Here is a 144179-nt window from a genome sequence, read left to right on the forward strand (position 1 = left end):
AGGCTACCAACTTTAATTATTTAATTCCTATAGCCTCGAACATACCGCCAGTTTATTTATTTAATATTAATTCTCCGTTTGGTATTTTTTTGCCAGAACTCGGTTCTAAAATGACGTTTGTGTTCGCTTCTGTGACTCCAACCCAAGTTGAGCCCTTTGTTCGACTTTTTGGCGGGCTTCTCCACAGAAGCCCTCCAACATGGTGCCACTCTGTCTGGGGTACTTAAGAGGGGAGGAGGGGGATTTAGGCACCCTGGACTGAGTTGCCTAGGCAACTCAAGTCGCACTCCGTCCTGACTGGCCCAAGTGATGAGCCGGCCGGCTCACCACTTAGCATGTTTGAGTGACAGCTAGGCTGAGTGAATGGGGGTTTTCTGCATAAAAGCAGGGCTTTGGGGACTGGAACTTCAGAAGTCGCCACAGGACCTAAGAATCCGACGAGGGAGAAGCTGAGCGGACCTGCTACGACGACACCACCGGTGGAGCCCTGCTGAACCGTCTCACCACTTTTCCCAACGACAGAGGAGATCTCCAGCCCGGAGAGTCTTCTTCCTTCGACTGGTGGGGATAACCAGTCTGCTTCCTTTTTCGCTTCCTGGAGCATCTCGTGGCCACCTTGCCTGTGCCAAGCACCCCGGCAACCGGGATACCACGTTTTACCACTACCGTGAATCAAAGGGTAGTACCTTTAACCGGAAAACTCAGCGGCTGGTTTCTTCCCTGGCAGTGCAACGACCTTCATCTTTCCTCCACGTCGAGACTTTCTCTTCCTCTGGACGACGCCGCGACTTGCACCCGGTGCCAGGAACAACTGCCCCCGCTGGAGGATCCTTTCCACATAAGGTACTGTGTTCCGCCTGGCTTCCCTTGCAACCGACTGTATGGGGTAGATTTAGCCCCCGGCTTTCGAACCTGGGTTAGCCTGGGACACCCTGGCTAAACTTTTCTGAGCCTAACTAAAACCTTTCTGAACGCCCTGCAAGACATTTTAAACCTGCTGTCATTGTGTGATCTTGGGTGCATTTGTGCCCTGCTCTCTCAAAGAGTGGGCCCGGCCTATGGACTTTGGCTCACAAGTAACTTTTGACTTTCCTGCCTTGCTTAAGAGTTCCTAAATATTAGTGTGGTGTATTTTCCTACATTCTGCCTTTTTCCCTCCCTTTTTCGTTAACTTATTGGAGTGCCATCTATAGTTAAGCGCTCACCTCTGTCTGGAAATAGGTGGTGTTAACTAAGACTTGTCTGATAAGGAATAAGGGATGTATATATAATAATAGTAACTGTGTTGAGAGTGATTTACAATAATAGTGCTGGAGTGTTTCAATCAGTGTGTTTTTAAATAAATAATTATATACCTTGATACCAAAGCTCTGGTTAGTGTTTGCTTGTGCTATTGTATCTGAGTGCCTATTGTGTATACTTTGCATACTGCCTAACTCTTCTTGAGGGAAGTCTGACTGCTCAGCCACAGCTACCAAGTGAATCTGTGTGGTGCAGACTGCTACCAAGTGGGTTTACTGCCAAACACCTGTAGTCTTAAATCTTTTGCAGTGGTCCCAGAGGGAACTGCACAGGTTTCTGCCTAACAGCCACCAAGGAGAAGAACCGGAGAGGCTTGAAGCTGAGGGGGCACCTGGGAGCACACATTCCCTCCGACCCCCTGATTGGGCCAGGGGAACCAACACACAGATCCTTGGGTTGCATGCATGGGCCACGGGAGACTGCCTGCAGAACGTTTTGAGAGTGGGGCTGGCAGCATGCCCCGAGATCTGGGCCCCCTCCTGCACCAGTGAGCAGAGGAGACACTGGGAGGGAGACACTGCAGGAAGGTTTGGCTCTGCACTGCCAGAAAGTACAGATCAAGGTGGGGCAGTTTACCGGAATTGAGTCTATGGCTGGGCTGGGGCCTGTGGTGTAAAACTCATTTTGACATTTCGGTGCTGGACAGGTGGGTGGGCGGGCGGGTGCTCCGACTCTGCCTCTCCATTGAATCTATTGGGCACACCTCAGCAGGAGTCGGGAAGGGTGCTGGGACAGTGCAGTGTGGTACCCTCTTTGCAGTGAGATGGAGCAGGCAAACATGGGTAAAGGGCAACAAAGGAAGGAGAAATACACTGACCTCAAATACAGAAACATGAGGGGGCAAGCCACGAGGCGGAGCGCACACCGGCATGGGGGTCTGGAGGGTAAATCTGGATGCCCTGATAGAGGCCATCCAGGTCCCCAAAGGGGAGCATCACGGAAGTGGGGTGGACATGTCTTTTGTACGGGCAGACCTGCGCAAGGTGTGTGCGAGGGTCACGGAGGTGGAACAGAGTGAGCACGGTGGAGGAGAGGATGATCTGCAGAATCTAAAAAAGCAAGTGGCGGTCCTCATGGGAGCGACTAGGGCGCTTGAATCCAGAGAGGAGGATGCAGAGGGTCAGCCGAGGTGTTGCAATAGTCGCTAAAAGAGGGAGGCAGGGCCCAGCGTGGAGCTCTTTGTAGAATACCTTATCCTGGAGATTTTACGTTTGAAGGGACTCTCAAAGCTCTTTACAGTTGAAGGGGTGCATAGGGTGCCAGGGAGAGCCCTGCCACTAGGGGTCCACCGAGGGTGATCATGGCCAAAATCCTGGACTTTAGGGACACGGACGTAATCCCGCAGGAGTCCCGGAAGGTGGGATACTATGAGTTGGGCAACATGAAACCGTTTTTTTCCAGACTTCACATTGGAAGTGCAACGACAGTGGAGGAGCTACGATGCAGTGCGACAACGCCTTAGAGAGCAAACCATTAAATATGTGATGTTTTTCCTGGCCAAATCAAAAGTCATTGCGGATAGCAAGTCTTGGTTCTTTACGTCGCCACAGGAAGTTTGGAATTGGCTGGACTAAAAGGCACAGCGCCCTGGTCTGCGGGGAGAGGGAGTAGTAGATGTGCCGCAGACTGGGCATTGATGTTGGTCAGTGGTGAGCTGAATCTGCGCCCCCACCTTTTTTCTTTGGCGTGATTCAAATTGGGGCCCTTGCCGTTAGGTAGAAATGAGGAGGTTGTGGGAGTGAGAGATGGTTATGGTGGTGGGAAGACCCCCGGACCTACGGTCATCTGTCCACGAGAAGGAGGAGTCGGGCATGTCTGGGCGGTCAAAAGCATTGGGGGCAGACAGGGTCTAGTTGTGGGTGGGTGGGCAGCTCAGGGGTTATTGTTAATGGAGTTAGTCGAGCCTGCAGTTGGGGTAAGGGTGCTCAGGTGTGTGAGGTTTGTAGTTAGGTTGACAGTACAGACTAGGACATGTTTTTCGGTACATTATGGCTGCGAGGTGGGGGGGAGATTTGCGATTGAGATTTGATGGATCCAGCATGGGGGTGATTGCCTGAAGATTGGGACATGGAACGTCCAGGGATTGGGCAAGAGGCTTAAGTGTTTATGAGTTGGGGGGGTTCCTGAGGCGGCATGGGGTTCAGCTGGCCATGCTACAGGAGACTCACATGGTACGTAAAGACTTGGACATGCACATGAGGGGGTGGGGAAGACGGTAGTGGGGACGGCCAATTCATCTTATGCTATAGGGATGCTGATTTGGGTGGCGTTTGGGGTTCCCATCCAGGTGGATAAGGTTTTAACCGATGACCTGAGGAGGACGGGGGTGCTCCTTGGTACAATCGACGGGAGGGCTTTCCGAGTGGTCAATTCCTATGCATCAAACGTAGATCAGGATAACTTCCTGTCGGTATCGAGCATGGTGGGGGGCATCGAGAAGGACTGTTCATATGGGGGGAAGGTTTAATTGTCTCCTGGACCCAAAGTTGGATAGCACGGGGAAGACAGGGCTACTTAAATAGCAGGTGACAGCATTACTACAGAGGGTAGTTGGGACCGGATTTGGTGGAGTTGTGATGAGTCGCATGGGCAGGAGCGGGGCCATTCCTACTTTTCAGGAGTACATGGTTCCTACTCTCGCCTTCAATGTTTATATATTTTTTTTAAATGTTTTTTATTAATTTCTACACACAAACAATACAAACCAAACTTGCAGTGTATATGGCAACATTTCAATTATGCATCACTTAAATATTTTCACTGCACCCCTTATCCCACCCCCTTTTCGAGCCTACTCTATCTCACATTCTGTTCCTGCAACTCGTGACAGGGTGTCCTCTGCCATGGGTTCCATCGTGTCTCGCATTGACCCAAATAATTCTGCAATTAATAATTTCCAGGCCATCAGGGTCTCTGTCTCCTCCGCCCCCCCAGCACTACTTGATTCTTGCCATACCATACCATGGTTTCTGCCTCACCCATTTCTGCAAATCTTTCCACCACACCTCTAGTCGTGGTCTATGGCATGTCTTCCACCCCATAGCGATTCTCCTCTTTGCTAGCACATATGCCAGGTCCTCTAGTTTGCTCACATGCTTGAGTTTTTGTGGTCTAGTGAACCCCCCCCTACTAAGCAGGCCCACACTGTATCTACTACAATCTTAATACCTCTTTCTGCTAGTCTGTGTGCCACTTCACCCCAAAAACGCCCAATAACCGGGCATGACCAAAACATATGTACCATACCAGCATTCTCCTAGTCACATTTGGGGCATCCCTGTCGTCCCACGTTCTTGAACCTAGCTATCTTCTGGGGCGTCATATATGCCCTATGCGTGATATACAGTTGTATCTGCTTTAGTCTCGCATTCCTCGACACCTTCTTGTGGTACCCCTGGGCTCGTTCCCACATCCCACATCCCATCATCCATCGGGGCTCCCACTTCCGCCTCCCAGTCTTGTCTCAACTGCACTACCTCCTTTCCTACTTTAGACATCATCATCTTGTTTATTCTGGATATCTCATGCCCCCCTTCTGCTATGTCGTAGATTATATCTATGGTGCCATCTGGGTCTTCCTCTAATATCACATTTCGGGCCATGTCCTCTTGATTCTCTGCCCTATTCCATGATGCGTGATATACTGGCCAGTATGTAACCCCGTTTCCTCTCTCAACGCCTCAAAATCTATTACAGTCCCTTCTCGCCAGACATCACCCATCGCCACTAACCCAACCGGCTCCCAGTGGTTTCTGATTGTCATCCTTAGTTGCTTTTCTACCCCTGCTACTGCTACCAATGGCACCTGTGGAGAACACGGGGATGGCCTCCCCATCATCTGGCATGCCCTGCGCCACATCTTCCACCCAAGCATCAGCATCTTGGGGCGCCCTTCCATTACTGTCTTGGGAAGCCACATGATCTCCCTTAAATAGAATGGGGCGCCAATCCTGTCCAAACAACCTGGACTCAGAGGTCACCTCCTCTGAGAGCCATTTAGCCACATATTGCAGCTGGCTCACTATATAATATACTTCATAGTTGGTCAATTTTATACCCCCTTTCTCATAAAAATTCTGTAGCTTCCAGAGGGCCATCCTATTCCGTGTGCCATGCCAGAGGAAATCCCTACACATACTATCCAATCTGGCAAAGAACTTTTTGGGTATTAAGTGCAGTATATTCCCAAAGTAGTGCAGCAGCCTAGGCAGAACCACCATCTTCAACATCGCCCCCCGTCCCATCATTGCTAAAGGCAGCTTCACCCAAAACCTCATGTAATTCTCAATTTCCTTAATGGCTACCTCAGTATTACACTTATGCTCTTCTTCCACCGTGTGACATACATCTATCCCTAAATAGCGGAATGTGCTAACCTCCCATGGTATCTGTAACACCGGTAGTCGTTTCAATGGGATCCCTTTGTATCCACCCAATGGGAACATACATCCTAGTGGCTGTCTTACTACTAACTCCTGGGGGGTAGATTGTCTTTGTTCTGCTGCTCCTGTTTAATACACATACACTGCGCCTAATGCTTCCCGGTCAACTTATGCATTTTATTCTCTATATTCCAGTCCAACAGGATCAATAAGTCCAAAAGTGACATAATACAATTCGAATGTTCTACCGTCTCTTGCTGGGGATCCCCCCTTACTTCTCACCCCAGTATTCATGATGCATCCTCTGCTTCTCTCGGTCCTGCTCTTCATCTCGCTCCGGACAGCCCTGCAGGTCCAGCAATGCCGCCACTTCCTCTGGGGTATCGAAAAAGAACACTTTACTTTTATGCAAGACTTAACTTCGCCGGATACAAAAGCATATACCTGATCCCAGCCGTGCGCAGTCTCCTCTTAACCGCCACATAGCTGTATCGCTGTCTCTGCACCAACATTGTATAATCCGGATACGCCGTGATGTTGTTAGATGCCCTTTCTATCATTCCACCTCTACGAAAAAACTCCAAAATCTTCTCCCTATCTTTATAATTTAGAATCTTCGCAATGATCGCTCTAGGGGGGGCCCCTGGCCTCGGTTTCCTCATCAGGGCCCGGGGTGCTCCTTCAACAGTAAATCCTTGTGAGAGCTTGTCTGCTCCCATCTCTTGCAGAATCATATTTTCCACATAGTCAGTGGGGTCCTGGCCTCCTTCTCCCTCTGGCAGGCCGTCCACACGGATGTTGTTCCGTCTTGCCCTTCCTTCCGCTTCTTCTGCGCGATTCTCGAGATTAGCCACCTGCTGTTTTAATATGTGGACCTCCTTCGCGTTATTTGTGCTGGTTTCTGTGTTGGTTTTCACCGCACTCTCCAGACCACTTGTTTTTTCTGCCAGCGCTCTGACATCTTGCCGCAGCAGGGTGACTTCTATTCCCACTGCATCTATTTTATTCTCGAGAGCCGTTTGCAGGTCGGCCATTGCCACCCCCCATGTGTTTCTTAGCTCTGTTATAGCTGCCAGGACCGCTCTGTTATAGCTGGCAGGACCTAGTGGTTTTCTCCCTCTGGAGTACTGTCTGCAGAAGCTGTTGCTGAGCTTTGCACAGAGTCAGCTGTGTCTTGGCGAAGACCTCCATTGTGGGTTGTTTGCTCTTGCTCCCAAGTCCTTTCACCGACATCATACAACCCCGTCTGCATGCCCAGTCCCGGTCCCTCAGTATCATGCAAATTCTATCCCCCTGTGTTTCTATGGCAGCACTAGGTCGGTTCGGACCCAGGAGCGTCCCCCTCAGAGAGCTGCAGTGTGTAAGAACATGCACTGTGCTACAATTTCGAGTAGACTGTATCCTCCCACGCACCTACTCCGGCTATTGCAGGCAATACCCTCTTCACTTGTTCCGGGGGTCTCTGGGTGCACCTTCTTCTCCACCACCACTGTACTATGGGTTCGTGTAGCACTTGGTGCTATGCGTCTCACTCAGTGTTTGTCGCCGTATGTTTTGCCAGCCCCACTGTCTTATTCATATAGCCCGGCTCAGACCCATCTCATTCAGCAGATCAGGAAGGCACTCCCCTCCTTCTATCAGCCGGTTGCACATGCAAGGCAACAATCAGCTTGGATACAATGGCAGGGAAGCGGGGCATGCAAGTTATTAGATTTGGTGTTCGAGTGCAATAGACCTATGCCGCGCGCTTCCCGTCGATGCATCCACCACCCTTTGTTTGTGCAGGCAACGTTTCTACAGCAGCAGCTCAGTCTCGATGAGCGCTACAATGTCTCTGCTATCGGCAGACCTGGCGCCTTCATATACAATGTCAGTAACGTGTGGCAAGATCTGTGCCGGCTCCTTGTTCAGCGCGGGTCTTTCACTAACCTTATTAAGCGGCACGAGGTGCACCAAGTGGCTCGCACTGGCCGTGCCTGAGCTGCACGGGACTCCGATACTTTAACTCCATCAGAACAATCAATGCTACAATTGTTGCTGCTCGAGACGCCTTATTCAGTCCCAATGCTCGGCCACCACTGCCCTCCAGAGCCCGGTTCGCCGCCAACTCTGCCTTCATGGTGCAGAGCGCTCCTGCTCCAAGCAGTACAGTGAGCCCGGCAAGGCAGACGCAGCACCCAGTAGCACAAGCGGGCCCCGCACAGCCCCCGAACGCCGGTCCTCCACTCCAGCTGCCTCCGCCCAGGTTTATACAGTGGCTTTCACGACATCAACCACATCTCCTTTGTTGTCCGCCATTTTGTGTTGCAGCATTTCGGCACGGCCACTTCTCAAAAAAGCTTCTTTCTCGTCCTCATCAACGTCCGCTTCAATTACAATGTCCAAATGGTACGGGGCCCACAATCCGATATCTATGCTTCCATTTATAAGGACCGTGAGTCGTTTTTTCACGTGTTTTCGTCGGATCAATTACAGATCTGCAGGAGCAGCTCTACGGGACACGTCCTACTTCATGGCCAGTTAGCCACACCCTCCCCCCCTCAAAGTATATTTGTGGGGGCAGAGTATTTCACTCTTTTGGCAGCACGGAATACCTAGGGAGAGTCCTCTCCGATGGTTCGCCCTTTTTTTAAAAGAAATACTTTATTTTTGTTTTTTCCAACTAAACACAAACAAATAAGGAGTCAGACTCCACCCACCGCCCACCCAGCATAACATTGTACACATCAGTAATACATAAGACTTTGGTTTCACCACCATTCCACCCTACGCCCTCAGTCAGCTATTGTAATTAAGTATTGAATATACACCCCACCAAACCTCCGGCAGGCTGGCGGGCATGTAGTGGCAAAGTTCAAATAAAAGCCGTCTTCACATCATGGCAATATGCTACATCTTGAAGACACTCCTGTACACTGGGGTGGGGGATGGCCTTTCCCCCATGCCAAGGCTACCCGCCTGCGAGCTACCACAAGCAATAGCCCAGCCAAGCGCTGCATTCCGGCTGCAGGGCCCTTGTGCACCCCAAATGAGCCATCACCGGGTCTGCCTCTAACTTTTCCCCAGTGATCAAGGAGATTTCCTGTAGTACCCCTGAGCAAAAGTTGGAGACCTGTGCCGGTGTATAGCCATATCTGGCCCAAGCAGCTTGTGCGGCAGGGAGTGTCTATGGAGCCTGGCCGGGGTGTGACAGAATTGATGTAGGAAATTAACCAGGTTACTCACCGTAGTGACCACCTTACTCCTAGTCCATAGTCCCCTTTCCTCCATACTTATGGGACATCTCTCCGTCCTGTAGGACGGGACTGGAGCACTTTGTCAAAAGCATCCAAAAAATGTTTTTCAAAAATGTGTCCTTCCTCTCTGGCTTGCGCGGGGCCCAGCACGCGGCCGTAACCCTGCCCACCTTGGCTTCCGCCCCGCGCATCGCCCATCAGTCCTTTTCTATCGCCAGGTCAGAGACCTATTAGCAATAACAGAGGAATGTTATTAGAGGGGACGGCGGGCGGGCATATGGAGGAAAGGGGACTATGGACTAGGAGTAAGGTGATCACTACAGTGAGTAACCTGGTTATACTCCTACGTCCCGTCCCCTTTCCTCCATACTTATGGGAGATTCCCAAGCACTCCTCACAGGAACTACGGGTGGATGGAAATACCCCTTACTGAAAAGGGTTGTTCAGCACAGCCTGACTAAACTGAGCATCAGCTCTTGAGCTCATGTCAAGACAATAATACTTACAAAAAGCAGACGGGGAGGCCCAAGTAGCTGCCCTAGCGATGGACTCCCAGGGGACATATTTCTGAAAAGCAACCGCGGCTGCCTTGCCCCGCACCAGGTGTGCATGAATACCCTTAGGAGGTTTCAGCCCTTGGACAGTGAAAGACTCCGTAATGCAGGCGGCGATCCACCGAGAAATAGTCGCCTTAGACGCCTGCTTACCCTGAGGGTTACCAAAAGTCACAAACAGTTGAGAAGAACTCCTAAGCTCGGAAGTTCTGTCTAGATAGAACTTAGGAGCCCTTCTGACGTCAAGACAATGCAGAACCCCTTCTGCCTCTGAGGTAGGGTTCGGAAAAAAGACCGGCAGGGAGATCGACTGATTCAGATGGAATTCAGTTACCACCCTCGGCAGGAAAGCAGGATTCGTCTGTAGGACTACCTTATCCTTGTGAAAGACCAAAAAGGGATGCTCCACCGACAAGGCCTGAAGCACACTCACCCGCCTCGCTGACGTAACAGCGACCAAAAAGGGCACTTTCCAGGATAGGTACTTGAGGTCCACCGTGGCCATTGGTTCAAAAGGCTTGTGGCACAATGCCGTCAGAACTAAATTTAGATCCCACAGCGGGTGCAGACTATGAATTGGAGGGTAGAGGCGTGTCCAGCCTGCAAAATGCCTCTTAACCACTGGATTACACAGAGAGTAAGAACATTGGTCCGTAGAAAGATAAGCGGAGACCGCTGAAAGGTAAGTTCTGCGTGACAGAACCTGAACACCCGACTCTGCTAGAAAGGATACGAAGAACAGCACCGTGTCAATCGTAGCCCCCCTTGGGTCCAACTGTTTCTCCAAACACCAATGACAGAACCTGAGCCATTTACTTCTGTATTGGAATCTAGTCGAGTGTTTCCTGGCTGCCTGGATAATAAGCATGTTATCCGCAGATAAGTTAAGATGTTCTAAAGACTTGAACTCAGGCACCATGCCATCAAGCTGAGCGATTGTGGGGAGGGGTGCCACATCTGCTGTTCCCCCTGATAAAGAAGATCAGGGGTCACTGGTAACCTGATCGGCGAATACACCGACAGGTGTTGAAGTTCTGAGAACCAAAACCTGGCCGGCCACCATAGAGCTATGAGCAGAAGGGAACAGTTCACCGAGTTCTTCAGCTTCCAAATTGCTCGATGGACTAGAGGCAGAGGCTGGAAGGCGTAAGCTCTCATGTTGTGCCATGGAATCTCGAGTGCATCCCCCAGAGAGGAGGCTCCCAGCCACCCCCTCTGGAGGCATACTGAGGAAGCTTCTTGTTTACCACCGTAGCAAAGAGGTCCACCTCCGGTGTGCCCCAACTCAAGAAAATCCATGAGAGGACCTCCGCCTTCAACTGCCACTCGTAGCGGACCACTGTTCGCCGGCTGAGGGCATCCGCTGTGACATTCAGCTGGCCCGGGATGTGCACTGCCAGCAGCCAAACATCATGAAGCACAGCCCACTCCCAAATCTGGATGGACACATCCACGAGAGGAGGAGACTTGGCTCCCCCTTGCTTGTTGATGTACTACATCGACATCACATTGTCCGTGCGTCTGTGGACCACCGTGTTGGCAATGACCGGTCTGAACGCCCTGAGCGCTAGGAAGATCACCAGAAGCTCTAAATGATTTATGTGGAGGAGCTTCTCCTGAGGCGACCAGAGATCCGAGACTTAAAGAGGATCTAAAGTTGCACCCAACCCCAGGAGGGAGGAGTCAGTCGCGATCGTCACCGTAGGGACTGGGTCCTGAAACCCCGCACCCACCGACAGGTTGCTGAGAGATGACCACCATTCCAGGTCCACTCTCATGGAAGCCGGAATCATTATCAGCTTGGAATCCGGGTCCACAGCCTGACGCCAAGAACTCTGAAGAGCCATCTGGGTCCGCCTCATCTTGAGACGAGCAAGAGAAAGAGCCAACACGCATGAGGCCCAGAAGCCTCTGGAACCACAAGGCCGACATGCTCTCCGACTGCGCAACATCTAACACGTGGCTAACAGATCCGCCATCCTGTCCCGGTCAGGTACACTCTGCAGTCGATCGTGTTCCAGTGAAAACCCAGGAAAATTAAGTCCTGAGAGACTGTCATGGAAGATTTCCACCAGTTCACTGACAGCCCAAGATGGAACAGGAGCTGAAGGAGAGACTGAAGATTGCCCGCTGCTTTCAACGGACAAGGGCTGCGTAAGAGCTAGTCGTCCAAATACGGATACACATAGATACCCTGCAGACGAAGATATGCCGCAATAACCGACATCTTCGTGAAGACACGCGGCGCCGAATTGAGGCCAAAAGGAAGCACTCGAAACTGGAAGTGCTCCTCTCCCAAAGAGAAACAGAGATATCTCCTGTGTGGATTCCAAATCAGAATATGCATGTACGCATCCGGAAGATCCACCCCACTGAGCCAATCGCCCATCTACAAAGAGGACCGTATCTGGCTGGGCGTGATCATCTTGAATTTCTCTTGGGGTAGGAAAAGATTGAACTGGGAAAGTTCTAGGATGGTGAGCAGGCCAGCCTGGTTGGGTTTGGGCACCGTAAACAGCCGGGAGTAGAAGCCCTCCCCTCGTTCCCCGCAGGGAACGGGTTCCACACCTATGAGGTTCAGAAGTTTCTGAACCTCGGCTTTGAGGGAGGGTGAGCCCTACAGCTGAAAGGGAGGGTTGAAGGGTGGGGTAGGGGGTAGGGGTAAGCGGAAGCCCGCCTGAGCGACTGACAAGACCCATCTGTCTTCGGTGATGGTCTTGCCACGTCTCCCAATGAGACGCGATGCGTCCTCCCACCGGGGTCTCGTGCGAGCGCATAAAACCCTAATTTTGCAGGTTTTTCGGTGGTGTTGCCACCTGAACCTGAAGAGGAGGCTGAGGAGCGGGAGAAAAACCCGAGTCCGTTGCTGCCTGCGGCGGTTATTCCCAGAGGGGGTATCCACTCTGCGACATTTCCGGTCAAGGAAGCCCCTAAAGCCAGAGGAGGGTCGGCTTTGCAACAGCAGTCTCTGGGTTTTGAAGGGGGTCTTAACAAGGACCGACAAGGACTTAGCCATTTGAGTGCTATCCTTCGTCTTGGTGAGCTCTAAGTCTGTTGAGGAATGAAAGAGCTCCTTACCATCGAACGGAAGGTCCAACACCTTGTCCTGTACCTCTTTTGAGAATTTAGTGGCATGTAGCCACGCCTGCCATGAGGTATCAACTCCCAGCATAAGGCCCCGAGCCGAGGTGTCCACGTGATGAGCCGCAGCCTCCAGGAGATCCTGGGCCAGGACCCTGGCATTGGCCAATCCCCCCTTAAAATCTTCCAGTTTCTCGACCGGGATGAACTCCTCAAACTCCGACAGACTTTTCCACATCAGCATATTAGCCCCCCGCTAACACCAGTTCGGCATTGGCCTGCCTGAGCTGCAAGGCCGAGTTGGCGAAAATCCTCCTCCCAAGGGAGTCAAGGAGCTTATCCTCCTTTCCCAGAACCTGAGTAGCCGTCGTGGAAGAGGATGCTGCAGGCCTGGACTGCAAAGTGGCCACAGCCACCACTGTGGAGGAGAGGGGCGGACAAGACGACAGGGCCACCTCTACCGAAGAATGCAGCCTGTATCGCGCGTCAATTTTCTTATTGACGAAATGTCCAGAGTGTGGCTTCTCCCAGACCCTACGGACCTCGGCCCGAATGTCCTTTTGTAAGAACAAGCCGGTACGCTCCAAGGGAGACAGGGTGAACGCCCCAGAAAGCACACCCTCCTGCGGAGCGGGTGCCTTGGGCACTGGAACATCTAAGAAAGCCATCATGTCCAGTACCCGGTCATGGAAAGCTCTAATAGAGCGCGGCAGGTCCTCGTTGTCCTGATCGCCTTGCGTGTCATCCGACAGGTCAGGATCTTGCTGAGCCGCGTAGGGCGCTGCCTTGTCGACGGGGGACAATGGTGGCAAAGGCGGAAGAGTCGGGGAAGGCACCGTGGGCAAAGGAGGCGCCGGCGGAACCACCGGAGGAACGGGTGAAGCCGGAGGCGCGGGCCGACATATCTCCCCAAAAAGCCCTTTGAAATATTCCCTCATGGGGTTGGTACACATGATCGTTTGAAATTTACCGAAAAAGGCTCCCTCCCGGGACTGCTTTGGAACCTGAGGCGGCCTCTCATGACGAAGATAATTCCAGGGACGTAACGTGGAAGGGTACCACACCGGCCTCTCCGTCGACGTATCCACATAAATCAACAGCGCTGACCCTACAGGCAACGAAACAGAGTGCAGAAGGGGCATCCGGGCGTTCCAATCATAAACTGGCCGATAAGGATGCGCACAAGGGACTCTGTGTTCACCCACGGAACAAAGCCCTACGCCTGAGGCCAATGGCGTAGTGGTAGGGCCAGCACCCAAAATGGCTGCCGCGGTTATGGCGGGAACGGGCGCCATTTTGTCATCACCTGAGGGGAACTGCGGCACGTGAGGAAGTGAGGCAGGGGTCCCTGTCGATGGATCAGGGGTCTTAACTTTAGCCTTAACATAAGGGACCTCGGCAGAGCCGGTACTGTGAGGCCTGGAATGTTTCTGTGATATACCACCCGCCAAATTAGCCTTCGAAGGAAGGACCTCGGCACTGCTGTTAAAGAAGAACTTTGCTTCTTTGCCCCCTCAACAGGTCTGGTGTCGCCGCAAGAGCGGTGTCACGGCTCGCTCCCTTCGCTCCCGTTCCCGCCACTTGGGGGCATGTTTTGGGGTTTCTTCCCTACTGGACATTTCCTCCGAACCTTATGCTACAGTGTCCTGATGAATTGGGAGCGCTAAAACCCTATTTCCCAAATTACTTCCCTTCCGGATCCATTCCAGGTTTTTGGCAGCCAGCATGCTACTGCTACTTTAATCAAATGGCTATGCTTCCCAGAATGCCTGGCTCACTGCCTCACCTCCTCCCTTGCAGGACAAGGCTGGGTGGAGGATAGGCAACACCTGTGGCTGCAGGTGCAGCAGGCGACACGCCTGAGGGGTGTGCTCGTTAAGCAGCTTTAAAAGCCTCAGTTTGCTTCAGTCCAGCGCTGGTCATTGTTGCAGCGTTCCTGTAGTGACTGGTCCCTTGTTCCTGGTTCCTAGTTTTTGTGCCCAGTTTCTAGTTAGTGTTTCTTGTTCCTTGTCCTGGAATTCATATTTGTATGCCTAATTGATTTCTGCCTTTTGGAAATCCCTTTCTCCCTTTCTCTGTCTGCAGGCAGCCTTTCTCTGAGCTTTCCTTTTGCTGTAGCCCAATTGCCTGTGTTCACTGTTTCCTAGAAATTGCCCTTTGCTACTGAAAGACTTGTTGCATTAATCTTTCCTTTACAGGTTTAGTTTCCTGCCTTCTCACCTTGGTTGGGTGGGGAAGTTTCCCTTTTGTTATCGTTTTCACTGCTCCTGATCCTTGCCTTCAATTAGGATCCATGCCATGTTTTCCTTTACACTTTTACATTTATTTCCTATTTTATTATTAGGTGTGGGAAGCTGTTGTAACTAGCTCCTGAGTGATTATCTTTTGTTTTCCACACTGTACTATTCCTTCTTGCCTCTTGACTTGGGTTTAGGTATTTAGTCATCCTCACTCTTTGCCTTTACTGCCTTCTGGGTTCTTGTTTGATTTACAGGGTTGTGGGTTAGTACTGACTTTTTGAGTGGTCTTTCCGGTCCTCGTGAATACGGACATCCAAGTGGTCTTTCCGGTCTTCGTGAGTACTGGCATTCATGTGGTCATTCCGGTCCTTGTGAGTACTGTTTCCAAATTCTTTATACAGTACCGTCTAGAGTGTCAGCTTACAGATTCTGTCCCTGCTTGCCCTCTACGTGGGCTTAGCGCTGTCAGTATCTGTAATAGCATAGGGGGTAAGGAGTTGCCGACTTTCCTTTCAGTCATAAGGAGGTTCTAAGTGCTTACCCTACATTCCTTTTCATATAGTGGTATACACGAGTCTTGGGTATTGAATGCACGTTGTTATATTCAAGGTTGTTTACTGTGTATTTTGTGCACATTTCCCCTGCCACATCCATCGCCTTCTTCCTTTCCTAACAAGCGGGAACGGTGAGAAACAGCTTTCACCGACAAGGCCTTACCAGGCCTCTCAGAACTGTTGGTAGCTTTAGCCTCTGTACGAGGAACTTCGGACCCGGGTCCGGTAACAGCTTTATCTGCGCGGGCCTCGAACATCCGTTCGCTGACAGCAAGCCCACCCAAGGCCTCGGTCTTATTTTTGAGGGAAGCCGACAGAGAGGCCTCAGAGCAAGCTCCGGTACTCCACGACTCAGTGGAACTGGGTCCACAAACAGCCCCCACAGGAGGGGCCTCGGAGCGCACTCCGGTATCCACAGGCCCCTTACGGAGACCCTCAGAGAAAATTCTGGTACAATTATTCGGCCCAACGGGCACCTCAGGGCAATCCCCGGTAACAGAGCGATCAATGCCCCTCCCGGTCCGGGAGGAACCCGGAAAGGTATCCCCTAGCCGGGGTGCTCTGAAAAGTAAAGAACTTACCGGGCGTTTCTTCTTTTCGTCGATGAACGCCTGAAAATGCAAAGGAGGAGTTCGCCGGAACACCTCCTCGCACCGCTCCAACCGACATTGAAGTGCCCGGACAGAGAGGGAGTCGCAATAAAAACAGGCGTCCCAACGGTGATCCGGACCCAAACACTCTAGACAAAGAGGATGGGGATCCGCCCTCGCGAAGCATTGATGACACGAAGAGCAATCTGGAAAGTCTAGTTTGAACGACATAGTCTAGTAAACGATCGCTAGCGAGAGCCAGAGGAAAAAAGGGAAGAATATCTTCCGAGGATGCAAGTGCGTGCAGTCCCGAACAAGCGGAGAAAAGGACTGATGGGCGATGTGCGGGGCGGAGCCAAGGTGGGCGGGGTTACGGCCGCGTGCCAGGCCTCGCACAAGAAAGAGAGGAAGGACACATTTTTGAAAACATTTTTTTGGATGCGTTTTACAAAGTGCTCCGGTCCCGTCCCACAGGACGGAGAGATGCCCCATAAGTATGGAGGAAAGGGGACGGGACGTAATAGTATGAAGTGTATTAGCTTGAATTTAGAGTTTAGTGATACTTTCTGGGTTTGTCTCAATATATATGCCCAGTCCAGGTGTTCTATGGTCTTGCCCGGGGCTGGTTCTCTCCCATCATCTCTTCTGCGTCTCCCCCTCCCAGAGCGCATCAGACATAATGCTGCTATATATCAGCGAAGCCAAGCAGCCCTCCCCCACAGGATTGAATCACCCCCTGTAATAGTGGTCACGCGGAGGGTTGCGTGGGAAACAAGGTAAAGTATGCCTTGAGCGCATGTCGTACACAGAAATAGAAAAACCATATAGTGCTGAGCTGCCCCCTCGCTCCCTTGCCTGCTGAAAGGAGAGAAACTCACACCCACAAAGAAGTCCCCAAGGTTAAGCTTGTCCACGCATTGCAGATAGGCACACTCGGTCGTCATGGCCAACCCGGGCACATGTCGTATCGTAAGGAGAGGCAAGTACAAATTGGAGACATCCATTTTACCCGCAGAGGTGATCTGAACAATATTCAGGGTATTGGGCGATATCTGGGACGCCTAAAGAATCACTGCACGCAGCACGTCGGGAGTGGCAATCGCCCTCTCCACTTGCACATGCGGCCTCACAAAGGGAGTGGCATACCAGTGCCCAAGAAAGTGCGCCTGCGCAGCCCAATAGTGCTGTTTGAGCCTGGTAGAGCTAAGCCCCCCCCCCTTGCCATTGGTTGTATTAATGTGGTATATGCCACCCTCGCCGTCTTTCCGGCCCACAGCAAATTGAAGGTGAGCGCACGAAAACGCTTGAAAAAGCTACCTCATAGCAGCAGGGCAATGTTGAGGAAAAGGTAAAAGAATTTGGGCAGCACAATCATTTTCACAATGGAAATTCGGCCTAGTAGTGGGAGTGTCCGCCATCTTGCCACTGCCTCCTGGAGTTTCACAATTGTTCTCCCGTACCGTAGTTGTCGCCGTAATCATCTTTGAACCTCTGTGTCCCCTCCGTGAGGGGGGGGGGGACACCAGAGATTTGTTGTGATTGATCCTCAAACCCGAGAATTCACCAAACCGCAGCACCTCCCGCATCACGGGGCTCAAGTTGTCAGCAGGGTTGTCGATATAGAGGGCCACATCATCCGCATCCAGAGAGATAATCAACCGGTGCGGGCCAAGAATCAGCCCCCTCTGAATATGGCACTCTCGCAGGATCGCCGCCAGAGGATTCAATGCAAGGGCAAAAAAGAATGGGGAAAGGAGGCATCCTTGCCACATCCCACTTCCCATTTCAAATCTTTCAGAACTCGCCCACCCTGACAAATTTTCACTAGGGGGTTGATATATTGTATAGTAACCAGTTTAATAAAATAAGAGCCGAGCCCTAGCTTCTGGAGTACCGCAAACAGGTAAGGCCAAAGGCCTTTTCGGCAACTAGAAAAACAGAGACCACTTGTGATGTTTGTTCAAGCGCTGCAAGAACCCTGAAGAAGCGGCAAAGACAAACTTGGTGATCCTCCCAGGGACAAAACCTGTCTTGGTACCAAGCTGGGCATCAGAGAAAGCAGCTGGTTAGCAAGCACTTCAGCGAATATTTTGTTGTCCACATTAGAGAAATTGGCCAGTACGAGGCGCAGTCCTCAGCCGGCTTCCCCTGTATGTGTAACAGTATAATGTTTGCCTCACTTAAGTAGCATCATCTTTTTTTGAAAACCTTTATTTTTGCTGTTGAGTACAATATACATCATAACAAAACATATGCTGAGAGAATTTAGCAACATAGACCCATTGGTCGCACACCTTTACATTCTTCCTACAGCACATATTAATTCCATATTTTGCAGTTGTACTATACCACCCTTAGTTATTTTCTTTTCATTTTAAGGATATTGTCTTTTGTTTCGGTTTACAGTCGCTCAAACAGCTCATGCCCCCCCCCCCCCGCTTGATTGTCTCGGAGGTAAGTTCGTAGCAGTGCCCAAATGTCTTTTGGTCTATTGGTAGGGTTGAAACTGTTCACAAATCGCTCTTCCGTGTCTTGCACATATATTAAGTCTCGTAGCCATGCCTCCTCTGTGGGGGCTGCCTTGGATTTCCATAATTATAGTATGTTTCTTTTCGCCACTGTCCCGCCACAGCCACGAATATACACAGATATTTTTACAGAAGCCTTTCCGATATCGCCCAGGAGAGATTTGTGTGGGAGGGGCTGGGATCTGTAACCCTGTAATGTCACTTAGTTTTACAATTATAGCTTCACAGAAGGACTTTATTGGAGGATATTTCCCAGTACATGTGTATAGTCTGCATTGTTGATGCTGCATTTGGAGCAGGCTATTGGAACAAAAGGGTCATACTTGGAGACCTGCTTGGGAGTGATGTGCAAGTGGTTTCGGATTTTAAACAAATTAACCTGAAGTTTGAGTTCATAGATATCTCCTTGGTGTACAGGCAGTATCTAGTCCATTGGGCGTCTTCTATGTCGGTGTGAAGGTCCCGTTCCCATCTACCTTTCATTAAATTACCAGAGGGGGTATGTTCCTGGGTGTTAGGCAGAATCCTGTGCAGTGCCCTTAGGGACCACTACACACAATTAAGACAACAGGTGGGAATACAAGTTTTACCTTTGGTACAAGCCTGTACTACTATGCCAGAGTGGTAGCAGTGGCGGAGCAGCCAGGCTTATCTCAAGAGTATATGAGCAGTAGCAGAGATTACACAAAAGGACCAAAATTACTGTGACTCAAGCAAACACTGACTCAAGGTTTCAGGTAAAAAATATAAGTACATTTATTTTTAACCAGTCGTTATAAACACAACACTTCTATTAAACTCAAATAAAAACCACACGATAAATATACCACTACTAATCAATTCACTTTGTACAGTAAGTCTCAAGGTAAGTACCCTGTGTTTGAATGAACCGGTGTTACGAACAAAACACGTTACCGTGAATACGGTTGCGATCACTTTTTGACAGTTCGGTCTACTAAATAAACGCGTATCCGTGACATGAAAATCTACCGGGGCAAAAACACACTTAGCACCTGAGATACCCAGAGGGAGTAGGAGGCAAAAATCACAGGCAATATTTTGGTTAGGCAGGCAGAATCAAGAAACACTCAGAGACAGGAGTTCAAAAGTCAAAGGGCCGGAGCCAGGGTCGAAAGACACCGGGGCCTGTTGCCGAAGATCACACAGTAAGACAGTTCACTATTCAACGTAGCCAAAAGTACTTCGATATTGTCAATGTTCGGAAGCAAAAGTTATAAGAAGGAGGGAAGACAAGGGATTCACCCAGTTGGTGTAGCTGGTGCCACGGCAGTTGTTCCTGTTGGTTTCCCGCAGACCCACAATTCCTGGAGCTTTGTTGTGAAGGAGGACGTCTGAAGGGGGTCTTCACCACACAGGGATGAAGCCAGCAGCAGCGACGAAGAATAAAAGGTGTTCTCCTTAAAAAACAGGAGAGGCTCTTCAGGTGGCTATCCGGACCACTACAGCAGTGTGCAGCGATTTCGACCAAGGAAGAGGATCCTCTGGCTGTGGAAGATGAGCTAGTTGTCCCCACCAAGGTCAAGCGAAGAAGACTCTGGACTGGATCTTCTCTAAGTCGTTGAAGGGAAGATAGCTCAGGACTGCAGCAGGGCTTCAACGGGACGGTGTAGTTGCAGCAGCCGTTGTTCTCTCCGCTTCTCTTCGGTTCCTTGTAGTTCCAGTGGCGACTCTCTGACTTCTAGCCCAAGAGACCTGCCTTTTATGCGAAAAACCCCCATTCACACAGCCTGGCTGTCAATCACCCGGAAGGGGGGGTTGTCCAGCCGGACAACTACCCTGGCCAATCATGACAAAGTGCGACTTGGGTTTCCTAGGATACCCTGTGCAGGGGGTGACTACACCCCCCCTCACATTCAGCCCACCTAGACACCCATGCGCCTCGAGGAGGTCTTCTGAGCAGAAGCCCGCCAAAAGACAGTGAACAAAGAAGGCGAACCTAGTTTTCCGTGCAAAGTAAAACACAAGAAGGACTTTAACAAAAAGAAATGGCGAATAAACCCAACCGGAGCCAAAAGAAAGACGATTTGGTCAAGCGCGTTTATGTTCGAGGCTAATATAATAGCCAAGAACAGTACCACGTTTATCTAATATAAAAGCGGTAATAAAGTTGGGGTAGATACCACTGCCACCAGCCAAGTCTAAATGTTAAAAGAGCGAATAACGCTCTAGGAGGTACAGATACAAAGGGATACAAATTAACCCTTTCTAGTACTCCATGGAAGATGGGGTGTACTGGATCTGTGGTAGATTGACTAAGTTTTTTATTTTTTTATTTATTTTTATTATTTTAAACAAACAAAACCAACAAACAATACAACTTTTCGGGACGTACATAATCAATATCAAAACCGTCACATTATACAGTGTTATTCTCTGTTCTCTCCCCACCCACCCCTTGAACTTGAGCCGGCTCTTCCGTGTCATCTACGGGAGCGTTTCCGGGAACCACAGTGCTTGTAGACTCGTCTGAGTCTTCTATTTCATGGTTAACCTGGTGGGGGTTTGCCATAGAGGTCACTAATTGTCGCCAGGCTATCAGGGGGCCCACTTTCTCCTCACCCCCCCCTGTTAACGGCTTCAAATCATACTACTGATTCTGCTTCCGGCCATCTCAGGAGGTCCGCCCACCATGTCTCCACCCTGGGTCTGTGGGCCGCCTTTCAGCCCATTGCGATCCTGCACTTGGCCAGGATGTAAGCCAGATCTTTCATCTTGCTTATGTGCTTTAGATTGCGTGGCCTGGGAAAAAGCCCGAGCATGCATGCCCAAGCCGACCCCACATCCACCACCACTCCCTTAGTCCTTATTTCGTCCCAGAATCTGTGCACCTAGGGATAGGCCCAGAACATGTGTAGCAACCCCGCCTCCACCTCCCCACACCTGGGGCATTTCTGCGTGGCTGAGCCTCCAAACCTGGCTATTTTCCTGGGGGTCAGATAAGCCCTATGGGTGACATACAGCTGGATCTGTTGGGAGTCTTGCATTCCGGGACACCTTTTTATGGTACCTTTGAGCTCTCTCCCATTGCCCCTCTGTCATGGGTCCTCCTACCTCCTCCTCCCAGTCCTGCCTCAGTTGGAGCAGTTCCTCCCCAGCCTTAGCTCTCAGGAGCCCGTATACCCTGGATATCTCGTGCCCACCCTCCGAAACATCGTACATTGTTTCCAGGGCGGCATCAGGTTCTTCCGCCAACACCGTCTCAGACCACCTCTCTTTAGTGAGTCTGGTGTAAATTATATATTGGCCTCTATATTGGCCTCTATGCACCCCTGTCTCCTCCTGCAAACTCTGGAATTCCAATACCTTCCCCTCCCGCCATATATCCCCGAGGGTGGCCAAACCCACCGGTTCCCAGTATCTATGGACTACTTCAAGCAATCTGGAGTCGTTTCCACACAGCGCCACCAGCGGAACCTGCTTGGAGAGCGGATCCGGATCACTCACCACTCTCCACGTCCTGCGCCAGACCTCCCAACCCAGCTCCAATAGTCTCCCTCTTCCCACCAGTTTACTCTTTTGTAGCCATATCGTCTCTCTCAGAAGTATGGAGCCAAATCACCCTGCAGGAGTCTAGCTTCTGCCGAGTCCTTTGACGGCAACCACCTGGCCACAAACAACCGCTGCCCCGCCAGATAATAAAGCTCAAAGTTCGGCATGTTTATGCCCGCCCTATCATACGAGTTCTGTAGATTCCACAGGGCCACTCTGTTCCTGGAGTTGCCCCATATGAAGCTCCTGCACATACCATGAAGTCTCTTAAAGAAACGTCTGGGAATCAGATACGGGACATTTACAAAAAAATGTAAGAGTCTGGGCAGAACCACCATTTTGAGCAGAGCTGCTCTCCCCATCATAGATAGGGGTAATCTAGACCAGAACACCATACTATTCTTAACTCCCTCGATCGCTTTCTCTGTATTATGTTTGTGCTCTGTTTCCGTCTTGTGGTAAATCTTTACTCCCAGATACCTAAATGTCTCAGGTTGCCAGGATATTTGCAGGATAGGCAGCCTCTCCAACGGGACACTCTTGTACCTTCCCAAGGGGAACAAGCTAGACTTCCCGGGGTTCACCGATATGCCCGAGAGGGTGGCGTAACGATCCATCACCTCCAGCACATATTGCAGGTTTTCCTCGGGTAGCGCAAATAGAGAAGCATATCATCTGCATACAGCGATACCAGGTGCATGCCATTTGTTGTACGAATCCCCACCTTCCCGTATTGTTGTCGGAGGCATATTGCCAGCGGCTCTAGTGCCAGTATGTATAACATGGGTGACCAGGGGCATCCCTGTCTGGTCCCTCTGCTGAGTTGCCATTTGTCTGAAATTCTGGATCCCATTTTAACTCTCGCTACAGGGGTGCTATATAACATCTGGACCCACCTGATGTATCCAGGGCCCATTCCGTAGCCTTTCAGGGTCGCTTTCAACCATGGCCACCGCACCGAGTCAAGGCTTTGACCGCGTCTAGCGACACGATAGCCAACTCACCCGTGTCTTCCCCGATGTAATCAATGTGGTTGTCTGTGATATTTCTACCAGGGACATAGCCCGTTTGATCTGGGTGTATCAATTTACCCATCACCCTCTTTAACCTATTGGCTAATACTGCCGTGAGTATTTTACTGTCCTGATTGAGCATGGACAAGGGTCTATAGGACCCGCGCTCCATGGCTGGCTTGCCTGGTTTCAGAAGTGGGATGATCACTGCCTCGCGGAGGGATGGTGGCAATTTCCCCTGCTCGTAGGCTTCATTAAACATGGCAAGCATCGGCTGGAGTAGCTCCTGCTTGTATGTCTTATAAAACTCGCTAGGCAACCCATCTGACCCAGGCGCTTTACATGTGGGAAGATGTTGAATCACAACTTCCAGCTCGTCCGAGGTAAAAGGGGCATCCAGATCCGCCCGTTCTAGGTCATCCAGGGTGGGCAGCCCTATATCCTCTATTGTTCCCAGTATGTCTTGGTTCATATCCTCCCCTGTGTCCTCATATAGTGGTCTATAATACTTGAGGAACTCCTCGTTTACCCCTTCCTAGGTGTTACAGGTTTGGGCTTCCGCATCCCTGCTCTCTAATCACTGAGTGGGGGGCCAGCAGTCTACCCGGCTTATCCCCCCCTGCATGTAGTCTCTGTGTATTTCTTGTAATTTAATTTGCATAATCTATCCCAGAGTCCACTGCAGGTTAACTGTAAGTCTTTTATCTTGGCACTGGCCTCCCGGGTTGTCTCCTCATTTTGCATGAGATCCTCCAGCTCTCTTTCTGTGTCCTGAAGTTCTCGTTCAATGCCCCCTTGGAGCCCTTTAGATTTCGATATAGCGACCCCCCCACACCACCACCTTAAACGTCTCCCACACTGTACCCACAGAGCGTACACTGCCCGTGTTAGTTTCAAAATATTCTTCAATGGCCTCCCTCAGGTCCTCTCGAAACCCCGCATCTTGTAATGCTTCCGTTCTGAGTCTCCATGTCGGGATGCGCGCCCTGGGGGGTTGATATCGCCACTCTACGACCAGAGGCAAGTGATCGGATAATACCCGAGCCTTATATTCCGCTTCCATCATTTCTCCCAATATCTCGGAGGCTGCAAACACATAGTCTAGCCTCGTGTGCAAGTCATGTGGTGCTGCGTAGTGCGAGTATTGTCTATCCAATGGATGCAGCTTCCTCCAGACATCCACTAGGCCTAGGTCTTCCAACATTGTCCCCAGCGCTTTAGCCGCTGGCGCTGGCTTCCCCGATTTGTCATCTGACCTGTCTATTCTAGGATTCAGGGTACAATTAAAGTCCCCTCCCCACACTATCGCCACCCGCCAGGGGGCTAATCTTACTGTATAGGGACCTAAAGTAAGCCGCCGTATCATGGTTAGGGGCGTACAAATTGATGATGTGCACCTCTCTGTTCTCCAGGAGTCCCGTTACCACCACCATTCTGCCTTCTGGGTCTATTGTTGGACTGAGCACCTGGAACGGCACGTGCGGTGCCACCCATGTGACCACCCCTCTTGCGTATGTCGAATACGTGGCCCCCATAACACTACCCCTCCATTTTCTCCTGACCACCTCCAGCTTCTCCTTAGTGAGGTGGGTCTCTTGTAGCAAGGCTATATCAATACACATCCTCTTTAGATACAGCATCACTTTGTTGCGCTTTAAGTAACTGTTTAGGCCCCGCACATTCCAGGTCACCACTCTAAGATTACCCGATGGCATCTAATCGGTGTGCTCCCAGTCCACTCCTCCCTCCGATGCTTCCCGTGATGGCCCGTTTACCGACTCTTTCCCTTCCCAACCTCAACAATTCCCCCCCCCCGTACCCCAACTCCACCCCACTGCACACAACCCAACCCCTCCCCCCACCCTACCCTACCCCAACAAATGCCCAGCTCCATCCCTGGATCTCAGGCCCACCCGCGTCTGGTCCTGTCCGGCGTCCGAGGACTAGAACCTCGCAGGGCGTCACCGATCTAACAGTGACCTAACTAGGTGTACTACTAATGGGTTCAAGGGATGCCTCCTAGGTGCTCCCACTTATTTGTTTAGGGTTGTTGCGCCCAGCGGATCCCGCCAGCTTATCTCGCCGCGCACTCCCCACAAGCTTAATTAAACTCTACATTCAAGTCTCAATGTCCTAGGCATGTCCCCGAGAAGGACACAGCTGCGTGCTACTTATCTCCTGCAGCCCCCATCTGGATATGCGGTTCCTGAGGGCGGCCTTGCATATCCAGCCATTCCATCGCATCTTTCGGCGTCTCGAAATAAGGGATTTGTTCTTGTAGAACACTTTCAACTTCGCTGGGTAAACCAACATATAACGATGGCCTGCTTCTTTCAATCTTCTTTTCACCGACCCAAAGTTCATCCTGCTTCGCTGTACGTGCAGCGTGTAGTCCGGGTATGCTGTAATTTTTGCTGACCCCTTTTCGATCGTTCCTCACTTCCGAAAAAATTTGAGTATCTTCTCCCGGTCTCGATAGTTCTGAATTTTTGCGATCAACGGTCGCGGGGGGGGGTCGTCTTGTCAAGGCCCTGTGCGCCCTTTCAACCGCGAACCCTGGGTCAGCACCCCGCCAGTTATCTCCTGCAGGAGAATGGTTTCCACATATTCTGTTGGGTTGTGCCCCTCCATTCCTTCCGGCAAACCGACAATTCGTATGTTGATACGTCTGGCCTGCCCTTCCGCCTCCTCCGCTCTGTCCTCCAGGTTGCCCAACCGCTGCACGAGGGCATGTAGCTCCGATCCATGTGCGGCGCACGCCGCATTATTCGGGGCCATCTCTTTCTCCAAGTTCCCGGTGCGCTCCGCGATCGTCCGCACGTCCAATCTCAGCAGGTTCACTTCCTCTTGGACCGCACCGATCTTGAGGTCCAGGCCCATCTTCAGTTTGTCCATTGCCTGGCCCAGTTTAGTCTCCCAGGCCACTTTCAAGTCTGCAATTGCTGCTAGCACTTCCTGGATCGTGCCCGGTACCTCCGCCTCAGTTGAGGGGGTCTCCTTGCCTTTGCCTCCCTCCGCACCTGGGAGCGTCTTGGTGTAGGCCTCCATCGTGGGCTGTTTGGTCCTGAGTCTGACAACTTTATTAGACATCCTGCCGTGTTGTCCAGGCGTAAGCCAGCTGCACCTCCCCGTGCACAACTGTCTGCGTGACACCAGGCCACCCACGTACTTGCACACTCTCAGTGTCTTGACCCCGGTCTCCGGGGGCGCCTTCCAAGTTCAGTCTGGCTTCACTGCGGGCCCAGCATCAGCTACGAGTTCGCGGCGGGTCTCGTCAGTTACCATCTATGCACATTCGGGCTCCGGGTGCACGCCTCTTCGGGCGTCTTGCTGTCTCGACGATGATCCCTTTGTTCCCGCTGCCATTTTGTTTCCATTTTAAGAGTCAGGGCCCGCAGTTATACAAATGGGTATAACTTTGTATCCGTGCATCCCATGTGCACCAAAAGTTCAGCGAGTACGGCCCCCACCTTCATATTCACGGGTGTTAAATCACAGCGCTGGCAGGCATCCATGCTTGCACTTTATCCCCAGGATCAATACCGGATTGAAGGAGCTCCTGCGGAGCACGTCCCTTTACATGGCCGTCCTAGCCACGCCCCCTTGACTAAGTAAAGTAAATGGTAACTTTACCCTTTTCTGGGGGATGGTAGTCGCCTCAGAAATGGAGTCGAGGGAAGTCTCAAAGACAACGCTGCGCCACGGCACTGAAGGTGCTGTGTGACACGCAAAAAGAAGAGGGCTACTGAAGTGGTGTACTTCAGAGTCCACAATCACAAAAACAGGTATAAACACATAGCAAAACACAAGTAAGAGTGGAGGAAAAGCTCTCATTCTTACCAAGTGGAAAAAAATAAACTTCAGGAGTCCAGCAAAGCTGCTGGGGCACTCACTAGGTGAGAGAAATTAGCCATAGACGAGAATTCTCCCTAACACTTGGCCGCTTTGTATAAGCTCGATACCGAGCCAATGAATCCCTCCGGGGATAATACCGTTGTTAGGAACTCATGAATCGGGGGGGCTACAGGGAAGCACGGCCATTTCTTTTTGCATGCAGCTTTTAGTCTATAATACTGTAGCGTAGTGACGAGTCCCTTCCCCACTTTATTGTGTACTATGTCCAGTGTTGCAAAACTGCCCTCTGGGAATAGGTCTCCTATTTTCATTTCCTTATCTGGGTCACATTTACGCTGCATGGCCGTGTCAAATGTTGGCTCTAAGTCGGGATGATGCCATAGGGGGGTGTGTGGCCAATATGGGTTTTCGCACCCCACTCTAGCAAATAGCACTATCCAGGCGAGGACCGTGGAACTCAATAGGTCTACTACTTTTATATTGCCCTTCCTGGTTGTGTAAGGCATTGCCCGAATATCGTCCGGGGCTACAGCAAATTTCTCAGCCCGCACCTGGGCATGTTTTTCTGCCATTTCCCCCCAGTATTTTGCAAAGTGTGCCTGTGCTGCGTGGAAGTATAACATGAAGTCAGGGGCTGTCAGTCCCCCAGTTTCATATCGCTCACATTGCCTTGGCCATTTTAGTCTCACTGATTCCCCCACCCATACAAAGTTCACCGCTAGTTTCTGTATCCCGCAAAACATGTATAACAATTTGGTACTACTATCATCTTGAGCAGGATCACGCGGCCATACATGGATATCGGCAGCCTGCTCCAAACTGAAAGTTTATGTTCCAGGAATTTCAGATAAGGCTCATAATTATTAGCGTAAAGGGTCTGCTCGTCAGTGGACATTATTATTCCCAGGTACCGTGCTGTTGTGGGGGTCCATTTAAACGCCGCTGTGGCGGGGATTGCTCTTTGGTTGCCGTAAGTGGGATTATTTCTGATTTTATCTGGTTAATTTTATATCCGGAGTATTCGGAGAATGTATTTATTTCCTGCATTATTGGTGGTAAGTGTACTTCCGGGTATCTGACGTACACCATCGTGTCGTCTGCGTATAAGGACAGTAATTAGGGGTTCCCTCTAATACGAATGCCCCTCCACATGTGCTCATGCCTGACCTTAGCGGCCATTCCCTCTATTGTAAACGCAAATATGAGATGAGAAAGTGGGCAGCCTTGACGGGTGCCCCTACCCAGTTCGAACGGAGAGGACAGTGTGCTGTTAGTTCTCACCCTAGCTACAGGACTCTTATACAACATGCGGATATAGCTCTTGAATACTGGCCCAAACCCCATCTTGTCTAGCATTGCAAACATATAGTTCCATGATACTGAATCAAACGCTTTTTCAGTGTCAAGTGTGATTGCGGCTGCCTTGGCTTTTGGGTCTAACTGTAATGTTATTGCAAAGAATCTCTGTAGGTTCAATGCCGTTAAGCGGGTAGGAATAAAACCGGTTTGATCTGTGTGAATTAGTTTATTCATGTGCGGGAGCAGTCGATTTGCCACTGCCTTTGCAAAAATCTTTGTGTCTGAATTTATCAGTGACAAAGTAGTGTCATCTTAACAATGAAGGACTGATATCATACAAAATACTGTGTCTGCCGATACGTGGCAACGCTGAATACAGAGAGTAAAGACACTGAAAAGAGGGGCAAGATCTATTTACTTTTTAATTCAAGCTTTACTTCGTCCAGTGGTGACACTCCTGGACTGTAGTGTCACCAGTGGGTGCACTTAAACTGGTTATAAGCACAGTGAGCATGGTGTCCACGTCTGGATTACCCGGCGTAATTTAGGGTGAAATCCCAAGTTCCTCAAAATTCATAAAAAGGTATGGGAGCCCCTCAACCGAGAACACGGCCAAATAACCTATTCTATTGGAAGATGCCCACTCGGGATGGTCTACAAACGATTTAACACTTTGCTGCCACCTGAGGATGATCCAATGTGGACTGAAACATGTACATGTCGTGGCAATCTAAACTATTTTTGGCTGCCACATATTTAAAGTAAAGCAAATTTAATATTTTTGATTGCATCTTGACAAATCTACGTCTAAATAAAAAAGATTGAAAAAAATTAAAGTGGTCATACACTGAATTAATGAAAGACGTCCCTTAGTTCCAAAAAGTTATTTTTGTTCAAATGGGAATACAAAGGTTGTGCATGTCCTTGGAGGGGAAGCTCCATGGACAATCTGGACAAGGTTTCAACCTGTTGCGCATGAGATGCGGGAAGAAATAAAATGGACCAATGGAGATGTAACAAGGTGCAGCCATTAGGCAATGGTTCATTCATGTCCGACTCGGAGAAAGACTGACGTTGCAACTGTGCGCATGGGGGGGAAGGGAGGGTGCAAAGGGGATCCAAACAGGGTTCTGCTTCTTGGCAACAAGCTCTGGTCCCTTCCACGTTCCGCGGGACATCCCAAAAAAATGGAGGAAAGGGAACAGGATGTAAGAGTAGTGTGTCTGCTTGTCTTTTAGCAATGCTTGCTAGAACATTCTTACATTTGAACGGCTCTTGAGGCATTTCATATTCCGAAAGGAGACTTGTAGGCATTCACAAGCCCGTAAAGAATGGTTACTTTATCCAAAAGCGATTCCAGACACAGCAATGGGTAAACCTGAAATACAGGCTGGTAACAGGACACCAGCTTGTAGTGTGCCTTAGCCATAGCAGATTGTGCTGGGCATAAGGAAGGACAAAGAGAGGACAGGAGTGTGAAAAGACATGACATACCAACAAGAAGACAACTAAGCTCCAAGGGTAGTTGAAGTATCTTCCCCTACTTACAACAAGCAACACTATATAAAATAGGCAAGAGCAGTTTCTTTTACTGGAACATGGAACAGATGCAGAAGCCGGTCCTCGCAACTGTCATGGGTTTGGCATGGACTGTACAAATAGCAGAATAGGTCAAAAACTTCAATCAACAAACTTCGATAACCTACATACCAGCTACCCTACCGGTTAGTAAAAACAGACGAAAAATATATAAATAAGACTAGGAAGAGTCTGATGCACCATGTCTTAAACATTCACAACACAGAACCATCCCACGACCCCCTCGAAGAAACATATACATACTGGCATCAACCACTCGTATATCTCCATTATGTCTTAACCACCCACACTGTCCCCCCTAGGAGGTCTGCGGCTGTGACCAGTTCCATTTTCACACATATTCGGTTTTGGTTATTACAGTAAGACATTTAACTACTGCCAGAAAAAATGACCCTGGGAGATAGAATTCAGAGGCCTCCTTCTCGGTCATCCGACCCATGAAGCGCATGTCAGTTGAGGCTTTTGCTGCCACCTTCTCGCCCCCCCACCCCCCTCGGCTGACTCCCACCCTGACACAGCCCTCTCCACTCTGCTATATCTGATACCCTTGATATCCTTGCCCCTGTCATGAGAATCCGCATGAAGCCCAAAGCCAAATGTAACTCCTGGTATGACTCGGATCTCGTCACCCTAAAACGCAATTGCAGGGTGGCAGAGAGGAAATGGCGTGCTTCATGTTCATCCTCTGACAAACTGGCCTGCCACCTGCTCCAAAGGCAACACAGGCTCTCCGTTCTCACCAAGAAGAGAGCCCTTATCCAAGCCCGCATCTCGGCGGCATCTATCAATTCGGCCGAACTCTTCAAAATCTGCAAGGAGCTGGCCAACTCTACTGCAGTCTCTACCTCCCCTGTCCCCTCCCAGGCCCTCTGCATGGCACTGGCCTCTCACTTCATTTCAAAAACTCAGGACATCCTGTCCTCACTCTCCTCCTATCACCTCCCCCCTCTATTCCCGCTCTTCCTCTGGCCCTTCTGCAGCCACCCATCCTCCGTCCTCCTCTGCCTTTCCCCTTTTTTCTGCTGACGAGGTTTCCAGACAAGTCCGATCTATGAAAGTTTTGTCAAAACAGGTCCACCCCTGTTCCTCTAAAACTATCAAGGACCACATCGACTCCCAGGCTCCTGCCCTGGCTGACTTCTGCAATCACTCCTTCGCCTCCAGAGTCTTCCCATCCCCCCTTAAGCACTCCCTTGTGCACCCTCTTCTTAAGAAACCCTCTTCCGACCCCTCCTGCCCGGCTAACTATCGCCCAATCTCCATCACTCCCTTCCCGGGCAAGCTCCTGGAGAAACTGGCCATCTCCCAGCTTAATCTCCATGCTGAATCTGTTGGTAGCCTTCATGACCATAAGTCTGGCTTCAGAGCTGCCAGAAGCACGGAAACTGCTCTCTCCTGAACATCCGTGAGGACCTGCTCTCGAACCTTGACTCTACTCCGTGTGTTCTCATTTTGCTTGATCTCTCTTCTGCCTTTGATACTGTCAACCATGCCATCCTGCTCAACTGTCCCCGTGATAACCTGGGTATCACTGGTCAGGCTCTGGCGTGGCTGAACTCTTTCCTCTCCAATCGACCCTCCCAGGTCCAACTGGGGTCCTTCCTCTCTGACATCTTTCTCTACCTGTGGTGTCCCCTAGGGATCTAACCTCTCTCCCTGGCGGTTCAACCAGTATCTGGCACTCCTTGCCCACTGCATCGCCACTCTCTGCCCAAACTTCCAGTGCTATACGGATGAAACCCAGCTCATTTTCAGGCTACCCTCAGCCTCCTCTTCTCCTTCCCTCATCTCTGACTGTCTCTCTGCTATCCATGAATGTTGTGCTGCCAATGACCTCTGCCTTAATGCCAGTAGGACTGAGATTCTACTCATCGGCACACCCACTCCTTCCTTCCCTGCATCTCTCTGGCCGGCCTCTCTTGGCCCTCTTCCGGCTTCTACCTGCAGGGCAAAAAACCTCGGTGTCATCTTCGACTCCACACTCTCCTTTTCTCCTCACATACTTCCAGCTGCACCTCCTCAGAGGTATCCTTCCTTTCCTCTCCTCTCCTTCCCCCAGAAGCTCACTGTCTCCAGAGCCCTGGTTCTCTCGAAGCTGGACTACTGTAACAGCCTCTATCTAAATCTGCCTGCCTCTACTCTTCGCCCTCTGCAACTCATCCATAGCAGGACTGCGAGATTTGTCCTTGGCCTCAAGCCCAGGGACCGTATCTCTCCTGGACTGAAATCGCTACACTGGCTCCCAGTGGCTGTGAGGATTAAGTTCAAAACCCTCTGCATTGTCCACAAGGCCTTCTGGGGCCTGGGGCCAAAATACCTTCAACTCTCTCTTCCTAAATATCTTCCGTCTTGAGCTCTTCGCTCATCCGCCTCCAACTCTCTCAGGGTCAGCCGCTTCTCCAAGCAACGAGTTGGTGGTAGATCTCTCTCCGCGGCAGGGGCCTCCCCCTGGAACAGCCTTCCTGCCTCCCTGAAATTTGAGGAGAACCATCTCCGGTTCCGGAAGCACCTCAAAACCTTCCTCTTTGCTTCTGCTTTCTCTCCCCCTCTCCCCTGCTAATTACTGAAACCGCACTGAATCTGCAACTGGGCTACTCACCGTTCTCGGTCCTTGGCCCAGCCACTCTCCCCTGCATGCCTCCCTGGCAACCCCTGCACTGCGGGACTGTCTCTGTATCCCTACAGCCCCCCTCCCAGCACTTGTCTGCACTTACCTTGCACTTGCCACCAACGGGCCCTTATTATTTATCTTGTATTCTACCAACCCTCTACTTCACTTTTCCCCTCTCCCTTCCCCCTTGCACTTTTCCCTTCCCCTCCACCCTTGCACTTGCGCAATCTGAATGACACCTGGCCTACTAGGATCGTTGTCTGTCCCCCCCCCCTTGTTCCACCCTCCCTGCCTTGTTGCGCCTTGAAACACTTGTGTATAGGCGCGTTACAAATGCCATATCATATCATATCATTATTGGTCATTATGTGGCTCATATTCCCATCTACGCAAGTCCTCGCACACAAGATCCTAACTTCCTAGCTCTCACACACATATACACGCAGCTGTGAATTAAAATGCAGATGATGAATTATGCCAAATTACCCATTGTGACCCGTAGATTGCACTCAAATCTTATTTATTTATAAAATCACTGCAGCATGTGCATCAACTAACTGATGGTCCCTTATAAATGTGAGTGTAACTTCCTCAGGACAGGTTAAAAAAAGGGTTTGAAATATGAGCAATGTTCTGGAGGGGAAAGCGGAATAAAATCAATAAGTAATGTAGTGTAATATAACTGGGTTGTGTATAGCACAGCTTCTTCCATTCGGGAGGCCTCTTTGTGCAACAAAAGAGGTGAATTCAAGGTTTTTAATTAATCATGACCACTATCGCTGCTCTGAGCAGCCTTCTATGCCACAATTGTTTGGCCCGTCTGCCCCATTATAAAATGGAACAAGCAATCTGTAAAGCAGTCCTGGTCCTGCAACCAATGTGTGCAAGTTTGCACAAAGCCATGCTAGTGGATATGATTACATTAAAACCCTTCATCCATCACTTTGTAGTTAAGGTGCTAAGCATAATGTCATACAAAAATAAGGCATAGCCAGTGCATCACCTACACGCACCTACCTCTAATTTAACTTCCCATGTACCACAAGGCTCTGCCCTTCCCATTCGCAACATTAACATTTTAAACTTGCCTTCCCTGGCCAAAATTCTCAATAACTGAAAAAAATAAAACTACTTGAAGAAATACTCACCGTTGCCTTCCTTTTTAAGCCTACAGCTAGACGTGGTGGTGGATAGCTTATGGATTTCGTAGCAAATTCCCTTAATACGGGGGATTCGGGTATCCCAGCTTGGTCCGAGCTACTTTGAACAGCTTTTTCTGCTTCAACTGTAATTAAAAAGCGATCACTTTCTAGGTCATCCCCAGGACACAGCTAGAAAATAAAGCAGAAATATATTAATACAATCTAAAACTAGTAAGCAAAGTTTACTCTCAGGGATCCAAGAGTTTCCATAAAGCATACTGAAAAACATTGGAGTACAATTCACCCAAAATAGTCATTTTAATCTCATTAGCACATGCCAGCGAAGATCAAGATATTTTTAAAAAGCATACATTTTTACCATGTCCAAGCTGAAAAATGTTTAAGTCTGTCAACAAGCAAAGCAGGATGCAATGTGAAACCTACTTTCTTGGACATTTCTTCATCCTTATTAACCATTATGATAAGCACTGGCGTTTACGTTCCAGCGGGATGATCAGAGCACGTAAACCCTGCAGCTGCTGAGAATGTGTATGTCACATTCTTGAAAGTACTCTACCATTGTTAATATGACACAAATGCCATTAAATGCATTTAGCATCAATTGTCCTTAGGACTGGACAAAAATGCCTGCAGCATTTAAGAGGTTAAAAACAAATTAATAATTCACAGAAGTTCAGAATAAATCAGCTCTCAGTGTCGTTTTCGGCAAAATACATCCATTAACGTAGTACTCTGAATAGGTTCACTTCCTTCTTAAGGATCATAGCAACCAAACGTTCCATGATGCATTGGGGCTATCCCTTCCTCTCAGTGGTCTATGCAGAGGAAGTGACTACTCTCCTTAAAGAGGGTGGTGATCAGCTAGTATTCATTCTTAAAATGTGCTTCTAGTCCATAGTCCCCCTTATTGCCATAATTCCTTATGGAGATAGGACCAGAGGTTAATGTGAAGCAGAATTAATTGTGTAACACTACCAGGTGCATGTAGGTGTGCTGCCACATCCAGGAGGGATCCTGTCTAGAACACGCTACTATCTCCAACTGCCAGAACATTTAGACTGCAGAATTCACCCCACAACCTTTTAAGGTTGATGGGCCGTTAGGAGGAAAGGGGACAACTGACTTGGAGTACAGTAGTCACTAGGGTAAGTAGCATGTTCTTATGCATATGCCCCATCCCCTTTCCTCCATACTTGTAGAAGATTTCTAAGCACCCCTCATTATTAAGCGGACGGCAGAGGTCACAAGAGATGAATAAGACCCTTTGCAAAAATTGTTAAAGAATACGTCCTTCCTTGGAGCGCATATTCAATAATATTGCCAAAACCTATGTGGTGCGATCATTTGTGCATAGCAAACAAGGCTTAGTATTCTTATTTCAGTTCTCTTTATTGTCTTAATGAGATCATCCTATGTACTAAAAACCCGCCCTTGAGGTCCTTAAGGTCCTACTGAGAGGATGTTTTTTATTCAAGAGGAGGTGAGCAGTGCATTGAAATATCAAAAATCAGTTAAGGTACTGAGATCAAATAAGCTCCTTATTTCCTTATTGAGCTGTATCAGTACAAAACTGTGGTGTGGGTACTTCGTCTCGCTACACTTGTTACTGCAATTAAGGCCCAGAACAATGGGATGTCTGCCTAGAAAGGAGCTGATATTGTTTTAATCTTTTAAAAGGTTGAAAGAAAGCGTTGCGACAATTCACCAGGTCTCGTCATGTCTCTCCAGGGGTGAGCCCTTTCCTATGAGGATAGGGAGGTGGGCCACTACCCAATAGTCCCTTTAGGGGTGGTAATATGCGGGAGGACCTCATAGGGAGGGACTCCCCTCCTGGGGATAACGACATCCATCTGGGGAAAAGCCTCCGTACCAATAAGACAGCACATAAACCCCTACCCTCATGGTCACCCTTTTCATCCACCCTTGATAGTAGAGCCATCTGCTGCTGTAAACCCACAACCGTGGGAAGTATAAGACCTACTGAGACGAAGAAGAAAGTGAGAGGCATATGGGCATATGAAGTAACCAGATGAAGAGTCAGCCAAGAACTATAACAAGGTGTCTCACTGGAGGCATGAAGAGTGCCAAAGAGACTTTCTTTTTTTTTTTAAACGTGTTTATTTTAAACAGGCAGGTTATGGCAATACAAAGCTTAATCACTTGCGACATGTAGCCTACAGTAATACCATTTGACGCTCCTCCCACCCCACCCTTCGGTCTCAAGTTCCGTCTTCACGTCCCCGCAGGGGATCTCCATCCTGAATAGGTCTCCTGGACAGTTGGGGCTTGAAAGTCAGGGCCGAGAACCTTTGGTCAAAATCCAATACCGGACCCCAGATGTTACGAAAGCGATGTAAAGTGCCTGCCCCGGCAGCCGTCACCTTCTCGGCGATCAGGATGTCCCAGACTTTCATCCACCAGAAAGGCATGAGAGGGCCTTCCGTCGTTTTCCAGGTGCGGGCTATCACGTTCCTGCCCGCAAGTAGGCATTGCGATAATAGTTTGGCCTTGGGACCAGACCTTGGGTAGATCCCGGGGATCGGTGCTCCAAGGAGGATAGGTTCGGGGGCCAAGGGCAGTCGCACCTGAGTGATGTCCGCTATCGTCGGTAGGCATTGTTTCCAAAAGGCTTGAGCCTTGGGGCAGGACCACCACTTGTGGAAGAAGGAGCCTATCTGGCCGCATTGACTCCAGCATTGAGGGTTGAGTGTGGAGTTCATGTGGTGAAGTCTTAGGGGAGGGTAGTACCACCGGAGGAGGATCTTGTAGGCGCACTATTTGTGATGCATGATGAGGAGGTGTGAGCCCGGGACCAGATGTCAACCCACTTTTGGTCTTCAATCGGATGGCCCAGGTCCGCCTCCCATAGGGCCATATACCGGGTCTTGGAGGTTAGGAAATTCGTTTTGAGGCGCTTGTATAGAGTGGAGATTCTTCCTCGGGGCGGGTGCTCATTAAGGGTCAATTCAATGGCTGTGGGGGGACGAGTAGCCGCCTGGCGAGTCTGTGGGTGGGTGCACCAGTGGCGTAGCTGGGTATATGTGAATCTATCTTGTTCCTGGATCCTAAAGAGTTCTTTGCATCGCTCAAAGGTGCAGGGTTGGCACCCTTCAAAAAGTTGACCCAGGGTCTCTAGGCCTCCTGCAATCCAGGCCTTAAAATTCCGGGGAGACAGACCAGGAGAGAAGGTCGGGTTCATAAACATCGGGGAGAGGGGACTGAGCCCCGTCGGGATCCTCTTCCGTTTCAACGCCTTGTCCCACACCGAAATGGTGTGTTTGGTGGATGCCAGCAGATTCCGCCACTGTCGCCGTTCCGGAGGGGGGACATGTGGGAGAAAGCGTAGCGGGAGGGGAAACTGCACTTGTTCGAGGTCCACCCATCTAGGGTGGTTGGTGAGGACTTGCCATGATTGGATACAGGACAGTTGAGGCACCATTTGGTATTTCTGCAGGTCAGGGACCCCGAGGCCACCCAGTTTCGCGTTGCCCAGCATCATGGATGTAGGGATCCTGGGCTTTTTCCCCCTCCAAATAAACTGCTGAATTTTCTTCTGTAGGCGTTGAAGGGCTGGCGCCGGAACCGGCACCGGGAGTTTGGAGCATGCGTACAGAAATCTCGGTAGTAAGTTTATCTTACAGGCTGTAACACGGCCCATCAGCGATATCTCTTGTGCCGCCCAGCGTCTCAAATTCCCTCCAAGTTTGTAAATAATGGGGGAAAATTAGCCCGATAGGTCTCGCTTGGGTTGGCCGGGATCTGAACTCCCAAGTAGCTAATTCCTTTGGTCGTCCATTGTATTGGGCACAGCGGAACTAGGGCTTCTCGGTCTTCTTGGGTCAAACCCACTCCCATGGCGACTGATTTCCAGTAGTTGACTGTGAAGCCGGTGACCTTGCCATAGCTCGTTATCTCAGCCAGGGCTTGAGGGAGGGAGGAGCGGGGTTTCGTGATAGTCAGGAAGACATCGTCTGCATAGAGGGCCAGCTTGTGGTGTGCCGGGCCTGATTGAAAGCCTTCGACTGCAGGGTTCAACCTGATCCGCTGGGCAAACGGTTCCATAATTAGAGCGAAGAGAAGTGGCGACAGCGGGCATCCCTGTCAGGTTCCGCAAGTTAGGTTGATGGGGGAGGAGAGGGTGCCATTAACTCTGAGAAGGGTTTTGGGAGCTTTGTAATTTGCCAGCGTCATAGTGCAGAACTCCGGGCCAAATCCAAAAGCCTCAAGGGTGAGCCTCATGAAAGTCCAATCCACCTTGTCGAACGCCTTGGTCGCGTACAAGGCCAGAAGGACCAATTCCCGGGAATCCCGGGAGGCAAGTTCCACCAGATCCAAGGCTCTTTGAATGTTGTCGGCCGTGGAGCGGTGTCTGAGGAAGCCACTCTGATCCGCACTGATTATCTCCGGCAAGAACTGAGACAGACCTGATGCCAGGATTTTAGAGTAAATATTAGCATCTATGTTGAGCAGGGCAATGGGTCTATATGACGCAGGGTTCTTCAGATCGCCTCCAGGTTTAGGTAATAAGACCGTAATTGACTCCTGCATGGACCGAGTTACAGTGCCCGTGGTCCTGAACGAGTTGAACAACTGTGCCAAAGGTGCTAATAGTTGGGGTTTGAAAATCTTGTAAAACCTGGTTGTATACCCATCAGGGCCAGGGGCTCGGGATTTAAGGGCTTTTATTGCCTCGTCCACTTCTTCGTCAGTAATCGGCGCCTCCAGAGAGTCATGGGCTGTTCTTTTTAGCCGGGGAAGCGCTGCACCCCGTAAGTATTCCTTCTGTTCCTCCATGTCCCGTGCTGGAGCTGTCATCACCTGAGTCAGGTAGGTCGCAGCGAGCTGCAGTTTGTCCTGGTCAGCGTAATGGACCTTGCCTCTTTGGTCCCGCAGGCCCACAATTGTATTGTTCCTCTTCGCCTTGGCAAGTTTGGCCACTAGTAGCTTATTTGCTTTGTTATTTTTAGCATAATAAAACTGTTTTGCTTTTGCCATTTGGTGGGCAGTGTGTTCGGCATAGTGGGCCTCAATCTTTTTTTGTGCTATCCGGATGGCCCGCTGATTTTAGGGGTCCAGCCTTTTTCCTTATGGGTCCTTTCTGCATTTCTAAGGTCTTCCTCAAGGCCCTGGCGAGTTTGACGTTTGTGTCTATGATAGGCTGCTCCTTGCGCAATCAGTTCACCCCGCACTACTGCCTTCATTGTGTCCCAAGTATTGGCAGTAGGAGACTTTCATAGATTGTGTTGACATTAAACAAAGGCAGCGTCAACAGTACAACCAGGAAAGCGAGAACATACAAAAGAGATCTCATTGCAGAAGCCAGCAGTACACGAATGAAGCCCAGGAAATTCAAAGTCGTAACACTACAGCCAGAGCAATCGAGTCCCTACGGGTGCGATAGAGGAAAGGCAGGACAATGCCAGAGCGTTCTGAGAAGGAGCAGACTCACTTGATGGTGGCGTGACCGCTGGAAGGTGGACCGCTGAGCCCAGAAACAATGCCGAAACCACCAGTCTGTCGCAAAGCCACGCAGTAAGTGAAGGCGGAGAAAAGGCCCCTACGACCCCGAGAAGAACCAGAGCCGTGTCCTCAAGGCACCATAGGTAATAGGAAAGGCGGGAAGACCGGAAGGGGTCCGGAAAGAGGCCCAGCTCCATCCGAGTGCATCGGGAGTTATATCCCTCTTCGTAGTGGCGAAACCCATACAACTGCTCAAGCAGTGTATCTCTGGAGTAATCGCCCTCATCGCAGTGGCCAAGCCAATTCCACTGCTCCAGCAGAGTGCAACAGGGATCATCTCCCTCGTCGCAGTGGCCAATACAATAGCACTGCTCTAGCAGAGTGCATTGGGAGTCATCTACCTCGTCGCAGTGACCCAACAATTCCCACGTCACAAGTACAATTTCAAAAAGTTTACAAGAAAGATACAGAAGAGCCTGGAAAATATATTTATCATCAAGATGTTAAAGGGAAACCAAATAATGCGGTGAGCTTTTCTACTTCCTGGAAAGGGACTGATGTAAGATTGCTGTAAAAGTGATGAAGAATCGCTGTGGATAACTTTGATAAAGAAACCAGTGGAAGGGAGTAATTCCCCATTCCGATGTTTTGAAGGGACACAAAGAATTACTATTACGAGAAGACTGAAGCAAGACACAAGGAGAAGGGAGTTACTCTCCTGGTGAAGGAACTTTAACTTTGTTATAGACTTTTGGTTTAAATGTTAGGGTTAGATGGCTAGGTTTCTGACAGAGAACATATTTTTGGACGGACATCCTGACAGGTCACAAAAGGCTCTTAGGTTGAGGCAGAGCAATCTCCTTAGAAGTAGGGAGAGTAAACGTTATTTTTTTTCATAATAAAAGTTTGTAGCCCCAAACATGACCCTCCTTGTCAGTCTCCTCCTATACCCTCATACAGTCCAGCAAATTACAGCCACTTATGGGAGCTAGAAAGCCTTGAAAAAGGTATATGGTGAATCTCCTCCAACGACTGGAACAGTGAGCACTAGATAGATAACAGTATTATCCCTCACTGGCCAGAGAGACCGCCTCCCCACCCGAGCACCACCACTGGAAAGGTGGTACGAGTTACACGAGTGGAGGGTGGTGAGGTCACAACATAGCCCACGCAAGGCTGATAAACAGAAGACCCCAGAAGAGGGTGAGTTAAACCACAACCAAAACAGGGCTGAGCAGGTCCATCTCCTACTCAGGGCTGACAATCAGAAGACCCCAGGAAGGGCTGAGAGAACCCACAAGGAAACCAGGCTTTGAGAAAGCTTGCAGCTCAAGCCAGGCTGATAAACAGAAGAACCCATGAGGGGCTGAAGGAAACTGCAACAAAACTGTGCATGAGTAGGCCCAAACAACCGAGGACCCCAGAGGGGGGTGAGAAAAAGCGTAGCGAAAGCAGGGCTAAGCAGGTCATAGCCCATGCCAGGCTGAGAATCAAAACATCCCAGAAAGGGTTGAAAACCAGAACCACAGTTGGGCTAAGCAAGCCTGCAGCCTACTCCAGGCTGCAAATAGAACCACCAGGCGCAGAGCTGGAAATGACTCTTTGGGGGATAAGAAAATCAGTCACTACCAATTTCACAAAGGGGGAGGAAAAAATCCTATTCCAAGTCAAAAACTTGGATGGTCCTTTTCTTTCTTTTAGTAGTGGTAGTGCAGATGTTAGGTTAGCATAGGTTTGACAGAGAACCAAGTTTATTGGTTGGACATCCCGACAAGCACCCTTTTTTTTTTAAGAAAAGGGAACTCATTTTAGTGGTAGGGTGTATAGGAGGATTTCACGAATTTAAAAAATAAAGCATCCTGTTTAAGCATGTTCTTGATCTGTCTCCTATAACTGACTTACCACACACCCCTATTCTGCCTCCTCTTTAATGACTTAGAGGAGAAAATCAAAGCTCTGGAATCAGGCGCCCTTAATTCATGGTGACAAGCTAGGGTGTTCACTGTTCACTGATGAAGCTGGGGCTCTGAAAGCCGCTTTCATTAAATCTGCTAGAGGAAGGGCTTGATCATCAACATTAGAAATACAATTAATGGCTTGCTATACACAAAATGTTGATGCTGCTCAACCTCTATCTGAAGGGAAGAAAACTGAATTGGTGAATAGCTTGGACTACCTAGGGGTCTCTTTCTTTTTCAAAATCAAAGTGTTTTATTTTTCTTATCCTTCAAACATTACACTTTTCTGCATGAAAACATAGATAATATAAAATAAACTTACAACCAGAAACATGCACCACTTTTAAACCAGCAAAGTTCCCTAACCCCACGATTTTAAATTTTCACTCATGTATTTATCGAACTTTATTAGGACATTACAGCATAATGTGGTCCCACCCATGCAACAGTCTATCTTCCATATTTATTGAAAAAGGGGAGCCACGCGCCTTCTATATCAGTCTTGGACTGATCCAGGAAGTGCATTAAATATTCCATATCGTATGTGGCCCTTGCCTTCTGAACCCACTCCCTTTCTGTGGGGGCCCTCTTCCGTGTCCAGAACTGAGCAATGCAACTTCTGGCAGCCACCAGAAGGATTCACACCATATGACCAAGGCCCTCTTCTTTATCTTCTACCTTACTCAGCTTAAACCACAAACAGCGGCAAGAGCTCCATTCTAATCCTGCCCACCTCCATGATCCATTAGAGAACGCCTACCCAATACTTCTGTATTTGAGAACAGCCCCAACACATAAGGCAGTATTCATCAAATGGCCGCTGGCATTTCCAGTAACGAGAATCCTCCCCTGGGAACATTTTTGATAAAGTGACGCCGGAGTACCGCCATCTGTGTATCAACTTGAAAGCTTGCATTCTGTATTGTAGTGCCACCGTTGAATGAGTCATCCTCCTACACAGCTTTGCCTAGGACATCTCGATATTGAGATCCTTAACCCACTTTTCCTAGCAGTTAGGTGGTCTATAGGTCCCACTAGTAACACCTTACATAATATTGCTATTAGGTCTTTAGTATTTGTAATTCAGAGCAACATCTTATCAAAGGTGGTCAGACATTTGCAAATGTTTTCTCCCCCACCTCAGGTCCAAAATTGCACCCTTTAGCTACAAAAATCGAAAAACCGAAATCCGGCCTATCTGTAAATATTCCTACAGCGACACAAGGGGCGGACACCTACCCTCCTCCCATAAGTGTCCCGCTCTCCTGAGACCCGCCTCAAACCACGCTTGAAATTGAAGTGGTTCCGCAATCAGGTTCCTCAATAGGAGCCCATATACTGCTTAAGTGTGATGGCCATGTCGTCAACCAGCGAGTGCTGTTCCCTTCTTTCCATATGGACCAAAACACCTCCAAAACTGGGTGTTGCGGCGTGGCCAAGATGGCACCTGACGGGTGGTGCGCCAGTGACCCGCTTCTAAAACCAGCGAAAAGATGTCAGATGCCGCAAGCTTGGTCGGTGCAACACCCATCTCCCGCTAAAACACAGTGAGCGGAGGGTGCCGGGGGCATACAGGCAGCCCAACAACTGACTTCGGTGGCCGGCGGGGGGCTGCCGTCTCAGGCCCGGCGGCCTAACATAGAATACAAGCGGCCTGCAGAGACCCTGCGAAGGCCGTGTGCACAGGCCGGGCCAACAACAAATCCTGACAGCTGGCAGAGGCCCAGCGGGAGCCCCCTGCGGCAAGGCAAGTAAAGATCTGGCTGCCTGTGAAGACCCAGCAGGGGCTGCACTCAGCTGGGGAGGTTAGCCTGTGTTGTGACCAGTGACGTGCCCCAGGCCACCCCACAGAGCACGCACGCACACCAGATGAATCACTCACGGACACGTCTGCTGCCGTCTCGGTCCTCGTTTATTCATTAAGCGCATGCGTGAGCCTGAACGAGGCTCGTGCACACACCTTTACTACGTAACATCTCTCCTTTTCTTTAAACAAGAAAACATGGCATAATATAACATGACAACACCAACGTGAGTTAACCAACATTGCTTCACCCGCTCTAACCGTCGAGGTCCATGACATAGTCTCGAAATCCAACAGGGGATTGTCGTCCCTCTCTGCTCGGATACCTGCTGCTACTCCCTGAGGTCGGCAGTGGTACTTCTACTGGTGGGCCTTTTTCCCCGTGTGGGTTTCCTGTCCGTCGGGCTTCCTCTGGACCGGACTGTTCATGCGACTGACGGGTCAGCAGATGGGCTCGCCTCGATCTTCTTGGAAAATTACCTGTTTCTGGTCACCGTCCCTCGCACATTGGCGGCTGTCACCATAGACCCTCTCACATGGGTTACCCCGAGGGGTTGTGGTTGATAGGTGAGGGACATCTTCCCATCATGATGTCGGTTCGTTACTAGCACTGTGTCTCCCACCGCAATGTCTTTATCCTGGAGGTTTCTCCGCTTGCTCTCTCATTTCTGTCCTTCCGCTCCTGCCTGACGCGTTCGTCGTCAATCAATCCCGGTGTTCTTCCCTCCACTTCTGGAATCAGTCCTCGCGGACAGCATTTGAATAGGGCTTCCGCCGGTGGGACGCCTGTGGACTGGTGTGGAGTTGTCCTGTATTTCAGCAGAAACTCGAATAGGTTCCATCGTAACTCCCCTCCCCCACTTAGGGAGATGCGAAAAATCTTGTTCAGGGTTCACATGAACCTTTCTGCTTCTCCATTGGCCCTAGGCCAGAGCGGTGTCACTTTCCGGTTTCTAATCACTCTTTCTTCCAGGTATTTCGCAAATTGGTCGACTCCACCAGTTCCACTTCTGGATATCTTGACCACTGGTCTACAACCACTAAGAAGTACATGTCTCTTACTGTAGACCCAAAGTCCGCATGAACGGTACCCCAAGGTTGCTCACTCCTCTCCATTGATCTCATCGGGGGTGCTCTCTCTGCAGGACTCGTCGCTTGACATGGGACACACCTTTGCACAAACTCGTCCACTCTGCTCTCCAGATCAGGAAACCATACTTTGGGCCTTAAGCGTGCTTTTGTTTTTTGCAGTCCCTTGGTGCCCTGTGTGCACCAGCTCCAGTACCTTGATCACATCACATGGATGACTATTTGTCGGCCCCGTAGGATGAGAACATCCTCAGACACTGATAGCTCATTTCTTACTTTTCATGGTGCTTGCATGCCTCGCTGAGCTCCTGTCTCCCGCCTGGAATTGTTGACAAGCACTTCCTTCCATTCCCCGCTTCCAATGGCAGACCTTATGACCCGGAACACCTCATTGTTGTCCGACGCCACAATGATGTCTTGATGTGCCAACGCTACCGGCATGGCAGCTTCCACTATGCTGCGCACCATTTCCAGGTTCTCCACTACCTCTACCTGGTCCAGCGCATGACTTGTGCTGGGGTGACGTGATAGATAGTCTGCGGAATTATGAGTGCCAGGCCTGTACTGCAGCTTCACCCCGTACTCGATCAGCGATAGGATCCACCGTTCTATATGCGGGGGTGGTTTCGATGAGGCGCCAGCCATAATTGGTATAAGAGGTTTATGGTCCGTGATGACCACCACTGGTTTTCCTAGAATGTACAATCGGAAGTGGCGGCAACCCCACAATATCGCCAAGGCTTGTCTCTCAATTTTAGAGTACCTCCTTTCAGTTTCGGAGAGGGCTTTGCTGGCGTAAGCAATAGGGCACATGTTTCCTTGTGCATTGGCCTGTAACAGTACTGCACCCAAACCTACTGGGCTAGCATCTACCACAATTTCGGACTCCCTCTCTGGGTTGAAGTACGCTATAGTTTCCTGGTCCGACAGCGCCGACTTGAAGTCTTGAAACGCCTTTTGCTCCCTCTCAATCCATGTCCATGCCACATCGTTCTTTGTTAGCGCCCTTAAAGGCTCAGACAACGATGCCAAGCCCTAAATGAATCTGCCGCAATAATTTACCATGCCCAGGAAACTTTGAATTTCTGCCGGTGATTCCGGGGCGGCTGCTTCGCGAATGTCACAAACATTTCCAGGATCAGGAGAAATGCCCCCAGCGTGGAAAACGAAGCCAAAGATTTCGATGTGGTCCTTGAAGAATTCACACTTGGTTTTGTTAAGTGTGAGACCTAGGATGCTTAACCTGTCCAGTGCCTGCTCCAGCCCCTTCATGTGATCAGCCTCAGATGCCGCGAAGACAAGGATGTTGTCGCTTAGGTTGATGACTCCTTTCAGTCCGGCGAGGGCTCCCCTGATGGCATTTTGGAACACCTCTGCCGCTGACGATACTCCAAAGCTCAGCCTCTTGAACTGGTACAACCCTTCATGTGTGGTGAAGGTTGTAATATAGCGTGACTCTGGATGCAGTTCTAGTTGGTGGTATCCTGAACGCAAATCCAATTTCGAGAACACCTCGGCCCCTTGCAATTCACTTACGATGTCATCTAACATCGGCGTGAGGTGTCGTTCCCTTTTTATGGCGGCATTGGCTAGGCGCATGTTGACGCAAATGCGTACTGCTCCAGGCTGCTTAGGTTTTGGTGCAACCACAATTGGGGATACCCACGGGGTAGGGCCCTCCACACACTCTATGATGTCCATGTCTATCAATGTCTGGAGTTCCTTTTCAACTTGGGCTCTTAGATTAAATGGCATTCTTCTAGGTTTCAAAGCAGTGGGTCTCACCGTCTCATCGATGTGAAGACTTATTGGTTCTGCCTTCAGCTTCCCCACACCGTGGAAGAGGCTCTCGTATCTTTCTAGGAGCCGTTCACCATCGGAGTGGTACACCGACATGGTGAAATGTACAATGTTCAGGGCCTCTGAGGCAGCGCAACTCAGCAGGGAGTGGGGACTTACGTCGGTCATGAAGAATCTGGCCTTGATTGCATTTTGTCCATGGGTGACCTGTGCCACAAAGACCCCTTGTATGGGTAAAGGCGTGCTACCCCCAAAAGTGTAGATCCTCGCTCTGGATGTTTCGAGCACTGGCGGGCCAGGGAGGGCTTCGGAATGTTCGGTCGCTAGGACGCATATCGATGCCCCAGTATTGATCAAGACTGGCCTCGGGGTGCCACCAATGTCTACTATACATGTAGGTTGTCTCCTCTTTCTGGCTCCCGTGGCTATGTTGGAGATAAAGAATACTTACTCATCATCTTCTTCCTCCTCCGCTATGTCAAGCTCTTGTATGCCTTGTTCCACGGCTGCTTCGCTCCTGGGGCCCCTGAAGTTTCCTCCGCACACCCTTGCAGGACCTCTGGAGGTGGCCACTGGCGTCATGCCCGGCACACCCTGGTGTAATGTCCTGGCGTGCTGCACCTGCCGCACAGTCTCGTCTTCGCCGGGCATTCTCCTACGTGTGGCAGATCATACCCGCAGTATTGGCATGATGACAGAGTGCCGTGGACGGGAGTGCTGTCAGTTCTTGGCCCCACCGTGGCTTGGGCGGGGTGGTCCTTCCTACTGCAAAAGTTTCTTTGCTCTTTCCTGGGCGGACAGCCGCATCCATCTTTGCTCCCCTGCCTTCTGCGAGCTCATAGGCCCGACCAGTGTCAAAAATTTGTGCTGTCATTCCTGGTTCCCGAAGAACCTGCCTCCTCAATTTTCCAGAGCTGCACCCCTGAATGATCTGGTTTCGCACCATGCCCGCCTCATTTTCCCCATCTACATGTGCTTGCCAGTTGATGCAATCTTGCGCAGAATTGATCCAGGGATTCGTCACCATGTTGCTTTTCTCCGCACATTATGAATCTGTCATAGTCCATGTTCGCCATGGGGAGGAAGTGATTTTGCAGAGCGGTTTTGACTGCTGCATAGGTGATGACTTGTAGGTTTAATGACTTGAAAATGCAGTGCACGTCTGTCCAAGCAGAATGTAACAGGGTTGCTACTTTTGCATCATTATCATTCTCACCAGTAGCTCTGAAAAACATTTCAAGTTTCGTGACCCATAGTAACCATTTAGGCCCAAGCTTGGATGGAGGTCCTGATGTGTCAAATTCTCGTATTGATGCCAGAATGCCTTGCTGCCGGCGTGGTATCTATGCCGGGGCAATGGCTGCTCCATCCTGCTCACCCATCTCTGCAGGTCGCACAGGCACCCCAATCTATGGTGCGAGGCCGCAAACCTGGGGTGTGTAGACTGTGTTGGCGCTATGACACCTTCCTGTACCCCTTTTCAGATTCCGTGATACCAAAGCTGCCCAGAATATTCACTGACCTTATTGATTCATCTCCAAGGTTGATAGACTTTGTGCTGCAAAAGTCCTTTTGTAGACCTTCCCCAGCCACTTGGACCAGTCTGTGCCGGAAGAGGAGTACACACCTTCACTTTAGCATAATCACGGCCTCCACAAGGCAGGAAACCGTGAAGGTTCCAAAAATGACTTCAAAAGAATCACACGGACAGAGCACGAGCACCCTCTCGGGCCGCAACTGTCGCGTGTGAAATTCTAAAATGGCCGCCAATTGCGGCGTCGGATCCGGAGCTGCGTAGTGTGAAGAGATGCCACTTCCGAAGTTTAGCACGTGTAACGGATCCCACACACCTACACAGCATTTCCTCCTTGTCGCCAATGTTGTGACCATTGAGGTGCCCCAGGCGGAGCCACACAGTACGCACGCACACCATATTAATGACTCATGGACACGTCTGCTGGCAATGGGGTCTCGGCGGCAACTGCCGTCTCGGGACTCGTTTATTGATTAAGCGCATGCGTGATTCGGAACGAGGCTCGCGCATGCGTGCACACACCTTTACTACGTAAAAGCCCAGAGGGTGGGAAGAACCGCAGTGGAGGGGGCTGGCCCTATTAACGTGCATGGTCTGCTCCTCCCTCTCCACACCCTCAGGTCACGCTGCAGAGGAGAAGGGAACGAACAGCCGCGGCAGTCCGGTGATTGAAGTGGCGGCGTGGCAAGAAGTCTGGGCAGGAGAAAATCCTGCGTGGTGGAAGAGCAGAAGGAGAAGCTGGCTGGGAAGAGGTGGGGGCACATTAGCAGCCTGGCACATGATGAAAGTAGGCACCAGAGCACCGAGGGGGAGCAAGGAGTCTGATGACCCGAAGGAATTTGAGCAAGTGAGATGTTGACTGGTCCCAGTGAAGTGTCCCAGAGCAGCGGAGCAAAACATAATAAAGCCTGAAAGGGATACATCCTGACTCCATCCGTCATCTGACGGACTACAAGCGGTAGGAGGTCAACAATATAAGGAGGTGAGGCAAGCACTGCTGAATATGTGCATAAGGAATCCAGTAATCGCCGGGCCAGCCTAAAGCAGATGAGACGGCAGGGTGACATGCCAAAACCCCCATGCAAACCAAAAAAAACGCAGGTATCCATGTGTTCCTCAAATCCGCAGCAAAGTCGGCAGCCATAAGGAGGAAGGAGTAGGGACTGAGTGAACCATCTGAAGCTCCCCCACTCAGAGCAGATTTTCTGGCGAGATCCCTCGACGCACTAAAGCAAGATCTGAAAAGCTTGCTGCACTCAAAGATGGCAGACCTACGAAGAGAGCTATTGCCTTCGATCGGTGAAAACAAAAAGGATATTGCGTTGCTGAGAGAGCGGGTGGACCACAACGAAAAATCGCTGGCCAAATTTGAGCCGTGCATGGTGGTAGCAGTAGACACAGTGGCAGAGCTGAGGGAGGCCAACAAGTATTTGTGTTCCAAGTGCGATGACCTTGAGAATAGGGCCCAAAGAGACAATCTCTGAGTCTGATTTCTGAGAGGGGGGCGGAGGGCGGAAGAAGGGAACATTGAGGTATGAATCGAGCATTTCTTTGAAGAACTGATAGCACAATATTTGCAGGCCACCATTAAAATTGATAGAATGGGTCCTGCCACAAGGGACAAGAAAGCCCTCCTAGAGACATTGTGGTGAAACTAAATGATTATAAGTTAAAGGAGCTAATTTTAGGAGAGGCGAGGAAGTCCGGACGTATCGACTTCCGCAACTCGGTACAAATGGACCTACCCGTTTGGTCTGCAGTTTCAAATGGAGGGCAGACTTCACACTCTCTTCACGCTCAAGGCTGGGTGCAAGCTGCAGAATATTCCAGTGAAGACTGGAAACCTGGCGGGCAAGCAGACTATCAGCAGGAAAGGCTTAGGACAGGAGCCTTGGCACACGGCCCCCTCAGGGAAGAAGACCCACGACTGCTGATGAGAACAGAGGGATTTACCAGGACACAGAAAATGGATGTTATAGTAATGAGAGTAAGAGGGGAGAAATGGCATTACAATGTTTGTGTTGTGAAGGCATCATGAAGTATGGAACAGACAAGAGACATCAACTTGAACAAAAGAATATTTATTAACTGAAACGTCAAGATTGCAGAACGCCTAACTTGACTTATGCTAAGGTGGGATTTCCCTACCTAAATGAAACTAATGAAAGTCTGAGTCAAAGATTTCAACTTAAAAGTCTGTGTGTGTCCAAAACCTATCCTTGCCCTCACAACTACAACACACTAATGTGTAGGGATGTAACAGTCAAAAGAAACCGTGTTCAACAAAAGGTTCTGAGATTTCTTCCAGCTCGCAGCTTTCTATCAGCTCGCTTCCCCAAGTATAAAACAGTTCCACAAAAAGTCTCAAAGTTGTCACAGTTTAAAAGCACAAAATGAAGTTCCAGGAATTGTATTTCAGCGTAGTGCTGAACTCAAATGAAAAGGTCACGAAGTCTCAGGGTTCCCTTCCCCAAGACTTGTATTCCATCATAGCTTAAATCACACAACAGAAAAGGGCCTTGGCTAATTTCTTTATCCTTCTTTTGGCCCATGTAGGTTCACTTATTTTCTACAGGTAATAAGAGTTATTGTCAGGATCTCATATAGTTGCTGGAACCAACATTCAGTGATTTATTCAACCTTCAAAGTTCAGCAGTGTCCAAAATGTAACACTGTGTCCAAAATGTGTCCAATGCAGTGATTTTTAGCGCTTGCAGTTCCATTGACTGCCAAATGTATCATGTAGTATTTTCTGTTTAATTATAACGTTTGCATCCAATTTGGTATTCTCTGGACATTGCGTTAGCTTATGCTCTTGGTTTCATTCAGCCTGCAGTGAAATATTTGCACCTTTCGCAATTATGAAATTTTGCATTCAATTCGGCATTCTCTGAATATTGATTTGGCTTCTGCTTTTGTTTTCATTCTGACCGCTATGGAGTATTGGTACTTTTCACTTTAAGAAAACTTCCCACAATCAGAGACTTTCAAAACCGTTCTGTTTTCAGAAACGCGACTACTCCGATACAAAGTATTTCTGGTTCTTAGAAGTTCATCAACGGGAAAAGACCTAGGAGCGAAGACCTTCGAAAACGTGCTTTGTTAACACACGCAACCTCTCCGCTGCTAGTTAGTAGGTATTCCAGCGCCAATCAAAATGTTCATTCATTTGCACTTTGCGTACCGGGTTTCTAACATTACAGAAACTCACTGGTCTCTTAAGTTGCTGTCCTACTAGTGCGCAGCACACGATCTGCAGCTTCTATTGCTCGGGGTCCAACCTCTGCCCCACACCCCTGGGTCGTCTTCTTAGCAATGGGGAACACGCACTTCACTTGAAAGGGAAAAAGGCAGACTTTCCACCCGGCTCCCTAATCAGCTGCCAGTCTGTTCCATGGAGCTCTTGCTCCTATGCCAGGCTGTTTCAGGTCACCTCTCCTGGCAGTCTTTAGCGTCTCGGTGTGCTGTACACCTCAGACTTCTCCACAGCAGTTCCCACTAGCAGCTCGCCTCTCTGGCAGCACAGTTCTCGGCTTCAAATACAGGACTCCCTGTTGCTGCACGTTGTGTTGCTTTTTCCTCCTCCTTTTATACACCCGCAAGTGTCAAACAGGTGGCAGGTGTGTTTTCCCAATCAACTTTCAAACCACCTTACTGGCATCTTCCTCGTCCCAGTACCACAGTGGTGAAAGTGTAAGGTGCTCATTACTCTTGGTTGCCTGTTCCTCGTCTCAGTACTGTCAAGTATCCCACATGGGGAATTGAGGGGATTTGACTTAAAATAACCCATGAAGGACGGGGAAGGGTTAGGTTGGTTGTCATTAGGAAAAGGGGGATACCCTGTCTCCCCTAAGGTCATACCACTCTCAATCCTCAAGGACCCTCCAACCAGGTGATACTCCCTCGCTTCTCTGCCCCCAGAGTTAGTACCCAAAAGCGATGACCTTTTCCTGGCCACCTGCGCAGAGGATCCAAGGGGGTTACGAGTGAGAACACACTCCGGTTTCTCACAGTGGTTTGTGGAAGTTGAAGGAGTTTGCTCACATGTTAGTTTAAGTTGGGGTAGTAGTATCATGAAACAGTTATGAAGGAGAGGAAGACCGCCTGATAGTTCGCAACACCAGGCAGAAGGAGCGGGAAAAGCTTCCAAGCCAACTGACTAGACCACGCAGAAGACACATTTGGGGAAACATGGGACTCACAGGACACCGGGGTTGTACACGCACAGGGCAAACAATGGGACACACTGCAGTACGTCTTAGATATTTCATCAACCATCTTATTAACGGGCGGCTCAACCGTCAAGGGTTTGGATGGGGCATGCAGGGATTGCATTAGCGAATAGTCACAAACCAGATTTAACATTAAGGTCTTTAAATGTCCATGGCCTAAACTCCCTGAACAAGCGCTGACAGCTGTTTAAAGAACTCACACGACGGAACATACACATATTAGCCATGCAAAAGGCACACTTGTTGATCAAAGACCAAGGCCGGCTACACAATAAAGGGTTTCCTGCGCAATTTGTTACTTCAACAGCCACCAAAAGGGCAGGGGTAGCACTTTTCACCAGAAAGAAGGCTATTAGTAAAAGGGATCCCAATGACGATATATATTGCTTAAAGGGAAGATACAGAGTACAAAGACTACAATAGTTTCCTTCTATGCCCCTAACACAGCTCAGAACACATTTATGTTACATTTGGTCTACTGGGAACATAGCAGAAGGGGATTTAATTGTGATGGGGGACATTAACTTAGATATGGCCAGTGAAAAGGATAGGACTGCAAGGAGCACGTATTCTGGGGTGGGGGTAGCTTCACGTAAACTACAGGCAGGCCTGGCTGATCTTAACCTAGTGGATACTTGCTACACCTTGCCTCCAAGAGACCCAGGCTTCATACACACTTCCTATTTTCATAACTCATCTTCTTGAATTCACTATATATTTGCTTCCTCCACCTTCATGAAACAGGCCAGTTCAGTGGAAATCGAACCAATGACACTCTCGGGCCACAGCATGGTGATTGTGTAACTCAGTGGCTGGGTGAGGCGAGGAGGCCCAGGACTCTGGCGCACGCCTCCGGAGGCCCTATGGGATGCCGCCACCCTGAACGATCTCAAGCAGACTATCCGAAATTATTTGAAGATAAATTCCATGGGAGACACTTCAGTGGGCACCCATTGGGACGCACTGAAGGAAGTAGCCAGGGGTATGTACAAAAAAAGGAATAATCAGGATGAAGAAGATCCTACAAGTAAGCCAGTTGTGCCGTGCATGTATGTTTATTTTACATTGACACAGTCCTTTTTTAGTTCATTCAACAATTTATTTTACAGGTCTTTCGATAAGCACGAAAGTTTTTTGGCATCAAACGGACAAAAGTGATTGTGAACGGTGGTAACACGGGTTAAGTGTCAACCTCTGATGTATTGAGGTTAAAACTCCACACTGAAGTACATTCCCTGTATAGATATGATAGAGAAAGAACTATCAAGCAGGGAAAGTATGCCTGAGGCTTGAAAATGGCCCCAGGGTTAGTTCACACAAGGTGTACACAACAGATATTTACACAACATACACGAGGGGGAAGATACAGTTGTGTCACGGGGATCGACACAGGTGTGTTTCGGCCAAAACATGGCTTGATTGAAGCCGGTCTATATGCTGGCCTTTGTCAGGAAAGGCACCATTGGTGCTGCTGTCCGTTGATTCTGTGGGTTTAAGAGAGGCAGTGAGGATCTTCAAAAAGGGGTGATTTAATTAATTTAGGATAGTATTAAATACTGGCCAATTTTGGCCATGGTGTTACATCTCGTGGTGCAACTGAGAAACGGCTTACCTGCTGCTCCGGTGGCAGTGGCAAGCTGGGAACTATCCTCTCGTGGTTGAAGGATAGTGTGTGCGTGATTGCACTTGGGAATATGCCTGAGAGTGCTTCAGGCCGACATCTCTCGGGTTCCCATTGACTGTGAAGGGCCACAGTGGGTCCCAAATCTGAGAGAAAGAGAAAACAGGATCAGAATGCATGATCCTGGATAAGGATTCAGAGGAGTGGATTCGATGATGGTGAGAGAATCCTACTCGGGGTAGACTGCCCTCGAAGAACATGGTGGTGGGCAAGTATGTGCCTATGAGGTGAAGACGTCTGACCAGTGGTTCAGGTGGTCTGTGATGAGTACATCTCGGTGAGCAGGGTGGCTCCCACGGGGGTGGAGTCGTTCCGGTGCAGCGGTGGTCCATGGGGGTGGAACTAGCCGCATGTCGAAATCCTGTATGGCTATCAGGAGTGCGAGAGCGCGCATCGAGTAGCGCTGAGGTCTAGGCAGGAAAATGACCGGTGAAAAGACTGAAATCGATGCAGTGAGACTGGGATGGGAAAAAAGGCACGAGGGGTGTGGAGGACCTAAAGTGCCTGAAGGTGCGCGCATGAAGTGGCGCTGAGGTGTAGTAGGGAACACTATACTCAATGCAGTGAGATCGTGTTGGGATCTGGGGAGTGAGAAAAGGCATGTGGGAGGTGCGAAAATTCGGGTAATTAGGTGCCTGTATGTGGCGGTGTGGACACCTGAAATGCCTACTTTTAGTTGAGTGGAGCCCGGCAGCAGGGTATAGTAAGTGCAAACTGGCAAGCCAAGTCAAAAAGGGGTGCTCTCTGGTCAACAATTAAAAAGCTAAGGTGCTGTTCCCTGGCTATCTTACCGCAGTATGTCCGGCGTACCTCTGTATACGGGGTCCTCAGCTCGAAATGAAACTATGAGGAGAATGCTGGCTGCTGTGTAAATATATATTTTACAAGCTAGGCGGCAGCCAATCAAAACGCGCATTGGAAGTACCCAATGGGTACAGGAAGGAGTTTGAACCAATCGCGTGTTGTCAAGAAGGTGGAGCATAATTGAACTACTCGAATGGTGGAGCATCATGGGAGGTGTGGTCCCAGAAACGGTGCTTGCAGGCTAAAGCAATGCTGAATGGGATGCACTGAATGCAAAATGTGGAAAAGGGTGTGTAGAAAAGGGCAAACCGGTTGGCTCTGGGTCTGGTAGCATTTCATAATAGCTCCATAGAGACACCTATTGTTTATTAATTATTACCAGCGGTGTGATATGACATGCATATATGTCCAATGCTAATGAACCTTTTGTTGTATGGACCCATACAATGAATGGATGCGTATGCACTCAACAGCCTCTCTACCTGTATTATGCCAGCACTCACAATAGGCAGTTTGGACAGATCATGCACCGGTATATACAACGCACTTCCCGCTGGTAATAATTAATAAACAATAGGTGTCTCTATGGAGCTATTATGAAATGCTACCAGACCCAGAGCCAACCGGTTTGCCCTTTTCTACACACCAATGGTGCTTTTCCTGACGAAGGCCAGCATATAGACCGGCTTCAATCAAGCCATGTTTTGGCCGAAACACACCTGTGTCGATCCCCGTGACACAACTGTATCTTCCCCCTCGTGTATGTTGTGTAAATATCTGTTGTGTACACTTTGTGTGAACTAACCCTGGGGCCATTTTCAAGCCTCAGGCATACTTTCCCTGCTTGATAGTTCTTTCTCTATCATATCTATACAGGGAATGTACTTCAGTGTGGAGTTTTAACCTCAATACATCAGAGGTTGACACTTAACCCGTGTTACCACCGTTCACAATCACTTTTGTCCGTTTGATGCCAAAAAACTTTCGTGCTTATCGAAAGACCTGTAAAATAAATTGTTGAATGAACTAAAAAAGGACTGTGTCAATGTAAAATAAACATACATGCACGGCACAACTGGCTTACTTGTAGGATCTTCTTCATCCTGATTATTCCTTTTTTTGTACATATACCCACCTGGGTAAATCAGGACTCCGCCAGGCGCCCTATATTTTCTACCATAAGTAGCCAGGGGTAGACTTATAGCTGGGGCAGCAGCGCTTAAACGGGCTAGAAGGAACCCATTTACTGGAGGAGGTGAAAGTGAAAGAAAAACTGTACATTGAGACGCCCTCACGATGCACATTACGACAAGGTACCATGGCCCAAAGTCAGTTGAGAATACTTTGACCCAGGCTACTGAGCACTGATATGGCTGAAAAGAAATTACTATGAGCAGGGGAACACCCCAGGGAATATGCTGGCCAGAATGCGGAGGGACAAGAGAATTAAGCCTTTATTCACTCCAAGCTAGATGACCAAGGTAGGAAATGGAGGATGAGGGTAAGTAGAGGGAGCTGTTTTGGGACTTCTACTCCACTCTGTATGCGTCCGAAGACCCCAAGCCATGCAACCTAACGACATACTTAAGAGTCCATACAAATGCAAAGTTTCTCCATGGCAAACCAAGAATACCAGGCAATAATTGAGCTACAAGAGGTAATTAGGGCCATAAAGACACTTACATTGAACAAGGCGTCTGGACCGGATGGCCCGACATCCTCCTTTTATAAGGCTCCGGTCCAATTGCTGGAGAAACCGCTCGTAGGGGGTTTTAATGCCATCAGGTAGAGGGTGCTCTTCCAGTGTTGATGTTTGAGGCACAAGTGATCCTCATTCCCAAACCTGGGAAGGATCCTAGACTATGTGCGTCCTAAAGGCCAAATGCACTTCTGAATCTCAATGCCAAGATCTTTACAAAAGTCTTAGCTCACAGACGGAGAAATGCATGCCACTGCTGGTCGACCCAGACCCGTCAAGATTTATTTGGGGGCGAGGAACGGTAGATAACACACGAGTCCTCCATCTCATAGATGAATAAAGCAGGGACACAGCTCAGTCCCAGCTATTCGCCATGGATGCAGAAAAGGCCTTTTATTTGTATTTGTTTATACCGCGCCGGAGCCTGCACGCATCTGGGCACACACAGACACAGGACAACGAAAAGGTACGGGACATCCCGTACCATCAGGAAGGTCTAGGCGAAGAGAAAGTTTTTCAATGCTTTCTTAAATGTATTCATGATGGCATCTGATCGCAGCAATGTCATTCCAAATTCTAGAGGCGTGTTAGGCAGAATCCTGTGCAGTGTTCTTAGGGACCACTACACACAATTAAGACTACAGGTGGCAATACATGTTTTACCTTTGGTACAAGCCTGTACTACTATGTTAAAGTGGTAGCCGTAGCAGAGCAGCCAGGCTTATCTCAAGTGTATATGAGCAGTAGCAGAGATTACACAAAGGGACCACAATTACTGTGACTCAAGCAAACACTAACTAGTACATTTATTTTTAAACCATTTGTTATAAACACAACACTTCCATTAATTCAAAATCACACGTAAAATACACTACAAACAACCAATTCACTTTGGTACACTCTAACTCAAGGTAAGTACCCTATGTTTTAACGGACCGGTGTTGCGAAACAAAAGACGTTATCGGGAATACGTATGCAATCACTTTTTGACAGTAATGACAGTTCGGTCTTACTAAAGAAACGTGCATCTGCGGCAAGAAGTGTTACCGGGGCAAAAACACACTTAGCACCTGAGTTAACCAGAGAGAGTTGAGGGCAAAAATCATAGGCAATATTTTGTCAAGGCAGACAGAATCAGAGAACACGCGTTGACAGAAATTCAAGAGTCAATAGGCCAGAGCCAGTGTCAAGTGGAACCGGGTTCCTGTTGTCGAGGATCACACAGTCAGACAGTTCAAGATTCAACGTTGGCAGGAGTACTTATATATTGTCAACAGAGGAAGCAAAAGTTATATGAAGGAGGGAAGACAAGGGCAAGCCTTGAAGGCGAAGAAAAGGGGTTCACCCGAATTCTTCAAAGAGAACACAGTACCTTATTCAATGAAGAAGCTGGTGCCACGACAGTTGTTCCTGGTAGTTTCCTGCAGACCCACGGTTCCTGGAGCATCGGTGTGAAGGAGGCTGTCTGGAGGGGTCTGCACCACACAGCGATGAGGCTGGCAGTAGAGACAGTGAATAAAAGGTGCGCTTCTTAAAAACAGGAGAGGCTCTTCAGATGGCTGTTCGGACCACTACAGCTGTGTGCAGCGATTTCGACCAAGAAGAGGATCCTCTGGCTGTGGAAGATGAGCTGGTTATCCCCACCAGGCTCAAGGGAAGAAGACTCCGGACTGGATCTGCTTTGGTCGTCTAAGGGTAGATAGCTCAGGACTGCAGTAGGGCTTCACCGGGACGGGGTAGTTACAGCAGCCGTCTTCTTCTCCGCTTCTCTTCATTTCCTTTTAGTTCCAGTGGCAACTCTGACTTCTAGCCCAAGAGACCTGCCTTTTATGCGAAAATCCCCCATTCACACAGCCTGGCTGTGAATCACGCAGCAGGGGGGTTTGTCCAGCCCGGACAACCACCTCAGCCAATCATGGCAAAGTGCGACTTGGGTTTGCTAGGATACCTTGTGAAGGGGGTGACTACACCCCTCCCTCACATGCAGCCCACCTAGACACCCAGGCGCCTGGAGGAGGGCTTCTTGGTAGAAGCCCGCCAAAAGACGGTGAACAAAGAAGGCAAACCTGGTTTGCCGCACAAAGTAAAACACAAGAAGGACTTTAACAAAAAGAAATGGTGAATAAACCCGACCAGAGCCAAAAGAAAGAATATTTGGTCAAGCGGGTTTCTGTTCGAGGCTAATATAATAGCCTAAAACAATACCACGTTTATATAGTATAATCGCGGTCGAAATGTTAGGGTAGATACCACTGCCAACAGCCAAGTCTAAATGTTAAAAGAGCGAAACAATGCTCTCGGAGGTACAGATAAAAAGGGCTAAGGATTAACCCTTTCCAGTACTCCATGTAAGATGGGGTGTACTGGATCTGTGGTTAAATGATGAAGTAAAGTTAATGGCAACTTTACCCCTTTCTGGAGGACAGTAGTCAGCCTCAGAAATGGAGTTGGTGGGAAGTCTAAAAGACAACCCTGTGTCACTGCACTCAAGGTGCTGTGTAACACACAAAAGGGGGCTACTGAAGTGGTGTACTCCAGAGTCCACAATCACAAAAACAGATGAAATACACATGGCAAAACACAGGTAAGAGTGGGAAAAAGAGGCACACTCTTACCAAGTGAAAGAAATAACTCCAGAAATCCAGCAAAGCTGCTGGGGGACTCACTAGGTGAGGGAAATTAGCCATAAAATGAGAATTCTCCTTAACAAGGCGCAGTTAGCAAACGATCTGCCCAGTCCTTTAGATTTCTTAAAAGAGGGGCGAGCAACAAGATTGGTGTTCGTTGATCTTAATGAAGGTAGGGATTCATACCATGAAGCAGACAACTGGGAGATTTCCCATAAAGACACTTGTGAAGTAAAGTCACTGCTTGGAATTGACATCGGGCCATGACGGGTAGCCAGTGTAGTTCCCGTCGATAGATTGAGATATGGCATCTTCGTGAGACTTTTTTACGCTCCGAACCGCATCGTTTTGAATAGTTTGTAGGCGCTGGATGCTTTATTTATCGGCCCCTACAACCACTGCGTTACAATAATCTATTCTTGTTTAGATATGGACGAATGTTCCAGAGTACCTTTAGGTGGTACGAGCAGTTTTTGGCAACTAAGTTCACATGAGATTCCGCACTCAGCATGCAATCGGTTTGTACACCAAGTGTTTTAATTTTCTTCTCAATGGAGATGCAACAGTCCTTGGGTGGAGAAAGTCTTGTAGCAGTTAAGGAGTTTGGCCCTAGCTTGTGAAGAGCCAAAGATAAGTAGCTCAGTCTTTCCCTTATTGAGGCACATCCAGTTTTCTGCCACCCAAGTATGTACTTTATTATAGATATCGTGGAGGAGTAGGCTGTCGGAAGCATAGTTCCCCCGAGATCTCCAGGACCAATTGCATGTCGTCTGTGTAATTGGTCCAAAATACTCCATATCTTTCTAGGAGGCTGCATAGAGTAGGATGTATAGATTAATCAGTACAGGATACATGCATACTCCTTGTGACACCCCACAGGTGGAAAGAGTGGGATCCGTGGTAGCATCCCCCCAGCAGACTTTGGATTGCCTTCCAGTCAGGAAGGAGAGCATCCATTTGAAGGCTAAAACAGAGCAGTGGCAAATGTCCCTTAAGATGTGTAGGAGTCGCTCGTGATTTAGTAAATCGAACGCGGCCGATAGATCTAGTAACACCAAGAGGCCGGACTTGTCCCGGTCCAAAATGCTCAGTTTATGACTCTGAAGATCAATGAGGGCTGTCTCTGTGCTATAAGCGGGACAAAAGCCTCGGATGTAGAATATTCATGGTTTCAATATAGGTCTGAATCCGACTTTTAATTTTATCTAGGATTTTCAGGAAGAAGTTGCAGTTCGTGATAGGTTTTAGATTGGCTGAGTCACTGGGGTCCAATCCTGTTTTTTCCAGAAGGGGAGCGACTGACATTTTTGATACTGTCAGACACTACATGAGTACGAAAGGAGGCGTTAATAAATGGAGCCAGGAAAGGGGTGAACATATGTTATGTTATGTTATTTTGCACTTATATAGCGCCTTATATACCATTGGTATGGTCTGAAGGCGCTGGTAGGTTGAACGCCCTTGGGAACCGCAGTTCAGATCAGTAGAGAGAGTAGGGAGAGTCAAAAGGTGCGTGTGAGCACCGGATATGTGTGCAGCTCGTGCGGTACTTGTGTAATAGCTGTTTCTTATCGGTAGGCGTGGTGGTTGAGAGATCAGGAGAATGTGTTCGTTCTGGCAGGATTTATCCGGAACGGATGTGGCTGCGTTAGGCCTGAGGAAAACGCCTGGCTGGGGGTGTGAGACCAGCAGTGTTTACATAGAATGATGTGTAGTAAGCAGCGGATGTTCGTATGAGAACAGTTATACCGAATGGTGTCATAGTATCTCTGTGTTCTAGTTGAGTGGTGATGTAAAGGAGAGAGTAAGCGTGGTGGTGTGATACGATGGGTTATATGCTTTTTCAATGTGCAAACTTCTAAATGCAACTTTCCCAGAGAGGCTACTGGGCGAAACTTCTAGGCACAATTTTCCACACAGAGGCAATTAGGTACACTTCTGAATTCAATTTATCAGAGAGGCTATCTGGCACACTTCTAAATGTAACTCTCACAGAGGCTATTGGGTATACTTCTAAATGCAATTTTCACAGAGCATCTACTGGGCACACTTCTAAATTCAAGTTTTCAGAGAGGCTATTGGTCAAACTTCTAAATGCTACTTTCCAGAGTGTCTATTGGATACACTTCTATAATCAACTTTCACAGATGCTATTGGTAGCACTTCTAAATACAACTTTCAAAGCGTGGCTATTGGGCATACTTTCTAAATGCAGCTTTCACAGAGGATATTGGGCCCATATCTAAATTCAATTTTCCAGCGAGGCTATTGGGAACATTTCTAGATTCAATTTACCAGAGGGGCTATTGGGCACACTTCTAAATGTAACTCTCACAGAGGTTATTGGGTAATTGGGTACACTTCTAAATTTCACAGAGGGGGTATTGGGCACCCTTCTAAGTGCAACTTTCACAGAGTGGTTATTGTGGACACTACTAAATTCACAGCGAGCTTATTGGGCACACTTCAAAATTCAACTTTCGAGATTGTCTATTGGGCACATTTCTAAATGCAACTTTCCAGAGTGTCTATTGGGCACACTTCTAAATGCAACTTTCACAGAGGATCTTGGGCACACTTCTAAATTCTATTTACCAGAGAGGCTATTGGGCACATTTCTAAAATTCAAGGAGAGGCTATAGGGCACACTTTCTAAATGCAACTTTCACATGCTAACATTCACAATTCCATCTAGATGCGGCGCAGGCCAATATTCACAATTCCATCTAGGAGTGGACATGCTAACATTCACAATTCCATCTAAGAGTGGACATGCTAATATTTCACATTTCTGTCTAGGTGTGGACATGCTAACAATTCCATCTAAGAGTGGGCATGCTAACTTTCTCAATTCCATCTAAGAGTGGACATGCTAACATTCTCAATTCCGTCTAGGTGCGGACATGCTAACATTCACAATTCCATCTAAGAGTGGACATGCTAACATTCTCAATTCCGTCTAGGTGCGGACATGCTAACATTCACAATTCCATCTAAGAGTGGACATGCTAATATTTCATATTTCTGTCTAGGTGCGGACATGCTAACATTCACAATTCCATCTAAGAGTGGACATGCTAACATTCTCAATTCCGTCTAGGTGCGGACATGCTAACATTCACAATTCCATCTAAGAGTGGACATGCTAATATTTCATATTTCTGTCTAGGTGCGGACATGCTAACATTCACAATTCCATCTAAGAGTGGACATGCTAACATTCTCAATTCCGTCTAGGTGCGGACATGCTAACATTCACAATTCCATCTAAGAGTGGACATGCTAACATTCACAATTCCGTCTAGGTGCGGACATGCTAACATTCACAATTCCATCTAAGAGTGGACATGCTAACATTCACAATTCCATCTAAGAGTTGACATGCTAACATTCTCAATTCCGTCTAGGTGCGGACATGCTAACATTCACAATTCCATCTAAGAGTGGACATGCTAACATTCACAATTCCGTCTAGGTGCGGACATGCTAACATTCACAATTCCGTCTAGGTGCGGACATGCTAACATTCACAATTCCATCTAAGAGTGGACATGCTAATATTTCACATTTCTGACTAGGTGCGGACATGCTAGTATTATGGCAGTCTATGTTATTTGGGGGTAAGATAGAGTGGCATGGGCTTTCTGGAGTGGAGTGATTGCTCTACTCCCCACCCATCCCACACTCACGGTTTTGGTGGTGTCTGTTAGCTGCTGGCTTCCTTGGCGTCCCCTGCGGACACCTGCAGACACATCTTGGAGCCGCCAATAATGGAGTCGTCCTTTGCCTCGGGTCCTTAGCCGATGGGCTGCTGGGCAGAGGGCTGCCCTGGACGGAGCAGTGATGAAGGGGGGGATGGGCGGGTCGGGGGCGGGAGCTGGACTAGGGAGGGGTGGTGGGGCGGGCTGGCGAAGGATTCCGGAAGGGAGAGGCAGGGAACCACGGGTCAACGCGGGGCCGGGGGGGGAGAAATACAAAAAGAAAACACGCGGAATGGGGTCGCGGATGGGGGCGCACTCACCTGCTCCTCAGATGGAAAGAGGAGTAGGTGCAGTGGCACGGGTCGCTAGACCCAGCAAGGCCAAACTTGGTGACCAATCAGGGGTGGGGGGCGGGCTGGGAGGCGGGCGGGCGAAGGATTCCCGAAGGGAGAGGCAGGGAACCACGGGTCAACACAGGGCCGGGGGGGGAGAAATACAAAAAGAAAACACGCGGAATGGGGTCGCGGATGGGGGCGCACTCACCTGCTCCTCAGATGGAAAGAGGAGTAGGTGCAGTGGCACGGGTCGCTAGACCCAGCAAGGCCAAACTTGGTGACCAATCAGGGGTGGGGGGCGGGCTGGGAGGCGGGCGGGCGAAGGATTCCCGAAGGGAGAGGCAGGGAACCACGGGTCAACGCGGGGCCGGGGGGGGAGAAATACAAAAAGAAAACACGCGGAATGGGGTCGCGGATGGGGGCGCACTCACCTGCTCCTTATTATCCAGGATCATTTTTGGGGGAATTACATTGTCAGGTCCAGCTGTCGGGTGCATAGTATCTAAGGTGGATAGCAGGTCCAAGCTAGTCCCTTGTGTAAAGCTAAAGGGTCTGCAGTCATCTGGAAATACCGAGGATTGGAGTGGGGGGAGGGGGGTTGCTTGATATGGTTTTTCGAGCAGTGATCTGATTTTAGATTTTATCCCTGGATTTAAGTATTTTTTCTTGGAAGGCATTATGTATTATAGTACAGTCTGCGTTGGTGGGTGTGAACGGAGTCAATTGGGCTTTGAGGAGCATTTCAAACAGGTTCTTTGGTTTGTTATTAGCTTCTAAGGTTTGTTTGTTATCAAAGTTATTTTTTGTTTCTATGATCAGATCTTTGGAGGCTTTCTCAAGAGTCTTCCATGCGTTTTTGCTGCCCGACGAGGGGCGTTTAAGCCAGCCTATCTCGGCCCTTCTCTTTTTGATTTTTAAGGATCTGAGTTCCGGTGAGAACCAAGATTGATGGTTAGGATTGCCCGGATGGCTCGACTTGAAGGGGGCGAATGTATCCAAGAGCAAGGTACATTGTGTGTTAAAGGTCTTGATTAGTGACAGGGGAGTCTGTCTCCGAAGTCGACAACATGATGCTTGTGATGCATTCTTTGAGGTCGGAGGTTGAGACTTTCTTTAGGTTTCGATTTGTGATTGTTTTGTGTGGGTTGGACAACTTGGGGGGGTGTTTGGAGATAGATGTCAAAATTGATCAAGAAGCGATCTGACTAGATGCAAGGGGTGGTATTATTTATCTTGGCCTTGAGATTACATGTAACAATTCAATCTACCTTTGCCGTTGGTGGGGTCTGAGTTAAAAACATATTGGTTAATGTTATTTAGACTGGACTCGAGCAAGATGGCCTCTTCATCAGATGGATCCCCTCGCCAGCGATTGAGGTCTCCCAGGAATAGAGTTGCACTATTTTTCCCTTTAAGGTCTGCTAGTATATGCAGCATTTCATTATTAAAAGGAGTCTATGATGGTTTGGGGACGATAAATTAAGATAATGTTCATGCAACTGCAGGGTCTTGGGGTGAGTTTAAGGTGCAGGACCTTACAACCATTACAGTGGCTGGGTGAGTTAAATAGGGAGGGGTAGCTTCTGGCAAGGATTGCCACTCCGCCTCCCCACCCACACGTTTCGTTTCGGTTTTTGCAGTAGATTGTGTAACCATCAGGAACTGGAAGGGTTATCATGGGCCCACTAGTTTCCGAAATCCAGGTTTTGGTCAAAAATAATAGGTCTGACTCGTCAATAATATAGTCATGGATGTCAGAAGCATGCTTGTTTTTTTTCAATTTAACATTTTATTGTGGTGTTCAGAAATATAAACAAAAACACACTGGCAACGGCATCATATTGTAAAGTACAGACAGTACAGAAACACGGCAGAGGGCGAAAGTAAATGAAAACGGATAGTAAACCCGCCTCCCTGCCCTCAGCTCTACACATAAGTCAGCCTTGCAGCCAATGGGTTAATGGAGGTCTTTTGGTGAGGCCTGGGAATTGTTCAGAATAGTCCATAAAGGGGGCCCATGTGGACAGGAAATTGTGCAGGTTTCCCGCGCGGATGGCTGTCACTTTTTCAGTCACTGCAATTTCCCAGCATTTAGACCACCATAGTGGGACCGAAGGGCCGTCCACATGCTTCCAAAGTCTAGCCATTGCCACCTTTGCCGCTAGTAGGAGATGTGTACGAAGCCGAGAGGTTTGTCCATCGAGCGGGAATTACCCTCCCCAGAGTCCCCCAAGAGTATGATGCCGGGATCCCACGAGAATCCAAGGCTGGTGATTTCCTTTATGAGGTTTGTCACCTCTCATCAGTAAGTCTCCGCTTTGGGACAGGTCAATAGCAAGCGGAATAAATTGCCCTCAGACAAACACCCTCGCCAACAATTCGGGGAGATTTCAGGGTTGGATTTATGCAGTTGGGTTGGGGTGATATAGTACCTGTAACATAGTTTATATCCACCTTCCCTGTTGGTGATACATTGCATGCACTTATGTAGTCATTCCCAAATCTTTCCCCAATCAGCTACCTCAATTTCCCGACCCAGGTCCCTCTCCCAATCAAGCATGTACTTATCTTTTTTCCCCGGGTCGGATCTATCCAGGAGTCGATAGAGAGTCGAGACCCTGCCCCTCTGTGCCAAAGCGGTTAAGGAGAGTTCCAGTGCGGTTAGTCCTCTGGCCCCACTCTCTTTCACCGATTTATGGGAAACCCATTGGCGAAGCTGGACATAGTGAAACCGTTCCAATTCTGCCACCCCAAATTTCACCTTGCAATCCTCAAATGTGATGGGGGAGCTCCTTTCCAGTAGGTCCGACAGCTTTTCCAGACCACCCTCCTTCCATGCCAAGAAGCTGTGCGGGGGATTTCCTGGCGTAAAATCCGGGTTATACCAGATAGGATTGAGTGGGCCCCTTGAACCACTAATGCCCTATTTCCTCGTTGCGACTTTCCAGCAGTTAACAGTGACCATTGTAGCCGATAGTGGGCTCTGATTGGGCTAGGCTCTGATAGTGGGAAAGTAGGGCAACCCCGATAGAGGAGAGGGGCACCGGGCCTCCTCCAGCTGTCTCCACAATGGTTGGTTGGTGGATTGGGACCAGGTGTACGCATGGGATAATTGTGCTGCAAGCGCTATCTAGCTACATCTGGGACCCCCAGCCCTCCCCTGAACCTGCCTCGAAACATAATTTTCTTTGAAATTCTAGGCTTCTTTCCACCCCAAACAAATTTTAGAATGTTCCTCGGTAGGATATGGAGTGGGATGATGATCGGGAGTGACATAGATACAGTAGTCGAGGGAGCAGATTCATTTTCACGGCGGCAATTCGCCTGAACCAGGAGATCTCTTGACTTTCCCAATGTTTTAAATCTCTCCAGAAATCGTCCCATAACTGAGGGAAGTTACATCGGTACAGCCTGGAGATGTCACTGGGGATCTGAACCCCGAGGTATTTGAGTGCCGTCTCTGCCCAGGGAATTGGCAGATGGGGACCAAGCTCTGTCTTTTGCGCCCCATTGAGGTTAATTGCTAGTGCTGACGATTTGTCCAGGTTGACCCGAAACCCTGAGACCTGCCCATATTCCTCGATTTCCTCCCACAAGGGATCTAGGGATGAGGTGTGGAGCAGTTAGAGTTAGCAATACGTCATCAGCATATAATGCAATCTTGTACTGCGCCGGATCAGACTTGCAAAGGGCTCCATTGATAAAGCAAAGACCATTGGCGAGAGGGGGCAGCCCTGCCTTGTACCACTAGTAATCCTGATTGGCTCAGATCTGGCACCGTTCACCCTTAGCTGGGTAGAGGGGCGTTGGTAGTTAGCTAAGATCCATTTAATAAAATTTGGCACAAACCTCAAGTGTGAGAGCACCGCTTTGAGATAGCCCCAGTCCATCAGGTCAAAAGCTTTGTGTGCGTCCAAGGACAGCACCACCATGCTCTCCCCCATTCTATGAGCACTCTCTACAATACCAATGGTTTGACAGATACTATCTTGTGTTCCCCTTCCTGATTGGGCAATGCCCGGAAGATAGGCTTTCAGTCGTGTAGCTAAGACTTTCGAGAAGATTTTCCCATTGTTGTTCATGATGGTAATTGGTCTATAGGAGGAGGCCAGCTCTGGGTTCTTCCCAGGTTTGTGGATAAGAATCGTCAGCGATTCCGTCATAGACCTAGTGACTTAGGCCGTCGAGAGAAAAGAGTTAAACAGGGTGGTGAGCTGCAGGGCCAGGATTTGTATATAAGTTTTATAGAATTTTACAGTGAGCCCATCTGGTCCCGGCGCAGTGTTCTTTAGGTATTTGATGGCATCAATTATTTCCTCTGCCGTGATTGGAATTTCAAGGGCAGATAGATGTGACCGAGTATGGGGGTTGCAGAGTAAGAAGAAAGAGGGTAGGTTCGCTGGCGCCATGGGTGGCCATTACCGCTTTGTGGTGATCCACCAGCTCTGCCAGTTTATCTGCCTCAGTGTAACTAACGCTACCGTCAGCGCCAACCAGGCGGGAGATATTATTCCTGAAATGTGTTTTTTTAAGTTTATATGCAAGTTTATATGCAAGAATTTGGTAGTAGAATTGTTTTGTGGAAGCTATGGACCTAGCGGACCGATCGCCCCAGTGCATTTCAAGTGCAGTCTTGGCCTTCATCAAGGCCCTCTGCACTTTCCGTGTCCTGCGGGAGATTACTTTTTTTTCCAAGGCTGCCAACTCTTGCTCTAATTTCATCGACTCTAAACGCGATAGTCGGCACCGCCCCCCCCCCCGACCGCACGGATAAGCGCCCCTCTCACTACCGCCTTCATTGTGTCCCAAGTGGTAGCTACCCCCCACGTCAGGAGTGGTGTTTTCGGTAAAGTAATTAGTGTCTCACCAATTTCTCTCCGGACAGAATCGTCCAGAAGGATGCGATCATAAAGTTTCCAAACTCGATGGGGTGGACGCAAGTGACCTGTTATGCTAAGAGCCACTGATATGGGGCCATGGTCCGAGAGCATTCGGGTGAGAATCTCCACCTTGTCCAGGCATGGGTAGAGAGTGCTTGAAATAAGTAAAAGGTCGATATGTGAGAAACTCCTGTGTGCGTGTGAGTAATGAGCGTAATCCCGCGCCCCAGCGTTAAACAGTCGGCATGCATCCACGGTTCTCTAAGAAGCCTTGCGAAAGACAGAGCCTGGGTGTAGTCTGAGTTGGTTGGGGGTGAGTTTTGTCAAGCAGGGGATCAGGGACCAGGTTGAAGTCCCCTCCGCAAATGCAAGAATAGTCGGAATTAGGCTGTAATTAATTTATCCTGGGAAGAGTTAGGACAGTAGATGGTGGCAATGGTGATAGGGAGTCAACCAAAAGTCCCTTAACCAGGAGACACCTCCCATTGGGCTCCCTTTTTACAGTGATTCTGGATAGGGGACCCTTGCGCTCAGCAAAATAGCCACCCCCCTCCACCCCTGTTTCACTTTTCATCTGGCTGCAGTAAATGTGTCTCCTGGATGAATACTATGTCCCACATTAACAGATCGAGCCTGCGCTCAACGGATCTGCACTTCCCAGGAAAATTGAGGCCCTGGACGTTCCAGGAGAGGAGTTTGAGGGTACCACTATTGTCTTGCCCCACAGGGCGGGGCAGAAAGGCTAATTGTGAAGTAGGACCCCCCCCCCCGACCATGTCCCTCGCTGTTGCAGAGTAAGTGCTGCGGCAATGTGTTTCAGAGATAAAAGTAGCTGACAACATGAAACCTTTTTCCCCCCACTTGAGAGAGGAGAGGGTGGGACACTCTGAACCAACTAGGAGTATCCTCATCATCCTCTTGATCCCCCCCACCCGTCCACACCCTCCAACCCTGAACCAGAGAACCATCATACCCAACGGGGCAACTGGAAGAGCTCCAACAACGAGCTCAGTGGCCACCCGGGCCTAGCGTGGCAGCGACCGGACAAATCAAATGTTCTAGAACACAAGGCAATCTAGAATCGATGAGCAGTACATCCCCACACTTTATGGTTCAGGGACTAGTAACATCAAGACTAACCCACGCCAGTTCCTATAAACACTGGTCTGGGAGACAGCAGTGGGAGCACCAAATTCCACAAGGTCATCCCCAGACAGGGGCGGTTCACTAGAGCTCCAGAGCCGAGAAACCCCAGGGGGAGCCCAAAGTTCGCAGAGTTCCGGCTGGAGGGAGATTCAATTCAGTCTGGGTCCGGCTTCTTGCGGGGCGGACCGCAGATACTGCGCTTTCTGCCGACCCTGGACCATGACGCTGTAGGATGTTTCTTATGGATGTGCAGAGAGTGCACCTCTGAGTCAGATTCCTCGCCCACTTCTGAGATGCCTATGAGCCCCTCAGCCTCGTTTAGGGTACGAATTTGGTGTTTTGCGAGCCCTCCCAGGAGAGTCTTACAGACGTGGGAAAGCCCCTGTGGTAGAGAATCTTCCTCTTGAGAAGCCAGTCGGTAAATGGATTGAGGGCTTTTCTTTTCTGAAGGGTGGAGCTTGCAAGGTCTTGATATAGTAGGATATTAGACCCTCTAAAGGAGATTTGCTGCATTGATCATGCTTCGCGCATGATTTCCTCCTTTAAATTTAAAGAAGTGGACGCTGGGGGGCGTGGCTTGGAGCGCCGATGCCGCGGCTGCTCCTCTAAAAGCCTCCGTGCCGGGCCCATCAATAATGCAAGATAACTGGAGTTTGGCACTAAATCTCAGCCCCCCCTCTTCACTCCACATGAGGGGAGCAACCAGAGACCTCGCGGGCCAAAACTGAGGGCTGATAGAGCCCGGGGAACCCCTAATTCCACCCGGCGATCTCTCGCACCGGGAGCCGAGGAGGACCAAGATGGCGGGCGGGATCTCGCACTGACGCGGTCCCTGGACATAGAAAGGACTGAGGCCCTGCTGGAGGTCCTCTTTGTGGCGGACAGGGGGAGGAGCCCCCTGTCTGCATTGCGGCCTGTGGTGCCCTATCCATCCTGAAGCCCCCCCACTGCCTCCAGCCCGATCCCGCGGCTCCCTCCTGCAGCTGACGCCAGACCTTGAGCTGCACTCCTCCCGTGGCATCGCTGCGGCCGTGGCGCCAAGGACCCGAGAGGGCTCACGTTGTGGCGAGCGAGCTCCGGGCTCCCCGTGCTCCTCCTCCTCTCCCCCCCTGCCTGCTACCTCTCCGGGCCTCGGCCCAGGCCTGCTGGGGCGGTCCAGTCGCCCCCGCCCGCAGAGGCACAGATGCGGGGGGGGCCGCCTTGAAGTGGGGCCAGCTGGCAGGCCCCCCCCCTCTCCTCTCGTATGGGACCAAGCCAATCTGGCACAGCCTCGGGACGTCTCCAAGGGCCGGAGGCCCTTCTTACCCTCACCTGGGGCACCCCGGCCCACCCAGCCGCCCTGAAGAGGCGCACCACCGGCCTTCCCACCCCCCTTGGAATCCAACCGGCCTTCATCTTTTGCCACATTCCACAAGCGGCATATCGTCACCCTATTCCTGCGGTGCCTCTGCCCACTCAGCGGAGCTTGGAGGCCAGCTCCTCACCCCGGAAAGGACAAGCAGAGAACCACAACAGGGCCTCCGAGAGCTGCACCGGCGGTAGGGAGGACCTCCCACTTAAAGGTAAGCCAGCTTCACCTGACCACTAGGGGCCCCCTCACAAGGCTTGCCCGGATACCCAACCAGCAACATAGCCCTAAATACGGTCCCCCCTCCTCCTCCTCCTTCTTCCTGGGGCACCCCGGCCCGCACAACGCCGAGTGGAGATCGGCTGCCCGTTGCGGGAACGGATACCTCCCACACCGACACTCTGGCCAACAAGAACACCGAACAGAGGCACTGAACGCCCACCATCCTATAGAGCTACTATGGGCAATCCCGATGACCTTCATCTGGCTGCCCCAGCTAGTCAAATAACGAACACCTCAACACCTGCCCCCTTCTCCACAACAGGAACCCACCATGGCGAAGCAATCAACGGCCAATAAAAACTCTGACATCTCCACAATGTTACTGGCAACCGACAAAGCCAAGAAAACTGATACCCCCCCCTCAAAATAGCCCCACAAAAGACTGCAGATGATAAAGAATACCTAGCGACCAAGGAAGACATCCAGGCCTTTATGGCAGACATTAAAACCAAATACAGATCATGCATGATGGAACTCACCACGAAACTTGAACATACTAACCAAAGGGTTACAGAAATGGAACAGCGCATAGGGGAAATTGAAGACCGCTCTCAGGACCAATCAACCTCGATGGAGCAGATCCAATACTCGATCCAGTCCCTGCAAAATAGGTGTGAGATTCTTGAGTTTAGACAGGAGGACCTAGAAAACAGGGCTCGTCGCAATAACCTCAGAATCCGGGGTGTCCAAGCCTCGATCCCAGACAAAGATCTCCCTGAATATGTGGGGAACTTTTTTCAAGCCCTCCTCCCCCACCTAGACAAACCGATGCTTCTACTGGACCGTACCCACAGGCTGCGCCCTGGACATGGGGTGACAACAGACCCCCCTCCTGATATGATAACCAGGGTGCACTTCTTCACAACCAAGGAAGCCATCTCGGAGGTAAACCTCACAGGAGACGAACTATCGTTCCAGGGGTCCCCTCTTCAGATTTACCAGGATCTCTCACTACTCACCCTACAGAAGAGAAAAGCCCTCCGCCCTCTCTCCCTTTTCCTCCAAAACCACCAGATCTGATACAGATGGCTCTTCCCTACAGCCCTTCAGTTCACCTACAACGGATCCCTCCGAAAAATTTCCCATCTGGAGGACGCTGAGAAAATCTTACACTCAGGCTCTCCGGAGGGCACCCCAGTGCGCACAGAATCCCACAACAATGGTGAACCCTCAGCCTCCCCAACAAAAGCCAAGGGGACTCCCTGGTCCCTAGATACGGGAAAAGGAAATGACTACCGGCATGCCCCCCACAGACCTACGACAAACCTTCGCCCTCCCCGAACCCTCCGGAACCCCCGGATTGCCCTCCCGAAAGCACCAACTCCTCAGCTGTTAAATATAAGCCTATCGATGGGCCCCCCCATGGCCCATGCCCATTTCCAAGGCACAGACCATCAATGAGTCCTTGGAATTACTTTTTCATCTATTTACCAGTCTCCGCCACGTTGGCGGAGTGCATGGCTTTGGCCATATTGGCCGGGGGGGGGTCTGTTTCGGAAACCCCCAGGCCCCCCCATGTTGTACAAGTTGGGGTCCTCTCGTTGAAGACTCCGTTTAAAAATTCAGAGACAGAGTGACCAGCAGTTACTACACCCATATAATGGCGGCTAGTGCTCCTCCCTCAGCTGCAGTGGACCCCAGGGGCTCTCAAACTCTGTCATGAGCACTACTCCGAGGAGCCAGGACTGGCCCAGCGCCCCCGGAAGCAGACCCTTCTTCCACATCTCCGGACCCAGCAGACCCCTACAGGGGCTCTTTGGACCGTGTCCTGGCGCCAAAGGCGCCGGGCTCATATTGATAAACTGTGTAATAATGCTTGGGTGGACTTACCTGAGGCAGACCATGCTGCATACTTACCCAGAACAATCCAGTCTGGCTGAGTCCCCAGCCATCAGGGCTGGGAGGAACTATTTCCTCTATTCAGGAACTCTTTTCTTACCTGGGTGGGGCCGGTGGAAGAACACACACCTGAAGCACTTCTCTGCTATTTAAACCACGCCCGATGGAATACACGTGCTTCGCGTTATTCTGCATCAGCAGCAGGACGCTCACCGAGTCGGCTCCTGCATCCTGGCTCCTGACACGCCCGCCAGCACCCGGAACACCTGCAAACAGACAAGAAAAGAGAAGGCGAGCATTAGAAATTATACTTACCGGAATCCGGCCTCAGCAATCCTACCTCCGACGATCCTGCAAAGGAAAGGTACAAGATTAGCAGCGCTCTCAAACGCCCGCAGCCGCGCCACCTTGCCTTACCCATCCGTGGCCTCGCCGAACTCCACCGCGGCCACGACGCCGGCAGCATCTCGGCACCTGAAAGACAGAAAAAGACAGTCATTAGAGATGCCCGCTCTAAAGCGCCCACATTTCTTCCACTTACGTACGTGCCTCATCACGTGCGACAGCGGCTGTGTCGCCGGCAGCATCTCGGCACCTGTAAGCAGAAAAAGACAATCATTAGAAGTAAGCAGTCGCTTTTCTTTCACTTACCTTCCTCCACCGCGGCGACAACGCCAGCTACATCCCAGCACCTGCATAAGAGGAATACATGGTGAGCACTAACTAAGCACGGAGAACAAATACTCACCAAGAGACTTACCTGCTTTAGGTTTCTGGGCCCCGGCTCCTGTGGAGAAAAGACACTCATACTTACGGCTACCGCAGGAGAGACGAAAGGACACAGTGTCCGCAACTATTTCCCATCCAGTGAAGTAACTGGATTCTACGCACCCCTGCACCTGAAGCAGGATGGAGAGCTCATCTTTACAATACTTAAGGTGAGAGCTCGCAGAACCCAAGTTGGGGGTCAAGAAGAGTGAGAAACGGGAGATTGGTGGGAACACATATCCACCCCAGCTGGTAATCAATCCCTTTTCTTCCACCTGCAGAAAACTTACTCTACAAGCCAGGCAATCCAAATTCGGAGGCCTCGTCCAGAGCATCTTCCGGGCCCTGCACCTCACGATAGAAGAAACGGTAGCAGTCCAGTTCGGGTCAACTTCTTTGTGGGAATCAGGTGAGCGTTACAAACTCTTCAATGTGTCTCCCTTAATGTTAAGGGCCTGAACTCCCCGGCTAAACGCAAGTCCATCATCCAGCGACTCCTAGACGAAGACAAGGGCGTAGCCTTGCTGCAGGAGACCCATTTGCTCCCGGAGGACTTCGGCCGCCTTAGACCCAAAGAATTCCCATTGCAGTTCCTGGCCTTGGATGGTACCAAAAAAGGAGGGACGTTGATCTTTTCAGAAGGGGCCTAGACCCTTGGATCCTAGACTCCAAAGTAGATCCAGAGGGCCGCTACGTGGCAATCAAGTGCTTCCTACTGGGCCAACTCTATGCGCTGGTCTCCACCTATGCTCCTAATGTGGACCTGACGGCTTTCTACGACTCGCTGGGCACGACCCTCTCAGCCTTCTCAGAAGGGTTGAAGGTGATTGGAGGCGACTTCAACAGAGTCCCGGACCCCATGAAAGATAAGTCGCACCCTCCCTCCTCGAAAGATCTTAACACGGCCCTGGGAATTCTGCACCTCTTCAGGACCCTGGAGGTGGTGGATGTCTGGAGGGTGCTCCATCCTACAGAAAGGGACTTTTCATTTTACTCCTACGTCCACAGAACTTTCTCCAGAATTGACCTTCTCCTAACTACCCCGCAAACCTTGACCTATACCAATGAAATCTCAATTGGAACATGGACTATCAGATCGTGCACCAGTAACCCTGGAACTCCTAGCCCACCAGGCTACCCCCCCTCCACCGCGCTGCTGGGCCCCATTTGACCCAATTCTAAACGACATGCCCCTGAGAGATGCAATTGCCTCCACGATCCGTAACTTCTTTAAGGAAAACCGCAATGAAGACACCTCTCCGGCGAACACATGGGATGCCAAACCCGCCTCTCCCTGGTTAAGGAGCTCCAAGAAGCGGAAAAAACACACAAGCTGAAGGGATGGTCCCCGAAGACAACGGCCAATCCGCACTGCAAGTAACAAAATCGAGGTGCACTACGCCGAACACACAGCTCATCTCCTGGCTAAAGCGAAGTCATTTTACTACGCCAAAAATAACAAAGCAAATAAACTGTTGGTGAGCAAACAAGCCAAAGCGAGACAGACCAATACCATCAGCGGGCTACGGGACCCCCATAGTAGCGTCCACTATGCGGAGTGAGAGAAACAACAGTTGGCAGCAGACCACAAGCACTGTCCCCTACGCCCAGAGACCGGAGCAAACAGAGGGAATACCTACAAAAGGCGACGCTACCCCACTTGGAGGAGACAGCCCGAACAAACCTCGATGCACCTATCACAAACGAGGAAGTTGAGGAAGTTATTAAAGCCCTCAGAACACGGGCCCCAGGGTCCGTCGGTTTCTCTGCCAAATTTTACAAAATGTTCCGACTGCAACTGGTAACCCCTCCGGTCCCCCTCTAACTCCTTCAGGGGCTCGGCCACGGTCACTCCCTCGATGGCAGAATCTATCACAATCTTGGTGCCTAAACCGGGATAAGACCCGAAAGACTCTGACTCATACAGAACAATCGCCTTGATGAACATTGACGCTAACATTTATTCAAAGGTCCTGGCCAACCACCTTTCAGCCATCCTACCTGATATAATCCAACCAGACCAAGCAGGCTTCATCGTCAATAGATCAACAGGAGATAACGTTTGCAGAGCCCTTAATTTAATTGATCTCACAACCCGGAAATCACAGAAACTAGTCTAGGTGGCTTTAGACGCCGTCAAAGCGTTTGACAGGGTGGACTGGACCTTTATGAGCCAAACCATGGAAGCCTTCCAGATCTGACCCATGTTCCAGAAGATGGTCTTAGCGAATTATCAAGCTCCGAAGACCCTCCTTCAAATCAATGGAGCCCTTTCTACCCCAATACCGCACGGCTGTGGGACCAGGCAGGGATGTCCGCTCTCCCCATTACTCTTTGCCATGGTGATGGAACCATACTCCCAGAGGATCAGAGCAAACCCCAACATCAAAGGCCTGCAAATCGGACTCACCCAACATAAAATAGCCCTTTATGCAGACGACGTCCTGCTTACTCTTGCGGAACCCGCTCGGTCCCTGCGCCACGCCATGACAGAAATAGACAATTATGGAAAAGCCACAGGCTTCTCGTTCAACTACCACAAGTCAGTAGCCTTGGGGTCTGGTCGATCATCGGGCGACCGGGAGGCCCTCTCCACCCTACCTTGGAGTTCAGATCCCGGCAGACCCTAAAGCGGTTTACCAGGCAAACTTCCCCCCACTCTTCCGAAAAATAGAAAAAGACCTGAAGAGGTGGGCAACACAGGAAATCTCCCTGATGGGACGCATCACAGCGAGCAAAATGAATCTCCTGCCCAGATTTCTGTATGGCTGCTCCGCTCGCCCCGTAACAATTCCCCCCGACCGCCCTCCAGGGACTCCAAAGGAAACTGGTCCAATTCATCTGGAAGGGGAAAAAGTCCCAAATCCCCCTGAGAACAATGCTGGGAAATGCTCGCCTGGGAGGACTAGGAGTACCCGACCTTCAGAATTATCAAATAGCAGCCCAGCTAGCCCACATTCATGCCTGGCTAATGTCCTCGGGCGCCCCCGATGGACAGAGTTAGAACAAGCACGGATCCCTCTTCCTCTACGTTTTCTCCCGCACACCCCACCCCATCTCCGACAAAGTACAGACGTACACCTACTCTCCACCAAACACAAGTTAAAAACATGGGACTGGGCGCAGCAGCAACAAAAGATCCCGAAGGGCCTTAGCCCCTTCTCCCCGGTCTTTATGAACCCCGCTTTTACCCCCGGAACCACCCGCGAACATTTGAACAATGTAAAAAGTCCTTTTGGCTGAAAGAAACCGACAGGTTCAACCATATGCAACTTTGCCACTGGTGCTCTCACCCACCAACCCGGGAAGCAGCAACGCGCATGCCAACTCCTCTTGAACTAACACTGCAAGACCTCCCGACCCGGGGAAGAATCTCGTCTTTATATAAACGGTGCGCAGGAGATTTTCTCAGCTCCTGAACCCGAACAATGGCCCAATGGGAGGCGAACCTGGGGCACCCGCTAACTGACCAGAACTGGGTGGATATTTGGACACGAACACACTCAGCGTCCTCCTGCATCAAAAACCGAGAATGTGCATACAAACTCCTACTGCGGTGGTACTACCCACCCCCTAAGGTTTCACCACATAAATCAGGCCTTAAACCCCACCTGCTGGAGACAATGTGAACAGCCAGGTACCTTTTACCGTATGTGGTGGTCGTTCCCGAATGTGCAACTGTTCTGGTCCCAATGTGTGACCACATTCGCAGACATCTCCCGGAAGACAATCCCACTTGAACCCGAAACCATTCTTTTGGGGGCCCCAGTCCAGGGATGCTACCCAAGATCCGGAAGAAAGGCCGTTCTCTTGACGCAATGTCTCCTGGCTGCGTGGATTGTGGTGGCCCGCACTTGAAGACCGATGACGGTCCCCCGATGGCACTGTGGTGGGGAAAAATGTGGGACATTCTGATCGCAGAAAAGAGAACCGCGGCCAGATCCGGAACTCTGCACCGCTTTCAGGATGCTTGGGCCCCATTCCTAGACTACAACCGGAGGTTCCCAGCCATAACCTACCTACCCCGGAACACCGTGAGAATTCTGGAAGGAACAGCGACATGTCAAGGGGAGGAAGAAGCATAGGGGGGACGGGTGGGGAATGCGGGAAAAGTTGGGGTCTGACTGCCATGTGCTGATTGTATTTGTAATGTTTTCACTCTGCCCTGTTGCAAAAATAAACAAAGTTTTTAAAAAAAAAGAAGTGGACGCTGGCGACGACACCCGGAGGAGATGAGGCGGCCTGTCTTGGGGTTGTCCTGTGAACCAGGTCTAACTCCAAAGGGGAATCATCGGGTAGTGTGATTATGAACCTGAATAAGTCCAGTATATAACCTGCCAGGTCTGCTTCGGAGACGGAGGCTGGAATTCCTCTGAGGCGGATGTTATTCCTTCCTGACCTGTTCTCCGCATCCTTCTGCCTCGCCTCAAGTACCTCGCAACGCGCCTCAAGGGCCAAGAGTCTGTCCCGGGCTTTCTCCGATTTAAAGGATTGCTCGCACAGGGCATTCTCCACCTCCACCGTACGGTTCTCCACAGCCGCAACTCCCTTGTCGAGGGAGTCTATCTTTTTTGTTACATTTTCAGTTCCCTTCTGAATTTCTTTGGTGAGGGCTGTGACTAAGTCTCAAATCTGTTTTCGTGGCCAGGTTCTCGGATTCCGGGGGCCTCCTGGGAGGGGTTGGGAACCGCTACCTGGTCCACCAGAGGGTCCGCCCTTGTAGGCCTCTCGAGTACATTGTTCCCCAACAGCGTAGCAATGTCCGTTTGCTTAGTGGTCTTATTGCTTTTTGCCATTGCAGCAAGAAGATTGCGGGGTGTTGGGCCGCAGAGGGGAAATCGCCAGAGAGTCCTCCCAATCCCCCTTTATGAGAAGTTAGCCGTCCCCGGTGCACCCCCGAGAATCACGGGAAGCAGGATCCACCTGCACGCAAAGAGCCCAATGCGATAGACTCCGACTGGTCGCCCACACAGTGGTTGCCCCAAGGTGCCTGGAGAGCCATTATTGTAATTCCAGGGGCTTGTGCTGGGGAATGTTCCAAATGTAGCTAAGCAGGTGCTCAACGGGGGGAGCCACAGCCGACACAGCACCTTCACCGGCGAAGCGAGAGAGATGTGTTGGTGGAGAACACCTCACCCAGAGGCCCTGCGGAACTGGCGGAGAGGGCAAGGCACAGGGCCACACCAGTGGAAGGAGCGGGCAGCAGTTGACAATGATGGGTAAGTCCACACCGGATCCAGGGCATCACAGAGCACGCAAGCCGAACGACAGCCGAGTGGTAATGAGAGGAGCATATATGCAGGGAGACGGACCCCGAGGAAACTCACCGGGCACACCGCAGCTCAGATCCACCCCCTGGGAACACCCTGGAATGACGAGGGCCCAGACAGAGACCCTACCACCACGGCCCCGGACTAGCAGGAGGGGCCCAGATGGGCAGGCCAGGCATCCGGGGCTCATCGCAGGGGTGTAAAAAGCACCGGGAGCTCCATGGGAACGCAGCAATGTCTACCACAGGAGCCCCGGGGTCCGCTCGGCGGGGAAGCCACAGTCCACCAACACATGCAAGGGGGCACTGGAAGGGTCCGTCTCCGATGCGCTGCTCAGGCTTTACACTGACAGAGAGGGCAGAGAGATCAGATGCAGTCAGATGAGTCCCAAGCATCATGTCCCCCTATCACAGTGTTTCCGAGGCGAAAGGTGATCCAGCAGGGAGCCAACACACTCATCCAGAGGCCAGTCGAGCAGAGCCCAAATCCTGTTCACGCCAGGCCCAGAGGTCTGCTCATTAGCCCAGGCTCCCCCTCCGTGAGAGCTGCAATGAACTCCAGAAAGACCTGGCCGCCATTTTCGCGCCGCTCACGCGCTGGGTCAAGTAGCTTGGAACACGGAGACCCCAGGGTTGTTCAGAGTCAGCAAAACAGCGATAGCAGCATCTTTCCTTCCTCATTCAGGCTGGGTCGGATTTCTTGCAAAACGGAGCGGAGAACCGCTGAGATCATGCTCGCCATTTAAAGCCAGCAAGGAGCTTCAAGAAGCCATACCTCACTCGGCGGCTTCAAGCCATGCCACCCCCCAGAAGCATGCTTGTTTAAAGACTATTTTGCAATGCTGCTTGGAATGTTTTGTCATCAGCCTTTTGTCTGGCTGACGCCTCACTATTAGGGGCAGCTTGATGATTAGTTGCTGAGACTCGCAAAGTAAGGGATTGTGGGGTTTTGTCGTTACTCCAGAGTAATGTGTTCCAGGGTGTGGGGTTCATTTGGGGGGCCTTAACGGGAGAGCGGTTCAGGCTGTCTACAGTCCGGGAATCATCAATAGTCTTCAATTCAACTGGTGTCTTGCTGATTTCCTCAGGGGTTTGGGATTTGTTTGGTAAAGAACATGCCCTGGGTGGCTTACTGCAATCATCAGAGAGAGGGCTGGTGGAAGGGTTTGTGCCCATTATGGGTGGAATGGCTGCTTGTGACTGTAAGGGGTTGTTCCGGGTATTAGATCTTTGATCCAGAAAGCGGGAAACTATCCCCAGTCATTCAGCCTTCTGACAAGCAAGAAGAAGGTTGAGAAGTGAGGGGTATTCCATTTTTCATAACGGTGCACTGGCGTAGGCGTGGAAGTCAGTGCACACCGAGGGACAACGATCAGCAGGAGAAGCAGATTTCCTACCAGGAGACCTGTTTCGGGGCTCCTGCTGCGAGGACCCGCTTGCCATTGAAGCGCTGGCACTGAAGCGCCTGGAATTCCAATTTGTGCTGTAAGGGTGTCTGGGAGATGTAGTTCCCAGTCACTCGCACAAACTACAAAATATCTTTGACAGGGTAAGATGGCCTTGGCAAGTTCAATTTCGGGCCCAAAATGTAACAGATTATCTTGGCAAAATATGTGGCATTATCAGCATTAATAATGGTGAATGGAGTCCTCACAGTCCTTCAGCCGAGTAGGGGCACAAGGCAAGGTTGCCCTCTGTCCCCGCTACTTTTTGCTTTAACCATGGAGCCGTTGGCCGCTCGCATACATAACAATACTGACATCTCGGGTATCAGCTTTGGGGGCTTGCATCACAAAATAAATCTTTTCGCAGCCGATCTAATCCTGTCATAGTCTGATCCCCTGGCATCCTGAACCGCCATAGAGAAAGAGCTGGACTCCTTAGCCTCAATGTCTACCGTAGACTCAGAGTGGAGCTGGAGCGTAAGTACTCCAATAGCTAAACCACCAAAACTCTAAAATATCTGGCAGTAAATATCACACCCAAATTGGCAGACCTGTTTGGCGCCAATTATTTTTCCCTAGTCTGGGAGATTAAGAAAGATCTACATAAATGGAGCGAGCTACGCCTCTCATGGTTCGGGAAAATGTCTAATTAAAATGAATGCACTGCCTAGGTTTCTCTATCTCTTTGAGAAAGCATTTACTCCCAATCCCAAACCGATCATAGAAAAATCTGAACCAATTTTCATAAACTTCTAGTGGGCAGGTGGGACACCCAGGGTAAAGTGACGCACACTGTATGCCTCAAGGGAACGGGGTGGGCTGGCATTCCCCAAGCTTTCAAATTATTATAGAGCCGCCCAGATACGACCGCTTATTGACTGGGTCCAGGAAGATTCTAATAAGAAGTGGGTGGAAATGGAGCAAGCAGTGGCAGGGCGTCACCTATGAATGCAGCTATGAATACCTTGACACACAAGGACCGCAAGCCTTTATATCAACCCCCAAACTCCTCTAGAATTTGGGACAGACTAACAAAAATGCACGGGTTCACAATGTTCCCCTCACCCTTCACACCATTTGCACACAATGTAGACTTCTTGCCGGGGAATGAGGATAAGGGATTCATAGGCTTGATGGCTAAGGGGTACACGCAAGATGGGAGACATTCTCCAGCGGCAAGACCCGCACTTTTGAAGAGTAGGGCTTCAGGAAGGTGAAAGATTCCCTATTTGCAAGTTAGACACTGGGTCCTGTATCCACTGAAAGCAGCTGCTGCAACCAGACAGTAAAGTGCTCTCGAAATGATCTTCCAGCTTGCAGCGGACTCTAAGGGCTTATCTCTAAGCTGTACAAAGCAATTAGTGACCTCATCACACCCAAACACAGATCCCATTGTGATGACAGGGACAGGGAGCTAGGTGAACACCTGCCCCCGAAACATGGGAAGAGATATATGCGGTAACAACAACCTCCGAGTAGCTCAAACCCAGGTCAAGGTTATGATGCGATGGTATAAAACGCCAGCCAAACTGCATGTTTGTAACCCTAGGGCATCAAAAGACTTGAGACAGCATATTTCATCTGCTTGTTCGGAGAGGGTCCTATTCCCCCAAACTCTGAAGTGCAGAACCTGCGCAGCGGAAGATGTGCAAGAGCGATGGTTTTCCCCATGTGAGCCTGATTGATGTGGTTGCTGTGCAGAGAATGTGCTGGAGACCTATCCGGTATGACAGAGGTAACGGGAACGGCGTGAGACCTGGGTCGGGGGGGGGGGGTAGTGGCACAAATTGAATGTAGATTATCAAGGGACCAATCATACTCGTCTAAGTATCAGTGAATAGACTGAAGTCAAGAAAGATTTCCAGGGGGCTAATCATACTCATACCAGTGAATGTTGGAAGAGTGACAGAGTGAGACCACTTGTACTCAAACCAGTACAAGTGAATGGTGCAAAGATAAAGGCTACCAAGGGAGTAACACAACTCATCCCAGTGCCAGACCAAAAAAAACATTGTTCTGGGAGATTTCAACATCTGGTTGGAAAGAGAAAATTAAACCACAACAAACTCCCTCAGCACCCTCCTAGAAACTTTGCACCTCAAACAAATGGAGAACAGATCCACTCACAGAGTGCGACACAACCTCGACACAATCTTCTGCAGGGACCGACCCTCAACTGCCGCCCCACCAGTATCAATCATCTGGAGCGACCATCACATGATCCCATTCACAGTCAAAATCTCAACTGCATGATACCCACAAACATAAAACATCTGGCGGCAAACAAAAGAAACTGGAAAAGACTTGACCTAGAAATATTAACAACTTCTACAAATCACCAAACTCGATATCTCCAGACTAAAGGAAATCATGCTAGACACCGCCAAAGAGAACCTCAGCAACCGGCTCAGACGTGTTAAGACCAATTGACACCCTTAAAACTCTTCAAACTACAACCAATGGGCCAAAATTAACTACCAATGAAAATGTAATCAATACAAATAGACAGTTCTAAAAAAAATAATAATAAAAAAAAAAAAACACACTATTACACAAGAATCCAATCGCCAAAAAATCCACAGAAAGAAATGTACAGAATTATCAAGGGAATAAAAAAACCCTACTTCATTCAGCTACAAGATCGTACTGTGAAGAGCCAGGAATGAGACGCGGACACAGGGCTCACAGTTTTGGCTAGACACAGTTATTTAACAAATAAGTGGTTGGGAAAGACCTCGCTATTCCTATGCTATGAGATGGATTCCCTACCTCAACAAAAACGAAGAGTCTGTTAGTTGTCAAGCTGTTCAAATCAAAACGTTATGTGTCCGAAATGCTATTCTGGCCCTCACACTTAAAGCATAACTAAGGTGAAAAGGGGTATTGTCTTTAGTCTCGATAGTGCACAAATTGTTCAAATTCAAAAGTAAAGGTGTTGCTTTAAAACAAAAGTGCGAATGAATCCAATCCAAAGTTCTAGGGGAGTGTTTGCTCCCCAGCTTTTCTCTTCATCATCATAACAGTTCTTAAGGTTATGGTTCTTCCTTAAACGTCTCTGTACAACAACAGCAAAAATGACTTGTATGTTAAGCAACTCGGCTTCTCCTGGTATACTCTCTTGCCAGGCCTTTTCTCCTATATTTCATTTAACAATGCTTATAAACTACTTGCCTGGCTTTCCTCTTTTACACTTCAATTTATAGTCTTGCAAACTTAGTTTTGCCCGTTATACTCTCCTGACAGGGCTTTTCCTTCATGAACTTTATTCAACACACTTGCAAACTCCACTGTGCCTGCTATATTCTCTTACCAGGACTTTTCTTTCATGCGCTTTATTCAACACTGTGCCTGGTATACTATTCAACTTCATTGTGCCTGGTATTCTTTCTAGCCAGCTCTTCATGAGCTTTATGCAATAACCTTGCAAATTCCACGTTGCCTGGTATGCTTTCTTGAAAGGGCTTTTTCATCCATCTCTCTTGATGCACTTTCAAACTTAATTCGCAATAATATTTGGTGGCGGGCTTCACTCCTAATAGGTGACCATTTTCTTTACAATATCTTTGCCAATATCCATGATATGCATTTTGGCTCACTTTCTCCTTTGGGGTCCTTCGACCCGTTATTCTTACTTGTTCACTCCTCCATGTAGCCTCCTGGACATTTAGCACCCGTCTCTCCCTCAGCGAGCCGTCTCTTCGATGTGCAGAGTTCGGGTAGGCGTGCTTCTCTCCGTCCGGTTCATGGCGTTAGGGTTTTTTCTGTGGTGGCGGCTTCATTGCCGCTTGCTTCCCGGTTGACTCTCCACCAGGAGGTCACTTTTCGATGGTGGCTTTGTTTGCCTCTCGCTTCCCTTTGTCTCTCACCCCGAATTCTGTCTTGTCGTTGGGGGAGGGAGGTTGAGGGGGTGTTATGGCCGCTTCCGCTGCCGGCTTCACGTCCGGGGATTCTGCTCCCAAGCCACAGACAGGCCGGTGCTCCAAGAGAAGATTGCCTCGGGCAACGTGACAAGCGGGTCCTTCTCCCTGTGTCCTTTCACTCCTGTACTCCTTCCTCATCGGTGGACTTGGCTCATTGGGACTCTTCCAGGCAGTGGTCTCTGTCCAGCCATGCTGGATGTGCCTTATAAATGTCCCAGCAGCTATCAGTGGTTTTCCACAACTAGACTACGTTATGTGCTTCTCACTGTCAGCCATCTTCATTATTCTAGGCAGCTTCCTCGTCACAGTACTTTCATTTTCATACTAATGGTAGTGAGTTGTAAGAAACGTATGCACAGCACAAGGGAAGATAGCCACATTGGTTTCTCTGGGTGGTGGAAGGTAGTTATGGCCATACCCATTAAGGCCTGGGGAATATAAGTTATAGAAAAAACATCTATATATTTTTCAGTTCACCAGTGTGGTGTATTTTCTAGAGATAAGTGTGTGGAATAAGTGTATCTTTGTGTCAGCCTATTACCCCCACCTGAGAGTTAAGCCTCGTTACTCTGTCCATGTTACTTACCTATAAGAGAGGTCTGACTTCCCTTTCTCGTCAGGTGTGCTAGCCCCCATCAAGGTCAGTGGGTGTAGATCCCTCAGAGGGATGTACAGAAAATACTGTAACACAGGTGTATATCCTTCCCCTAAAGCATTTCAATGGAGGAATCCGATTGAAATGACCCCTGATGCTCCTCTGTGCTGCGTGCAAGGGCCTAAATTGGCTCCCAATGCTTCCTCTGGCCAATTTGCAGAGGTCTTTTTATGCACCACCTCAACCTACCACAAGCCCGAAACACCAAACGTGTCACTGAGGCTGAGTGTGGAAGAAAAAAGGGAGCGGGGCTCCTGCTTTTTCCATCTGAGAACATTTGGAGGAGCCACAGGCTGAACCTTCCTGAATGCCACACCCATCGGCATTCTTCTAGAGCATGCATTGTGAGCGAGTCACAGAGTGGAGGTCCCAGGAGTGGTCTCTGAACCCAAGCATTCCAAATGCAGAGTGTGATATTCCAAGAACAGTACTGTGCAGGTCACATATCTTTTTTTTTAAAACTTCTTTGCAAAGTATAAGGCAGAGGGAAGCGTCTGATGCTATAGAACACTATAGCAGCCCACCCCAAAGAAAAGGAAAGGGGTAGACAAAAATGAAGAAAAAACTCCCAAAACATATGCAGTGGCATCTGATTTAATGGACAAAGAGAAAAGAATTTAATGATGAAAATTGACGACTGAGCTTTAAAAGAGTGATTTGTTTAAAACATATATGATTTAAAGGGGTAGTTCTCTCAGAAATGTTATCGATCAGGCATGTGTTTTGAAGCAAACATCGATCGATCTTAAAAGAAATTCCAATGCATCTTAACTTTTTTTTCCTCTCTTTTACACATGCGAAAACGAAGGGTCCGGTACCGCCATCTTGTGCTGATTTTATCCGCTGATCCATCGCTCTAAGTCCAAATGCCATTGCAGCAGTAATTCAGATCGCCCACCCCTAAAACTGACATCACTAGTGAGAAGGATTTCTCCACCTATTTATTTTTAAACTTTTCTTTTTATTTGCATTTCAATATAAATGTGACATACCAGCGCATTGTAATAACAATTAAACTTTAAACCCCCACTAGCCCCAACTTCCCCCGTACTCCCTCTCCCTCTCCCCATTGCTTCATGGTCTGCTTCACATTCAGGCTTGTTCCTTTTGCAATCTTCTTTCACATGTTCAACTAACATTATGTCTTACATTTTTAAAATTCTGGGGACACCATTGTATCATGCAATCTCCCTTCACGTAGTCCAGTATTAGCCCCCACTCACGTTGGAATTTGTCTGTCACCTTTTTCATTTTTTTTTTTTTACAACTTTTATTGATTTTAATAGAACACATATTACATGGCACTCACAGGAAAAAGAAGCACATTTAGTAAATTCAAGAGTATCTACAAATACTGTTTCAGTAATAGCATAGTAAAGTGCCTCAGCTTTTCCTTCTTAATCCCCAACATGCCCTCCCTCCCTCAAAACTCCCTCCCCCTTGTTGCCTGTAGTGCCAGAATTCAGTCTACTACTCCCATGTTAAGCTAAAGTTAGTCTTGTTGTATGGTCGTTTGGGTTGCCTGTTCCGTCACTGTTTCTAGTGTTGCTGCCTTAAACAGCGGTTGGATGAGCGTGTTCCATGTCATCATGTAAGCGTTGGTATCCGAGAGGCTTACGTGCGCTGCTCGCTGCCAAGCTGTTGTCTCGGCCAGTGCCCATTTTTTGAGATCCCGCCACCAGTCTTCTATGTGGGGACACCTTGGGCACTTCATGTCATTGCTATCTTGCGTTTAGCTAGTACAAATGCTAAGTCTTTCATCCTAGAAGCAGGGAGTAAGTAGCATTTGGGCGCATAAAGCGACCAAGTATGCAGGCTGCGGGTGTTAGTGAATGCATATTTATGTTACCTCTGATCATTCTGTCCGCTATATCCTCCCAGTACTGCCGTATTGTAGGACCGGACCAGAACATGTGCAATATGCCAGCATCCTGGGTCGCATATCTAGGGCAGTGTTGTGCAACTGCTCCAGGGAATTTGGATAACATGAGAGGAGTCAAGTATGCTGGGTCCGTTACATACAGTTGGATCAGTTGCAATCTCACGTTCCGGGACACCTTGTGGCAACACAGTATCTGCGCGCAGTGCGTGTCTTCGAAAAGGGTCTCCAAGTCCTCCTCCCACCTTGCTCTTATGGAAGCCTCTGTTGAGGGTCTGCTTGTAAGGAGAAATGCGTATAACCTGGAGATTGTCTGTGTGCCTTCAGCAATGTCGTATGAGGTGTCTATTACGAAGTGTGCTTCCACCATTTCCCCAAACATAGGCCATCTATGTGCAATCATGTTTTTTATGGTCCAATGTAGCAAGAATTGGCCGTGGTGTATGCACGTATTGTCGACTAGCTCATGAAAGGGTTTGAAGACAGTATCTGTGAGCAGATCACCTATTGTGGTGATGCCCTTTGGTTCCCAATGTGTCCGAATGCCCCGGTGAGCTTGAGTTGCATCTGGGACTAGCGAGGCCAAAGGAATCTGTACCGACAGCAGGTCTTTCAGTTTGAGTAATGTCATTGCCCTGTCACATATCTGAATGCCCAGTGTTACTAAATAAGCGTGACCATTCATTTGCGGCCGCTTGCACCACAACATTTCTTTCAGAAAAACATGCGGCACTGCGGGAAGGAGTAACCTAGTCTCTAAGGTAGGTTCGTCCGCCAGCCATCCCACCACAAATTGCAGTTGGCCCGCTTTATAATACAGCTCAAAATTAGGCACTCTAATGCCTCCGTCCTCGTGGGACCTTTGTAGTGAAGCTAGTGCTATCCTGCATCTACAGTTATGCCACAAAAATTGTCTGCTCAATGAATCTATAGCCTTAAAGAAGGCTTTGGGTATATTATATGGGACGTTAACGAAGTAATGTAGGAGTCGCTAGAGGACCATTTTTTTTCCAACATTGTTTTTTATTATTTTGGCATAACAAGTCATACAGATTCTTTGATTATTACATACTTTGCAAACTTGTTAAAACATTTAATGGAAGACAACGGCCCTTTATATAACTAAGACTTAGCGAAACATGCGTTCTCTTCAAAAATAAAACTGTTAAATCATAACTGAAGAGGGGGGGAAGGGGGACGGGGGACAAGGAGCTGTGCACACATTAGGAATGGAAGACTGTCTGTTTTCAACAAAGGAATAGTTTCAAGGGTTTAGTGCGTCTCTATGGCTAGGTTTAGGGTGAATTCCTCGACACAGGCCCCTCGAGGTTGAGGAGCCTGAATTGATGGTTCATGGTGGCACAGGGGTGTAGAGGAGCTTGGTCGCGTTTGTGGCCTGGTTTCTGCTTAGTTCATTTCAGTCTTGACTTTCCATCCAGCAAAGGGATGGGGGCTGTCTCGCCACTCCGGGGAATTTCTGCACATAGTCCAAAAAGGGGGCCCATATGCGATCGAATTTGGGTTTATTGCCTAGTCTGATGGCTGTGACTTTCTCGGCTGCAACAATTTCCCAGCATTTTGATCACCACATCTGTGTGGATGGACCCTCCGGATTTTTTCAGAGTCTGGCGATAGTGGTTTTGGCGGCTGTCAGAAGATGGGAGCAGAGGTCTGCCAGACAACCTGTTAGGGGGAATTGGCCGTCTCCTGTTGCCCCTAACAGCACAATTCCTGGGTCCCAGGGGATGGCGAGTCCAGTAATTCCTTTAATTTGTTCCAAAATATTCTTCCAGAATAGGGTGGCTTTCGGGCAAGACCAGAAGAGGTGGAACAGGGTTCCTCGGCCGAGCATCCCCTCCAGCATTGAGCGGGATTGGTTGAGTTACACTTGTTTAGGATTGCAGGGGTTATATACCATCTGTAGCAAACTTTCAAGGCACTTTCTTTGTTCGCTACGCATTTTGAGCTTTTCTGGGTGCGGGACCAGATGTGGTGCCATTCCTCAGGTTCAATCGGTCTTCCGATGTCTTCTTCCCATTTCAGCATGTATGGTTCTTTTTTTAGCTGGGTCTGTTCTGTCCAGAATTTTGTACAGTGCAGAGATTATCCCCTTCTGAGGGTTTGCTAAGAGGGTAAGTTCTAATGCCGTTAGCTCTCTGCTACCCTGTTTTCTGACCTGTGGAATCGACAGCCAAAGTCTCAGTTGCGTATAGCAAAACCTTTCAGTTTCCGGGATCTTGAATTTTGCTTTACACTCCTCGAAGTTTAAGGGGAGGCCATTCTCAAAGAAATCTGATATGGTTTCTAAGACCCCAGCCCTCCACTCCATGAACTGGTTTGGTGAGACTCCGGGGGAAAAGTTAGGGTTGTCTCAGATTGGCGTAAGGGGACCCATTGCGCCTCTGCAATTCCACCGGCGGGCCGCCACTTTCCAGTTGGCGATCGTGTTTCTTGTTGCTGTTAGGGGCCCGGGTCTTGGGTCCTTTTGGGCTCTTTGGAGTGAGGCAGAGATTCCAATGGGGTCTTGCTGTAACGCTCACCTGATTCCCACGGAGGCGTAGGTCGTGGCAGGAAGGTGTCTGACTCGTAAGGTGATGTGCAGGACTCGATGGGCTTCTGGGGTTGAACCTCTTCGCACTGTGTGACGGACTCGTAGGGTGAGGTTTCTTAGATCGGTGAATGCTGGACTCTCCATCTGCATCTGATGCAGGGCGCTGTTACCAGTTCCTTCACTGGTGAAACATAGGCCTCTTGGACTCAGAGGACCTTTACCGTCGTTAATCGCACGAGCGGTGAGTTTCCAGACACCTTGTTAGTCTTTATAGTCTTTAGAGTCTTTAGGTGCAAGGCACGTTAACATTGAACAGGACTTCGTATGATGCTTTTCTCCCCTTTTGCTTGCAGGACTCGTGAGGAAGATGAAATAAAGCGCCTGGAAATGCGTGAGTAAATGCAAGCACTCTAGCTGTTCTTTCCCTTGCAGCGTAGTTCGTGCTGAAGAGGCATCGGAGTATTTGCAGGCGTTCTGTTGTGAAGAGCGCGAGGGGCGTAAGTAAATACCTGTCTAATGTCTCTTCTATTGTCTTTCAGAAGCTTGTTTGTAGCGCCGGAGTCCGCGGAAGGCCCGTAAGTAAATACAATGCTTTTATCTCCGCAGGTGGCGATGCAGCGTGAAGAATTCCAGAGTTCACGGAGTGCCGGTAAGTAATGACAATGCTTTTGTCCTCACAGGCGAAAATACAGCGTGCCGAAATGACCGCAGCCGATGGATCAGGTGAGTAAGCACTGCGAGTTAAGACTGCCTTGCTAACCTGCTGTTTCTTGTCTCTGCAGATGCTGATGTCGACTGGATACTGGAATGGCGAGTATGATTCTTGCAGATTGAAGAAGAAAGGCTGGAACAGACTCGGTTCGCGTTCTGCTGCAGATGCAGAATAACGCGAAGCAAGTTTCATCCATCGGGTGTGGTTTAAATAGCCTTGGAGTGATGAGGCGTCTTCCTCCACGGCCCCGCCTAGGTAAGAAAAGAGTTCCAGTTCCAGAAGCTTTCCCCATGCTGAATCCAGGGAATGGAGCTGCCCCACCCAGGTAAGAAAGTAGTTCCTGTTTACAGAGGACTTCTAAGTGGCTGGTAAGTAAGCAGCATGGTCTGCTGCAGGTAAGTCCACCCAAGCATCTGCACACATATTATGAGCCCGGCGCTTCCAGTGCCGGGACCGATGATTCTGATGAGCCTGGTGCCACCGGCGCCAGGACAAGGTCCAAAAGGTCCCCGTGGGGACCGGCTGGTGCCGAGGATTAGGGTTAGGGGCCTGCTTCCAAGGACGTTGGGCTGGTCCTGGCTCCTTGGAAGCAGTAATCATGACACTTGCTCCAATCTTCCCCCAATTGTAACCACCGAGGGCGGTTGGCTTGGAGCTTCCAGGCGAAGGCCGGGGCTACCTGGGCTGTGAGGCAGTACCTCGCAACATCTGGGACCCCTAGGCCACCCAGGGCAGTGCTTCAGAGCATGAGGCGTTTTGGGATGCGAGACTTCTTTCCCTCCCAGACCAGGTTCAAGATCTCTCCTTGCAGCTTTCTTAGGGCTTTCTCCCGGATCGTCACCGGCAGAGCTTGAGCGTAATATAGCAGCCGTGGAGTTAGATTCATTTTTATCGCCGTAATCCGGACAAACAAGGAGATTTCTTGTTTTTTCCAATCGATGGATGTTGTTTTTCAGGTCCCTGAAGAATGCTGGAAAATGTGTCTTATACAGTTTCTCAGTTTTGTCAGGTATCTGAACTCCCAGATAGCTGATGTTGCTTCTTGCCCAGGGGATCCGGAACGCCGCTTCGAGGTTGGATTTGGACTTCCTTGGGATATTGATGCCCAGTGCTACTGATTTGGAGATGTTTATTGTGAACCCTGAGGCTGCACGGAATTCTTCAAGTGTTTGCCATAGTGCTCTTATTGATTCTGCTGGCCGGGTGAGTGTGAGGAGCACATCGTCCGCGTATAGGGCGATTTTGTAGGAATCTTTTTTGATCGTGAGGCCATGTATAGATGGATTACGGCAGATCCTGTCCGCGAATGGCTCCATTGATAGGGCGAAAATAAGTGGGGAGAGTGGACAACCTTCCCTCGTGCCTCTGGTTATGTTTATCCTACTGGATTTGGCCCCGTTGAGGCGCAGTTTTGTGGAGGGGCTTTGGTAGATGGCTAGGATCCATTTTTTACGAAATTTGGGCTGAAGCCGAAGTGCCTTAGGATTTTCTCCACGTAGCCCCAGTCAAGCATATTGAATGCCTTATGCGCATCTAAGGAGAGCACTGCTAGCTTTGAGTCCAACCTGTTAGCTGAATCAATGATGTTGATGGTTCTGCGGATGTTGTCTTGGGTGCCCCATCCCGGTATGAAGCCTGCTTGGTCTGGATGGATGATCTCCGGGAGGGGGCTAGCCGATTTGCCAGGATTTTGGCAAATATTTTCGCATCGTTGTTCAGGAGCGTAATGGGCCTGTATGATGCGCATTGCATACGGTCTTTCCCTGGTTTAGGGATCAGTACCGTTATCGACTCATTCATGGATGCGGTCGTGGTGCCGGTGGAGAGGAATGAGTTGAACAGGTTTTCCAGTTGTGGTGCTAGCAGGTGAGCACATTTTTTGTAAAATTTTGAGGAAAACCAGTCTGGCCCGGGCGTTGTGTTTTTCAGGTGGCGGATTGTTTCGCTGACTTCCTCCGCCGAGATCGGAGCCTCGAGGTCAGCTAGTGACGGAGGTGGCTTTGTCTTTGGGAACGGGACCAAACATTGAGTGATGGCTGGGGAAAGCGTTGGGGGTCCTGCCATGATTTCGTTGTGGTGCTGCACCATTATCTCAAGTTTTTCGGGGTCCAGATGATGTGAAGAGCCGTTTTTGTCCAGCAAGGCTTGGATGTGGTTCCTGGTTTGGAGCTTTTTCAGTTTGTGTGCTAGGAGCCGATTCGCTTTATTACTGTTAAGGTAGTAGTACTGTTTAGTATAGGTTAATGCTGTGGCGGGCCGGTCTGCTAGGTGGATCTCCAACTCTCTTTTAGCTCTTTTTAGTTCATGGTGCGTTGTTTTCGTGTATCGTTTGAGCTTATTTTCTAATTCTGTGAGTCTTTCCTCAAGCTTTTGTTGCTTCAGCAGGTTTTGGCGCTTGAGTCTAGCTGTTGAGTCCATCGCCACCTCTCGGATCACTGGTTTCATGGCGTCCCATAGTGTTGCCATTGAGGAGTCTGGGGTTGTGTTCTCAGTGAAGTAATTCTGAATCACCTCCGCAAGGTCAGAGCTGGCCGCTATGTCAGTGAGGATGTAATCTTGCAGCTTCCATTGTCTCCATGAAGAAGCAGCGTCATCGTAACTGGCGCGTGATCCGAGATTGCAATAGGTCCTATTTGGATGTTATCCACGCAGGGGGCCCAGTTGTTAGCAGCTAACAAGAGGTCAATGTGCGAGTAGCCTCTATGTACATGCGAAAAGAAAGTGTAGTCCCTTTCTCCCTGGTTGCGTAATCTCCATATGTCGATCGTCTGTTTCCCGCAGGAATTCAGCTAGGGCCAGGGATTTGCCAAAGTCTTCCCTCGAGGCTGGGAGCGACTTATCCACCTTCGGATATGGGGGAATGTCGAAGTCCCCACCGATTAGCAAGTTGCCTACAGAGAAGGACGTGATAGTTGGGAGGAGACTATGGATGAATTGGTCTTGCTCTTGGTTTGGTGCGTAGATTGCCACCAGAGAGATCAGTAGTTCAACTAGGAGGCCCTTCAGGAGTAGGAATCTGCCCTCCGGATCTCTTTTGGTGGTGATCTGTGTTAGTGGGAGGTCTTGACCCAACAATATAGCGACTCCTCTCTTTTTCTTTGTGGCAGAATCGAAGTAGCATTTCGGGTAGTTTCGGAACCGTAGTCGCCTTTCGTCTTCCGCGATCAGATGGGTTTCCTGGATGAAGACAATGTCCGCAGTTAATTGATCAAGTTTGTGCTCCACTGACTTCCGCTTTCCTGGTGCATTAAGCCCCTGCACATTCCAGGTCGTAATGGTTAGGGTTTTGTCTAGTGAACCCATCCTTTGAGTTCTAGGTAGGTCGGTTCGTAGTCTTCCTTTAAGATGTCTTGTTCCTTGTCTTCCGGTGCTGAGTTCCTCTGTTCTTCCCTCATTGTGAGGTTCTCCTCTCCTTCTCGACCCCCACTCCCTTCCCTCTCCCCCCCCCCCAAACAACAAGGTTTCCGGACCAGCCTTCGACCAACGGGGCATATGGCCGAAACCGGTGTGGTAACTCTGCTTGGAGGCAAACATTGCCTCTCCTGTTGGCCAGTAAACATTCAGGTTGAGGTTAGAGAGTCTGTTTGATAGAGAACACTTGAGGCTCTTCGGTACCCCCTCACGGGCGGTGAGCTATCAGGCCGGGAAGGATCAAGGGGGGCTCAAATAGTCAGAGCCACCCACTCAACGGTTGTCCCGTTTTGGCTTGCCCGGAGGGCCTCGTGGTGTGCGGCGCCCCAACATCTTGGTCCAGGCTCTGGTGGGGTCTCCACGGGATCTCCCCAGGGCCTCCGCGGCTTCAGAGAGGGACCCCTCCTCGCTCCCCGGGTTCATGAATCGCTCGGCGTCTCTGGGGGAAGCGATTGCCCAGGACCTGCCCTGCCAATTGAAGATTAGAGAAGTGGGGAAGCCCCAGCGATAGGCTGTTTTCCTCTCAGGCAGCCATTCGGCGAGTGGCTTGAGGGCTTTTCTTTTTGCGAGGGTGGTCGCAGCTAGGTCCTGATACAGGGATATTTCGGCGTCTCGGAAGCTAATTCAGGCGGAGCTTCTGGCTTCTTGCATAATTTCTTCCTTGACTTTGTAGAAGTGAATTCTTGCTAGAACATCCGGCTTAACATTTGCGTTTTGTCTGGCTCCAACCCTGTGGACCCTATCCAGTTCCAGGGAAGCTCTGTCTGGGAGCGTTAGAATGAAGCGAAATAGGGCATTGACATAAGTGTCGGGGACAGAGCTCGGAATTCCCCTCAGGCGGATATTGTTGCGCCTGGACCTGTTTTCAGCTTCTTCTTGTTTGTTCTCGAGGGCTTCGCACCTGGCCTCCAGCACGGAGAGTCTGTCAGCCCCTTGCCCAATCTCGAAATTTTGCTCGAACAGGGTGGTTTCAATTTCTTCTGTTCTAGTCTCGACTTCCCCCACTCTCTTGTCCAGGGAGGAGATTTTGCCCTTTAGCTCTTCTGTCCCTTTTTGGTACTCTTTGGTAATGGCAGAAAGGAGCTCTTGGAGGTCAGCTTTAGTTACTGCTTGTGTTGGCGGTTCAGTGTTGTAGTCCGGTGGGGGCCCCGAGGTGTCGTTGCGCTCCCCTTTCTTAGTTTTTTCTCCCATGTTGTTGGATAACAGGGTCGCAATGTCGGTTTGTTTGGATGATTTCGGGTGTCTGGACATTGCCTCTTGTGCCTTGAGCGGGAACTTGTCCACCCCCCACCCGGGATGGATTGTTATGGAACGCCCGGGGCCTCCTTTTGACCTCGATTCCCCGACTGGACGGATCCGCGTGGGGTATTTGCTGTGGTGTGGGTCAAGTGGTCACCTGCTATGTTATCCCAGTGTCTTGGGGTTCCGGCGGTGGCGATGGTGGTGTTGGTGGTGGTAGAGGGCTTTGGGCTGCCCACAGGAGGGTCGCCTCTCCGAAGGCTGAGCAGTGGCTCTAGGGGAAAGACCCCCAGGGTATCGGGACTCAGTGTTGGAGGAGGGACCCGGTCTCCCCTTCCAGTCTGTATTTAAGTTACCCTCCCGGAGGGGTTCGTTTCTGGGTGGCCACCTCGCCACTCACCTGGGAGCCGGAGCAGGGGAGGCGAGCCGCAGGGCCAGGGAGCTCTTCTGTGTTGCGGCAGGTGCCGCCCTACCTTCTTCCCGGAGTTTTGGGTGTCGCTGGTGGCAACCTGTTGTGGCGTGGACTTGCACGCCCCCAGCACCAGCCGGGCTGCCGGAGGCCCCGAGTCACCCGCGGACTCTGTAGCTGCAGGGACTGGTGAGCTGGTGGAGCCGGAGAAGGAGGGAGGAGGCCCCACGCCACCCTCCCCCGTGGCGGGGCCCACCGCACTGCTGCTGCTGCCGCCCCCCCACGCCCGGGCAGGGGTGCGTCCCCGGGTTCTGTCGGGGGGACAATGGTGCTTGCCGTTCTCCCTCCGACGGGACTGCTGCTTTCCTTCGGGTAGCGGTGGGAGGGAAGTCCGCTGCTGGTGCTCCCCCAGGTTGTGGTCGGTAAAGAGTCCTTGAGTTGAGGGCGGAAGGAGCACTCTCGCGCTGCCGCCCTGCGTAACAGCCTTTGCCCCGCTGCCACTGCTGGCCTTCGGTTTCAGCTCCCCCACACCGGGGTAGGGGGGATTCCCAGGCCTCCGTCTGGGGGAGGGGCCCGCTCCCTTCGTGGTCGGACGCTACACCAGCGCAGGTGCGTCCCGGATTGGGGGTGCGGGAAGGCTCCGGCGTCTGCCACTTCAGGACGGCAGATTAGGATCGGCTCTGCTTTGGGCTTCCACTGTTCCCGCTCGGTTCGGGCGCTGGTAAAGAGGGCGGGTTACTCCGTTCTGCTGACCGCCATCTTGGGTTGCCCCTCTCACGCCGGGGGGATTACAGCTAAAACTCGGTCCCCCTCCGATTCAGCACGGCAAAAACGCGACATGGGCAGCCGCAGCCTTACAGCTCTGCAGTGTGCTGATTTCGTTCAGGAACACCTTAGTTTACTGGGGCATTACTGGTAAACACGCGGTCATGGCCGGGAGCTCTCACCGGACCAGACTGTTCACCATGGCGCCAAGCCACGCCCCCCAGAGGACCATTTTTAACAGAGCAGCTCTGCCCATCAACAAAAGGTGCAATTTGGTCCAGAATGCCATAGAGTTCTTATCCGTCACTAGGTTCTTTTGTGTGTTATTATCAGGTTCCCTGGCTGGGTCATGGAATAGGTCTACCCCTAAATACCGAAATGTGCTGGTGCTCCATTTTAGGGCCAACACAGGGGGTTTATGAGGTCGTGTTCTAGCCAGACTAGCCAATGGGAGCAAAGTTTACATGTCCATACTAACTGTGATGCCTGAGATCTGAAAGAAGCAAGCAAGTGCCTCAATTATAAGCTCCAGGTTATCTTCTGGGTTCTGCACGTATACGAGTGTGTCGTCGGCATACATGGAGATCAGGTGGGACGTCCCTAGGACTGGTATGCCCGCCATCATAAATTCCATTTGCAGATATGTGACCGCTGGTTCCATTGCCAGAATATACAGCAGCAGGGACAACAGGCAGCCCTGCCTAGTGCCCTTCTCTAGCTTCCAGGGTTTTGAAAAGTGCCTGCCTGTCCTGATTCTCGCCACTGGGTCTTTGTATATTATTTCTATCCACCGTAAATAGTACAGGCCGAAGTCCAACCTATGTAAGGTGGCATACAGCCAGTCCCATTTAATAGAATCAAAGGCTTTCATAGCGTCCAAAGCAGCTATGGCGCACAGTGTGTGCGAAGAGGCCGTACTGTACATAATTTGATTTAATCGTCTCAGGTTCCAGGACATGTTTTTGCCCGGTACATATCCAGTTTGGTCGGGGTGTACCAACGTATGTATTACCTTTTTTAATCTATTGGCTAACGTTGCAGTCAGGATTTTGTCATCTTGGTTAAGCATAGACAGGGGTCTGTATGAGCTGCAATCCTGTGGCGGCTTGTTGGGTTTCAGCAAGGGTACTATTATTGATTCCCTTAGGCTGCCGCTATTATGCAGGAGGTATTCTTTTATGGTATCTTTAATGTGGTTGCAGAAGGCAATGTCCAGTAAGGCCTCGCCTCTCAGTTTCCATGTTGGGATAGGAGGTCTCGGGTGGGGTATACTGCCACTGCAGCAGCAAGGGGACATGGTCGGACAGGACTGTACTCTTCTATTCGATGGTCATTGATCCGTCCAGCAGACTAGTCCCCACAAAGAAACAGTCGAGCCTAGTTTGGACAGCATGTAAGGAGGAGGTGTGGGAGTAATGTCTATCGTGCGGGTGGAGCGCCCTCCAAATATCAACCCGCTCGAATGAGGTTAGCAAAGTCTGTAGGGATGTGGCTGGTGGGGCCGGTCTTAGAATTTTAGAGTCCGACCTGTCCATGTAAGAATTTATGATGCAATTAAAGTCCTCACCACAATGACATTACCATTTCTGTACAGGCCAATCCTCGGGTATAATGTCTGGAAGAAAGTTGCTGTATTGTGATTAGGTGCATATGTGTAAACCAAACAAATGTCCACATACTCTAAGTGCCCCTTTGTCAGCACCAGTCTGCCCTCATTTTCCGTTTTGAACTGGGTTAGCTTGAAGGGCAGTGTGGGTGCAATCCAGGTCAGTACTCTGCAAGCATATGCAGAGTACATGGAGCCTATAATCCATCCTCCCCATTCTCTGGTGAGCAAAGCCTGCTTCTCTGCCGTAAGATGGGTCTCATGTAGCAGGGCTACAGCAATGTTATTTCTACGCAGATAAGAGAACACTGTATTCCTTTTCACAAAATTGTTAAGGCCCTGTACATTCCAAGTCAATAGTTTAATCCCTTTATCCGCCATCATACACTATTAGCAGATGTAACATATCACCAAGATCCTCTGACCATCTAATCACAAATCTCCATGGGAAGTGTTCTGTCTCCATGGACATGCTGTCTAATTCCGGCAACCTTAATTCCCTTTTAACTTCTCCAATTTTTCTAACAATCGCCCAGCGCAGTTGCCCATACTCGGGCGTATCCACTCTTCGCAAAAGCCTCCGTTAGAAAGTTCCAAGTTTTGTGTGCAGCAGTTGGGCGCAGAAAAATGTGTCCAATAAAAGGAAAAGCGAAAAAATAAACCTTTGTGGGTGGGTTTGTGGCAGCTGTAGAAGAGGTCTCCTCATTCGGAATTATGGAGTAACAATAGGGTGTGGATCCTGCCAATTGAATCTACCAGGCAAGAAACAGTGAATCCAACAGGAGATCAGCCATTACTGGATCTGTTCCTGGCCCATGGAACTTCGACTGGTCTGTAGTGGCTTAGGCAATTCGTCGATATGCGTTCATCCACAGCCCAATCATTTCGTTGTGCTTACACCTGCGTTCGAACCATCTTTGTACTTAACAAGAGTGACACTGTCCTCTGTCCATGGATTGATCCTCTCACCAGCCATCCATTCTTATTCTTAAGCCTGCTCTCAGTGGTCAAAGAATAGGGCTTGGTTTTTGTGCGGGACCTTGAGGTGGGCGGGGTACATTAACATATACTTCAATTCTGCGTTGTGAAGTCTAGATTTGGCCGCTGCAAATTGTGCTGTTTTTCTGAACTTGAAAGTTGTAATCTGGGTGCACAGCTAAGTCTGCAGACGCTCTTTGTATCGTACCTGCTTGCCTAGAGTAGGATAAAATCTTCTCTTGGTCGCTATAATTCAGGACTTTTGCAATTACAGGTCGTGGAGGTGCTCCGGGTGGCGGTTTTCTGGCGAGGTCCCTGTGCACCCTCGCCATTGTGAAACCCTGTGAGAGGTTCCCTGGCCCAATGTCTTATAGAATAATGTTCTTGATGTACGTTGTAGGATTTGTACCTTCCTCTCCTTCTGGTAGGCTAACCATGCAGAACATGTTCCATCGAGCCCTCCCTCCCTTCTGCATCTTCCGCTCTGCTCTCTAGCAGGTTGACCTTTTCTTGCAGGATGTGGATCTGGGAGTCGTTTTCCTGTGTCATTGCAGTATTTTCTTTCAGTTGCGTTTCCACGGTCGCAGTCCTCAGACATTTTCCTAACGTCTTGACGCAACAATCCCACATCAACAATGACAGCATCTATCTTGGAGCCTAACGAGGCCTTCAACTCCGCTATTGACAGTAGGTTTTGGCTGTTTAAGTCTCCCGCCTCTTTAGGCTTGTCACGTGCCGTTGCCATATTGTCCCCAGGCGTTTGTGGACAGATTGCGGTGTAGCTGACGAGCGTCGTCTGGTTGCTCTTCGCTTTCGACGCCTTAGGAGGCATTCAGCCTGTTAAGTGCGATGTGGCGCTGTCTCTTAGGTGGTCGATTCCCTGACTATAACTCCGACAGCAGCGCCTCAAAATTATCCTGGAGTGTTAGTATGTCCCCCGTACCCATTTGGCCGTATCGCCGCTGCTTAGTCTCTATTGCGCGGTGGGAGTGGGAAAGTGCAAGCCTTGAGCGTCCTAGGGATGTCCTCCCCAGGTGGCCCCAGATGTTCTTTCAGCGTGTCTGCCTGCAGGGGGCACACGTCCCTGGGTCCTTCTAGTACGGCTTGGTGCACCAGTGTATATGGCCCAATGAGGTCACCCTTTTGTGGCAGCAGGGGATAATAAGACTGTCAAGCAGGGGGTGCCTTACGTTCGTACAGCAGCCGACTTCCCACTCCTTTTCCTAGCTTCTTGCACTCCTGTGCAGACTGCCAACTTGGGTTCCCAAGCTCTGCGTTAATGTCAGTTGCTGTGTCAGAGCTCAGCGCATTCAATTCACACCGTGGGGTCCATGCGAGCAGGGGACACACACCCTGTCCCTTTGAGTTTTTGCTATTGCAGTGCTGGGAAAAAGTATTTGTGTTACGTTGGAGCAGCGCTTCTGTCTGCGGCAACCCAAGGAGATGAGGGCTGTCCAACAGTGAAAGCTTTATTAATGTGGTAGAAGCCCACCTTTTGCCCTCCCTCCTCGTTTTGTTGCCACCTTTGCTGTCTCCACTCGCGGGTTCATAGACTCCACAATTGTGTTACTTGCCGTATCAGTGCTTGCAGGGCGTAGCCTGCTTTATGTGGGCTATGCGCTTCCTCCCGACTGATGAGAGCTTATGTAGGGCGAGCGGGATGCGCCATTGTCAGGAGAGTTCATGCCCATATTATTGGGTCCTTACTTTTTGCATCTTGCGTGCTATCCAACAAGCGTAAGCTGCTGATTCCCTCTTGTTCTTATTCCTCCCCCTCCGGCGGGCCTGTACACACGGACTGCTTCCTTCAGTATGCCGTCTGCACCGATGGAGGTCCTGGTCAGCAAATGCTCCTCACGTCACCAGGAGGACCATTCTTCCGACGCAGTCACCATCCCGCTCTCGCTCCAGCAGCCCACTGAAGTTCTCCCTGGGTGCCGTCTCACAAATCGTCCCTCCAGATCCCGCCGCAAGTGTGAGGCTGATTCCGGCACAGCGAGTGGCCCTGGACACGCACTGCTGTTCATACTACAGTGCTGGCCGCAGCGCCGCTCTGGCTGCCATTTTGCTTTCCATGTCGGAAGCCTGTCTCTCAATTTCCGACGACTTTATGCAGGTGATACTCACCAGCTGCTATTTCCTCAGGCCAGGAGCTTGTTCGGCCAGCATTCACGCAGATACTATAGCCTCTTGGGTTCTCATAACTCGGAATGACAGCCTTTAATTCATCGGATGATAAAGGATCAAGCAGGAGCTCTCACTAAAGCAGTCCTACACCATGTCTGTAAGCCAGACCCCCCCCATTTGTCTCTCTCACCTTGTATTTTATAAGTGATCCATTCCATGGCAAGCATATCCCATACCTTGTGTAAACATTCAACATTAGTGAGGGGTGTTTTCTGTTTCCACTTCCTTGCCAACACCACCCATGCGGCTATCAGTAGTATAGCATATGCTTTGCGTTGAGATTTTAGTGAGATCTGGAACTCTGGGTCGAATAGGCTGCACATCCACTCCCTTAATGAGTATGATGGGGGACCTTGAACGATGTCCTGTATTTGTGATTTTATCTCTCCCCAAAACTTTGTGATCCAAGGGCGTTCCCACCAGATGTGTCTCCAATCCCCCCCTCCCTGAACACGCCCCTCCAGCATTCCTGGGAAGCACCTGGGTACATGGCATGAAGCCTTTCTGGAGTCTAGTGCCATTCAACTACCATTTTGTACCATGCCTCCCTAACTTGTATGGAGCGGGTACGTTTCAGAATCTGCTCCCACAGTCTTTCCCATTGCTGCAGTGGCATTTCCTCACCTAACGTGGTCTGCCATTTCACCGTGTATGGCCAGGTATGGTCACCTATTTTAATGTTTGTGGTCAGTGTAGCCAAACGTACCCTGTCCTCACCCACGTCATAACGTTACCTAACGCAAGACCAGGAACATAAGCACACACATCCACATACAACATGAACATTTTGTTTCTTTTTCACAAAAAGGATTTTAAAAAACATATTTAGAAGAAAACAGCAAGTTGGGAACGTAACAAGTACTTTATTTTTGACATAACGCTCAAAAGAGCTTATGTCCACGAAAACATTTAGGTAACAGAGGTTATACCTAGCAAACATTGAATGGTTTGCGTTTTTTGTATAACCGGGAAAGCTGATCTTGAGGGGCATGGCTAGCAGCCAATGCAGCGAGGCAACCTATCTATGTAGCTCGCGCAGGATCTTTCAATTAATATAGTATATCTTGCCTGAATAAGCACAAAATAGCTGCAAAAGGAGTCCCGAAGCAGCAGAGACCAACGCTGCAGGAATTTTGCTGGGCGATCTCAGCGGCGGAGCTGAAACAGAGTAGAGCAGGATCGAGGCGGCTACATAGAAAATGGCGGCCGCAACACTCCATCAGGTTGCATGAGACCCGGGGAATGGGTGCCAGTGGAGGCAACTCTGCCTAATGCACTCTTGAAGACCCAAGCACAGGCACGTTTGCTTAGGCTGCCAGCAACGTGGAGGGCCGCACTGGAGACTGGAGCAGAGGCATTGCGAAACAGCCCAAAGAGCCGACGTGGTATGTACCATGGCGGGCGCCCCTGCAAGTGACGGTGGGGCCCAGACAGGCAATCAAGTGGCTGGTATCATTTTTATCTGACCGTCATGCCAGAGTACATTGGGGAAGCAGTTTCTCTGACCCCTGCTCTATCATGTTGGGTGTACCACAGGGTGCTAGTTTGTCGCCCATGCTCTTCAACATCTATATGCGTACACTGTGTAGTATTCTGGTGGAAACCGGAGTGTTTTTCACAAACTACGCAGAAGATATGCAGCTTATTTTTGAGCTAGAGGGCAGTCACAGTGTAGACAGTATTAAGATCAACAAAGTCTATAGGGTGAATAACGAATGGATGCAATCCAATTGGATGTGTTTGAATGACACTAAAACCGAACTGATGTTTTTCTGCTCCAGTCACCAGCTAGCCAAACTTGGGGCTGACTTCAAATCCTTTCAGATTAAGGAGGCTACAATCCTAGTGTCCTCTCAGGTCAAACCCTTGGTATGATGGTGAACTCCACTGTCGACTCTGAAGCGCAGACCAACTATTTGCAAAAAAATACAGCATACTACCTACGGTACATGAAGGCCATCAGACCATATCTGACTGAAGATAATATGGCTACAATTGCTAGAGCCATCGTGCTGTCAAGGCTAGATTATGGAAATATTTCAAAAAAGGTAGCAGGCGCTCCTCTCCAGAAAGAACAGGGCGTGATAACCTGTTCTGAGATGAGAGTTTGCAGCACACGCTTTTTGCTCACTTTACCTTTCACAGATGGGAAATAACCATTTGCATATCAGTCTTTGTCCCGCCGACATGGGCAGTCCAGCACCGAAATGCTATGGCAATTCCTCTCTGAACAAGAGTACCAACAGCAACCCCATACACAGGTTATCACGTTCCTTCTGGAGAGGAGCACCTGCTACCTTTTTTGAAATATTTGTAAGGAACTTGGGGTTGGTCACCCCGAGTTACCTGGGGGCAACCAGACGTGGATTCCCTGCTCACTGTGCTCAGAGAGGCACAGCTTCACCTCACTGATGAGGCCCAACAAGGCCGAAACACGTGTATGGGGTTGCTGTTGGTACTCTTGTTCAGAGAGGAATTGCCATAGCATTTCGGTGCTGGACTGCCCATATTGGAGGGACAAAGACTGATATGCAAACGGATATTTCCCATCTGTTAAAGGTACAGTGAGCAAAAAGCGTGTGCTGCAAACTCTCATCTCAGAACAGGTTATCATGCCATGTTCTTTCTGGAGAGGAGCGCCTGCTACCTTTTTTGCTAGATTATGGAAATGCCCTTTTGATTGGGGCATCTCTTAAGGATTTGGCGAGATGCCAAGTCATTCAGAATGATGCAATTAGGTTATGATATGATATGGCATTTATAACGTACCTATACACAAGTGTTTCAAGGCGTGACGAGGCAAGAGAGGGGAAAACAGTGGAAGACAGACAACGGTCCTACTAGGCCAGGTGTCATTCAGATTGCGCAAGTGCGAGGTTAGGGAGAAAGGGAAGAGTGCCAGGCGAAGGGAAAGGGGAAAAGTGGAAGAATAAATACGATAAATAAAACAGCTTGAAGGTGGCAAGTGCAAGGTAAGAGCAGACATAAGTGCTGATAAGGGGACTGATGGGATACAGAACCAGTGCCCAAGGGCAGGGGGTTGCCAGGGAGGCAGGGCAGGTGAGCAAACGGCGGGACCTGGCCCCAGGATCAGAAAGGGTGGCCAGGTAACCAGTGCAGAATCGGCAGGGAATTTCAGCAGGGGAGAGAGGCAGAGAAGGCAGAAGCAAAGAGGAAGGTTTTGAGGTGTTTCCGGAACCGGAGATGGTTCTCCTCAAGTTTCAGGGAGGCAGGAAGGCTGTTCCAGAGGGAGGCCCCAGCCGAGGAGAGAGATCGACCACCAACTCGTTGCTTGGAGAAGCAGCTAACCCTGAGGGAGTTGGAGGCAGATGAGTGAAGAGCCCGAGAAGGAAGGCATTTAGGAAGATGGTCAAAAGTCTCAAGAGAAGAGACCATGTAACCAAGGACAGATTATCCCTCCACTGGCTTAGAGTGGAGGAGAGAATAAAGATTAAATCTCTAGTACTGGTACAAAGATGTCTTTATGGTAAAGCCCCCAGCTACTTAAAGAATAGCTTAGTTCTACATGCACCAGATAGACAGCTTTGGTCCGAAGGTAAGAGCCTTTTGACTATTCCCCAAGTACAGACTTAAGTCTGGGTTGGGTAGATCCTTTGTGGTGTTGGCAGCTCAGCTGTGGAACAACTTGCCAGACTCTTTGAGAATGGAGAGCAGCCTTTCTGTGTTCAGAAAAGCTTAAGACTCACCTCTTCAGATAAGAAAGTAGTTCTTAGCCTTCTAATGTAGTTCCCAACGCAGATTCCTGAGGTTGATTTAGGTAGTGTTCGTCTTGTCCAAGCACCCTGATGCCCGCGGGCTACCGCCGCTATATAAGATAAAATACATACATACAAAGGAAGGGAGCCGGTGAGTGAATCTGCTCTGCCTTGATCTGGGCACTGTGGACGGAGACTCCTTGTTAGGGAAAATTCTCTTATAAAGGCTAATTTCCCAAACCTAGTGAGTCCCCCAGCAGCTTTGCTGGATTTTTGGGTTTGTTTTTTTCTCCTGCTAAGAGTGAGACTCTTTTCCTCCCACTCTTAGGCATGATTTGAGTGTCTTTTTGACTCTGTGTGTGCTTATGGGCTATGGGGTTTTTCTTTTTACTCCATAGGGTATCATCTATTTTTTTATGTGTGTGTTACACAGCACCCTCAGTGCAGTAACACAGGGGTGTCATAGTGACCCCCAAACATAGTTTCCATACCCTGGGACTGACTACTGTCTCCCAGGGAATGTAAAGTCACCATTGACTTTACTAGTCCTAAATTGTGAACAGAACCAGTACAAACCATCATATTGTGGAAGTACTGGAAGGGGTTAATTATATTGCCCTTGGGTCTGTTTTCGAGGGGGCACGGTCCCGTCCCCCCTCGTCGAGTTTCTGGCTGGTGGCAGTGGTTACCACGTGAAATATTCCACCGGAATATTCTCTATGGGATTTTCTCATTCATTTTAAACGCACCACTTTTTGGTGCAATGTTAAAGATACCGCTGGTTTATTTATTTAATATTAAATCAACGGTTGGATCTTTTTGGCAGAACTCGGTTCTAAAATGGCATTTGTGTCCGCCTCTGTATCTTTGACCAAGGTCGAGCCCTTTGTTCCACTATTTTGGCGGGCTTCTCCACAGAAGCCCTACAAGTGGTGCCACTCTGTCTGAGTTCCATAGGTGGAGTGGAGGGGGGTATAGGTACCCTGGACTGCGTTGCCTTAGCAACCCAAGTCGCACTCTACTCTGATTGGCCCAGTGGTGAGCCGCCCGGCTCACCACTTAGCATGTGTGATTGACAGCTAGGCTGATGAATGGGGGGTTTTCTGCATAAAAGCAGGGCCTTTGGGACTGGAACTTCAGAAGTCGCCACAGGACCTAGGAATCCAAAGAGGGACGAAGCTGAGCCATCTGCAACGACGACACCACCGGTGAAGCCCTGCTGCAGCTACCTCACCACTTTCCCGACGACAAGAGAAGATCTTCTGCTGGACGAGTCTTCTTCCTCTGAGCTGGTGGGACCAACCATTTCACCCTTTTTGCCTTCCAAAGACGGCCCTTGGTCGAATCGCCCGTGCCAAGCACCCCGGTGGCCGGATAGCCAAGCTCACCACTTTTTGACCGCGAATAAAAGGACCGCACCTTTTAATCGGGAACTCCGCGGCTGGTTTCACCCCTGTGCAGTGGAACGACTCCAAGTTTCCTCCTCGACGAGATCTGCTCTTCCCCTGGTCGGAACGACAAACTGCAACCACTGCCAGGAACAACTGCCCCCACTGGAGCTTCCTTTCTCTTTAAGGTACTGTGTCCTGCCTGGCCTCCCCTTTCTACAGATTGCTAAAGGTGACCCTTAAATCCTTGGCTTCTATACTGGGTTGGCTCCAGACCTCACTATAGCTTTTGAACCACCCCAGCCTCTTTTGAACACTCTGCAAAGACTTTCAGTGCACTTTAAAACGTGTGATCCTGGGCACATTTCGCTTTGCTCCATTTAAAGTGGGCCTGGCCTATGAACTTTGGCTCTACAGTATAACCTGCCTTTCTCCCCTTGCGCTGAACTCTTAAACGTGTTGATAACTGTTTTATTTCATGCTCTGCCTTTTCTCTCCCTTTTTAACCTAAACTATTGGAGTGCCATCTAGGTTAAGCACTCACTCCTGTCTTAACAAATAGCTGTGCTTTAACCCTGTCTTGTCTGATAGTTATCAAGGGAGGTGTATATACTTACCTGACTGTGTTTTAGATTACTTTTCATTGAGAGTGCTAGTGTATTACCTAAAGTGTGTTTTAAATAAATAACTATATACTTTTTATACAAAGCTGTGGTCAGTATTTGTTTGCTCTACTGTGTTTTGGCCCTATTGTGTATACTCTGCATACTGCCCTACTCTTCTTGAGAGAGGTCTGACTGCTCAGCCACAGCTACCAGGTAAATCTGGGTGGTGCAGACTGCTACCAATTGGGTTTACTACTGCACAGGATTCTGCCTAACACTCCTCGCAGACAGAGGCATGGTGGAGCGGACCAAGGAGGACCAGCGGTGAAACAGCAGGGGGATGGGGGTTCCCAAAGAGGGAGCGCCCACACAAGCGCGCAAGCCCTAGGAGCAGGCAGGTGGCCTGAGGTGTGCGACATGTGGGGCTGCAGTGCCGACTGGGTAGGCCCAAGTACTGGGCACACGGGACACTTTGGAAAAGAGAAGGCAGTGGTTACCTCAACGAGACATCATCGTTGCACTGCAGAGACAACTTGGAGTCCAGGTTAGGGCTAAACTTGCATGCTCTGGGTGGAAGGCCCTCATCATTTGTACTGGTACCTGGCCACGATGTTTGGAGGCGGGGCGGGCACAAACACTGGCTGTACAGCCACATTACTGCATCTACATCTGCAAAGACCCACCCAGGGCTCATCATGACAGAATTGTGGTGCTCCAGGGATGCTGGCCGACTGCATTGTCCCTGAAGGAGACTGGTGGAGCTTATGGGATGCTGCAAAAAGGAGACGGCACACAGCCTGTTAGAAAGTGTGGTGGTTTGATCCTGACAGGCCGTAGGAGGACAAGGGAGTCTATAGGTTGGCTGATCCTGACAAGCAGAGAGATGAACTCTGCGCTGACACTCTGGGGCAGTCTGAGGGGAACACGAAATCCTGCGGAGGGAGCATCTACGTGGCAATAGTACAGGAATGAGTGGAGTGAAGCCAGGGTTGCCCAGTAACACAGAAGGAGGGCGTGAGAGTGATATACGCCCACGGTGCTGCCGCAGTAGATGTATAGGCCCGGACTAGACACAGATTCCAGATGCCAGACAAGGGTCAAAAAGAAAAGGCAGGCAGACCGTCATGGAGGCCTACACGTTCAAAGACGGGAGCAATACAGAGCAATACAATGCAGCAGGATGACCCAGAGGCAACAGGCGTACCGTCGCAGGAGGGTCTGCAGGGAGAATGCCCTATACTAGCGGCGATAGCTGCGTTAAAAACGGCACTGGAGCCCAAGATCGATGCAGTCATTGTGGATGTTGGCCTGCTGCACCAGAATATACGTACACTTGCTGACCATTTGAGTACGGTGGAATTGCGATTGCAAGACAATACAACTGCTATAGATGGAATTCAGACTCAGGTAGCAGACCTGCTCGACTGTGTGAAGATCCTGAAACACAGAACGGAAGACGCAGAGGGGAGAGCCAACAGGAACAACGTATGGATTCTCAGACTCTCAGAGGGAGAGGAAGGCAGGGACCCCACATCCTTTGTAGAAAACATGCTCCTACAGGAGGTGGGTCCGGGTACAGTAACACACGGATTCACTGTCGAAAGAGCACACAGATCGCTAGCAAAGAAACCCCCGCCGGGTGCCCCCCTCCTGCCCAAGACCACTAATCGCAAAAATCATGAACTAAGAACAGGGAAAGGTGGGGTAGAGGGAGTGGGTTTGCAATGTGTTTGGGTGGAGGGGAGCGTTATGTCGGTTGACGGGTCGGACTGCGATAGTTTTGAGACTAGTGGGCAATATGTGGATGTGGGACATGTTCGGGCACACAACCCCCTCACCTGGGCGACAGATAGGGGAGTGCCATTGTGTAAGGGCTGCAGTCTGGGGGCAGTGTGGCCCCTGTTGGTGACAGGGCAATTTTTGGGAGCAGCGCTGGAAAATAGGTTGACAGGCGGTGGGATACAGGAGGCCCTCAGAAGTGTGTCCATGACACGGTTTGACGCCTTGGGTGTAGCCACCTGGAACGAACGTAAGAGGGCTTAATAACTATGAAAAGATTGCAGATACATGCGTATTTGATCAGAATGGGGATACAGGTCGTGATGTTACAAGAAACACCTCACGACTGACAGGCAAGCTACGATGGCTAGGAAATGGGGGGGGGGGAGCTGTATGGCTCGCCTTTCTCGGCCTACGCTAGGATGGTCCTCATTTTGATTTCCCCCTCAGTCCTTTTTCAGCTATGAGAGTTCAAAAGAGATGATGAGCGGAGCATGGTTGTGGTACAGCAGCTGTGGGAAAACAGGTAAGTCTGCTTTGTGAATATATATGCTCCGAACCATGACGCCACTGAGTTCTTTAGGTCATTGTACTTAAGGGTGTCTACATACAGGGAGTTTGCATGGGCCTAGGGCAGGGATTTTAATTGAACTCTTAACCCCGGCCTGGATAGTCCGGACAATAAATATAAGAAACCTGCACCAACGGCCAAGGCACTTAGTTCTCTTTTGCAGAACTTGGGACTGGTGGATGTTTGGAGGGAAAGACATGGTGAAGCACGTGGCTACTCACATTTCTCAGCCCCCCAAGCAGTACACACGGATACTGATTATATTTTCACCGGGAGTGAACTTCCAGTCGAATTGCAGTACAAAGAATATAAGGCACAGGTCCTCTCAGACCATGCCCTGCTGATAGCAATATGGCGGGGACACACCCGGAGGCCCCTGCTACCTACTTGGCGGTTAAGGGCATAGGCCCTCCTGGACAAGGACTTTAATAATTATTTTGGGGAAGAGTTTTTCGATACCAATACGGGCAGTGCGGAGAAGGTTGGCACTTTGTGGGATGCCTTAAAGGTGGTCATGCGGGGGGCGGCAATAAGGAAAATGGAAGGCATTAGAAAGGATATACCAAGGGCCTTAGAGGACATTGAAAACGACATCATGCAGAGGGGTGTGGCACATGGGGGGGGGGTCAGCGAGGTTGTTGGAACTGGGAATGAGAAACACTATGCAGGCTAGACTTTGCAAAGTACACTCAGAGACTCCATGCAGAGGGAGACTAACCGGGGAGATTGCTAGAATGGTTATGCAAACAGGAAGAACCCAGGGATCAGCGCTGCCATGGAAAGAAAGGGGCCACTGTTTACACCCAGTGGGGGATCAACAGGGTATTTGAGATTCTATTAATCTCTGTACGGTCAGGGCATAACAGGGGTGGATAGAGACATTAACAAGGCCCTGGCCCAAATTAACGTGCCCACGTTGGAGACAGAGCCGGCGGATATGCTGGATGCTCTGCTGACATTAGGGATGGTAATAGCAGAACTTCCGACTGCCAAGACCCCGGGACCAGACAGACTCCCTGGGGATTTCTACAAGGCATACGCAGACATACTGGCGCCCAGACTACTGGAAGTCTTTGTGGAGGCATACGACCTGGGGGTGTGGCCCTGCAGCCTGAGGAAATCCACCATAGTGCCTATCCATAAGCCTGGAAAACCGCCACAGAGTTGCGGATCTTATAGGCCCCTCTCCATGGTGAACCAGGACAGTAAGAATATAGCGGCAGTACTGGCGAAAAGACATAAGACGTTGTATTGTATTGTATATGCATTTGCACCACGCTCCAATGACCCGGGGGCTTACGGGCACTGACAAAGACAAACAAAAAAAAAGAGCAGCTCCCATGCCAATGGGGCAGATTACATTTACATGATTTCAGTGGAAACATTACCGGGGAGACATTACCAGGGGAGCAGATATAGTAAAATCAAAGTTTTTTTTAATTCTTTTTGAAAATTTCAATTGACTTCAGGTCCCCAAGATCTGCCCGAAGGGCATTCCAGGCTCTGGGAGCGGCGTTGACAAAGGATCCCATGGCGACTTTATTAGAATTACAGTGAGGGGTCATTAATTGATTGGCGTTTGATCTTAAAGCTCTCGCATTGTGTTTTATAACCATCCGATCCCTTAGGTAGGACGGCATAATTTCCAAATGACATTTTTGTGTAATCAGAAGTAGACTGAATTCTGGACCTCACCGGAAGCCAATGAAAACCTCGCCTTGCATCCGAAACAGGGTCACTCCATTTGAGTCCGGTAACCACTCTGAACGCGCTGTTCTCTATCACCTGGAGGCCATCACAATCTGCTTGCGAGCTGCCAATAAGCAGGCTGCAACAATAATCAATTTTATATCTGATTATAGCTCGTGCAATTGTCTCTGCATTCTTTTGTGAAATAAAAGACTGGAGTGACGCAAGTAGTTTGATGTAATATGTGGATGCCGAGACCAGTCCGCTAATCTGTGCCCCCATTTTCAGGTTCCAGTCCAGGATTATGCCCACAGTTTTTACTTTGCTCTGAGCCTCAATTTTACAATCTGCAATGGAGAAGCAGTTATAAAGTGGGCCTAACTTTTGAATTTTCTTCGATGAGCCAACCACCATGAGTTCAGTTTTGTCTTTGTTAAGCGCCAACCCATTTTTAATCATCTATGCTTGGATGATATCATAAACTAAGTTGACTTTGAGCTCATCCTCCTTGTGTGTTCCAGTGAGCGGGATGACACATTGCGTGTCATCTGCATAATTCGTGAAAGTGATAGTTACTTTACAGCATGTCAAAGAACGGGACCATGAAGAGATTCTACAGTAATGGGTAGACGCAGGCTCCTTGAGGTACACTGTATAGTAGAGTAAAGGGTTTAGCCTCAGCATCTCTGCTCACAACTCTGCATTGCCTATTACTTAAGAAAGACCTTATCTACTGTACCGCATCCCTGGAAAAGTTAGACACTTCCCTCAACCTGGCGGTCAATATAGAGTGATCCACCAGGTCGATAGGAAATCTAGTCCACACTGATCAAACCGGACATGTCCCGGGCTGCAGCACCTCATGGAACCAGCAAAGGCTCCATCATGTTATTGACAGTACTTATCGGCTGGAGGTGGATTGTGCAGTGGCCTCCTTGCGCGCAGTGAAGGCCTTCGATTCGGTCCGATGGGACTAGCTGCTGAGGACCCTTGCACGCTTTGGGATTGGCACTCTGTATTGCTCGCCAAGAGTGCACGGACAGTTATTTATCACCAGTACATTTGCAGAGCAGAGCAAATACTTTGAACGCAGGTAGACGGAACAATAACTCATACCCACACACACAGTTATAAAATAATGAGCACTTATAGGGCTATTTATTCATAGTTAAACATACATAAGGCAATAAGCAAGAACACAGAAATAAATCACAGAAAAGATAGTAAAGTTAGCAAGAATACATCACCACGGGCGTAACTGAATCCCTCATCTCACCAGAAGCAACTGGAAGACCCCGATAAGAGCCAGGCCGAGAGCACAACAGCCCACAGGTATGTCGGAACAAGGCGTCCCCCCTCCGACTGATGTCTCTGTGCTTTTTCCGCCTGACCTTTCCAGAGCTCGGCATATATCCCCTCCTGAAAAGGGGTGGCAATTTCTCAAACCTTCTGGCATTAGCGCTTGCGCATTGATGAGTGACCATTGGCTGCCAGCCGGGCAAACCGACAGTAACCCCAAGGAGCAAAGCGCTTCCCTCTCCTAAAGCACCACGGAAAACAATTCCATAACTCATCTTGAGACCTTGGCGCAAGCATAGCAAGCCATAACAAACCTTTTTTATCTGGTAACAGCCAGCACCTGTGGATCCCAGTGTCCTTGGCTGAGGCCTGCATACCAGGCTCAGCAACGAATAACATTGAAAACATGTTTTTTTAAGCAAGGCAAGTGCAGCTTTCACTGAGGCATTGAATAAATATCCATTATGGCTCTGAGTGCCCCAGAATGCACTGCGCACCAGCGGCATGTTTTAGCTCAAGCATCACACACTCGTAAACAGATTTCTGATGCATGAGAGAGTCCATAAGGGCACCAAGCAGGGATGCCCACTGTCACCAATGTTGTTTATCCTGGTATTGGAACCATTGGCTTTGTTTCTTAGAAGGGGAAGGCAGAGACTGGCATTGTGATTGATGGGGTGGATCATCTGCTCTCTCTATATGCAGATGATACGTTGCTGTAGGTAAACCAGCCTGAGGACAACTTATTGCACCTACTGGATTTCATACATAAGTTTGCCATGCTCTCAGGCATCAGAATCAACCAGGAGAAATCCTGTTTGTTCCCGCTCACAGGACTGAGGGGACTTACGAGGGAGCATTGCCTAATTTGGGCCTGCAATGGTCGGTTGATACCTTCCGTTACTTGGGAGTTGATGTGTGGCATGAACCTGCTGCCTCTCATAGAAACATGCAGAGGGCTTTGGATGGTGTAGTTTATTCCATGAGATTCTGCAAGAGGCTGCCCCTGGGCGTACCGGGTAGAGCAGCATTGTTAAAAATGGTTGTGCTCCCGCGTCTTTTATACTACTTCACAAATATACCATATAATATACCTGGGAGGTTTTTCCGACAGCTGGATAGGAAAGCCTGGGAATTCCTGGAGGTGGGGAAGACTTACGTACACTACAGAGGGGTTACTGTCATGATCTCTGCTTCCAAAAGGTCAGGGTTTTCCCAACTCCCTTGGAAGCAGATTCATAACCCAGGTTCCGAGTGCCAACCAGTCTCAATTGGGACCTTTTGGACCCAGTCCTGGCGCCAGTGGCACCAGGCTCATAAATATGCCCAGTCCCAGCGCTGGAAGCGCCGGGCTCATAATGCTTGGGTGGACTTACCTGCAGCAGACCATGCTGCTTACTTGCCTGCCAGTTGAGCCTCTGATCCTCTTCTGTTTGGAACTACTTTTCCTGTTGGGTGGGGCAGGAGCCACTCCCTAGGTTCAGAACACTGGAACTCTTCTGGAAAGCAGGAACTCTTTTCTTACCTAGGCGTGGCTGTGGAAGGCGACACCTAAGCACTACAGGAGGCTATTCAAACCACACCCGATGGATGAATCTTGCTTTGCGTTATTCTGCATCCTCTGCAGCAGAACGCTCATCGTGTCTTCTGCATCTGATCCTGGGCCTAAGGAAAAAGGCTTACCATCCTGAATCCAGTTTTCAGCAACAGCTATAAAGACAAGAAAGAACAGGTTAGCATTACGGTCTTCAGTGACAGCTCTTCACTTACCTGGGCCATCGGCTGTCACCAACGCCTCGCGCTGCATTCTGAAAGACAAAGGCTTACCTACTCTTCGTGCGCTCAGGAGGTCTTCACACTGCATTCCGGCATCTGAAAGACAAAAGCTTACCAACTCTTCGCACGCTCCGGAGGCCTTCAGCGCTGCATCCCGCATCTGAAAGACAAAACAAGGTGCGTTTAAAGACATTGGGGAACTTTAATACTCACGTGCCATTACTCCTTTCCACATCTAACCCAGTGGGTATTCCGGCACCCTGCAGCCGCTCCGAACTTGTACCTGCAAAATAAAAAGACAGTTAGAGCGCATCGTGAAGCAGGCAACAAGCGCTTACTTACGTGCTTCCAGGCGCTTCTATTCATCACACGGGCTCCATCTTCAACTCACTTCAGCCCGTCATCCACCATCGCCGGAACCCTGCAAAACAAGAGACATCATTACTAAAGACTTTAAAGACATTAGAATTACTCGAAACTTACCGTTCGTGCAGTAAACGACGGACAGCAGTCCTCTGAAGTCAAGAGGCCTGCTCCCCTTATCCAGTGAAGAAACTGGTTACAGCACCCTGCCCCGAGGCAGATGGAGAGCACGGCGTTCACTTACCTAAGGTGAGAGCGTTAACATTCGGGGTTCTACAGGAGAAGAGAAAAGGGAAGAAGAGAGAGACATTCAATAACCCAGTTCATTAATCCCATATTTTCTATCTGCAGACATCTTACCCTTCGAGTCAAACATACAGTGCACAGAGGTCCAGCCCAAAGAGCCAGCCGTGTGTTACACGTCACCTTTGAAGATACGGTATACGCCCAGTCAAGACCGGCGCCTCTACGGGAATCAGGTGAGCGTTACAGAACGCAAAGCCTACCACAAAACTCCCGTCCAGGCGCTATGGAAACCTCGGATACCGACCAACTAGCCCAGTTACTTGGGGAACTAAGGGCAGAAGTGCATGCAGCCCGTCAGGAAACGAACGCTCTAAGAAGGGAACTGATTATTTCCAAGGAGAGAACAGATGATCTCGCTAGACAATTGCTACAGTCACAAGCCGGACAGACCCCGTTACCCGCATCTGGGGGAAATCTTCCTTCTACATCCTCTATGAATCCAGTGCAGATCAACCTACCTGGGAATGTACCTCTGGCTCCGCCCGAACGATTTTCTGGTGACCCAAAGAGGTTTGCAGTATTTATCAATCAGTGCCGGTTGCATTTCTTATGCCGGCCAGCAGCCTTTCCAACTGATCAAGCTAAAGTAGCTTTCGTGCTTTCGTACCTTAGTGGCAATGCGGCAGACTGGTCGATCCCTCTAGTAAATCAAGATGATCCGGTCCTCCATGATTTTCAAGCTTTTCAGCTCAGTATGGAAAAACTGTTTGCAAGACATTCACAGGGGCAGGCCTTGGACAATGAGCTTCTTTTGTTGCAACAAGGTAATCAAGACCTTTTGGTTTATATTGCGTCTTTCAACAGACTGATAGTGGAAACTCAATGGCCTGAGGACAAAAGGATTACGCTGTTTTATAGAGGTCTACGTGGAGAGCTCAAAGATGTGTTAGCCCAAGTAGTGAATCCCCCACAAGATTGTTCGGACTATATAGACTTAGTCGTTCAAATAGATCACAGACTGCAGAACAGGAAGGCCGATCGTTCCAAGTTTGAAGCTCGAGTATTTTCCAAACCGCCAACTCCTTCCAAAGGAGTAGACTCCGGGGAACCCATGCAAATAGGGGGTCTGAAAGGTCCTCTAACACAAAAGGAGCGGGAAAGGAGAAAACAGTTGCAATTATGCCTCTATTGCGGAAACTCAGGGCACTTTCTTCGAGACTGTCCGGTGAAACCTGCTAAGAAGGCAGTAGGAGCTGCAGTTACCAAAGTTACAAACTCTGAGCAGGGAAACAACCTCGCCCGACAAGAATAGAGGTCCTCTTGCCGAGCGTGAAAACCAGATCCGTGACCTCGCATTTCGTGATACCTATGGTCCTCATTAGCCCTGATAATCCGGATCGATTACATGCAATTGAAGCTTACGTCGACAGCGGTGCAATCGGCAATTATGTGGATCATGAAATGGTTTTGAGGATGAATCTAACTCTTTGTCCCAAGGCTGTAAAGGACGTCATTACTACGGTGGATGGTACGGAGATAGCCTCCGGGGCTGTAACGCATACCACTCAAGAAGTGACGCTAATAAGTCAAGATGGACACTATGAGAAGATCGTGTTCGATGTGATCAAGGCCCCTCAGTTTCAGACTATTCTAGGAATACCTTGGTTAGAGAAACACAATCCTCTGATCGATTGGCGAGCAAGAACGGTCCAGTTTCCAGAATGTGTCTCTACTTGTCACCCTCCACCTGGTGTTGCACTGGCAGCAATTTCTTCAGAGACTCCCCAGTTACCTCCCGAATACCTAGAATACCAAGATGTTTTCCGGAAGGATCAGGCTAACTCTCTACCTCCTCATAGTTTTTATGACTGCCAGATAGACCTGATACCTGGATCTACTCCTCCTTGTAGTAGAATTTATGCCCTCACCGAGCCTGAGAACCTTCACCTTCGACAATACCTGGATCAATACCTGGCAAATGGGTTTATTCGTCCTTCCAAGTCCCCTGCTTCTTCAGCTTTGTTCTTCGTTCCAAAAAAGGAAGGAGACCTTAGAACTTGTATAGATTATCGCTCCCTGAACCAGATCACCGTTAAGAATAGATATCCGTTACCTTTGATCCCTGAACTCCTGGACCAAGTCAGAAAAGCATGCATATATACAAAGCTGGATCTTAGAGGAGCTTACCACTTGGTACGAGTAAAAGAGGGCGATGAATGGAAGACGGCCTTCCGCACCAAGTATGGGCTATTTGAATATCAGGGCATGCCCTTCGGACTTTGCAATGCCCCGGCCGCCTTTCAATATTTTATGAACGATGTCCTCAGAGAGCTCATAGATGTGTGTGTTGTTTACATTGATGACATCCTCGTTTATTCTTCATCGGAATCTGAACATCGGAAACACGTGAAAATGGTCCTCGAAAGATTGCGTCAACACAAACTTTTCGCTAAATTGGAAAAATGTATTTTCAACGTGACTGAAGTTGAATTCTTGGGATTCATATTATCACCTGGCGGAGTGCGTATGGATTCAAAGAAGGTCAATGCAGTTCTCAAATGGCCATCACCATCCTCCGTAAAAGGTGTGCAAGGCATGTTAGGCTTCGCTAACTTTTACCGCAGGTTTATCCCCCAATTCTCTCGAATAGTCCAGCCCATCACTGCCTTGTTAAAGAAAAACAAACGTTTTGAATGGTCTACCGAGGCGGAACAAGCTTTCCAGGATTTGAAGACTAAATTTATCTCTGCACCAATCTTAAAACACCCTCGCCCCGAACTCCCCTACATCGTGGAAACTGATGCTTCAAGCCTTGCCATGGGGGCAGTTGTATCACAAAAGGACCCGGTAACCAATCAGTTGCATCCCGTGGCATTTTGGTCCCGCAAATTCTCACCTCCTGAAATCAATTACACGATTACTGACAAGGAACTTCTGGCTATCAAGTCTGCCTTTAAGGCTTGGCAGCATTATCTGCTGGGGGCCCGACACACAGTTACTGTGATTACGGATCACCGAAACCTGCAATATTTGAAAACCGCAAAAGCCCAATCCTCTAGACAACTCCGTTGGGCATTATTCTTTGCCGAGTTTGACTTCATAATTACCTATCGACCTGGTACAAAAAACGGTAAAGCTGATGCCCTTTCTCGGATGGGAGTGGAAGAACACTTGATCAACCCTAAACCTGTACCAATCATTCCCGAACAAAGAATTCTGGGTGTAATCGCCACACAATCCATAGAGGAAGTTAAGGATAAAGCCAGGCAACTTGTAACTCCAGCAGACATACAGAATTGGCATCTGCAATGAAAGGACTTTGCAGTAAAGGACAACTTATTGTATTTCCAAGAACGATTATACCTACCCAGCACAGATTTACAGAAAGAAGTAATCTCTTGTTATCACGATTCTTTAATGGAAGGACATCCCGGTATAGCCAAGACCTCGGAAAAGATCAAGCGCTACTTCTGGTGGCCGTCTTGGAAAAAAGATATCAGAGACTTTATAATGTCCTGTGGAGTATGCGCCCAAAACAAGAGTCAAAAGGAAAGACCAGCAGGCCTCTTACGCCCTATTGACATCCCACCTCGCCCTTGGCATACGCTTTCTATGGACTTCATCACCGATCTACCTCCATGCTCTGGATACAATACGATTCCAGTAATCGTGGACTTATTCTCCAAGATGGCGCATTTCATTCCGCTCAAAGGCTTGCTAACAGCAGCAACTCTGGACCGAGAATTTCTCGAAAACATCGTCCGACTGCACGGTTTTCCTTCGGTTCTAATTTCGGATCGAGGTAGTCAATTTATTTCTCATTTTTGGCGAAGTTGCTGTCGGTCGGCTCAAATTGATGTGAGACTATCGACCAGTCACCACCCTCAGACCGACGGACAAACCGAGAGGACCAATCAAACTCTGGAACAGTATTTACGCTGCATGCTGCAACAAACTGAAAAAACTTGGAAAGATATCCTTTGGATAGCCGAATATGCCTACAATAACTCTGTCCATTCGGGAACTGGGAAAACCCCGTTTTTTCTTTTGTACGGCAGTCACCCTCGAACCTCGGAGTTGGATCCCCTCCAAGATCTTGTAACACCAGCAGTAGACTACCTGCATTCTACAATCACCCAAGCCTTTAAGGAAGCTGTTTCTCACCTTCAAAGGGCTAAAGAACAATACAAGAAAGGAGCAGATCAACATCGGAAGGAAGCCCCTCAATATCGAGTAGGGGATCAAGTCTGGTTATCCACCAAATATCTACCTCTAAAAGGGCCACGCACATTCAACCCAAGACACCTTGGTCCCTATTCCATCACTACCATAGTAAACCCAGTAGCGGTCAAGTTGGACTTGCCCCCGCACATGAAGATACATCCGGTCTTCCACGTCTCTCTATTAAAACCCGTGCAGCCTCAAACCCGACTAACTAAATCTCCAAAACCTATCCTAGTTGATGGGGAACTCGAGTTTGAAGTCAAAAGCATTCTGGACTCCAAGATCTCCAAATCTAAACTATTTTACCTAATTGACTGGAAAGGCTACGGCCCCCAAGAGAGATCCTGGGAACCTGCTGAATATGTCCACGCTCCTTGCCTAATCAAAAGATTTCACCGAACATTTCCTGACAAGCCAAAACCCCCGGAGAAGCCCGGTTTGGGAGGGGCTTTGAGGGGGGGGGTACTGTCATGATCTCTGCTTCCAAAATGTCAGGGTTTTCCCAACTCCCTTGGAAGCAGATTCATAACCCAGGTTCCGAGTGCCAACCAGTCCCAATTGGGACCTTTTGGACACAGTCCTGGCGCCAGTGGCACCAGGCTCATAAATATGCCCAGTCCCAGCGCTGGAAGCGCCGGGCTCATAATGCTTGGGTGGACTTACCTGCAGCAGACCATGCTGCTTACTTGCCTGCCAGTTGAGCCTCTGATCCTCTTATTTTTGGAACTACTTTTCCTGTTGGGTGGGGCAGGAGCCACTCCCTAGGTTCAGAACACTGGAACTCTTCTGGAAAGCAGGAACTCTTTTCTTACCTAGGCGTGGCTGTTGAAGGAGACACCTAAGCACTACAGGAGGCTATTTAAACCACACCCGATGGATGAATCTTGCTTTGCGTTATTCTGCATCCTCTGCAGCAGAACGCTCATCGTGTCTTCTGCATCTGATCCTGGGCCTAAGGAAAAAGGCTTACCATCCTGAATCCAGTCTTCAGCAACACCTATAAAGACAAGAAAGAACAGGTTAGCATTACGGTCTTCAGTGACAGCTCTTCACTTACCTGGGCCATCGGCTGTCACCAACGCCTCGCGCTGCATTCTGAAAGACAAAGGCTTACCTACTCTTCGTGCGCTCAGGAGGTCTTCACACTGCATTCCGGCATCTGAAAGACAAAAGCTTACCAACTCTTCGCACGCTCCGGAGGCCTTCGGCGCTGCATCCCGCATCTGAAAGACAAAACAAGGTGCGTGTAAAGATATTGGGGAACTTTAATACTCACATGCCATTACTCCTTTCCACATCTAACCCAGTGGGTATTCCGGCACCCTGCAGCCGCTCCGAACTTGTACCTGCAAAATAAAAAGACAGTTAGAGCGCATCGTGAAGCAGGCAACAAGCGCTTACTTACGTGCTTCCAGGCGCTTCTATTCATCACACGGGCTCCATCTTCAACTCACTTCAGCCCGTCATCCACCATCGCCGGAACCCTGCAAAACAAGAGACATCATTACTAAAGACTTTAAAGACATTAGAATTACTCGAAACTTACCGTTCGTGCAGTAAACGACGGACAGCAGTCCTCTGAAGTCAAGCCCCTTATCCAGTGAAGAAACTGGTTACAGCACCCTGCCCCGAGGCAGATGGAGAGCATGGCGTTCACTTACCTAAGGTGAGAGCGTTAACATTCGGGGTTCTACAGGAGAAGAGAAAAGGGAAGAAGAGAGAGACATTCAATAACCCAGTTCATTAATCCCATATTTTCTATCTGCAGACATCTTACCCTTCGAGTCAAACATACAGTGCACAGAGGTCCAGCCCAAAGAGCCAGCCGTGTGTTACACGTCACCTTTGAAGATACGGTATACGCCCAGTCAAGACCGGCGCCTCTACGGGAATCAGGTGAGCGTTACAGTTACACTGAAGATGGAATAAGAGTACCCCATGAGCTAAGCTATACATTATCTAGCGGGACAACTGCAATTTTCGGTAAACTGGTTGTGGGACGAGGTCTCACAAGACACTTCACTAATGCAGCCAATGCAGGGGCAATATTTTTTAAAGGAAGCGTTATGGGTGAAGGGAGTGGAACTGTCAAGGACATCTGGGTTGATGAAACTCGGTAAGGATTGTGGCGCAGGAATTGTAAGCTCCTAGGGGCCCCTAGCCCCTGCTCCCAGCACATCCCCTTGGTGGGCATTACAGTAGACAGGACAATGTGAAACAGCTTAGAAGACACTGGGAAAGTAAAGGAATCACCACGGTGGGTGACTTACTGCGGGAGGATAGGGTAATGGATTTCCCGAATCTGGTCAGTGAATAACGTCCAGATCTTATTGCATCTGAGCATGAACAGGAGGATCAACAGGAAATGGCCGGGCCTCCGGGAGGGAATGGGGACTAATGCGATCCTGGACACTGTATGACGTGTCAGATGGGGGCCATGCAGTCTCTAGACTGTACAACCTGTTTTTGAGTGGTCCCAATGTGGGGGAACTGGCGGTGCGAGTGAGTTAGATTTGGGGAGGGCTTTCACAAATGCGTAATGGAGGAGGGTGCTCTCGTACACTAAAGGGATCTCAAGGAAACCCAGATTTAAGCTTACCCAACTATACGTCACGCATAGGGCGTATCTAACCCCACACAGACTGTCGTACACGGGCAGAGGTGTTGTTCATGGGTTTTTGGAGGGAGGTAGAAGAGAGGGCGGCCAGTGGCGGGATCCAGATGCTTTCCCCTGAGTTTTGCTTATCGTGATTGTTTCAGAGAGGCAGGAAAGATACTACCCACCTCTCCAGAATGAAGGATCTAATCTGCATATTAGCCAAGCACAGAATCGCAATGACATGGAAGTCGGCTGGTGGTGCCAGAAGTGAGGCTTGGTGGGCAGACCTGAAGCAATGGTCACTCGCTGAGACAGCTGTATGGTTCCATGTAATAATGTACCCGAAAAAAATGTCCTGCACAGACATTACATTGAACATGCCGGGGTTAACCCCGCAACCCTCGACATTTGTTTTTATACAAGGGGAGCAGGGGACATCCCCGCAACCCGTCACCATACATAATGTCACCATATATAATGTTGCCAATGGCTTTTCCCAGCGACAGTATGTATGGGGACATTAATACCTGATGCCAGCGGTATGGCATAGGGCACTACGGAGAGGGATGTATGAAAGGAATTCAAGCCTGGAACAAGCCGACGCAGGCAATGTTTAGCTTGGAGGCTGATGTGGATGTTTCCATGTATGTGTTGGGAGGAGGGATTAGGGGACCGGGCATTTATGGACTAATTGCAGTTTACACCTGACTGCTTCAGAGGTGGCTAGGAATTATGTAAGATAAGTACTGTTGGAATGGGGCAGAGGGAGTTGCATCGGGGGACAGAGGCCTGGTTAAGATACATACCTGTCAATTCAAGTTTGTATTGTTGTTTAATTCACGATAAAAATGGTTAAAAAAATAAACTGAATGCTGATTCCGTTCATCGATTGATTAATCGTAGTCTTTGCATTCTTCAGAGAAAGTTCTTATGTTCGATCACAGATGTTACATCGACACACATGGTATACCGTTAATTAGTGAGAAGAAAGGAGTGGTTTCACTTTCAAACTCAACACTTTCACATCAGCCTGTTTTCAGATCCTATAGGCTGCCATGTTGCTCCTTATTACTGAAACCACGAAAGGACAGATTAGTGTCTGGCGATCGTCCCAGATAATGGTTATCCCAGATGCGTTGATGATGATTGTCCCATTTCGGTTGAAGAAGCCATCAGGTGGAAGATTGAACCCTTGATAGGCGCACATTGGTAGAATATATCTATGGAAAATCGAGAATGCATAAATATACTTCAGTACGGTAAGGAAGGCATGGTATCAACAGTAAGACAGACAATTGACCACAGTTCAAGGGTGTTTATTAAACTTCAAAAAGGCCTATCTAATCCTAAATCTACAGATGGGAGCAAGCTACGACCTTCAAATTATAATAACGCAGTCCTAGTGGTGTCTTGTCAACATAAAAGGGCCTATACTAATAAACCTATTGCCAATCCTTACCTCTAAACACAAATAGTGTGGGAAACAGTGTTACAAAAAAGAAAGAAGTGTTCACAAAATGAATGTCAGGATGTTCAGGCCATTGGCCTCCCTTCCCCATGTTTTCAGCACAGGACAAGGCGGTTCACTCGAGCATAGCACAGTCTCTGGCTTCTTTAGCACGAGGATACAGTCATCATTAGCATCAGGGCCTTCTGTGAACAAGTCTCTTTGCCTATCAAAGTCTCTTCATTCAGAGGGCCTTATGCAACAAAATAAATAAAGTTATTTCCCTCGTTCAGATTTTCACAAGTACTTAATTTAGGCGATTCACTATTCAACCCGGATCCCCCTCAGCCGGGCTCAGATAACTTAATACGGGCACGGACCAAAAAACGTTCAAATGTGCACAGGGTTTGGCTTGACCTGTTGCAGGACCACTTTAATTTCACAATTCCTTTCCTTTTAACATTTGCCACCTTTCAGTTGGATACCTAACAGAGACTTTCGAATGAGCACCCACGTGGTGCCGTACCACTCTGCCTACGGTATTGTATCTTGGCTTCAAAGTTCAGTCACTTACCTGCTGTTTTAATTATATACGCATTGCTTGACACATACACTTCATACAATGTTCTCATCAGTTTTCTCTATACAATGTTGCCGCTTGAAACCTTGGCTTCAACACATCAGTCTCCCCAACTCTCCGCCTGTGCTGACTTCACTGGTGCTGCGTTGTTGGAGCCAAGGACAGTACCACGGCGGCAAACAATTCTCCCCGCCATGACTATCGATGTGAGAGAGCTGCGGGTACCTCCGACGCACAATGCACGATTCTTCCGCCTCGATTCCTGGTCTTGCGTTTCCTTTTCTTGAAGTTTCATTTTAAGTTATTTCAATCCGGCACTTCACCTAAGTCAATGCCTAGTGTGTAATACACAACTGAAACCCTTATTTAATTATTTGTGTCTATAAGTTTTTATTCTGAACGATGTACCACTTATATCAAGCCCCTCTCTTGGAACCCCCCAGGTCACACTGAACCAGGAATCAGGCTGGTTTGCAAAGTTACAATATTTATTTATATATTCACAATATAATCACACTATTTTTAATGGGGATACAATAATCACCAATGGGGTGATGACACTAAGCAATCTCTTTAATCACCAGGAGTAATGATGAGCAAAAACACTGCAACAGAAATAATACTTTTGGGTGTATATTTAAATCAAATAGCAGTGTGGTTACTATTTCCCCCTGCACACCCCTCAACCCCCAATATACAATATAAAGAGATAGAAGGAGAGAGAAGGAGAGAGAACAGGTTTCAGGAATGCAGAATTCAAGCAAATGTATCAATCCCAATTTCCCCCCAACAAACACAAGAGAGAAACAGAACGGATTGGCAAGCTGTCAAAATAGTTTTAAAGTTGGCTTTGAATGAATGGGTAAAACACTAAAAATGGGCTAAATCACAGAAATTGTTGAAATTCTAATGGGAGCCGCTTTGTATTGTTGCAGACAAACACTAGCAATGATTTGATAGCAAGAAGCAATGTGAAAACTTAATTTTGAGGTTGGGTGCAATGAAAAGCTATTTTACACGTTATTTTTTTTTTTTCAAATGATATGGTTCAAATTTTAAACCTTTCATCTTTTATACAATCGAACAAAAAGTCTCTTTCTTACTCCATTTTCTTTTCCCAATTAGATTCAAATAATACATCAAAAAAGCCGACAATTGTGAAAATGTCTTTCTTTGTGCCACCATGCAGGAATTTAGCCCATCGGTCTTCAGGTGACAGTTTGATTGTGGAGGATAGCTACATGTCTCTAATTCGTGATTTGGTTTCATCGAGTGCCAGACATGAAATAACTATGTGCTGTAAAGTTTCTAGTTCATTTTGTTGTTTTCAGAACCGACGGAAGGAATTATCTTTGGATAGAAGTTGCCTGGATTGTAGTAGCTCTCTCGTTGGCATCAAGTTAAATCGGAACCGTAGGAAAGTGTCTGACAGAGGCAGATGGAAAGCATTGTAAATATAACAAAAGACAATTTAATGGATGCATGTCTATCTTGCATTCCAGATTAAGTTTTAGTTGTCTTTTGGCGTCGATAGTCGCTATCCAATCGTCACAAGCAAGTTATTTTTTCTGCTTTTCCTGGGCGCTGAATTAGCTGTTCGATGGATATATCTGCCGTTATTCTAATGTTTTCCATATGGTTTTTCCAGATTTGTAGTGCAGTTGCCTGAGTGGTACGTTCTTTTTGCTGGAAAATATGTAGCGCTCGGATATGCGAGTCAGACAATTTTCCTATAAAGATCTAGTTCTCGCCATGTTTGGAGTGAAGTAAGGGACTGAAGTGCTAGTTAGTTTCGAATACGGGCCATCGGAAACGATTGAGGTAAAGAAAGAACTTTCCGCCAGAACATGCCTTCTAGACGCAACCATATGGATCTGTCGATGTTAATCATAGATTCACTTCCATAGAGTAGAATTGCCGTGACTTTTTGTCTGTAGAATGATGAGATTGGTTTTAATGTGAATTTCCCATATTTCAAGTGTACGAACCGTCCCTGACAGCCTAAAGATAGAGTTTTTGACAATAAATAGCTGGACCAGTTTGTTTCAGTGGGTGATTGATTTATCCAAATCCCCAAGTATTTAACTGTTGTCACTTGTTCAAGGGGTTGATTATTGAGAAGAAATGGTTTTGGGTGCTGTTTTGTTCTATGAGATGGAGCTAGGAGCATTACTTTTGATTTTTGTGTATTTATTTCAAGTTGGTTTGTCTTCATATACATTTCTAGTTTTAACAAGGCTGTTTTACACGTTATAGATTTTGGCAAAACGAAAATTCGTGGCAAATTTTTCCGTGCGCGGTAATCGCAATCGCGGGAGAACTATAAGGACTTGAGATGTGGTTTTGGGTTCTTTTCTAACATAAAATGTGAAGAAGTTAGGGACCTTTTCGTGGAGGTCATTTTTTTTCAGAGAGGCAAATTGTAAAACAAGGATGCGCTTTTAAAAAGGCAAACAGGTGGGCGTGGCCAGGAGCGCCAGCGATGCGGCTGCTTCCTTGATGGCCTCCACCCGGAGCCTGTGGCTAACAGCTACAACTTGGTAGTTTTGGATCAGATCGCTATGACCGGCGGATCAACAGAGTCCGGAAGACCCAGGGCACCTGGTGCTGTCTAGTAGGGTCCAGTTTACCCCTTAATTGGCCCTGAATTTGCTTGGCTCCCCACCCGCGCCGAGACGCGGCTGGCGCCTTCAAGATGGCGGACGGGACAGGCTTCTCGCTGTGACGAGAAGCAAGCGGGAGAACATCCCCGCCCAGCCCCAGACACCGAAGCGAAGCCTCAGACAGGCCAGTAGCAGCGGCTTCAGCGGCACCGCAAAGGAAATCAACCCACTGGTCCTCTAGGGCGCACTGGAACGAGCGCATCGGGCGGTGCATGGGCTTCTTGCCTTCCCTGTTCCCCCTCCCCCTCCCGATCCTCGGAGGTGACTCCAACGAAGGAGGAGCGGGCCTCAAGCCCGTGGTGCCGGTCGAGCGGGAGCTCCCGAGCCCGGGCTGCACTCTACCCTAGAGGCGAACGGAGAAGCTCCGGTGACCTGCAGCGGCCTGACTCCCCTGGGTTCTTTGAGAGCGGCGGCTGGGGTTCCCCGGACTCATGGAAGGTGAGAGTGGGGCCCTGGGGGTACTATCTATCTGCAACCACTTGAAGGGTTTGCAGCTATTCTGCTCCTTGGGCTGTGCACTTCTAGGCCCCCCCTTTTCTTCGACTTCCAGGGGCGCCCCGGCCCATTCACCCCTGAGTTAAGCACGGCCTGAGGCCCTTCATCAGCGACGGCACCGCCGGGGACCCCATTCCCCTCTGGACCCCGACAAGAAATCTCCTAGCTTCCTGCCTCTACCTCGCTATCTCGAGACACGGAGCTGACGACATAGCGGCCCCAGCGTAACTCAGACTTTGACATTGCAAGAGCTTGAGAACACAATCCTCGCAGCGCCCCGCCATCCAGTGGCTTCCTGGGGCGCCCCTGCCCACTGATCTCCGCTGCCCCTCGAGTGTCTCCATCGCCGCGGCAGTGGGATTCCCTCCTCCACCCTCCCCCATATCACCAGTCCCTGTTTGGCTTCACTGGGGGTTAGCCCACTCCTTTTCGTTGTGCTTGAAGCCCAGTGATCGGCACTCCGGGTTTGCCCTTGGAACCCCACCTTACCACCAAATGTCTGCTTAGGAGCTTCTACTAAATTTGGAGACCCCTGCAGCCCAGCTGACTCGGGCAACCCCGACACCACCCGCCCAGGAAGTTAAGACTCAGAATCCACGCAGAATGACGAAGCTGCCTAAAGCTACCAAATCCTCGGACATCTCCACCATGCTGCTAGCAGCGGACAAGACGAAGAAGTTGGACCCTTCGCCAAAACTAACTCCACAGAAGGCCCCTGGAGAACAGGGAAAGCTGGCCACTAGAGAAGACATACAGGCCTTCATGCAGGACATCAAAGCAGAGTTTCGATCCTGCATGACAGAGCTGTCCACCCGGATGGATCAAACAGACCAACGACTCAGAGGCGGAACAGAGATTGGGAGGGGTGGAGGATCTAACCCAGAGCCACGATGCTGCATTAATAGAGCTGAGACGCGACCTCCAGGTGTTACAGAACAGGAATGAGGTGCTCGAGTTTAAACAGGAGGATCTAGAAAACAGGGCTCGAAGAAATAACCTACGTATCCGAGGGATCCCACTAACGATCCAAGATAAAGAATTACCAGAGTACGTAGGCAGCGTCTTCCAAGCTCTCCTCCCACACATGGATAAATCCCAGCTCACCCTGGACCGCACTCATAGATTGCACCCAAGAAGAGGAGTAGACTGACGCTCCTCCAGATGTAATCACCAGAGTCCATTCCTACGCCACTAAAGAGGCCATCTCGGCAATAAGCTGCACTAAGGACGAGCTCTCGTTCATGAGCACCCAGATTCAGACATTCCAAGACCTCTCGCTGATGACCCTGTAGAAAAGGAGAGTCCTGAAGCCCTTAACTATGTTCCTTTAGAACCAGCAGATTCGCCATCGATGGTTGTTCCCGTCCACTCTTCAATTCACGTTCCAAGGAGTCCAGCGTAAAATAAGTCATCATGAGGACGCGGAGTCTATCCTGCGCACAAACTCTCCGGAGTCCTCAGCGGCCCATAGTCCCCTGCATCCCCCGGGAGAGTCGGAGCAACTGCCTCAGAGACAGCAACAGCAACCCTGGTCCAAAGCACAGAGATGCCGGAAAGTAAAATAACCTTACCATGCACGGTGGTCGTCATAGTTCCGATTCTGTAACTACAAGAAAACATCAATGATGCCGCGGGCCCCGAGCGGCCTATACCCCACTCCAAGGAGTATGACATCGACCCACCCTTGGAGACGAACGCTATTATGTGGTTGGATCCCAGCCCCGTTGGCTGGGAGTTCAGTTATGGCCCAGTTGGCCACGGATTGGACCGTACTGGAAAATGTGGTCCCCCGCCCAACAAAAAGTTTATCCTCCCATTGGATGGAACATAAAACACAGCCACAGGAATCCCATTTCGAGCTTAAGTCTCTAGATGACGACTAAGATCCACCGTCCCCCCCCCCCGCCCAGGCCAGCGCCCACTGCAAGAAAGGGCCCAGGAGTCCCTGCCACCGCACCAGAAACTGAAATTCCTGACAATGAATGTCTGGGGCCTGAACGCGCCACAAAAAAGGAAAGCGATTCTGAGGCGCTTGCAGAATGACGAGGCCTCCATTGTCTTCCTCCAGGAGACCCATCTGACCCCGACCGATTTCACGCGGCTTCGTGACTGACAATTTCCGCTACAATTCCTTGCATCGAATGGAACAAAGAAGGGTGGCACAGCGATCCTGTTCGCCAAGGGCCTCAGACCACAAGTTCTTGACTCTTTGCTCTGCCCGGATGGTAGCTTCGTGGTGATCAAGTGCTGAATCTTCGGCCAACTTTATACGCTGATCTCTGTGTACGCTCCTAATGAGGGGCAAGAGGAATTCTATTCAACCCTAGAAAGCGCCCTCCCACCATTTGCTGAAGGCCAAACCATCATTGGGGGAGATTTTAACGGAGTCCCTGACCCATTGACAGACAGGTCACACCCTCCGGCTCGTAGAGACTTTGGCCTGGCGAAAGCGCTACTCAAGCTATTCAGGAAATTCGACGTAGTGGACACCTGGAGAGTCCTCCATCCTGAGGAACGGGACTACTCGTTCTACTCTTACGTACGTAGAACGTACTTGCGCATCGACCTCCTCCTGGCCTCCCCGCAGGTGTTGGCATTTACAGACGAAGTCCTCATAGGGCCAAGAATCCTCTCAGATCATAGCCCAATAACCCTAACGCTCAGAGCCCACGATCCTGACCCGACCCCGCGACGTAGTTGGTCCCTTTATGACCCAATTCTAGGGGATATGTCAACAAGGTACGTGGTGGCCAAAGCAATAAAGGAGTTCTTTGAAGAAAATAAGAATGAAGATACCTCTCCAGCGAACACGTGGGACGCAATTAACGCAGTGGTGAGACGGGTGTTGATCTCCCGGGGTGCAGCCTACCATAAACGAAAGAAACAGATCTGCCGCGACCTGGAGGACAGGGTGCAGGAGGCGCAGACAGCATGTAAAGCTAAAAACTGGTCCCCAAGAACTTACCGAGTCCTGCAGGCAGTCCGGAAGAAGTTGGAGGCCCACTATGCAGAGGTTACAGCCCAGCTTCTAGCCAAAACAAAACAAAGCTACTACGCCAGGGGGAATAAAGCCAACAAATTCCTAGTGGAAAAACTAGCGAGTCAAGAAAAGGAACACGATTATAGGCCTGCGGAACCCCAGAACATAGTGCAGTTCGCTGACCGTGATAAATTACAGGTAGCGGCGGCCTACCTCGCAGATATAATGTCGGCAACCCCTAGATCTAAAGAGGAACAGCAGGCCTACCTGCAGGAAGCAGCCGTACCTCACATCACAACTGCAAGAAGGGAGGAGCTGGAGGCTCCGGTCTCCAGCGAGGAAGTTGACGAGGCGATTAAAAGCCTGAAATCAAGGTCCCCGGGACCAGATGGGTTCTCGCCTCGTTTCTTTAAACTTTTTAGGTCCCAGCTGTTGGCCCCTATGACAACGCTCTTTAATTCCTTCGCGATCTCCGGATGCATCACTCCGTCGATGCAGGAATCAATTACAGTGCTAGCTCTCAAACCAGGAAAAGACCCCTAGACATCATGGCATATAGACCCATTTCTCTGTTAAATCTAGATGCGAACATTTACTCAAAGGTCCTGGCAAACCGCCTGGCAAAGATTCTTCCGGACATCATCGACCCAGATCAGACAGGCTTCGTAATGAATAGAGCAACTACGGATAACACCCGTATGGTCCTCAATCTGATCGAAATAGCTAAGCGAGACTCACGAAAGCTGGTCCTGCTGGCCTTGGATGCAACCAAGGCCTTTGATAAAGTGGACTGGTCGTTTCTCCGTCTTGCTTTGGACTCCTTTCATCTTGGACCCCTCTTCTCGAAGCTCATACTAGCGAATACCAAGCCCCGAATACCCTCCTCCTAGTAAATGGCCTATTATCCAGTGATCCCTCTAACGTGCGGCTGTCATGGGCACTACTCCCGAGGGGCCAGGACTGGCCCAGCACCCTCGGAAGCAGACCCGTCTTCGGACCCAGCAGACCCCTACAGGGGCCCTTTGGACCGTGTCCTGGCGCCTTTGGCGCCACGCTCATGAAAGGTTTCAGTCCCAGCGCCAAGGGCGCCAGGCTCATATTGTAAAACAGTGTCATAATGCTTGGGTGGACTTACCTGAGGCAGACCATGCTGCATACTTACCCAGGACAATGCAGTCTGGCTGAAGTCTCCAACCATCTGGGCTAGGAGGAACAATTTCCTTCTGGAACTCTTTTCTTACCTGGGTGGGACCGGTGGAAGAATACACACTGGAAGCACTTCTCTGCTATTTAAACCACACCCGATGGGTTTCACGTGCTTCGCGTTATTCTGCAGCAGCAGCAGGACGCTCACCGAGTCGGCTCCTGCATTCCTGGTCCTGATACACCCTCAGCTTCCCGAGCAGCAACCTGTGGATGAGAAAGCACACAGGAACACAAACTTCCCAGAATTCCGCCTCCAGAATCCAGTCTTCGAAACCTGCAAAACAAGAATCAAGGTTAGAAATCGTGCAACACGCTTGCAGCCGCGCTCGCTTACCTCATCCAATGGTGATCACGCCTAAGCTCACCGCGGCCTTCACTCCGGCTGCATCCAGCACCTGAAAGGGAAAAAGACATAGTTAGAGGTGCCCGAGCAGAAGCGGTCGCAACGCCGTTATACTTACGAGCCTCCGCACGTGCAGCAGCAGCGGCATCGCCCACAGCCTTCCAGCACCTGAAAGGAAGGAAAGACATTGTTAAAAAGGTGCCCATTTCGGAAAACGGCCACAGGTCAGTGGTACTTACGTGCCTCCGCACGTGCAGCAGCGGCGGCATCGCCCACAGCCTTCCAGCACCTGAAAGGAAGGAAAGACATTGTTAAAGGTGCCCATTTTGGAAAAGACCACAGTTCCGTTATTCATACGTGCCTCCGCACGTGCAGCAGCGACAGCATCGTCCAACAGCGTCTCTGCACCTAAAAGACTATACAAAAGGACTCTAAGCCTACACACTGAACTCATCCAGTGACGTAACTGGATTCCATGCGCCCCTGCACCAGAAGCAGGATGGAGAGCTCAGCTTTACCAAGCCTAAGGTAAGAGCTCGCTGAGACTAGATGAGAGCCTAGAAGTGGGAGAAGCAGAAGACTGGGGGGGAACCTTATCCCACCACTTAGGTATTTACCCCTTTTCTTCCACCTACAGAAAACTTACCTCACAAGCCAGGCAGTTCATATTCGGAGGTCCCGTCCAGAGTGCATTCCGAGCCCGGTGCCGCAGTCCAGTCTGGGTCAGCGCCTCCGTAGGAACCAGGTGAGCGTTACAGCGGCACTAGGCAGGGGTGTCCTCTCTCCCATCTTCTCTTCGCCCTGGTGATGGAGCCTCTAGCCCAAAGGATTCCCCTTAACTCCAGAATTAAAGGCCTCCAAGTAGGCCCTTCCCAACATAAGATTGCGCTATATGCGGACGATGTGATGCTGACTATAACAGACAACGCTCAATTGGTGAGGGCCGTCCTGGCAGAAATCCACAGATTTGGAAGGGTCTCATGATTTTACATCAACTATGCGAAATCAACAGCCTTGGGAATAGACCTGGAACCGGGAGACAAGGAGTCCTTCAGAACCCATTGCTCGATCCCATTAAGCGAAAAGTCTATCCCCTACCTGGGGGCCAGATCCCTGCCTGCCCCGGAGACACCTACCGGATAAACTTCCCGACTCTGTTCAAGACCCTGGAAAAAGATCTGGATCGCTGGCTTTCACAGGAAATTTCACTAATAGGTTGCATAGCGGCCTGTAAAATGAATCTCTTACCGCGATTCCTCTACGCCTGCTCTGCCCTCCCCACTATAATTCCCCACCCTCCGCTCCAGGGGCTGCAGAGGAAGATGTTTAGCTTCATTTGGAGGGGGAAAAAAGTCACGTATTCCACAGAGAACCATGCTATGCACTCCAATCCAGGGAGGCCCCAGGGTCCCCGACCTTCAAAGGTACCAGATGGCGGCGCAGATAGTTCATACTCGAGCCTGGACCATCGCGTCAGGGCGGCCCAAATGGATGGACATAGAACCGATTACCCCTTCCCCTTCGCTTCCTGATGCACCTGCCACCCTCATTGCGACGGACATGGCCATCCATCCTATCGTCGACTAAACAGACACTAGAGGCATCCCAAGAGACCTAAGCCCAGCCGACCCAGTATTCCACAACCCGGCCTTTTCACCTGGGACCACTCCCTCGAACTTTAAAAACTGGATCGCCGGGGGCCTCAACTCCTTAAATCAGCTATTCGAAGGTCCTCAGCCACGGAGGTTCGCCCAATGCAAAAGCACCTTTTGCCTGACCGAGACCGATAGATACTCTTATATCCAAATCAGACATTGGTGTTCGCATCCCCAGACCCGCATGGCAGACACAATAGAACTAGATGCCCTCGAATTAACGGCCGCTGATCCACCGAGCCAAGGACGAATTTCTACATTATACAAATTATTGCAGACGGATTTGCTCGCAGCCAAAGCGACTTATATGACACAGTGGGAAACGGAGCTGGAACATCCGATTCAAGACCAATCTTGGAACGATATCTGGGCACGTACGCATTCGTCCTCTTTTTGTGTGACTAATCGGGAATGTGCTCATAAACTTCTGCTGAGATGGTATTTCCCACCCCTTCGACTTCAATCAGTCCTTGAACCCGCACTGCTGGCGCCATTGCGGCATGGTGGGCTCCTACCCGCATATGTGGTGGTCATGCCCAGTGGTGGTGAACTTCTGGTCCCAGTGTATAGCCACCATAACAGACATCACTCAGACCACGTTACCATTGAACCTAGAACCATTCCTACTGGGGATCCCGATCCCAGGCATATATCCGAGATCTGGCAAGCGGGCGACTCTCATAACGCAACTGCTCTTAGCGGCGAAAAAAATCACAGTTGCCCGAACTTGGAAATCCCCGGAGGGCCCCCTACTGATCTTGTGGTGGCTGAAGCTGTGGGACATCTTCATTGCGGAAAATATCATGGCGGCAAATAGAGGCCACCTTCACCGCTTCACAAACATTTGGTCACCGGTGATAGACGATGACCAGCGCTACCCAGCCCTAACACACAAACCACGCTTGGAGATGGATGCCCAACGGGCTGAGGACAGGGACCTCGCTCAATCAGCGGAGGAGCAAGATCCAGAAAGCAGCCGGAGTGGGGAAGAAGGGACGGACACTTAGGAGATGATGAACATGACTTGAAATGTAGTAACTGTTGAAAGATTGTAATGTAATGTTTCCCTGTGTGCTGCTCAAAAAATAAACAAGAAAAAAAAAAGAAACAGGATTTCTTTATACTAGGGATGGACTATGAAGAAGCAATTGCTACACGACAGCACAGCCACTTGATCAAGGCAACTGCCAGCCGAGACGCTTGCCTTCTTCAGATGCACTATATCAGCGCAAAGATAATTTTAACAATATTAGTACAGAAGGAATATAGGATAAGATGGAAATTTCAGGCAATTCAAAAAGATTTCTAACAATGCAGGTTTCTAACGATAAGATAGGATGGATTTAGATAGGGATTACTATGGACAGTATATATGAGAATGACACAGTCCTATCTATGGATACTTACTATATAGGTTTGAACAGAACCGTCAGGGATTCTAGGATTCTGCTGGGCACACCGGACTGGACAGCAAGGCGCTCTGGTCACCACACGACAGGACTGGACAGGGTCTGCAATGGCTCTCTGGTCACAGCACAGCACGGCACAAGGTTGGGTTAATCTGCCCTTCTGGTTCTGAAGATAATTATTTAGCAGTCAACAAGTACAGCACAGCCTGGCTGCTTCTTTTGTTTCCCCTTTAAATTTGTGGGATGGGTTCTGGAAGTTAAGGCCCAGCTGAAAGTGGTTCAGCTATGCAATGAGCCTTTCTGCTTGCAAAGTTTCCGGAATCTGGAATATGGATAGTTCTCCTGCAAAGTGCTCCGCCAGCAATCAGTTGGTGGGTGAATCTGTGTGTGTTTTTCTAAGTCCTCAGCTGTCTCTATCTATGCATTTGATAAAGGGGTGTGTATGCTGAATTATCCTAAGCGCACCCCCTTGGCTGGCTAGTGGCTAGAATCTCCCCTCTCCCTTGATTGGAGGAGAAAACATGGTGTTACCATGATGATGTGGTTTTATGAGTCATGGAATCCTCCCCTTGGCTTTTGAACATGAAATCTACTTTTAGTCTAATACATATTTACAATTTTACAAACTTTATAACACTAACATATCTAGATCACATTTTGTGGAGCAGATGCCCATCCAAGCCCCGTCGCAGTAGGATCTTGGGTCTAGATTTGACAGAATTCTGCACTTTTTTCCAGGACACAATATTTAGTTTGTCCAAAAATGTGTACACCTGTGCGCATTATATCTGGGCATAAGCATGTGAAGTTTCATGCTTCTGACATAAATACATTTGCTATAAAACCACAATTTCTGCAGTTACGTCCCAGAACATAGCGCAGAGTTCAGGCTCCTCTTAAAATGGGCAGCAAAAATTTAGGTTTAGAAGTCCGGGCTTTGCATATTTTTTTTACAATTGTCCACAGTCAATTATCAGTCTTTTTAGAAATATGCTTTCTGTCCATTGTGAATCAACAAATGTTGTCTGTCCCCACCTCATTTTCCTCCTGGAAGGTCTGAAGCAATCAGCCGCCTTCCTTCTGGGAGTGGCCATTTTTGACACTTCACAATCTGCATATCCCTTCAGCCAGAGACAGTCCATTGTCGCCTTCCCAGAGCAGCCCCAGTGCTCCTCCCCTCTTAATCAACACATGAATGCGAGTTCCTGGTCTAGAGAGCAAGATGGAGGTGGCTGGCCCTGTGGGGGGGGAAGTGGTTTGTAGTTTTGGCTTTGGAGTCAGGCTTACTATTTAAAAATGTCATTTTTGTTACATTTTTCTTTGTTTAAAATAAACTTGCAATTTTAAAACAAACATCTAGAACACTGATTCCAGGCTCTAAACCATGGAGTTTAAATAGTTACAACCTAGGTTACTCTTAATAACAGGTCACTTTGTTTCCAGACATTTGATTTCAATTGCATAAGTTTAAACTTCTGATGCAACTACTGACAGCCGTTATACAGGCGGCCGCTGGTACTGCGCCCATATTTTGACAGATTTCACAGGCAGGCACACTGGCTGTGGATGTTTTTTGTGACCATTTCAGCTTTCCAGGATATTGCAATTTCACAATGAGTTCTTGTATTCAATAACATGGGACACCCAACAAGATAATTGGATAAATTGGATGTCTGTGGGTGTTTTGGACCAGCATTCTGAATTTTCAGCAACCAAGAAAAGATTTAAAAGGCAAGATTTTGGATTTCTTTCAGCAAGCACTGCTTTTCCTCTGTGCTCCATTCTCACTAGCTGGGCAGCCGAATGACATGTTTCAGAAGTGAGGTCTCCATTCTACCACTGACAACATGCATGTTAGATTTTCTCTCACAGTGAGCTGTCCGTGAGAAAGTGTTTGTGTTGGAAAGGGGGCGGGAGGTTGAGTTCCAAGGGTAAAGGTGTTACAGAGAAGGGGATGGCCGTTTCTTGGCTACCTGGATGACCGATTCCCTCCCGCCCCCCCTCCCCCCCCCGGGGACTAGCAGGTGAGACACCTTCAGGTTTCTCACAGTCCCCAGTTTACAATACAATATACACAGTACATAAATATGTTAACTATCAATATACATTACAATTAAAACAAACCATGTCTATTCTTTGTGTCAAATTGAACATTCATCCGTCACATCGTTAATCATGTATCATACATGTGCCTAAATATTATGTAAAAGGTATGCTTACATTATGTCTTGAGTTTCAATTCTCTCCATGTGACGGATGACCAAACACTTCGAAAGACAGATCGCAGTAATATAAACTTAACTTTCCTATGTTTGCTTTCAATATAGTGAATCTTATCAATTCTTTGTGGATATTGGACACATTGTGTCCATCAAATGGTTAGTATGGTTGTTTCAAGGACAAAATTACGATGAGACCCTTGATTCTATGTTCACAGCGAGATGCGGATTGGTTTTGTTTTAGGGAACACATGACACAAAAATGAACACTATTATTAACTGTTTTCAACTGCTAGCTGTGCAAAGAAACCGACTGAAATATTGAAAGTATTCCACATAGCCAAATATTTACTTCCATTAATGGCATCAAGGCGCCTGGTCCCACAACATTTACGGATTCTTTCACAGAGGCGCCTTTACAAGTTGCACACAGGCTTGGCCTGGACTATACAGAAACAGGGCAATCCCAGAGAAAAATGCAAAATGATAGTGTGGGCCAGCTTTTTTGGTCTAAGTGAGCAACTTATTTTCTCAAAAAACAGAATTCGAATACACATCATGCAAACATGCTTTTCCACCTTGACCCCGGTACAACAACTTTGGAAATTCTGTCTATTGGTTAAATAATGTAACTGTTGGGAATACGTAACCTATTGCACCCCATGACATGCGTATCTGTGCGCCCCGATGCCTGCGGGCTGCCGGCGCGTTAGAAATGAATAAATAGCAATGCCTGATAAGTATGTATTGCTGTTAGCTAAGTAGCTATTCGCTACCCATCTTCAGTGTTGATTTAAAACGCACAAACTCATTTCAGTAATCACTTTTGACATATATAGATGGTTACAGCATGAAATACAGCTGCATTCAACCAATTGCTACAAGTCTGCTATAGCCTGGATTACAGCATCACCGAAGGCCCCTTGCAGAACTGATCTTGGCACACACCCCGCTTCCAGTGGCATATGACCAACTTGCTACAAATGTGCCTCACTATGGCAACCATCAAAACTATACTCTGTTGCTGCAAAAGAGGAGAGGCTGCTTACAAAACCTGTGCCCCCTCGCATGCAACGCAGAGTGAGGCAGGAGTGTTTCTTGGTAACTTGGACCGCAATACATGGAATCCACAGTCTGTTTACTCTGTTGCTGGAAAAGAGGAGGGGCTGCCTACAAAAACTGTGCCCCATCGTGGAGCGACGCAGAGTGAGGCAGAAGTGTATCTTGGTTTTCCTTGGTGGTCCGAAGGTGTGATGAAGGTGCCACTAGTCCGAGAGACCGGTGGCTGTGGAAAACAGCTGTAACCATGCAAGGTCTGGCTGGAGCTAGGATACAGCAGCAGGTAAGACTGAGAGCTCCAATTGAACCACAGCCTTATCCCAACAACAGGATAAGCACTGTGGACTACACACACTGTATAAATGAGCCAACAGGAGGAAAGTCAAGGGGGCTTGTGGGTCAGCTGGCTGGGGAGACTGGGGGGAGTGTGGGTAACATGTCCAGCACCACCCCCTAGGGAAGAACAAGTTACTTACCAACTGGTAACATTCTTTCGATTGGATGTTCCTCCGATGTATTCCACATCTTGGACATGTAATGTCCACAGTTGTGTACTTCGGAAACTTTTTCAGCAGAGGGCGTCCTGCGTCGATGGCGTCGGGTCGATGTCCCTCGAAGGCCTCCGTCTAGGGCGACGTCACCGGATGTTATAAATAGGACGCACGGCGCCCGTAGCCTCAGTTTATGTGTTTTCCTCCATAACGTGTGGCACCTATCTAATGCCTGCTTAACTGCACATAGCCTTGTGGAAACGTAAGCTGCAATCGCATAGGAAATTCTCCAGAGGGGCAGCCTGGGAGGGCGACGTGGAATACGTTGGAGGAACATCCAATCGAAAGAACGTTACCAGTTGTAAGTAACTTGTTCTTCGAATGGATTGTGTCCTCCAACGTATTCCACATCTTTGACAGACTCCCAAAGCAGTACCAGAAAATGGGCGAGGGAAAAATAATTAGAGTACCCAATCAAATGGCAGAATAAAGAACCGCCTTACCAAATGCCAAATCTTTACCATGGATCGGATCCAGGGAATAATGTTTAACAAAGGTGTGGATAGAAGCCCATATGGCTGCATCACAAATATTCCTAATAGGAACTCCCCGTTGTAGGGCTGTGGAAGTAGCCACACCCATAATGGAATGAGCTTGCAACCCTTCAGGAGGATCCTTACCCGCCAATCGGTAACATTCAGTAATGGTGAGGATAATCCACCTGGACATGGTCTTTTTTGTAACAGCCTGGCCCAATCAATGTCTAGTATATCCCACAAAGAGTTGATCGTCCACTCTGACCCTGGACATCCTAGAAATACAAAAGCTCAGAGCTCTCCTAGGATCCAACCTATGGAGTCACTCCTCTTCCTTAATAGGATGAGGAGGAGGATAGAAAGATGGAAGAACCACTTTCTGGCTTAAATGATATTCAGACACTACCTTAGGTAGAAAGCAAGGACGTATACTCAGTACAACCCTATACTTGTGAAACACAAAGGGTGGCATATATGCCTGCAATTCACTCACTCTGCGAGCGGAAGTAACCGCAGCCAAGAACACGGTCTTGAAAGACAATCTCAAAGGGCAAGAGTGCAAAGGTTCAAACAGAGCACCCATCAGGAATTTCAAAACCAAATTCAGATCCCAAACAGGCACCTGGAAAGGGGACGGTGGGAACACATTAGCAAGCCCTTTAAGAAATTGGGAAATCAAAGGAAGTAAGAACATTCTTCAGACGAACGCTTAAAGAGAGACAGCGCCACCAGGTAACCTTTAATGGTACCCACTTGAAGGCCTCTGTGGGCCAAAGAAAGCAAAAAAGACAAAACCACTTACGCCAACGGTACAGGGATTTTGTTGCTGGCCTCCTGGCCGAAAGCAACACCTCCAACACATCATCCGGGAGGTCCCAATCCTTATACCTCAACCTTTCAGATACCAAGCGTGAAGGTTGAGAGTCCTGACCTCTGGATGGAGAACCTGACCCCCCCCTCTCCCTCCCTCCCTCCTTCCATCCATCCATCCATCCATCCATCCATTCATCCATCCCACCACCCACATTCCCCCCCCCCCCCCAACCCCACACACACGCGAGAGCAGGTCCTCTCGGTAGGGAAGACGGCGTGGAGGGCAAATGGATTTTCTGAAGGTCCCGGTACCATGCTCCCCTGGCCCAATCCGGAGCAATGAGGATCATGTGGGATCCGAACCTCTGCAACCTCCTTAACACTTGAGGAATGACGGGGACTGGAGGAAACGCGTACAGCAGTGGGAACGACCAATCAACTACTAATGCGTCTCTGTTAGGGAGAATTCTCTGTTTAGGCTGAATTTCCTAATCTAGTGAGTCCCCCAGCGGCTTTGCTGGATTTTTGGGGTTTATTTTTTTCTCCTGCCAAGAGTGAGACTCTTTTACCCTCACTCTTGGGCATGATTTGAGTGTGTTTCTTTGACTCTAGATGTGTTTAATGGGCTATGGGGTCTTTTACTCCATAGGGCTTCATGGGTTTTGGTGATGTGTGTTACACAGCACCCTCAGTGCAGTAACACAGGGGTGTCATAGTGACCCCCCAATATAGACTCCATACCCTGGGACTGACTACTGTCTCCCAGGGCATGTAAAGTCACCATTGACTTTACTAGTCTCAAATTCTGAACAGAACCAGTACAAACCATCATATTGTGGATGTACTGGCCGGGGCAATTCGATTGCCCCGGGGTCTCTTAGTCGAGGGGGCACGTCTCCGTCCCCCCTGATCGAGTTTTGGCTGGTGGCAGTGGATACTACTTTTTATATTCGACCGCGAATATATCTCTATGGGATTTCCCAATGTTCGGGGCTACCAACTTTAATTATTTAATTCCTATAGCCTCGAACACACCGCCGGTTTATTTATTTAATATTAATTCTCCGGTTGGTATTTTTTGCCAAAACTCGGTTCTAAAATGGCGTTTGTGTTCGCTTCTGCGACTCCAACCCAAGTTGAGCCCTTTGTTCCACTTTTTGGCGGGCTTCTCCACAGAAGCCCCCAAAAGTGGTGCCACTCTGTCTGGGTACCACAGGGGGTTTAGGCACCCTGGACTGAGTTACCTTGGTAACTCAAGTCGCACTCTTGTGTGATTGGCCCAAGTGGTGAGCCGGCCGGCTCACCACTTAGCATGTTTGAGTGACAGCTAGGCTGAGTGAATGGGGGTTTTCTGCATAAAAGCAGGGCTTTGGAGACTGGAACTTCAGAAGTCACCACAGGACCTAAGAATCCGACAAGGGAGAAGCTGAGCCGACCTGCTACGACGAAACCACCGGTGGAGCCCTGCTGAACCGTCTCACCACTTTTCCCAACGACAGAGGAGATCTCCAGCCCGGAGAGTCTTCTTCCTTCGACTGGTGGGGATAACCAGTCTGCTTCCTTTTTCGCTTCCTGGAGCATCTCGTGGCCGCCTTGCCTGTGCCAAGCACCCCGGCAACTGGGATACCACCTTTTACCACTACCGCGAATCAAAAGGGTAGTACCTTTAACCGGAAAACTCCGCGGCTGGTTTCTTCCCTGGCAGTGCAAAGACCTTCATCTTTCCTCCACGTCGAGATCTTCTCTTCCTCTGGACGCCGCCGCAACTTGCACCCGCTGCCAGGAACAACTGCCCCCGCTGGAGGATCCTTTCCACATAATGTACCGTGTTCCGCCTGGCTTCCCTTGCCACCGACTTTACGGGGTAGATTTAGTCCCCGGCTTTCGAACCTGGGTTAGCCTGGGACACCCTAGCTAAACTTTTCTGAGCCTAACTAAAACCTTTCTGAACTCCCTGCAAGACTTTCTAAGCCTGTTGTCATTGTGTGATCTTGGGTGCATTTGTGCCCTGCTCTCTCCAAGAGTGGGCCCGGCCTATGGACTTTGGCTCACAAGTAACTTTTGACTTTCCTTCCTTGCTTAAGAGTTCCTAAAAATTAGTGTGGTGTATTTTCCTACATTCTGCCTTTTTCCCTCCCTTTTTCGTTAACTTATTGGAGTGCCATCTATAGTTAAGCGCTCACCTCTGTCTGGAAATAAGTGGTGTTAACTAAGACTGATAAGGAATAAGGGATGTATATATAATAATAGTAACTGTGTTGAGAGTGATTTACAATAATAGTGCTGGAGTGTTTCAATCAGTGTGTTTTTAAATAAATAATTATATACCTTGATACCAAAGCTCTGGTCAGTGTTTGCTTGTGCTATTGTATCTGAGTGCCTATTGTGTATACTTTGCATACTGCCTAACTCTTCTTGAGGGAAGTCTGACTGCTCAGCCACAGCTACCAAGGGAATCTGTGTGGTGCAGACTGCTACCAAGTGGGTTTACTGCCAAACACCTGTTGTCTTAAATCTTTTGCAGTGGTCCCAGAGGGAACTGCACAGGTTTCTGCCTAACAGTCTCTCGGGGGAAATTCCCTTGAGCAGAATCTCTTGCACCTCCGGTTGGCACTAGTGGCAAAGGGATCTCCAAAAGGACTTCCTGAGCCAACTCCCAATTGTGAGAGACCGTGCTCTGCCTGCTCAGAGCATCCGCCACCACATTTTCCTCTCCGGTCAGATGAGCTGCTGAGAGCATAATTTCCTGCTGGATTGCCCAGAACAAGAGCTGCATTGCCCCTCTGCACAACAGGAGTGACCCTACACCCCCACCCCTTTTGTTGAGGTAATGCATGGCCACTGTGTTGTCCGTCATGATCAGGACACTCTTCCCCCGCACAGATGGCAGAAAAGCCTTCAAAGCCAGCCCGATAGCCCGATAGCCCTCAGCTGTAACAGGTTGATGTGGAGTTTGGACTCCTACGGAGACCAACGACCGCTGGCGGTCAAGTCTGCGGCACAAGCTCCCCATCCTGTGAGGGGAAGCATCCGTCACTACAGTCACCTCCAGCCACAGTTGCCAAAACTGCTCCCACTTCATCAGGTTCCTCTCAGTGGACCACCACAAAAGATACTGGGAGACCGAGAGAGAGAATCTGAACGGGATCCGACATCTTGCCTGAGCACTGCAACCACTGCATCTTGAGAACCCATTGCAGGGATCTCATCCTCAGCCTGGCCTCTGGCACCAGAAAAATGCAGGATGACATGAGGCCGAGCAACCTTAAGAATTCGAAAGCCGCAAGACTATGGGCATGTTGAAACTTGTCCACCATCTGCACAATGTGATGAGCCCTCACCTTGGGAGGCGAGCACTTCCCCAAGCATGTGTCCAATACAGCCCCTATGTACTGGAGCTGTTGGGAAGGTGTCAGATGCGACTTCTTGAAATTGAGGGAGAAGCCCAGCCTGTGGAGGGAGCGGTAGGCGAGACCGAGGTGATCCAATGGTTGCTCGGGATAATGCGCATGGATCAGCCAGTCGTCCAGGTAGGGGTAGACGTGACCCCCCCCCTCGCCTGAGATACGCTGCCACCACCACCATTAACTTGGTGAACACCCTCGGGCGGAGGTCAATCCAAATGGCAGGACCCGAAACTGAAAGTGCGAGTCGCCAGCCGCAAACCTCAGGTATTTTCTGTGCTTGGGATGAATCAGCACATGAAAGTAAGCATCCTGTAGGTCCAGAGACACCAACCAATCCTGAAGTTGAAGGGCCTGGAGGACTTGAGAAAGAGTGACCATCTTGAACCTGTCTTCCTGAGATGTTTGTTCAACCTTGTTCCTTTCCGCTACAGGCACCAGTTCTATAGCGCCTTTCTCTAGCAGAGAAAAGATTTCCTGCACAAGGAGTGGATCCGGAAGCTCCAAAGAGAGATTCCCCAGTGGATTGTCGCAAGGCCGCTTTAGGAAGGGAAGGCAGTAGCCGTGGGCGATTGTATCCAGAACTCACGCATCCGAAGTAATGGCTCGCCACTCTTCGAGATGCTGAGACAGTCTGCCCTCAAACGGCGACGCATGGGACATGGTCTCATGACTGTTTTGGAGCGGCTGCGGCTGAAGGCAAAGAGGCAGCTGCCTGAGCAGCTTTGGCACCTCTATTTCCCCGACCACCACGGGTACCTTTCCGCTGACCCCTTTGACTGGCGGCTCCTCTCGTTCTACCAAAGGAGGAGTAGTAACGAAAAGAGCCTCTCCTCCACTGCTGTCCCCTAGGGCAAAAAAGGCGGAGGTTGACGCACAGCTGCGCTTAAAGATTTTGCTGCAGCTTTTGAGGTCTGCAACCTATCAAGGCTCTCGTCAGCATTGCTGCCAAACAAATGTGCCCCATCAAAGGGCATGTTCAAAAGACGGGCTTGCACATACGGAGCAAAACCCGACTTCCGCAACCACGCAAATCTGTGTAGAACGGTGCTCGCAGCCATGGACTGGCTCACACTGTTGCTGTGTCCAAACCCGACTGAAGGGATTCACACATGGCATCCTTGCCATCTTGCACGAGAGCAAGGAAACCATCGCTTTTTTCCTCCTCGGGAATAGGCTCAGCCACAAGAGAAACAGTTCCACGGAGCGTGTGAAAATCTTGCCAAGGCACAAATGGAGTTGGCTGATTTTAGCGCCATACTCCCCGCAGAAAACACCTTGCATGCCCAACCATCGAAGTGTTGTCGTCCCTATCAGGAGGGATGGTAGGGTACGCCGCTTGCCTCGAGGTGGCCGTAGCCACCTGAACCACCAAACTCTCAGGAGTGGGGTGAGATGAAAGGTAGCTGGGGTCGCTACCGGAAGGGCGTTATTTTTTAGTAAACGATTTGTTAACTGCCGGAAGAGATTCCGGGGCCTGCCAAGCAGCCGCCACCCTTTTCTGCAAGGTCAAATGAAATGGCAACACCGGGTCAGAGGACGGACCTTGATCCAAAATTTCCGTTAAGTCATCCTGAATAAAAGCTTCAGGAGGACTGGACCAACCAAGGTATCCGATTACTCTAGCCAGAAGTCTCCTGTACGACGACTCAGCATGAGCCCCAGGCTCAGGCGTGCCAAATTCCACCTCAGGCGAAGTGTCCAGGCCACTAGCGTCATGAAGAGATGGTCTCAAATCTTCCAATTGGCTATCCCCTGAAACAGGAGCCACATCATGTTCAACAGGGTCAAGATCTAAATCCGACCTTGCCTCCTCCTCATAGATGTCATCCATAGGGAGGTAAAAGTCCTGTCTCGGAACAGCCGAGGGTCTGGAGTCCATAACAGGCCTTACAGACTCGGAATTAGCCTTCCTTGCAGGATCCACAGTTCTAGGGATCTCCGATGGTACATTACGGTCAAAAGGCCCAGAAGGCGTTGAGGGCGCCGACGGCTTCGACAAGGGCGCTGATGGCGCTGAGGGCTGATACAAAGGAAAAGCTTTGACGTCTGTATCCGATGGACACAACGCTGAGCTCGAGCCCTTAGCAGGTTTCTGCGGTCTCGCTGGGGACGAGGACCGAGACCTGGAAGCACGTCTCTTGTGACCATCCTGAGTCTTGTCCGAATGGGACCTCGAAGGTTCCCGATAAGGATTGCACCGAGGACCCGGGCTTAAAGGAGTGCAAGCCCCAGATGGAACTGTGCCCTACCATTTGAAAATCACCAACTTCTGTTCCCTAAAGGCAGCCCATTCCTCCGGAGTCGAGGACTCAGTTGGCAAGGCCTTAGCAGTTAGAGACTGGCATTTGGAACAGTCGTTGGTGTCGGGACTCTCGCTAAGCACCACAAACAAATGCGATGCGGGTCGGTAATCGACATTTTCAACTTGCAGTCCCGGCAAGTCTTGAAGCCAGACCACAGAGTCGGAGGGGTTGAAGAAGAAGACACATTCACAATGAATAGACGAGGCGCACTGAATCTAAAAAGGAAACATGTTTGCGGAAAAAACAGAACGGAGGCTACAGGCACCGTGCATCCTATTTGTAACATCCGGTGGCGTCGCCCTCGACGGAGGCTTTGGAGGGACATCGACCCGACGCCATCGACGCAGTTCGCCCTCTGCCGAAAAAGTTTCCGAAGTACACAGCTGTGGACATTACATGTCAAAGACGTGGAATACATTGGAGGACACAATCCATTTGACAAGAGTGTTAATCGGTCCGTACGCAGAACCAACACGATGGCGCTCCCCAGACCGCCGCAGATGAATTATTATTTGTCCTTGCACAAGTTAGCCCCCTGACTTATAAGAAAAAACAGGACAGGGAGGTCAATTGCTTAACTAGCAACCCGAAAAACATCCCCATGGTGGCTGGGTTCAACGATAAAAGTGGGAGCACGAAAAAGGGAATGGTGGAGGGAGAAATTTCCGCAAGCCTGGTGTCGGGAATCCACATACTCACAAGCCCAGGGGTTGATTTACACACACCATGCAGTCTCCACATGCTTTGCATAGAGTTGCGCAACTCCACCCCCAAGTTAAACACGCCAC

The sequence above is a fragment of the Ambystoma mexicanum genome, chromosome 6q (genome assembly GCF_040938575.1).
Source record: "Ambystoma mexicanum isolate Mex_15411 chromosome 6q, UKY_AmexF1_1, whole genome shotgun sequence".
In the NCBI taxonomy this organism is placed as follows: domain Eukaryota; kingdom Metazoa; phylum Chordata; class Amphibia; order Caudata; family Ambystomatidae; genus Ambystoma; species Ambystoma mexicanum.